The sequence below is a fragment of the Mangifera indica genome, chromosome 10, assembly GCF_011075055.1.
Source record: "Mangifera indica cultivar Alphonso chromosome 10, CATAS_Mindica_2.1, whole genome shotgun sequence".
In the NCBI taxonomy this organism is placed as follows: domain Eukaryota; kingdom Viridiplantae; phylum Streptophyta; class Magnoliopsida; order Sapindales; family Anacardiaceae; genus Mangifera; species Mangifera indica.
The window spans coordinates 4,369,912-4,473,676 of record NC_058146.1 but is presented as its reverse complement, the minus strand read 5'-3'; the positions used below and the strand labels follow the sequence as shown (position 1 = coordinate 4,473,676).

The window sequence follows — 103,765 nt, the reverse complement described above, 5'->3', positions numbered from 1 at the left end:
ACGATATTATTTTAATATATATTAATTAAAACAATGTCATTTTAAAAATATTACAAATAATTTTAACTAGAAATCTCTATACAACATTAACAGAGGATGTGTGCGGTATCAAAATTGATTTCTTCTTGTGCATAAACACTTCTTTTCTACTAGTCATGGATATGTGATGAATGAGATGCTTAATCTTGCACGTGAACCATCATTAGTGGAGATGATGGTTTATCCAGTCTTTGTGTTTTCTATATTTTGGTAAAACAGACATAACATTGAATATTCTTATCTCAAGACCCTGTATTGTGTGGATTGTCCATATACAATTCTGGGGCTTGAGTATTTAATCTTGTGACTGACCTAATTTACCTCCAATGCAAAGAAAAGAGGTGCTTGGCCAAAATAATTCTAGTTGGCCAGATTTTTTCATTTGGACATAATCTTTAATAACTTATCTTTGCTAAATTTATACAATATTTATTATTAAATATTTTTAAAACCGGATCAATGATCAAATTAGTTATCTTACTAGTTTACGATTTGACCGATTTAATCTATTGTCAAATTATTATATATATATTTTTAATAATATCAAATATTTACTGTAGATATTACATCTTATAAAAAAATAATTATAAAATTTATAATTAATTTAATTAAAATCTTATAAATTATAATTATTTTAAATTTTAATAAGATAAAAATTATATAATATTATATAAATTATTTGATTTTAAAAATTATATTCGGTTTTAAATTTTAATTGAGCCAATCAGTATTAAATTTAGCTTCATCGTATTACTTATTAAGTGCATCAATACCGAACTCAGGGTCCACTTGCGACGCTACTCCAACCAAAGCTTGTGAAAAGGCGAATAGAATTCGAATCTCGCACTCCACGGTTTCGCCACGTGGTGATATTGTCTGTCAATATTCTTTTTTTTTTTTTAAATCAAGCAAAAATCTGTAGTGTATATGACTTCAACTCACAGATCAGGAAGACATGACCACGTGCCTATCAAAAACAGGGTTATTTCTTTCGACTGTGTCCGTATTTCATTGGACCACATCATAAAATACCAATTCACGTGGCGTTTTATCAAAGAGGGAGAAAGATCAGCCAAATTGGACGGCGTATATGGTATGTTGTATTCGGTAAATCGACGTCACACCAACTGTGCGTGTCTGATAGATGCCCGCAACAGTTACGGGTAGGCTGACCTAATTACATGTGGCCCCCAGGTGAAACTGTGTCGTCCGCTATTTAGAAAAGCTTTATTTTGAGTATTTTAATGGGTCCTCTCTCATTTCTGTAAGAAGTCTCTCCCTTCTCTTTTGTCTCTTTTTGTGGATAGAACTCGTTATTTATTTCTGAACTTGAGTTAGTCTTTCATTAATTTCTTGGAATTCAATGGCCGGAATTTGTTGTGGAGTTGTCGGTGAGAGTGAACCAGCTGCACCAGTTGAGCCAAGCTCACGAACATCCAGGCGGAGGAGGTTAGAGCTACAGCCGTTCAAGTTGGTGGCAGACGCTGCTGCACAACTTCCAAAGCCGTTAGAAAATGGGCGGAAACGGCAAAGGCTTGAACTTTTTACTGCGTTATCAACTCGAGAGAATTCTGAAGCAAACGAACTTGAGCGAAGCCGTTCTGATAATAATGAACAAGTTCATAAAAATGAAGCCTTAAATGTAAGCTCTCATGTTAACCTTGAAGATAACGCGGAAAATGAGAGTCCTAAATATGGGATGACGTCAGTTTGTGGCAGAAGACGAGACATGGAAGACGCAGTCTCGATCCATACGTCGTTTTACCAGCAAAAAAGCAGCGTTTCAGCTAAAACGCACTTCTTCGGGGTGTTTGACGGCCATGGCTGCTCACATGTAATTTTTATAAATCTGAGAGCTTTTATTAAATGTTTTCATTCATTTTATTAATGGAGTCTAATCTTTTTTTTTTTTTTTCTTGTTTTTCAGGTGGCGTTGAAGTGTAAAGATCGGTTACATGAGATTGTTAAAGAAGAACTTGAAGCCTATAAAGAAGAAGAAACTGTGGAGTGGAAGAAGACGATGGAGCGAAGCTACGAGAGAATGGATCAAGAAGTACAAATGTTAACCGAGAAGTCAAAGACCTCAAGCTGTAGATGTGAGCTCCAAACTCCTCAATGCGAAGCTGTTGGATCCACGGCTGTCGTTGCCATCGTCACTCCGAATAAGATTATTGTCTCTAACTGTGGCGATTCTCGTGCTGTCCTTTGTCGAAACGGCGTCGCACTCCCTCTCTCATCGGATCATAAAGTATGGTTATCTGTATAAGCTATAACTTGGCGTTTCAACGGGACACGTGCTTTTAAAAATTGTCCCCTAACTTGTTAATTTTGTGCTATTGCAGCCGGATCGACCAGACGAGTTGCTCCGAATCCAAGAGGCGGGTGGCCGGGTCATTTATTGGGAGGGATCACGTGTCCTTGGAGTGCTGGCGATGTCAAGAGCAATCGGTGACAACTATTTGAAGCCGTACGTGATTCCGGAACCGGAGGTGACGGTGACGGAGTGTACAGCTGAGGACGAGTGTTTGATTTTGGCCAGTGACGGGTTATGGGATGCGGTATCAAACGACACAGCCGTCAAAGTTGTGCGCACATGCTTCCGTGCTCACAGAACGTCTTCACCGGGAAGTGAAGCGGCGGGTGGACAGAGTTTCGATAAAGCTTGCTCCGATGCGTCAGTTCTGTTGACCAAATTGGCCCTGGCTAGACACAGCATGGATAACGTGAGCGTTGTTGTAGTTGATTTGAGAAACAATTCACAGCAAGAGACCAGAAGCCATTCTCTACAGAAACTCAATTATTAATTTTCCGACTTTAAATGGAAAATTGAAATTTTCGTTCTCCACAGAGTTGTGTTTATCTTAATTAAAAATTCAATTGGATTTTGTCTGTAATCGAACACCAATTTTGACCATAAGTTCGTGTGTTTTACCCATTGGTGATAGAGATAAATTAAAAACAATAAAATTATGTGTATCTATTTTAGATACATAAATATATACATATTTATATATGTTATCATGTGATTGGATAATTTTGAATTAAAAATAAAACAATAATTAATCATATGATAACATATATAAGTGTGTATATATTTATATACCTAAAATAGATACACATAATATTACTCAATTAAAAAATAACAGTATCAACCCAATCGTCTCCAATGGCGTCCATAAAAGAGAGGTCAACTGGATGATGAAAATACAATATAATAATGCCTGGGGGATTCCACCGAGCGTTGATCGAACGTCATGAATGCCACATGGCAAAGGCATCGCTATCAGGATGCGGTGGAGTGGATTCTGAAAGATATGTTGTCGATGCCATTGCGTACAAGTGGTGAGTGATTAGATTGGATTAGATTAATTTACTGTTTAGCACCAAATTCGCTGTTATTAGATTGCGTAATGGTATAAATGTGGATAACAATTACGGGGATTTTATAGTCCCTAATTATCCTAAAATTAAAAAAATATAAATTATATGTATATAATATTATAAATAATTAAAAATTTTAAAAAAAATTATAAAATTTAGATAAAAAATAAAATATGTAAATATAAGTTTAATATAATATATTATTAATAATAAATTTATAAAAATATGATAATATTAATAATAATTTTAGTATTTTTTATAAATTTTTTGATTGATAATTTAAATATAAACTATCTAATTAATTATTAAATATAATATAATATATAATTAATGTTTAATCATTATAAAAAATTATCAAGAGAGATTATAAATTTAAATGATAAAAAATTGAATTTTTTATTTTAGTTATAACATTATGGTAATTAATTAAAAATGTAAAAAATATTTTTATATTTTAAAAATTCGTAAAAACTAGTAAAAATATGTGTTTAATATGGAAAATCAATAAAATACTCATTTAATAGTTTTTGGGTTCAAAAATTTCAAACAATATATTTAAAATACAAATTAAATGAGAACACAAATAATTTGTGTTTTTACAAAGTAGACGTATAGTAGTTATTTTAAAAATATTAACTGACATTTGATTTGAATAATATTTTATCATTAAAATTAAAAAGTTATTTTGAAAATCAATTACTTAAATATTTCAAGCTATAATTTTTTTAAAATTTGTTTATATTATTAATTATGTTAATTAAATATACAATTATTTTTATTTTAAAAAACTAATATTTAAAATATAATTTTAATAAAATTAAAATTAAAATAATAATAAGGGTACCGTATTTTTTAAACCCGGACAACCAAACCCGTCTCATTGTTTCAATATTATCTTAAAAACAATCATAATTTTAATATTATCTGGACAAATAATATGATAAGATTATCGTCGACTTCGTGCTTCTCATCAAGAGTCCCTGCTTTATCGACAGCATCTTTGCCTAATCTAAATCCCTTAGCAAGCATCGTACTGACCACATCCTGTGTCTTCCGCAAAGCAGATTCAGCACCACCTTTTTGTTTTATGTTCCCTGCGGAGAGAATGAATAGTAATAAATTTAGTGGTGTTATAATGAACCAACTATTTTAAAAGTTCTGATCAAGAATCTTACAAAAGGTGCTCAACCACCACCATTGATATGTGAAGGGTGGATTAAGTGGCAAACCTACACTCGGAATATTTGGTCGGCTCAGATAAGGTTTGGATTTAAATCTGGTCTTGGGTTTGACATCATCAGGTCCTTGGTCGAAGGTGTCACTTAAGTATGGACCATGGGATGTTTCTTTTGGACTTCTAGGTGTATTGATCCATCTTCAGTACATAGAAGAAAGTTACTTCATTGATTGCTAATCCACAATAGGGCTCATAACTCTTTAATCCACCTATCCAAAGAAATTCTTTAAAATATAATTGGTTCATCATGTATGTAGAATAAATAAATTGTTCTTTTCGTTCTTACTTTTCCTTCTTTACCATATAAGTTTTTCTAGTGAATCGATCCGATCGTAACTTCGAATATAAAATTCAAAGAGATCAAATAGAAAATGAGACTCTGAATCATAAAATTATAATGAAATATATGATCAACCAGCATGAGAGATTATTCTAGATGACTAGAGTTAAGTGAAAATGATATACAAATCCCGAGAAAATGAAAAAACAAAATATAATGAGAGAAATTAAAAAAATATCTAGATGGTCATCTTCTTACTAAGTGTTTATTATACATTCTTTCATTTTCTATATTTTTCATGTAAGAGTTGAACGGTGGCTATAAAATAACTTTGTCAATAGAAGAGAAGAATAAGGAGGATTTACTATGATAAATATTGTTCTATGTCACGTTTCGTGCACATTATCCATGTATGATTCTTTCATAGAAGTACAATTTTATTATGGTTTATGTGCATAACACCTTTTGCACATTTTATATGAATGATATTTTAATTTAAATATTGAGTGTCTGAAGTTTTATAAATAATATTTAAGATTTCAATATAAATTTTTATATATAAGTTTAACTTTATAAAATCACGTTTTTTTTGGTCGCGAATTCTTATCAAATAGTAACTATCGAGAGAAAGATCTAAAAAGTGGGAATTATAATTTCCTCAAACCTTGGGTGGGAAAAGTTTACTCTAAAGAATAAAAAAAAGACCTAATTTATAGGATTCTTAAGATATTGAATGACTATTTTCCACCTGAACTTTGATAGAACGACAATTTTTTACTTTTTTTCTTTTGTAAAATCAATTTTCCTATTTGTCTGTCAAATTTGTTAATATGATGTATTAATTTTTTTATAAAATTGATGAAAAGATAAAAATATCTTTTATCTTTATTAAATCTAGATAACCCTTTTGTTACATAAAAAATTATAAAATTTTTATCCACTCTAAAATTTCTCGATGTAGCCACCCATGCTTACTGCCAACTTGATTTAAGCTAGTCATATCTTGCCCAAATCCACCGATACTTACTGCCAACTTGATTTAATCTAGCCATATCTTGCCCAAACCTATCACCAACCATTCTCACTACTCCACCACCACTTACCATTCCTACATTTCCTTTTCCAGCCACTTTTACGATGCAATCACATGCCACTTTGTTGCTACCCTAGTTGTGGTGTCATCACTTCCACCATTTTTCTTTTACCCTCGTGCCTCCATCCTTTAATTATACATGTCTTTCGCCTTTATCAAACCATTCAAGTAGCAACTCACTCCTCTCACTAAGAACTTCAAGGACTATCACCGCTAATCACTCAAATTTCACCACCCCGTCTTTCCTCTAACCTATAACTCACATCTCAAATTTGAATATTATGACTTTTAAATCTCCCTCTGGGTGTTTTCTGACAGTCCAGATGTTAGTATAATAACATCAATCAACATAATTTCGGTAATCAATTAACATGATTGATTACTGAAATTATACTAATTGATTATTAAAATTATACGTATTACTGTTATTATGCTAACACAAGAAATGAGAAACAAAAAGAAAAAAAATGAAATAGAAGGAAAAATATAAAATTGTTAGGGTGAAATGTAATACATATATACTATTAGAGATGTAAATAATATTAGCTTATTATATAATGTATAAAATAACAAAACCATTTACTAGTAAAATCAAAATATAAATTTCACATGCGAGTAAAAAATAAATTAACTTTTTACATTTAAAGTTGAGAACTCATTGTCTCATCAAAGTTAGGGCCCTCCTAAGATGACCAATATTTTGTTTTGTTCACAAAGTAAGAAACATGTTTCATGATTCATAAATTTCACCACAAAATTAGGTTTTCTCAAAAGTTGAAAGTAGAAAGAAGAAAAGAAAGAAAAGAGAAAGGACAATAATATAAATAAAGAGAAAGTGACTGACTTTATTTACCTAATAATATTTGGCCTATTCATTCTAGTTTTAAGTCATTTACATTAATTTTTATTTGGTACTATCTTACTATCAATCATAATAAATATTATAATGTTATTCATAATTTATCAATAATTTTTTTGTCTCATTTAAAATTTTTTTAAATACAAGGAACAATTATGGAAATTGTTTTAATTTAAGACCCATCCAATCTTTTATCCTTAAAGACAAGTTACTTGATATAAACTATGTTTTATTTTGTTAATCACAAAGCTTAATCAACTTCTTTTGTCCTCTAGGGTGTAAATTAATGAAAATAAAAAATAAAAACAAAACATATTAATAATTAATTTAGTAGCCTCAAAATAATGACTCTAAATATTTTGACCTTATTATTCCGACTTCTAATGAGGGGTGGATACAGATTAAACTAAATTTAAATATTTTTTAATTTAAATAAAAAATAGTTTGATTTAAGTTTAGTTTGAATTTATCAAATTAAAATTAAATAAAAATTTTTTGATTCAGATTTGACTCAAATGAATTCAAATCAATCTGAATTGAACCCAAATCAGCTTCCAGGCCTGCTCACCATAATTAATTACTAATATCCAAATAAATAAATTATACAATAAAATAATTAAATAGCTATAATTAAAAAATAAAGCAAGACCCTTCCCGCTAAGCAAAGCCCACCTCTGTTTTTTCCCACCCAACAGGGCCAATTCTTTATTTAAGTTTTCCTCTTTTTCTTTTCTGCACCAATCATGGATGGTGGGCAATGTGACTTCTGACTCTCTCAGTCTTCAGTTGACCCCTTGGTTGATTGTACACTTCGTTTGATGCTCCTGCATAAGAGGGCGAATAAGGATTTATGATTTTGTACGCATTCTTTTGATTATGTATTCGTTGTTTGATTAGAGGTCTTTTTTTTTTTTTGTGCCATGTTTTGTGGGCTTATTTCTGGTTGTTATTTGAGATCTGGGTCGCTCTAAATTTTGGGTTTTGATGGTTTTTTCTTGATTTGAGGGTGGGATTATGTGGTTTTCATGTGTCAGGATAAGTTTAACTTACTGGTTTTGTTTTTGAGTGGATGGTTTTGAGGTTTTTGTTTGGGAAATTTGATGAATGGGATTGTTCTTCACAGTGACTTGAAAATAAGTTTAATGTCTTTATCTTTTGATATTATGAGCTACAATTGTATTGTATGTTAGATTAACAATATGCACGACAGTGTTTCCCGTGGAATTGTATTATTATTTTGGTTTACAAAAAAAAAAAAAAAACCTAAATTTTATTTTTAACCGTAGTGTATGTTAGAGTGATTTTTTTTTACCACCGTGCCAAGATGATATGAATGAGAGTATATTCTCCTTATTATGTGAAGAATTCTCAAATTTCCGTGAGGAGTTGTTGGGTCTTTGAGCCTTTGGTTTCATGAAATTTTAGCGATGCTTTGGCTGTCACTTTATGAATTGAAATATTTGCACATGTAGGTTGGACTTGTGGCATTTATATTGTATTATCTTTTATCAGCACTTGAGGCTACTTTTTATGATTTATATTTGACATGCTGTTTTACTGCATCTTACGCAGCATACTATAAACGAAGATGAATTTGTATAGTGTATTGGAACCCACTCTCCAACAAGTAATTAATATGATCAGTCCGTTGCCGGAGGATTGGAATGCACGATTGACAATCATTTTTGAATTAAAACAGGTTGTTGAATCTGTGGAAAGTTTGAGAGGTAATTTCTTCTGCATTTGATTGGTCTGCTGTTTCCTCTTTTATATCAAGTGTTAATGTTTACCTGATTTTGAAGATTATGTAGTTACTGATGCTTATTTATTTATATAAAAATATTGAGCAACATCTAATGCTACTTCCTTTTTAAAACCTCAATATGCCAAGTTGTATATAGTTAAAACACTCTTATGAACGGACCCTTGTTTTGAATGTTTCGTATGGGAAACTCTGTAAATTCCTCAATGGCTTAGCTTGTTATACTCTCCGTTGATTTATTTTATAAATTATATGTTGAAAAATTCATGCTTAGTTGTTGCAAACAGGTGCAACTGTGGAGCCATTTGGATCATTTCTGTCAAATCTCTTCACACGTAGGGGAGACCTGGATATTTCTATTGACTTGCCTTATGGTTCACATATTTCATCTGCGGGAAAGAAGCGGAAACAAAATTTGCTTCGGGATTTACAGAGAGCTTTGATACAAAGAGGTTCTTTGGTTTAATTTCCTATCTTTATGTTTTGTCTTGTCTCACATGCACATTTATCTTAAGCATAAACTCTCAAGAAGAACCATGCAGCTTTTACCACTTATCATGGGTATTTTTTGTCCTTTCAATATTGCTATATTTAATTATTTGAAAAGCTCTCTTTCTCTCTTTAATTTTTCAAAATAAAGTAAACCTGGATTATTTTCTTCTAGTACTTTCTTGGCTTATGATTCTTATTGCCTAAATTACCTTCTGTTCACATAAAGACAGCTCATGGTAGGGTATTGTATGAGCTCTCAAAATAATGAAAGCATCTGTCTAATCATGTGCGGAAAGGAGCAGTTCAATATTGCTGTAATTAATTATTTAAGTTTTATGAACCCCAACTCAGGAATAAGTACTGTACTCTACTGATTCTGATCTGGGGAAGAAGATTTGTTAAATAAGAAGGGAAGATAGCATCTGCAGCAAGAAGTGTCATACTAACTTTGTGTTCCGTCCATAAGGGGAAAAGAGTAGTTTCATGGTGACATGTTATGATTTGATCAGATACTTACAATATTTATTTTGTATCAACATGATCTGCAGATGAATTTCGCAGGTTGCAATTAATCCCCAACGCAAGAGTTCCCATTTTGAAACTTGAGAGCCACCACCGGAACATCTCTTGTGATATTTCAATAGATAACATGGCTGGTCAAATGAAGTCTAAATTCTTTTGTTGGATCAATGAGATAGATGGACGCTTCCGTGACATGGTTTTATTGGTGCGTTCTTCTGGCAAAGCAGCAGCTGCTTTTTAGGTAGGTCCAACTATCTTATGCGTTGTTTGCTTGTGCAGGTCAAGGAATGGGCCAAAGTTTATAATATCAATAATCCTAAAAGCGGGACATTGAACTCATACTCTCTCTGCTTGCTTGTGGTCTTCCATTTCCAGGTGATGCTTGCTGACATTGTTTCTTCTGCCAATTGGAAGAATTGTTTCCATTATGAGATGTGTCTGCTTTATCTGCTCTATGCATTACATCTACATAGATGACATGGATTTTGTTTGCTAGGAGGCATCATGAAATGGTCAAAAGTTATGTTTAATTTTTATTTATGTACTCTCGCAGACATGTGTACCTGCAATTTTTCCTCCGCTAAGAGATATATATTCACACAATCTTGTTGATGAACTTCAAGGTATTTTCTATCTTTATGAGTTGTTCAAAATGTGAGCTAAAAGTGTCCAGAAATCTCTTTTCCTGTTCCGCTGTTGTGATAGTAAAGCCTAGGAAGTTTATTCAGGTTTAGGGAACTGGAGATAATCTACAAAATCAATGCTGCCTGCATCTTCCTATCTTGCCTTTTCTTGAGTTTGAACCACGGAAGGATGGAGAAATAAATGAAGGTTTATATCACATATATATTCTTGAGAAGGCAATGAAATTGGATGTTGTAATCAGAGATGATTCCTCCAACTAAACAAATCAAACAAAAAGAAAAAAAACCCTCAATAAATATAAGCTATTGTACAGATCAGGCTACTTTTTTTTTTTTTAAATTTTAATGCTGTTAAATGCATGCTTGATGTTGGTAAAGCTAGTTGAAGTTTTAAACTCGGTTTTGGACTATTAGCATTACCTTGTGAAATACCAAATGAGTCTTTGTGTTGAGGGATAAATAGGAGAAGAGAAGGAAGGTGAATATAAATTACAAGTGTAGCGAGATATTGGAGATACATTTCTGATTGACACTTTCTTCCAATGTGCCCAATGCAGGTGTGCGGGCCACTGTAGAGAGAAATATTTGGGAGACGTGTGCTACAAACATTGCCAGGTTTGGATCTGACAAATCAAGAAAAATTAATCGGAGTTCTTTGTCCGAGCTTTTCCACTCTTTCATTGCAAAGGTAATTCATTTCCAATTCATGCGCACAAAATGAAATTCCATAGTATAATTTCATACCATCTCTTCTAAGTTTATTTAGTTTGAGAATTAGTGTATTCACATCAAGCTTTTTGTACACTTTTTTCCAGTTTTGTGATATAAGTATAAAGGCCTCAAAGCTTGGAATTTGCCCTTTTACCGGAAAATGGGAACTAATAGAAAATAATACAAGATGGTTGCCCAACAATCACGCTTTATTTGTAACTCTCTCTCCCTCCTTTCTTCAAGTATACTGCTTATGTTCATTCCCCTATATTCAACTCCAACACGATTTAATTTTTTGCCACTGCTGATGACTGAATAGATTGAGGATCCTTTCGAGAGGCCTGCAAACTGTGCACGTGCTGTTAGTGCCAAGCAATTGCCGAGGATATCCCAAGCCTTTGAGACAACCCACTTGAAGCTTAACTCTGCTACTTATAATCAGAATTCGCTGCTCGCCATACTAACCAGGCCGCAAACATCACAAATCATTCCAAGAGGCAATTACCCGAGCAAGAATGCTGGATATCCAAGATCTCAAAAGCAAGTTCACAGGTCTGTGCACTCACCATCAACAGTGCAACATCAAACCCAGAACAAGAGGCTGGAAAAACATCCCAGCAGACCGGTGGTGCAACAATTTCCTACTCAACCAGTGCAACGAAATGTTACAGAGTTACATGGTCAACCTGTGCAAAGATATCCACATGTTCAACATTATCGAGGCCAAACTGTGCAACAATTTCCTACTCAACCAGTGCAACGAAATGTCACAGAGTTACATGGTCAACCTGTGCAAAGATATCCACATGTTCAACATTATCGAGGCCAAACTGTGCAACAATATCAAGCCCAACCCGTGCGGCAGTATCAGAGTCAAGCACAGCAGAAGTGGAGGCCAAAACCTCCTGGTAAATAGAAAGGCATGCCGGAGATTGTGCCTAGTTAATTTTGATTTAAAGGGGAATGTACGTGCAAAAACTTTTAAATGACAATTGCAGTATATGTGTTCTCGAGCCCTTTGGGGTGGCTTAGTGAGAGTCGTCTAGAATCTTGATTGATCTTGAATGCAGTAAATTAAGGGGAAGTTAAGTTTAGTATCACAAACATTGTTACTAATATCTTATGATATATAATATGTATTTTATGTTAAAATGTGATACAAATAAAAAATATTATATATCTTAAAATATATTGAATTAATAAAATATAATATACGTATCACCGCCGTCTAAAAGAGCGTCATCCTGAGCGATATTTTCATTTAGATTCTCTAACATATTGACAATTCTATCATAACCTGGTATGAATTGATATATTATTTTTATAAAAAATTATATAATAAAAATGTGTAAAAGAAATTTTAAAAATATTTGTAATATTTTTTATTAAATGATGTTTATGTCTATTTTTTGAAAAAACATAAATTTACAAAAAAAAAAATAAAATTGATTTGGTGCGATTCCAATTAATTTGAGTTTGAGTTTAATATATTTTTAAATCATAATTAACTAGAGTTAAATTCTGGAGTCATAGTAACTCATGTGGACTTTGATCGAACCAACTTGAGTCAAGTTGGCTCAATTGATATGCAATGGTTACTTACCGTTGGATTAGACCTTTTTGTAAGACTTTGGTACACCCAATATACTTATGATGCCTACAACTTTACGGACTTTAGAACTGTCACATCTACCTATGGATCGTATGTATCATATTATAATATACGATCATTCGTGGTATTAACACGTTGTATTATGTATCTTTTCTCTTGCCTTTCCTAACCATTGTGTACCGTAGGATATCCATGAATGATCATAACGGCAATTTCCAAATTCCATCCTTTATGATGGCACTGTGAAAACGCCTACTTCAACATCAAGATCTACGCAAACGAGCAATGAAGCCACCATGTAATCCAAATCTACTGAAGCTCTTCGCCTTCATTTTCATCTCCTTCGTTTCTTTCTACCTCGGCAAACACTGGTCCGATGGCTACCAGCAACTTGTCTTCTTCTCCACCTCTCGCTCCTCTCAAAAAGCCTCTGTTTCAATCTCCCCTAACTCCTATATATCCTACGATATCTCCTCCCTCATTACGGACAATGAAACACAATCTCAATTCGATGCCGTTCTGTCTCCGCCAACATCTTCAATTCCGCCACCATCTTCATCTCCACTGTCCGATTCGATCAAGAAGTTCGGTATCATAACCGAGGACGGAACTATGTCAGACGAGTTTGAAGTCGGGGAGTACGATCCGGATTTGGTGGAAACCGACTGGGGCAACAATAACGGGACGGAGGAAACGGATAGCGGTGGCGGTAGAGTTCAGATTAAGAGGTTTTCCATGTGTTCCCGGAATGTGACGGAGATTATACCGTGTCTGGATAACTGGGAGATAATTAAACGGTTGAAGTCCACGGATAAAGGGGAGAAATTCGAGCGACATTGTCCTGAAAAGGGTACCGGATTGAATTGCTTGGTTCCGGCTCCAAAAGGCTACAAGCAGCCAATTCCGTGGCCCAGAAGTCGAGATGAGGTATTGCGGATTTCTTTTTAGGTTATATGATTTAGTAGAGTTTAACTTATACTAATTAGGTGATGAGTTGGATCATTAATTGATTAAATGAGTATTGATAAGTGGAAAATCTTGAGTATTTATTAGTTTGTTGCACTATTATTATATAGGATAAACTGAAATTCTGGTTTCGATTGATCTTTGTTTCTTTAGTTGGAACTTTAATCCGATTATAATGAGACTGGGTGGGACAAACAGACGGGATTTGGGTGAAGGAATGGCCAACTTAGTCCTACTGATTAGCAGTTTAACTAATCTATTGAATCAATTGGCGACTCTCTATTAAATATAGCAATAAATAAAGTCAATGTATTGATTTTTTTTTAAATTAACTAATGTGTAAATCACTGGATCACTGCATTACTTGCTGTTGGAATTATATTTGTCACACATAATTGACTTAATTGATCGCTACTTCCTTTGGTCCAATTCATCCATTCTTTGTGGAATGGTGAGATGGTAAGGGTAAACATGTTTTAAGCCTTAAAGCTTTGTGCTTCATCGGCAATCTCACACTTCATTGCAGGTATGGTACAACAATGTTCCTCATACAAAACTGGTTGAAGATAAAGGAGGACAAAACTGGATTTCAAGAAAAAAGGATAAGTTCACGTTTCCAGGAGGTGGTACACAGTTTATACATGGGGCAGATCAATACTTGAATCAGTTCTCTCAGGTTATTAAATTCTGTGCCGAACATTTGTATGGAGAGAAACAAGTATTTAGTGTATCTTTCATTCTGATGCACAAATTCTCATCTGAATGTGTAGATGGTGCCTAATATTACATGGGGTAATCAAACCAGAGTTGTGATGGATGTTGGATGTGGTGTGGCAAGTTTCGGTGCCTATTTGTTGTCACGAAATGTCTTAACCATGTCTGTAGCTCCAAAAGATGTTCATGAGAATCAGATTCAATTTGCTCTTGAGCGTGGCGTTCCGGCAATGGTAGCAGCATTTGCAACTCGCCGGTTATTGTATCCAAGTCAAGCTTTTGACTTGATACATTGTTCAAGATGCAGAATAAATTGGACTCGTGATGGTATGCTTCACTGTCCCATGCCTTTTTTATTGTTTTAATGTACATCTGCCCTTAGATTATATACTGGTGGCATTGTGGGTTGCCTACTTTTCATTTTGTAATCATAACCCTATGATTGTGTCAACTACTATGAGATTCTGAATTTTAAAATTTTCTGGCACAAGGTCAGTACTTTTGGCTAGGCGCATAGCTACAATCATGGCTGAAATTCGGGTTCCAAATGTAGTTTTTCTTATTTATTTATCAGGATGTTGCATCCCTAGATGTAATGTATTTCCTACTAACTAGTAGAAAAGGCCCAGTTCAGAAATGCAGTGGCAATGCCCAAAATTTGGGCTTCTCTGAGTAGATTCATGATAACATTTTAACACTGTAACTCTTCATGAGTTGCAACCAAATAAAAAAAAAATATTGAAACCAATTTTGACATTGTACATGTTGTTCTAGCCAAAAGATAATTGTACAGACACACATTTGTTCTTTGCTGAGTTATCTGATACTCAGGGATGTTGTCTGATTCTGCTTTTTCTTTTCACCTAAATTGTGATGAAGATGGGATTTTGCTGCTTGAGGCTGATAGGATGCTTAGGTCAGGAGGATACTTTGCTTGGGCTGCACAACCAGTGTATAAACATGAAGAATCTCAAGAGGAACACTGGAAAGGTATGAACACTTAAAATTCTAGTTGTTTACTATTTAAACAGATGTTGCTGGAGTTAAATTTTCTAATTGTATTGGATTGCTTACTAAGTTTTTCAGACTTGCATGAACAGTACTACTTATCCTTGACCATCTCCGAAAGAACAATATTGGGAAGGATGCTAAGGATATGCTATTATCAATTATCTATTCCTGCCATCAATTTTACTGGACTCAACAACTGTGCTAACTTCTATGCTAGTGGACTTGGTCATATAATCTGTTCACTCTATGAATATTTATTATGAGCTGTCTGAAACTGTAGTAAACAAATATGACACTATAGTTTACTTTGACTGTTTCTGTTTGATTAATTCAGAGATGCTTAATTTTACAACCCGTCTTTGCTGGGAGCTTGTGAAGAAGGAGGGATATGTTGCAATATGGCAGAAGCCCTCCAACAACAGCTGTTATCTAAGCCGTGAGGCAGGAACCACACCCCCACTGTGTGACCCAGATGACAATCCAGACAATGTCTGGTATATATTCAGTTCTACCATTTTTCTTTTTTCCTTATCATCATTGTTTAGTGATGATTTTGCTATGTTCACTTCTGGACTCTAGTATATTTTGCTATGTGGGTATAAAATATACTAGAGGCCAAAGTGAACATCATTTCTGTTACCTTTCATTTTCAAACTGAAAAATTGATGTGTTTGGTGTGTAATTTGCAAATACTTGAACTGGGGTATACTAAATTTTAGAGCAGCAAGCTTGAAACAACAAAAGGAAATAAATGGATGAAGAGAGAGAAAAAGAAATTATATCTTAAAGAATCAATTGTAACTTAGTTGTATACGTGATAAGTATAAACGATACTTGCAAATTAACTGTTTGGAAGAACTGCAGCATTGTTTTATGGAATTTTCAAGTTGTCTTCTATTTAGGAAATTTTACTGAATGGTAGTCTGGCCTTTCTGTGCTTTTATCTTCAAGCATTGTCTTGCAGAACTTTTTGTGCATTCACAGTCTCTCAGCTCATGTTGTTGAGAAGCTCTTAAGTTTGTTATCAGTGAAGAGTTTGTTGCATGATTATTAGGTATGTTGATCTGAAGGCATGCATCACACGACTTCCAGAAAATGGATATGGAGCAAATCTTCCTTCATGGCCTGATCGATTGCAAACTCCACCAGATAGGCTCCAAAGCATACAGCTTGATGCGTACATTGCTAGAAAAGAGCTCTTCAGGGCAGAATCAAAGTATTGGAATGAAATAATAGCAAGCTATGTCTCTGGTTTACACTGGAAGAAGATGAAATTTAGAAATGTAATGGATATGAGAGCTGGCTTTGGAGGGTATAATATTTATCTCATCATGTACTGCTGTAGATTAATATTTCTTCCAAGTTCTCATTTTAATTTGTCTGGTTTGGCAGATTTGCAGCAGCTTTAATTGAGCAAAAATTTGATTGCTGGGTTATGAATGTGGTTCCAGTTAGCGGTTTCAACACCTTACCTGTTATATATGACCGAGGACTACTAGGAGTTATGCATGATTGGTACTGTTCCTGCTAAACAAATAAACTAATTGATTGGACTATATATTGAAGATCATTAAACAATATATTGCCATTTCTTGTATAGCCTAAACCAATTTAATTGCTGTCACTTTTTACATTATTTTTCTTTAATGAAACTTTACCTGTGCTTTGATAATTTTGTGTGCTGTTATCTGTTTTTTTAATTGTTAATCACATACACTAATATTGTTGCATTGAAATCTTCGGAAATAGTTTTGATTTCATATACAAATTTTACAATCCTTTTCAGGTGTGAACCATTTGATACATATCCAAGAACCTACGACTTACTGCATGCATCTGGACTCTTCTCTGTTGAAAGAAAAAGGTGGGTACTTCTTTTTCTTGCTCTCCCAATGTTTATATGGTAGAAATATCCTTTAGTCTCTGCTATATGCGCTCCTAATGTTCCCTTTATATTGTTGTTTGTTCTATGGAGGAGATTGACCTGTAAGCATTTGAACCCATTGGGGGGTTTGGGCATTATTGGATGAAAGGAATTAGCTGAAATATTCAAAGTTATGCAAGCAATACAAGATAATGAGTTTATCTTAACAAATTAAACTCTTTGGTAATTTTGAAATATCTAGAATTATACTGCTAAAAATACCAAATCTTCGGCAAATCTTTCAGTGTAGTAAGGAAATTTTAGACTGGGTTTCATGAGAAGGTTATTTTTCTTATCTGTGTTATCTCCATGAAACAGATGTAATATGTCTACCATCATGCTTGAGATGGACCGAATGCTTAGACCTGGTGGACATGTATATATTCGTGACTCTATTGATGTCATGGATGAACTTGAAGAGATTGCAAAAGCTATGGGATGGCATGTGACTATGCGAGAGACGTCCGAGGGCCCTCATGCAAGTTATAGGGTGTTGACAGGTGATAAACGCCTTCTGCGTGGTTAAACAAGAGGAGTTCAAATCCATGCTGTGTTTGTCATTTGAGAAGCGGTTGACAACATGGGCCAATGTCCCTTCTTGAAATTCACATAGATGAATGGAGTGCAAATTCTCATTGAAATTTTATTGCCTCATAGAGATTTGTTTCATTTGTGTGATTATCTACCACTGTACATACGATAAGCCCCAAGTAGGATTCAAATCATTATTGATGGAATGAAAGCCTTCCATATAATTTACCTGTAAAACACAACATTGCATTTCATTTTTAAATTGATGAATATGTAATTCAATTCTTATTTACCTGAATTCAGGAAGAATACATGCAAAGCTTTAGCTAATATAATGCTCCATTGACAATCCTGTAATTTCATTAATGAGTTGTCTCTTGGTTTGCTCCAGCCTTAACATTAGCCTAATATATATTCATGAATGGACATAACTCTATTGATGGTTCAGTTATAAGTCAGTGATGGTTCTTACTGTGGAGAACAGAACTTCGAAAAGGGGGTATTATAATGGGAAAGTTGAGAGTAGTTGTTGTTGCGTGGGTAAAAGGGCATTTTTGTCATTTAAATATTAACAGATGAGTATATAAGTAATTTAATTTATCACATTAATATTAAAACTTCAAATATCAATTACCAAGTCTAATTTTTTTTTAAGTGTTTTTATCCTAAAGGGCCGAAACTTTAAAAGAGAAACCTGTCGTAGCGCGTGAAAGACAAAATCGGTGTACAAAATTTTAATAACACCGTGAAGTCACCCATGAAAATTATGTTTAGTGTGTAATCTTATAAATCCTAAAATAATAAAATCCCTAAACTTGAAAGCCGCTAACACTCGCCATTGACACATAAATCTTCTGTGATTTCGAATCTTCGATTAAAAACTATGACATTGAACTATTGAAATCCCTAAATCCATTTGTGGGATTTGCCATTGGTGAACTGTGTGTGACTGTGAAGTGCGAACTGCAAAGCTGAGTTGATTCGACAGTCCCAACACCTTCAATGATTTCGATTGAAGTTGAGACCGAGACATCAAGATCGGCAGTACAACTCTGTGTAAACAATATGAAGAGAAGCGAGCAAACCCATTCGTGCAGACACGCCAGAAACTGCCGACAACCCAGTTTCTCTTTACACTTCCCTCGTCGTCGATCAAGTAAGATACATCGCCTTCTACAAACTGATGTTCATACTTGCATTGGCTTTTTCTACACTTCACTTAACATAGTCATGCATTGATCATAAATTTTGTCAATTTGTTGCGGTGAAGATTAAATGCATCCATGTATCATAGACCTAAGCAACTGTAATACGGAGAAGAGAGGAGAAAAAAGGTTGAGACTGAGACTTCCGATTGAGGTTGATATAAAATCAATGTAACAATTACTTCCCCATTAAAGATTTCACTTTTCTGGTATAAAAATGTATAGCGATAGAATTTTATGTATATATTTTTAGTATAAAATTTAAATATATAAATAATATATTATTATATTATTAAATAATTTTAAATTAAAAATAATATAATATCTAATTATATAATAATATATTATTTATTTATTTAAAAAATATATATATATAATAGTATCTGTTTAAAATTTTATTTTTGATGTTAACATAGTACGGTTTAAGGTTCAATTAGTTAGTATCGATTGAACCGACATTTACTTAGACTAAGCCCCGCAACAGGTTAGGACTAGATATGAATATTTAAATTAGAAAAATTAATTAAAAATCAAATTATAAGTGGTATAAACGAAATTGCCGACGTTCTAATGATTATACGGATATAATCAAAAGCCCAACCTGATACCCATTTTACCCTCATCAATAACCTTACAAGTCGCAACCAAAAGACTTTGTTCTCCACAGCTTTATCTTAAATTCAGTAAAAATAAAAAATTTCAACAAAAAGTCCATCTTACCCCAAGTAAACATTTCATTATATTTTTAATGTGTTTTAATAATTTACCTAAAACTTTAAGATTTTTTAATGTAGGAGTGATGGTAGATAAGATTAATCGATTCTATCATTTATTTTTTGTCCTAAACTTATATTTTTCAGTTGTATTTCAATTATTGTTATTATTAATATAAATTATAAATATACTTTTTAATATATGATTTAAAATTGAAGTAGAAGTTGTATGAGTTATCAAGTGTGTTCTTTAAGGTCTTATATCAAGTCGTACGAGTTTCTAATGTGTCTTATATCAAGTATTCTAGCAGGATAGGTGGAGTAAGTACAAAAAACATGGAAAGTGAGGTTCGTGAGCTGAATGGGTTAAAATATAATTTTGAAACTTTTGAGGAATTTTAGTGAATATCTAAAAATCTAAGGTCTTTTGTTGTTTTACAAATTTATATCATCACAATGAAAATTCCACGTGATGATATATATTTATAAAATATTAAAACGTCCCTTATGCTTTTATATATTTCTGTAAACCTCAAAACTTTTAAAAATTTATTTATGTTAATTGAAGCCGAATTTATTTTTTTTAATTGTGGGTAAAAAAGTGTTTAAATAATTAGGATTCTTAAAATGAATATTGTTGATTAATATCTTTAAACAACTTACAATTAGGGGATATTAACTAATTTAACCATTTATTAATCATATTATACAATTTTAATATATATATATTTTTATGTATTATATGAATATAACTAAGATCCCAATTTGATATTCGTTTTACCCTGATCCGAAACTTTAAAATCTTAGCTTCTCAAACTTGTTTTCATTCAAAAATCAATTCAAAATCTATGAAAACCTTTATCAAAATTATTTTAGTCTAAATAAATAACATTTCATTATATTTTTTGATATTTTGTTTGAAGACTTAAAATTGAAATTACAAGATTTCTTTGTGAAGTAATGAATTATACTTTGTTAATATGTAAATTGTGGTTTTTTTTATTGTTTTGTAATTAATTTAGGTATAAGAATTATTTATTTACATTAAAATGAAAGAATGTCCAGTTTTTATATATTAAAAATGTAATACTTCGATTTGATATTGAAATATAATATTTTGATTTTCTATTAAAAGAAAAAATACTAAGTGTGTAGGAGTGGGATAGGCAAGTAGGCACGATACTATTACCAAATACTATACTTCTAATGGATGATATTTATAAGTATTTTTAAGTGTAGACATAGATATGATACTATTCATAAATACTGTTTACAAAATTGTTCATAAATACTGTTATAAGAGATGTTATTCATGGATACTGTTTACAAAATTATTCATAAATACTGTTTATAGGAGATGTTATTCATAGATACTATTTAGGATAGAAGGATGGTCGTAATACTATTCATAGACATTGTTTAGGGGTATTGCTCATGGATATTATTTATAGACCGTGTTCATAGATACTATTCATGGATACTGTTTATACAATAAACATTTATGTTATTATTTTTAAGATTCAAGATGAGGGTAAAATAGGTATAAAGTTAGATCTTGATTACATTTGTATAAACATAAAAAGTAGGTTAAAGTTGTATAATATAATTAAAAAATTGTTTAAATTAATTAATTTTCCAAAAATTAAATTATTTTAATTAATTTTCCTTCCAAAAAAGCCCAAAATTAATTTTTTTACTTTAAATTTATTATTATATTATAACAAAGGCAGAACAGCTCACTTCCCACAAAATCTAATGCTCTTCATGACCTCTCTCCATTGGAGATTCTGTCAACACTGTTAAAATCGCAGCTCCATCACCACTGTATCTTCGATTCTCATTTTACGAGCGAAATTACCCTAACGCTAAGGTGCGGTTCCTAAATTCTATCAGAATTAGGTTTTTTTGTTCTTTTTTACAAGTTGTTGCAGAATCAAGAATTTATGGTGCTGATTTCTTGAATTTCAAATTTACCAATTACGGAGACGGTGAAATTTGATGAAATCATGGATAATTTGGAGAAAGAATCGACGTCAAAGTCAATCAACGAGACGGTGAACGGCTCCCACCAGTTTACGATTAAAGGTTACTCGTTGGCGAAGGGAATGGGCGCCGGAAAGTGTATATCGAGCGACGTGTTTACGGTGGGCGGTTACGATTGGGCGATTTATTTTTACCCTGATGGTAAAAATCCTGAAGATAATGCGGCGTATGTGTCGGTTTTCATTGCGTTGGCGAGTGAAGGTACAGACGTGAGGGCGTTGTTTGAGTTGACTTTGATTGACCAAAGTGGGAAAGGGAAGCATAAAGTTCATAGTCACTTTGATCGGGCGTTGGAAGGCGGACCTTATACATTGAAGTATCGGGGCAGCATGTGGTAATTTTTATTTTCTAATTGATTTTTGTGAATTTGTTGTTTAGATAATTTGGTGAAGTGGGTTTAGTTGTTTATTTAAATTTTATGTTTTACTTTTCTTATGTTTCCAATGATTGTTCGTAATTAGAAATGGGATTAAGTTTGGATAATTTGGTGAACTGGGTTTATTTGTTTATATGATTATTGTGACCGCTCTTTTAATATGTATTTATTTATTTATTTTCTTTTTCTATGTTACTATGTTGGTTTGTGACTAGAAATGGGGCTTCGTTATGACGAGTGTATTTGCTTGGAGAGTTTTAGTGATTCATATTGTGGTTCTAGTGTTTATGTGATTACTTATTACAACTTTTTTTGCATTTGTATTTGGCTTTTTTTTCTTAAAACTACATGGTGGGTGGAAGTATAATTGCTGTAAAAGTATTAGGTTATAAACGGCTTACAGATAATGTAGTCTTGGTTAGGGAACAAAGTGGAGGAAAAGAAGAGTCCTGTGGCTTAACCATAGTTTGGGACTGAGACTTGGTTTATATGAATTAATTTGTGTACATTGACATTCTCGACCATGGTTAGAAAAGGTGATTTGGAGACTTGGGTTTGACTGTTTGTGAGATTAGAATTTATAAGCTTTCAGTAGCAAATGTGATGAAATATTCAATCAAATAATTGTTATTATACCAGAGGCAATTTGATTTGCGTGGTGCATTTTTTTGGTCCTGTGTGGTGTAACCTTTAATAGGGTATAGTTTATTAAATTTTGGTTGCTTCAATGGCCCCATTTTGTTAATTGCAATTTTGTGTTGGTTGAGAAAGCTTATTGACTATATGTTGTTTGATTCTTTCTTATTAAGTTCAAAATTTCTGCTTCCTTATAGAATGTCTGTGTAGATGTTATATTTAGTTACAAAGTTGTACTTTGATTATTATCATTATTTAACTTTCTTGAATTTGTTTCAGGGGTTACAAGCGTTTCTTTAGAAGAACAGTTTTAGAGACTTCTGATTATATAAAGGATGATTGCCTTATCATGAACTGCGCGGTTGGAGTTGTTAGAAATCGCCTTGAGGGACCAAAACAGTATTCCATACCTGTACCACCATCAGACATGGGTCAGGGGCTTAAGGATTTGCTAGAATCTGAAATTGGTTGCAACATAACTTTTCAGGTTGGGGATGAAACATTTAAAGCTCATAAGTTGATACTTGCTGCTCGCTCTCCTGTTTTTAGAGCTCAATTTTATGGTCTTGTGGGGGATCGCAACTTGGATAAAATCACTGTGAAGGATTTTGACCCCTCAATTTTCAAGGTAATGTTCTATATAGTTCTTTCATAGTTCCGTCTCTACATCAGAAAAATACAAAATGAGAAAAACAAGCATGTTTTTGCAGCCAATGAAATCTTTGTTTCCTAGGGTGTCTTGAGTATAGAAGAGTTTCTTCTTATAGTATGGTCTAATTACTCATTGTACAATACCTTCATCTCTTTTACTAACTAGAATCCTTGTCTTCAATTAATGATCCAATGTCTTGTTGAATATGAACAAAAAAATTGAAGACTACTGAGAACCTCAGGCTGAGTGACTGTTCCTCCTTTACCTTATATCTGATCTTAGTACTGTAGGGTTCTTAATGAAGGCTAAAGAAAGCAAAACTCGAAGGAAAAATATGTTGCCTGTGAATGGAAATTGCGAATGGAATGAACAGAATTTTGAAGAATGATTAAGATTGAGTTATATCAATTCTGAAGTTTGAAATATTTAGTATCTTTTTAAACATGAAAAAAATATATTTAAAAATCATCATACTTAAAGTGAAAGGAACAATTTCAATGTTTTTGACTTTGTTTCTTAGAACATGTTTTATTATTTTATTTTCTAACTCTTTGTTTTTGTGGTAAGTCATAAATATTATCCCTTAAGGGGGCATTTATGATAATCAATCTTTTATTTTTGACATTACCTTGTTTGGTTTGTCAAATAATAAAAGATTACCATAGGTAATGTGACAATATAAGAGAAAATTTGATTATTTCATTCATCTTAGACATTAAAAAATTATCAATATAATTTTAATTTTGTTACAATTTTATCTTTATTTATTAAATTTTTAAAACAAAAAATAATTTTATTTTCAATTAAAATAACAAGTAATATGAAAAAATATTTTAGATGAAATTACATTGGCAATAAGATAACAACTTGGAAAAAAAAATAATTTAATTAATTAATTTCATAATTTGACAACTAAAACAGCCTAATATATTATTAAGATGTAAAATACTTTAGAAAACACACAAAACAAATATTCGAGCAAACACAATAATTTATATTTAGTAATCTTTCAAACATATTTAAGTAAAAAAAATATTTTAGTATTATTTTATTATTGTTAATTAAACGCAATAATTATTTATTTATATCAATTTTACAAAATATTGTAATAATTTATATTCAGTAATCTTTTAAACAATCTTAAAAATATTTTAGTTTTGTAAAATTAGAGTGGCTTCCGAAATATTTTATTACCCAATAGTTAGATCCTTTTTATCAATTTTAAAAGATTTATTTTACTTACAACCCCCACCCCCCCCCCCCCCCCCCCAAAAAAAAACAATCTTCTAAATAATATATTTTTACAGTAATATTTCATTTTTTGTTATAAAAGATTATTCGAACCAAATGCACCCTAACTTCTTGAGAATTTTGCTTTTATGAACGAGGAATGTTATGTTGGTTGCATAAGTTTTGCCTGTTTCTAGTCTTTTCTTGTTGCTCTGTTGCTTCAGAAACATGCATAGTCTATATAAGTTGGCTTTCCAGCTGTATCGTTACAAGGTTTCATTAATAGTGATGTTTTACTAATTTGAACTATTAAGTAATTATCTGCACAATTTATCATTATGTCAAGAGCAAGCATATTAAATGGGTCTCTTATCTGTTATTCTAGGCAATGCTTCTGTTCATTTACACCGACAAACTTCCTGGCGTATATGAAATTACTGGCTCAACATCTATGTGCACATCGACCAACATGGTACAGCATCTGTTAGCTGCAGCAGACCTTTATAATCTAGATCGATTGAAATTGTTATGTGAATCAAAATTGTGCGAGGAACTCAATGCTGACACAGTGGCAACAACGCTTGCTCTAGCTGAGCAACACCATTGTCCGCAACTTAAGGCTATCTGCCTGAAATACGCTGCAACTCCAGCAAACTTGGGAGGTGCGTGTTGTTCATAGATAGTGACCGGTGCAAATTTCAGGTTATGTCAATTTTAGTTTTTTATTTTTAAATCCGTGAAAGTATGCTTGATGCTTTCTCATGCATAACTAATTCATCAGAGTTTCTCTGAGTTCTGTACATACTTAATTCTTGGGAATTTCTCAGAAAATTCATGCATACTTAATTCATAAGAGTTCATGAAAATTTCTAAGTATTCATTAATTTGTGTCTAAAATTTTAATGGAAATGAGTTTCCAAATATGTGTCATCAATTCCAATTAGAGAAGCAAATTGACTCATTCTCTTGCACTCACTGTATTAAGATGTCCTTTCCGTCTTTGCTCTCTTATGGGAATAGTCTGTTACTCTTTTAAAATGCTGAAGGGAGAATGCCAGGCGTTAAAGCTGTCTAGATCTTATCATTTTATGGAAAACTGTCGTAACAATTGGCTAGTTTAACTTACGCTAATAACTCATATATGGGTTTGATTTTTGAAATTAAAGATAGTGGCACAATCTTAAAGATATCTAGAATCCTATAATTTTCTGTAAAATGTCATAATAATTGCCGAACTTGTGTAATAGTAATACTGAACTCATATATAACTGCTGATAGAAAAAATAAAGATTTTAAAGTGGTCTATAAACTTACCAATTTTTTAAAATGTCATAACAATCACTGACTGTCCCATTTATCAAGTCAATATGTTCACCAATAGAGTGGCAGTCTGTTCTGAACCAACAAGTTATCTTGTGTGTATTTTGATTGTGGGGACTTTGGATATGCCGCTTGATCTTCAGTTGGATTCAACTTGTGTCAAATTTGTTGGCATTCAATAGTTTCAGCTATTACATACTGATACTAAATTATTTATACATTGTTGCCAAATGTGGTCCATTTTTTTTGTAAGTGCATATACCTGTGTGCACTGGATGACTGCTTCACAGACATCCTTATGGATAACAATCTGAAATTTGTAACTATACATATATTCTAGTGTTTTACCCCTTCTATTATATGCATAGTTGCTATTTGTTATTATCTTGAGGAGCTAAGTGCCTTTTCCGGGTGTGCTGTAGCTTTAATGCAGTCAGAAGGTTTTAAGCATTTGGAGGAGAGCTGCCCATCATTGTTGTCTGAGCTCTTAAAGACATTGGCTTCGGGCGATGAGAACTCAAGCATGGCTTCAGGTAGAAAACGCAGCAGCAGCAGCAGTATGTACGGGCTAGATCCACCAGCAGATGGTGCAGCTGCAGAAGCAGCAAATCCTAATGGCAGGAGAATTCGAAGGCGGTTTTAGGACTCAAAGTGGCTTTTAAATCCTAGAAACCTAGGGGTAAGTGGATGGAGATGATAATAAAAATGAAGTTATTTTCTTGCATGTTAATTTTAGAAACTAGTCTGCCTTTACATAAAGCAGTAATGTTTTCCTGAGAGGGATATTTCAACTCAGTGCCTTTCATCGAATTATCAATGAACAATTTCTCCTCTCTGACTTTCTCCATTGTCAAATTTTTTTTGAGGACATCTTTGTGCATGTGAAACTAGAAAAACTCTTAGCACCTGACAATGGAATGCTGGGTGATACATTTTGTTAGTTTATCTTGTGTTTCGTCTATGCGGAAAAAAAAAAATTTGCTGTGTCAAATATAATGATACAATTATTGCCCTTTTTTCCTTTGGAAGAATATTTTTCTCGTGTCCCTGACCCTCGTTACTTTTTACAATATTGAATCAGGCAGATGGCTTTTATAAAAGCACTTCCATAATGTAGGATTAGGTTGCCTGCAAAGCCAACTAAAAATCATTCAATAATACCTAATATATAATCATTCATTAAACTGCCAGCTGCTCGAGTTGTTCCATTGAAACTTTCACTTGAATTGAGACACAAATCAAAGGAAAGAGCCCTCTTAATAAGCTGAGGAAAAAAGTCTTAATAAGCAGCCTGTTCATATATTCATGGTTAATTTTTATGCGGGCAAAAATAAAGATGATTCTTTCAGTACCCACATTCTGTTTGTATTTCAGAATCAATAAAATTATATGTATAAATAATAAGTATAAATTTGAATATAAATGATAATATGTCATTACGCAGTTTGTATTTCAGAATTGGTAAAGCATTCCAGTGGGTCAGAACAGGACTTGAAACCAATTTAACTATATAAAACAAAAGACTTCTGAAATTCAGATGACAAAAAAATGTAAGAAAAGCAAGCCTGCATTAAACTTAATCCAGATACACAAAGCTTTATCAAGGCTTATGATTACATTGGATGGCCCAAAGTGTATAACATGGAAAAACATACACAATGGACCCAAATTATGTTGTACATCTAAAATATTCCATTCCAACATTTCCTAGCATTTGGTGTTAATAGGCCAAATCATGGTTAAAATCCCTCTCCCACCGTGAAAGAATGAGAGAAAGCACATTATGTATATGTATACAACTGTGTTGCATATACATATAACCAATGTACCAATAAAAACAACTGCTAACCTAACAAAACTGTTGCCAAGGCCTTGAGGAAGTTCATAGCTCAGCTCAAGTTGGTGACTCAGCCAGAAGAAGGGTATGCCACCAGCCACATGCAACATTTTTAGGATCACAACCATCGACTAGAACTTGAGAAGGAATGTTGCGGTCAATCACATCACCCAAGCCAAGCTGTTTCATGAACTCAGAGATTCAGAGTATCATAATTTTAGTTATATGAGTCAATACCACGCATCTGGACAACACATCAGCAAACAGAATGATGCAAATTCAAAATTATGATTTTATCAATTAATGCGGCAGAATAGGAGCGAGTACTCTAAAATAAATTTTCAGTGTAATGTGGTGTCCATCCACCTCAAATTCAAAAACCGATCAGTTTCAGTATGATACCTGCCCATACTTGTTCCAACCCCAGCAGAACACTTTTCCATCCCCTTTAAGTAACAGAAGAAAAAAAGTCAATAGGTGTAATCTATTTGTAAACAAAATTCATAAGAAACCAAAAGTCTAATATTATCTAGGCACCAAATTCGTATAAAAGTATATTTTAGCACCTAAACTACTTAGGTCAAGAAAATTTCAGTGACTAATCAAGTACTGAAACCAAAAACAGGCATATCTACCAACCATTTGAAGTTATAACATTATCATCCCACCAGCTAAAGTAACACTGTAAACTCCATTAATGCAATGAAGACGTTTTAGCCTCCCTTCACACCTACTTGGATTATTTAACTGGTTAGAGTTGTAAACAAAGTTTCCTTGCCTGTCTTCACGGGGAAAACAATCTAGTTTGTTTTACACATGGAAGTTCTTGGTTGACATTTAACATTTTGCATGACTAAATTATGGACCAAATTTACTTTTAATGGTTGTCCCATTTTAATTTAGTCACTATTTCAAGATGACAAGCAATTCTTCATTGAATTAGGTTATTAACTTTGACACTCATGTGTGCCTCTTAGAAGTTAGATAATTACATTGAGAAAAAGTTGATATCCTTGTGGCTTTACAGTTTATTAGGAAAGCAAATATGGAGATTTTCGCAAATGTTTTGTCAACATACCAGTAATCATGGCACTGTGACGAGCCCCACAAGAGACAATTTTTGCGTGGAAATTTTTTAGACTTGGAGCATCCAACAGCCTGGGGAGAGTCTGATTTAGAAATTTAACCAGAGCTGAAGTTAATTTCTGTAAATTTTCCTGCAATAGATACTTTTATTGACACAATAATCTATCAGGGAGCCTAGGGAGATTGGTCATTATGGTATGAAGAAACAAAAGATGCTTGGCCTTCAGTAATTTTAGCCATCAAATCTCAAAATCAAATCCATGTATCTTGATAGTATCTAGAAAGAGTCATTGACTTGTGATAGGTCAATAAGAATTCTCATTGACCTTATCATATTTAGGGAAAAGTAAAAGGGATGGATATCAATGGGATGCATAAGAGAATAAAAAGTGCATACTTCTGCTTGATCACCACCAGTTCCCAACTGACCAAACTGATTTCCTCCAAATGTGTACACATCACCACCGTCAGAAATGCAAACAGTGTGCCATAGTCCAGCTGCAACTCCCTCAATCTGGCTGCCCAGAAGCGAAGATACACAAACTGGGCTTAACTCATCATCCATGCTTCCTTGCCCACACTTGAAAAATATATATATATGAAAGTGAGAATTGTTTTACTAATAATAGCAAAATAAATCAACAAAGTTTATTACAAGAGAATAAAAGAGTGACAGCAGTGGAAACGAATAGAGTAAATTATCCCTCGTCAGAGTGAACTTCATCTTGAACATCTACTTTGCTTTTTTCTCCACCATATTCTACTTTACCTACTTGTGTATCCTGAAGAACAGTTAATAGTTGGGAAACTACAGGCAGTCTCATGGTTGAAAATAATGCTTAAAATATTTTATATTCCATGAAGAGTAGTACATGGGTCAAATGTAGTATATTTTTACTTAGAACTTATCTAGCCATTCCGATAATGAAGAATCTGCAAGTGCACAAACATGAAATGATATACTCTAGGATCAGACCAATATGAAGAGAGATTTTGAATCAAAATGCTAAAGTAACCAATCTCAGTTGCTAAGGATTTGACCAAAGTCAAGTAATTGGTAAGCTATCTTCAGCCATAGGATACAATGTAAGAACAAGAATTTCCTAAGCTTTCCTTGCTACAGATGGAGTTTGGGGAAAATTTTTAAGAAGACATCTAGAAGGAATAATTACTTCTATTCAAATTCTCAAATCTAAAGATATATTTATGATATGATTAGACCCTGAAGGATGAAGAATGAAATAATAAATATCTACAAACAGGTTATCGAGATAAAAAAGGAGGCCAAATAATGCCAATCATCCATAGTGTCAAGCACAAAATATTAATGAAAAGGAATTAAAGAAAAAAAAAACCTTCAATGCTTTAATGTCTGTTAGTGAAAAAATTAAAGAGAGCTTCCTCCAACTCTTGCAGTTTATGGATCATACTTAAAGCTAAAAATCACACCCCTCTAAGTTTTTTTCTTAATTTTATTATTGCAACCTCGCCCAAAAGGCTCAAATGAAATTGACATTGAAATTTGACTTCAGTTTGCCCGTTGTTCAATTAATTTTAATAGGACATTATAACATAAATGCACTACATTTTTTATTATTTCAACTACCATAACATCATTAGATGCACTACATTGTTCATTATTTCAACTACCACGAAATCAGTAAAGAGAGAAATAACAGAAAATTGGGATCAACAATAAGATCAAACTTTGTCTCAATCATGACCAGGCAAAAATTCTGAACTTGAAAAGAAAAATAGCAAAATTATTTACAGAGAAGAGAAAGAAAGAAGAATAACCACAGAAAGTTACCAGGCCATCACAACTTACCTGTCCATAGAGTCCCCAACCAAAAGTAAGTAGTGCTCCAGCATCTGGTGGGGCCAAAAATTATACATGGAAACAACCATATCAATACATGTAAAAGGAAGCATATAAAGTTGATACATTAAAATAAAATCACACACGAGTCTATATCATTTAAAATAATCCCAAATTTATGTACTTAACTTTAAAGTTAAAATAAATATCTTCTGCAGCGCAAATGTCCAGGTTTTAACATCTAAAGGTGCAAATATGACTATAATCAATATAATCCTGGCTGAATTAACTTAGCTTATGCTTTAATTTAAATGGTTGAATGCATAAATTGCAATGTAGCTAAGTATATCAAACACATACCTGTGATTACGGCACTATGTCGTCCTCCACAAGCAATTGCCTTCACATAATTTCCAGGAACTCTAAATCCTGGTCCCTCAGAACTCATGCTTCCCCTAGAAAAGGCAGTGGATCTATCTTTCATGTTAGAGGAGGACTCTATACAAGGTATAGGATGAGGAGAGGAGACCATACGCATCCGGGAACCCAAACCAAGCTGCCCCTCACCTCCATAGCCCCAACCCCACACCTGTCCTATATCTGAAACTTCGGAAAATTAAAGTACATCCAGGTATTTTGCTCTAATAAAAAAAGAAAAAGACCTCCAAGTAGCTTCAGATGTTACTGCCTATCAAATTCTATTTCATGACCAGAGTGCAGAAGCACTTACTCACCAATCAGGCATGCATTTCCAGGATATAGAGGACTTACCTGACAGTGCTAGAGTATGTCGTCCACCAGCAGCTACAGTGACAATCCTGACTCCTGGGTTCAGCATTACCAGACAAGGAAAAGCTGAAAAGTTTTCATCACCAGATGATGAGCTTTCAGCAGTGTTTTTTGCTGATGTCATTTTCCTTCGTTTGGAACTTTCCTCTCCACTTTCCCTACTATCAATACCAGACAAGGTTCCACCACTGGATATTGAACCTTGAGAGCGTGGACTCACTTCAACAAAATAACACTCCATCTCATTAGTCTGCACTAAGTACAAAGTAACCTATCTAGACAGTTCTCAAAGCAAAATTGCGAAATTCAATTAACCTTGCTCTGTCAAAAATGAGCTTTGTCTTTCAAATGCATCTTTTTCCAAGCTTGTCCCTGCACATGGATCTCTGAAGACCTTTCCTGATGGAACACACTCTTTCCATCCCCATGTAAATACCTCTCCATTTTCTGTAAATATAAAAATAAAGGTCACTTAATCTGTGTCTGGATAGGGTATTTTAACCCAAACAGGAGAGATGGACAAATCAAGTTAGCTGCAAAGTTAAAATCACATTTCATCTATATTCTCCATTTAATAAACAACAATTTTTTGTAATACCTGTGACTGAAGCGCAATGTGCCCAACCTGCAGCAGCTTTAACTATAGAAGCTTCAGTTGGAAGAGGGAAAGGCTCCGGGGTTTCCTTAATAAGCAATAATAAGATCTAAGTTAGGCCAACAAGAAATGTTTGAAATCTTAATGAACTTATAGTATTATACGGTGCTGCACTACCCCATGCTTCCCGGATGTCACATAGCTTTGACCTAGATCATCTGTTGAACCCCAAGTAATGAGCTTTCCAGAGTCTGATTGAAAGAGAAACATAAGTATGAAGCACGACTATTTTACCAAACCAAACGCTGAGATAAGACAAAATAACCCCTTTCGAAGTGCAAAAAAAGAAAACTACCCTTCTGAGTGAATTCAAAATTTTTTTAAAATCTGAACACGTCTATTCAGAGAAATGCATTAAATGAACAAAAGAACACCACAGCAAAAAGATGTAGCATCATCCAACAATTGGAAAAATGTAAATTGTAAGCCTGAAAACTGAAAGTGAAATATTAATTTAACCAATATCAACTCTTAAAAATATTAATTTAACCAAAACTGTTTGGTTACCCAGAAAATGAACTAAAGTTAACATAAGTATCCTAAACTATTATTCATTTTCCCAAGCCAATGAAACAAAAATACAAATGGTCACAAATGCGCTTAAGAGAAAAAACCTACCAGCATTAAAAGTAACACCATTTCAAAATAACAGAAGAAAACACATCTTTTCAAAAGAAGTAAATAAATGAATCCAAATCTTAATAATCAAGCTACTTTCAAAGAAACCAAAAAAAGCACCAGAAATTGCCATGGCGAATCCGCAACCACCACCACACACGTCCTTCCACGTGGAGCCCACCGTCGCCGATAACCTCACAATCACAGGGGACAAAATCGGCGACCTTTGCGGCAAGGCTCCCGGCAAGTATCCCCACATAAACACCAGTTTCTCCTTCTCCACCTCCATTCTCTCGACTCTTTCTTGCTCTCCGTCCCCATTCATCTCAAGAAAACAAAAGGAAAAACGAAAACAAAGTAATTTATTAATTATTAGTGTTTTGAGTGTGTTTCTTGGTTTTGTTTTTGCTTTCTGTGTTTTGAGTTTGGTCACTTCGGTGGAATTGGACTCTAATGCATAGAGGCTAATAATTTTCGGGGGCGTATCATTTTCAGGAGAATGGGGATGCCACATAGGATGCTGATGTGGGTTATTAGGACACGTGTCGTAAAATGGCCAGTGGATGTCTCATGAATGCTAGCCAGGAGTTCAAGGAACTTTCTGGAAAGGTCAGTGGTGGGTATAATTAATGACACGTGTTGACCTACTGGGTCTAGTCCAATCATTAGTTGCCACGTTTCGGAAAATTTTGTCAGAAGTTTCTGAAAGTGTCGTGCCACGTCAGATGTGGGGCCGTGATAATTCAATCATTGAGTTCCTCACATGGCAGGTATTTAGTGTTAGGTTACGTAAAAATAATCGTCACACTTTTAAAGCTACCTTCGGTACGGATAATCTTTACTTGGCCAAGGGACTTATTCCCACACTAGGATTTAATCCGTTTCTAAAGTTTTATTTATAAGATTTTTTTTTATAAATTATTAACCTTAATCAAAATAGGAGATAAAATTATTATTTTATTATTAAACCCTAAAATTTAAGAGTTTATATCATTTCTTTTTTTAGAATTTAAAAATTGATTTTTTTTTCACTTAAAAGTTTAAAAAATTCACTTTTTTTCTTTAAAATTTTTTCTTCATTTTCTAACAATAGAAATCATCTGTCCCCGTTGACCAGTCACCTCATCATCTTCTTATTAGACTGTTGACCTTCTCATCAAAGTAGATTTGTCAGACAAAGATGAATCGTTTTTGTTTGATAGACGAATCCGCATCAAAAGAATTGTTTGGTGTTGATTCGTCAGTCGGATGAAGATAATTTATCTTTATTAGACGAACCTGCCCCGATGGGAAGGGCGACAACTAGAGAAGAAGATATTGAGGTGGTCAGATGATGACAATAGCAAATTCTTGTTGCCAAGAGAATGGAGAAAAAACTTTTATGGGGAAAATGAATTTGCTAAACTTTTGGGTGGGGGAGAATTATTAGATTTAAACTATGAAGGGGAAAATAATATAAATTTTAAAATTTAATGATAAAAAAACGATTTTACCTTTTATAAGTATTGGATCCGGGTCCACCCATGACGGGTCGATCCGACCCGATTAGATTAACTGTCAAAGGGCAATTATTGGCAGTTGAACTTTTATTTAAAAGTCCTAACTGTCTCTCCAAAAGTTGAGAACACCATTTTATTTTTACAGAGAAAATTCTCCACTCAACATGCAAAAGCACAATCCAGTCTCTCAATTGGAAAAGCAATACGCTAGCAAATTGTGTCGTGTATATAAACTAACGTCAACATCTCGCGTAGAATTCGAAGACGCTTCATGGAAAATTAAAATGGATACGCAAATTCGTATTTACAGTTTTCACAGATTTTGATTATGATATGTTTAATTATTTCCAACAATAAGTAAGAGTTTTGGTTAAGGTTAATAACCTAGAGATAGGTGTTAGAGATTTTAAAACCCCGTAAATAAGAGTTTAAAAACGCATTAAAACTTGGGTGGGAGTAACTACTTTGGCCACTTTATTTTATCAATTACCTACAAAAATTAGTAAATATAAATTATTATATTTAATAAAAATTAATAAATGTAAATTATTATAGTGTTAAATTAAATATAATAAAAAATATTAAAATATCATTTTATTTAAATATTATAGTAAAATTATTTTAAAATATTATTATAATTAATATTATTTTGATAATTTTTAAATATTTAAAAAAATGATATTAACTTTTATATTATTTGATAAATTAAACGAAATAATGTTAATAATAAAATATATATTTAAATACCTGATCCAAGCCCCTAAAAGTTTATTTTTTCAGCTAATTATCTAAATTAAACATTATTTTAACTTTTTAAGAAAGTCTTAATTTAGAAAAATATATATTAATGTTAATAATTCTCACTTACATTCAAATAGATTAATTCTAAATTCTATTTATAAAATAACTATGTATCATTTATTGGTGTGTGGATTTCATTTTACTAAATACAAATTGAATTCCAAAAATATTATGCATATTGGGCTTCAACTAAATTTCATAATGTGTAATGTACGAGGGTTTTTTAATAAAATAATACTATATAAATATATTTTTAAATATATAAATAATATTTTATCATATAATTTATTTCTATTTATTAGGCCTCTGCCCCGAAGAGACTTTGCATTTGGGGCTCATTAGCCTTAAAACATATGCAATTCGATGAACCAAAACAGGCCCCGGTGATAATATGAGGTCGTTTCAGTTAATCATATGATAACGTCACATGATCGTGGCAAGCAAATCGAATGGTAACGAGGACCCTGTTGATGATTGATGTATGAAAACGGGGCCCTTGGTTCAGTGGTTAATCGTGAGGGTGGGTACTGTTTTGGATAAGAGACATGTGGGTCTTAAAACCGTGTCGTGTTTGGAAATTTGTGGCAAGAGATCATGTGGTGGTGAAGAAAGAAAGTAGGGCCAATGATTTTGTTCATGGGACCCATTTGATCAAACGGTGGATCGCCTGTACTTGATGGCCAACAGTTGAAATTGTTGGAGCTTCAGTAATTTGACGCTGAACTTCCACAAACATACGCTGGATAAATGTAGCGGGCTGACTTTACGTAGACATGTTTAAGAGGTTGGATCAATTTACGGCATGACCGAGACGCTCTTATTTCGGCACATATTATGAGAAGGTAATCTGTTATTATAACAAGTTATGTCAAAGCTATGAGTAAAGAATCTTAAGACAAGACCTAAGGGTCAGTTCAAAATAGTCATGAAAAATTTTAAAATAATAAAATAGTTATTAAAAATTAAAAATAATAAAAAATTAATTTAGTAGACCGTCACAAAAGCAGGTTTATATGAAGTTTATAAGTGTTTCCTAAATTGAAAATTTGGTTTGCTTAATTTGTATTTTTGATTCGACACAAAATTAATTAATTTTTAAATCAATAAAATTTCAATTTATGATTTTCTTTAACAAAAAATTTGGTTCAGTTTGAAAAATTATCAAATCTATCCGATTAACTCATTTTAAACACCCCCAATGATCACGTTATGTTGCTTCTATATTGGTCTGCTCAGTTCGTCCATTTGGCTGAAATGTTCATCACTTACGACTTGCTGTTCTCCTCCTGCTTGCTTTGAGGTTTCTGGCATCCCCTTTGCCTAGGCATCGCTTTCTTCTTGGTTGTTCTTGTTTGTTGGTTTTTTTTCGTTCGTTCTCTTCGCATTTTGGCCTGCCTTTTCTCTTGTAAAGATTATCTTAGCTGGTCGCTATTTCGTTCTGTCCTGGTCTAGTCAGGTTTGGTTTATTTTACTTTCTTATCCGTTTTAGTGGGATGAGATTTGATTGTTTTCGATTCTCTTTTATAGACTTGTTCGGTTGATTGAACTTAGTTTGTTCTCAGTGCCTCTTTGAAGACCCGTTGCATTTTTTTGTTTAATTTACATTTATTTTAAAAAAATATTAACGAAGTTATTACTTTTCAAAATTCATTTTTAACTTTTATATTGACCATCAACCTCCCATACAAAATATAAAAATAGTTGACAAGTTAACACCTCATCTTTTGGAGGACTCATTTATATATAGAAATTTATATTAATTTTAGTCTACTTGCAGAGGTGACATATCCTTATTCAAATACGAATTGGGTAGGTAAAGAAGGAAAATTAGGCATCAAATACTTGTTCTTCAGCTATTCAACAGACACCACAAAACAACATTTCACCTATGCCTCTTGACCATTCCAGTACTCAGTCCAGGTCCATTTTTTGCTTCATTTTATCACCCCCACCTTTATATATACACATGTTGAAAATTAAATACAGGATCAAATTTACATACCCAGTTGAAGTTCTGCGATTCTGGATTGTTGTTTTGTAAATTAGACTTAATGAAAAGTATTAATTCATATCGATAACACAATTTATCCCTTTTGCACTGTTATTTTTTATGTATTTTTTCTTTCTATAGGAATGCCAAAGAGGTTTTGTGTGAACTAAAGAGTTAAACGATAGTTTTGAGATTTTTAAATAAAATTTCAACTACTCTTATTTGTTAATAGTAGTAATATAAATTAATATAATAATTTTGTTAATGGATCAGATCAATTTATCATAGGTGAATCAAATCAAATAATATAATATAAAATTCAAGAATTGGTTTTTTTTTTTGTCTTTTCCAAATTAATGTCACTATATTTACCAACTATTTTATTGACTTATTTTTGCAAACTGATGTCTATTAATATATTATCAATATATAATTATTTATTTTATAATTAATTTAAAATCATTCTATTAAATTAATACAATAAAATTATGTGTACCTACTTTGGGTATACAAATGTGGATACATTTATATGTATCATCATGTGATTGAATGATTTTGAATTAAGAATAAAACAATAACCAATCACATGATAACACATATGAATGTGTATATATTTGTGTACCTAAAGTGGGTACACATAGTATTGCTCAAATTAATATACATTAGTTTGTGTTAATAAATTAATAGAGGTAGAAGCCTATTTTTTAAATAAAATGAATAACACATAATGCGTAGAGGATGGAAATGGTTGGTTTAAATTCTTCAAGCTTCCTAATTCAAAGTCAGACCCAAAAACTGTGTAATAATGAAAACCCCAGAAGATTCTAATTAACATGCTAATTCATGTATAATAAACACTAAACAATTCAAGTTTCTGCAAGTTCAGGCCAACCAATTACTTAGAATTTGAGCATACGTTTGTTAGGCTATTTGCAATAAGCCATTGACTTTGGTCACCGAAGAAATATTTTTTTGGGCTTCTCTTGTGGATCGGGTGCTCTGGCAGACATCAAGGTGTTTTTTTTTTTTTTTATTGGTCAAAAGACTTAATCCCATTTCAAGTTTGATGTAAAGATAATTTATATCCGTAGAGTTTTAAAAACTTAATTACCCACATGTTATTAAACTTTTGTTATAATTTCTAGTTAAATGTAAAGGTAAAATCGTCATTTTAATAATATTATTAAAAATATATAATTTTATCTCATTTTTTTTCAGGTTTTAAAAACTAACTTTATTTTTACCTAAAGTTTTTAATTTTTGAAAAATTACACTTTCTCTTTAAACTTAGGTTTTTTTTCACCTCTCTGACCACATCTTGGTTTCCGGTGACCGCCCATCTCTCTTTTCTTCTATCATCACTATTGAATCAGATGAATTCTAAATGATGTTTTATCTAGATGATGAGACAACGTTTCATCCAATTTGATGGCTGCAATAGAAGAAGAGACAGACGGGCAGTCATTGGAGATAGATATGTGATCGAAGAGGTGAAAAAAAAAACTTAGATTTGAAAAAAAAATTTTTAAAAATTGAAAACTTTAAACAATAATGAAATTACTAATTTTTTAAGTATAAAAAAAAAAGATAAAATTATATTTTTTAATAATATTATTAAAATAATAATTTTATTTTTATATTTAACTAAAAATTTAAGAAAAGGGATAAATGTTTTGGGTTTTCAAAATATCATATGTGTAAATTTGTCTTTACATCACACCTTCTGTGGGAATAAGTCTTCTAGCCTTTTTGTTTTAATTGGAAGTTGCATTAACGAACACGAATGAATGAGTCTTTGTCAGTTACTTTATCGCTTTCATTGACATCGGTTTATTTCTTTAGTTCCCTTTAATATTGTATTCATTTTGTCAAAACGGAAGCATTTGAATTTAGAGGTTTTTATCAAATTTTAAATATTAATTATAATTTTTTTATCCCATGTAAACATATCATATTTAAATAATCATAAGAAGGTTAACCCCAAATCATATTATGATTGGTTAAGAGGACTACTAAAATTAGTATAATCATAAATCGGTGTGATAATTCATATAATTTTAATCGGATTTTAAGTAATTTTTTAATTAAAAAATCATTATAGAGAGGGAGGGGATTTACCAATGATAGAGTTGATAATACGTTGTAGAGAATTATCGAAAAAAACAATCACATGAAAGAGATAATGAATTTTCAAGATGTAAGTATAATATTTTAAATTTTGATACGGTGGCTGTTAATACTAAAATATGAAAATTCAAATAACCTTAGATAATAGGAGGTGATAAAGCAATTTTTTAAAATTAATTTAGAAAAAATAATTGTTTTTAAAATTAAAATGTAAAATGAGAATGAGTTATTTTTTCTTTAAATAAAATTTTAAAATAATAATTTTATTTCTAATAATAATAATAACAAATAAATAAATTTTTAAAAATTAATAAATAAGAATTTAAAAATATTTGAGTGGTTAAAAGATAATAAATAAAAACTAAAGTTCGAGTAAATTAACCCCAAAAATATAAAGCCTAATTCTAACCGGGCGTGACGTGACTCACTAAAATTCAATTTAATATTTAATTTCAAATCCGCGAAATTGTAAACTCACACTTTATTCATGAATGGTGTATATCCCCTGACGGAATAAATAGGCAATCTCAACCAACGAAACGACCACTGCACATTTCAGACAAATAACGAACAATCAGCTGGTGTAACTCGACCGTGTCCACTCAGGACTCCTCTTACCTATTGGTCCTGAGTTTCTCACACGAATTGAATTGAACTGAGATATCAATTCGGTTCGAATTCATTCTCTTCTGGATCTTTTAATTGAGTCTTAAGGTAACGTGTTTCGAGTTGTGTCCGTTTGAAGTTGTTTTTATTTTGGATCTTTCATGAATCTCACAATGTGTACCGTAATTCGAGTTTTTTATTAGTTCAATTAGGATTAAATTGCTGTTATGATGATGGAAAAGAGGTTTTTGATCACTAATTTTGTATATTTTGTTAGATCCGGTTATTGAATCTGTCATTTTTGTTTCATTGCTTGTAATTTACTGTTACTGCTCCCTTTTTTTGATTGACAAGGAATGTGTGGTAGCATTTAATATGAAAATTGTTAATCTAAATCTATATTTTCAGATTCGTTAATTCTGATCCGTCGTGATGATTCAGTTGTTAGAATGAAATTTTGTCTGGAATATTGTGTTGTAAAGTCTTGGATTTGGTAGAATGTGGCAATCTAAATGTTTATGAAGGATGGGTTTAGAAAGTAAATATATTTGGCGACACTTGATCCGGTAATGTCTAGGAAAAGGGAAAAGTAGTTTTATGGTTGTCGTTTACTTGAAGCAGTAGTTATCTTGGATCTAGATGTCGATTTACTTTCCATGTCTGTTACTGAGTAACTTTTGTGAAACAAGAACTGATTTTGTCGGACTCATTCAAGAATTCAACCTGTGGTGTGGCTGGAATTCGTGTCCTAATACAAGCTACTCATTTTGGACAGATTTTCACTTAGTCTATAAGTGATATGTATCATCGTTTGACGCGTGTTGCAATCATTTTTTTGTTGTGTTTCATTGAGATCAGCTTTAAACTTTTTCTTCTTCCCTGCATGTGTTGAATTTGTTTCAAGCTCAATTTTATACCTTTCAATTCAGGTTTGCCAACATTGCCTCCAAAGTTGAGCTCAGGCTCTTTATTGTTTCAGATTTATAAATATCAATCCAGAATTCCTGACAGATTTTATTTTTCACTTGTGTTAATAAATATAAAATGATGTGGTTTCTTATTTTAGCAATATACTGTAATCTGCTAAATTGTATTATTAGTTACCAAAGATTCTGACTCGGACTTCTGCAGGAAAAGGGGTTTGCATACCACAATGAAGGCACTTATTCTTGTAGGAGGTTTTGGAACACGGTTGAGGCCATTGACACTCAGTGTCCCAAAACCCCTTGTTGAATTTGCTAACAAACCCATGATCCTGCACCAGGTATAATTTTGTAAGCATGTCCATTGATAATTACATCTCAACTAGGAGACTCGTTTATTTTAGCAGTCATTTCTGCAAGGTTTTCTTAACATAATATCATTTGTTGTCTTTATTTCCATATTTTTTCCAAAATAATAATAAAGAATGTTTTCCTTCATTTCCATAGTTGAATCCACAATAGAGAAGCAATTCACTTCTGAGAACCCTTCAAAGAACAGGTGTCAAGATATATCAAACCATTCAACCTAGTGTAATGTGTTGAATCAATTTTCACACTAAAATTTGAAATTGAACCATTTGAATTGGTTTGATAATATCTTTCTTCACCGGGGTAGAGCGGGGTTTGAGCCTGTGTGTATGTTCCTTCTCACTTCTGATTTTATGACTGATTAAAACTTTTTCTCAAGGAAAATGAAGTGAGGCCATTAGGGTATTTTAATATAGTTTGTTTTCTCTCCATCTGTCTTCTCTCGCATTTTTCATATTAGTGTGTGCACTAACTTTGGGTAAACATATATAACCAAAAATATTCACAGATGGAGGCTCTTAAGGCAGTTGGAGTCAGTGAAGTGGTTTTGGCAATTAACTACCAACCAGAGGTAAAGGAATAATGTTTCTTTTTTTTATTAATTTAATGTTATGAAATTTGTCTAATGATTCTAGAGATTGATTTAATACTGCAAGAAATTTGGTTCCAACGTTTAGGGTGTTGTTTCTTGTTTATACAGGTGATGTTGAACTTTTTGAAAGACTTTGAGACAAAGCTGGGTATCAAGATTACCTGCTCACAAGAGACTGAGCCGTTGGGCACTGCTGGTCCCCTGGCTCTGGCTAGGGACAAACTGATTGATGACTCTGGTGAGCCATTTTTTGTCCTCAACAGTGATGTTATTAGTGAATACCCTTTCAAAGAAATGATTGAATTCCATAAAACCCATGGTGGAGAGGCATCCATTATGGTAACCAAGGTACAACGTCAGCCCTTGTTAGATTATTTTCATTTCCTCTTCTTTGAAGACATTGTTATTAGGTTAAATGATTGATAATCGTTTTGTCTTTAATCATTATATAGGTGGATGAGCCATCAAAATATGGTGTGGTGGTTATGGAAGAATCAACTGGAAAAGTTGAGAAATTTGTGGAAAAGCCAAAGTTATTTGTTGGTAACAAAATCAATGCTGGAATTTATCTTTTGAACCCATCAATTCTTGATCGCATTGAACTGAGGCCCACCTCTATCGAAAAAGAGGTCTTCCCAAAAATTGCAGCTGAGCAAAAGCTATATGCTATGGTCCTTCCAGGTTTTTGGATGGACATTGGACAGCCAAGGGACTATATAACAGGTCTGAGACTCTATCTGGAGTCCCTCAGGAAGAAATCTTCATCTAAGTTGGCCATTGGCTCTCACATTGTAGGAAATGTTTTGATTCATGAGAGTGCCAAGATTGGAGAGGGATGTTTAATCGGACCTGATGTTGCCATTGGTCCTGGTTGTGTGGTTGAGTCAGGAGTTAGACTGTCTCGTTGCACAGTGATGCGTGGAGTGCGCATCAAGAAGCATGCCTGCATATCTGGTAGTATCATTGGATGGCACTCAACTGTAGGGCAATGGGCTCGAGTAGAAAACATGACCATCCTTGGAGAAGATGTTCATGTGTGTGATGAAATTTACAGCAATGGGGGTGTGGTTTTGCCCCACAAAGAGATAAAATCAAGCATTTTGAAACCAGAGATAGTCATGTGAGACACCGATGTTGAGAAAAGTAGATCGTTGGTAGGACTGTTGTAAGCTATTTTTCCCAGTCATTGTAATGTGTTAGTCGTTTTGTTCTTTTTTCTCGTCTCATATCGTACACTTGAAGGCTTACTTAGTGTATATAGAGTAATAAAATATTGCTTTCTTTAATATAAATTTCATTTCAGTTTGTTCACATGGATTGCCAGTGAGATAAAATATTTTTATCACTGAACATAATCTGTAATGTTATCTTAAAGTAACATTATTTAGATTACTTGTGAAGCATGCCCTACTCACAACTTCATTAGGTGACAATTTAGTTAGAAATTTGAAACCCGAGTCCACTAATCAGCCACTGCACCATTTGAATTCTTGCTCTCATGTTTAAAACTCCCAACTTTTTTTGGCACTGAAATTATATCTTAAGTGGATAGGTATGTTAACATTGGTGAACGGGGTCCGATTATTTTATTGAAAAAGTAGAATTTGGAGCCTGAATCGGAAGTGGAACTGGAACTGGAACCAGTATAAACAGGTTCTACCCAGAACCTATCTGGTCAGTTACTGGTCCAGGTAATCCAATACTGTTTCACAGTTAGATTTTCTCCTTGTTTCCAGTTCCACCACAAGCTTTTAACATTCCAAGACACAGTCCAATCAATGGATTGTGTTTAATGGAATCCTAAAATTTATTCAATTGATGTTTCGGAGGACTACCAAAAATTTCTCTACTCACAAATATATATTATTTGGTTAGTTAATCTCTTGTTTTTTTTGTTGGAATAGACAGTTGGAAGATTCTTTTGAGCCCAAGAACAATTTGTTGTCAATGTATGCAAAGATATCCAGTGACCATAGGGTGTGGCGGCATCGATGGGGTGCCTTTCGAAACTGATATTCTTGGCAAAATATTAGCAAGTGTTGCTTATAAAGGAAATAAATCTTGCTATACTGATAGGGATGCCTGATCCTTTCAATCTAAGTCACCATTGGAAAGAAAAAGGCTGACCCAGAGCCCAGTGGGTTCCTGGTCCTGAGGGTCTAAAACCTGGAGTGAAACTGGTACTCGTAGGTTCCAAACAATCGGAACCAAAACCTATGGAAGGTAAGCCGGATATAGATAGGAACCGTTTGACAGGAAGGACATTAAAAAGTGCAATTTAAGATTTCTAATTACAAAATGCTGCAAGGCACAGCCACAACATACCAAGCAATAGGGGTTACACATAATATTAAAAAAATCATTCACTAAACTGCAAAATTTATTACATGTCCCGATAAGGGAATGACAATGTCAACTACTTAAATATTCCTAAACTGATACAAAATGCTTATTGAATGGGGCAGTAAAACTATCTATGGAGACAGAATCAGACTAATACTTTCAGCACCTTATAAAACTGTGCTGCTACACGAATCAAATTAAAGTAGCAATACCAAGAGCCCACAAAAACTGCTTCTTGTATGCTGGATGTAAATCTCTAAGTATAAATTTAGGACTCAATACCTATGTCTTTGTGAATATAATCCACTCCCTTATCACCACCCACCACTTGTCCACTTCCTCTAAGAATCCTGCAGATGGACAACCAAATGACAACTAAGAGTGTTTACAGACTGATGATTTTCTCATACTGCACAATCTTCTGGAAATATATAAATAATAGAGATGATATGCCTTTCCAATAAGGCATGCATAGGTATATTTCACTAGTTAAACTTTGCAATTGGACACCACCAACTTCTAAATACTTGTTAAATCATGTGATAAACCAGTTTGAAACCATGCCCTCAACAACCAACATATTTTGTGTAGCAATTTAAAAATGCATTTGTCAGTTGCATGAGTGCAGTTTTTATGAATAAATGCAGTAAATTTCAATCAATGTTGGTCTAAGGATAATTTATAAAATGACAACCCTAGAGGAAATACTCTATAATCAAGAAACCTTCTGTTATCACACCAACATCATAAGCAAATATTCATACCATCTAGTAGTTAACAATCCTTCAACTCCTACTGGACCCCGAGCATGAATTCGGCTTGTGCTTATGCCAACCTAGTTAGGTACAAAAGAGAATCAACTATGGGATAACACAACTCTAAACAAATTGATCAGAAATATTCGATAACCAGCTAGATGATATACTACCTCAGCACCAAGTCCGAATCGAGCCCCATCACAAAATCTTGTGCTTGCATTATGGAAAACAGCAGCACTGTCAAAGCAACAACCCACATTAACATCATCTTCTGCTATAAATTATGAAGACTGCTAAACCAGTGTATTAAATTTAAGAAAATAAGTTGGCTCACCTGTCAACCCTGAGCAGAAAAACTTTTGCGGCTTCCTGATCTTCTGCTATGATGCATTCAGTATGACCACTGCCAATGAAGAGAAAATGCAGTTATTCATCTCCACGTTAATTTTAAACAACCATGTGCAAGTTTGTGCCTGGAGAAATAGAGAGAAATATAATGATTCATTAGATCTGAAAGCAAAAGGAACATACCTTCCGTATTGATGTATATGATCAATGGCTGTATATACGTCATCCACAACTTCAATAGTGCATGCCATTGAGTTGTACTCATGGTGTAATGAATCTGCCTCTGGAACACTAAGCAAGGTGCTGGCTTTTGGGCCACCGAATAAAGTGACACCTGCAGAAGCATCAGTACCTCTCAGTAATTCTCAGTTTAACAGTATCAACACAAGACTTTATAACTTTTTTGCGTGGAGCCCTACCTTCGGTGCGAAGTTTAACAATAAGGTCATTGAACCCATCAGTTGACACCAAATCCTTGTGAACAAGAAGCGTTTCCTGGAAACATCAAAAAAGAATGGAGCGCTAAGAGGCTGACATTTTGAGACATACAAATTAACATCTTAAAATCTAAGCTTGCACTAATACTATAAAGAGCATATAAAAAATATCAGAAGCCCATAAACATAACATATTACCATTGCATTACAGGCTGCAGGGTAATCTAATTTTGCATCCAAAACTATTTGCTTCACCATCTCCATATTGGCAGATTTATCAACATATACATGGCAAATTCCATCTGAGTGACAAAATTGCAAATTAGTTGATTCCTATGAGAAAGCATATATTCAACAAATTAGATTCCATGGATTATATATCTCACCAGCATGGCCTAGAACAGGAATTTTAGTTGATCCCTTGATTTGAGTAACAAGTCTGTTGCTTCCTCTTGGGATTACAAGATCAATCACATCATCAAGCTAGCACACAAAGAAAGACACAGAATTCACTTATAGGTATTCAAATATCATTTTAAAAATTGACACGCTCTAATCAATACAAATCCATCCACCTTAAGCAGATCAGAAATCTCATCTCTCGAAGTCACGAGTCCAATCAGTCTTTCACCAACTTTTTCTGGGATGGCTTTAGTAATAATCTATAACATGAATGACAGAACTTAAAAACTTCACTTGGTATATTGCATAACAATTATTTAACTCTAAGATATCAAACCTTATGCAATATTTCATTTGAACACTTGGCCTCTTTACCCCCTTTCAACAAAAGCCCATTCCCACTTCGGATTGCCAATGAAGCTATCTATTAAAATCATGAAAAAGAAAAGTAAATGAATAAATAAAGAGGTAAATACAATGCAAATACAACAACAAATGTCATAAATGATATTTGTTACAACGAATCACATTTACTTGTACTAGTGCATCAGGTCGAGACTCAAAAACAATCAGGAGAACACCCAAGGGACACGAAGTTTTCTCCAAGATGAGCCCATCTGCAAGCTGATGCAAAATCCATCAGAAACATCTCAGATCAACATTCTACACAAGGGATATATTGGTAGTCTAGAATATCTCTATACAAATAGTCCAAGACATAATAATTATATACTTTTATAGCCAAAAGATAGTTTCAGGTGCAGTTTGTATGCCTCAAAATTTTTTGAGTAAACTTAATAAGTTGTTTACTAAGTGTGGAAATCAAGATTTGAAGAAAACAATTCACAGCCTCAAAGGGCTATTTTTAATGTATTTGAAAGTCTTTTCATTACCTGGGTTCTCTTCAAAATATGACCAATTGGGTCTGCCATGCTTGCAAGCACATGAATATTTTTTGCAAGGCTTGAAATCTGTCAAGTACAGAATAATCTAAACATAATCTGTGCAATTTGATAAATATAGACAAGTTTCAATTAAAACATCATGCACAAGGGAATTAGCAAAAAAAATAAATAATGACAGAATAGAAGACAAAAAGCACCAACACTAATTAGAAATAGCTAAATGTATAGACAATGTCTTGCCTTCTCTGACTTCAGAGCCAGGCGAGATATCAACGATTTATCATATCCAGCCTCTTGTGCAGCTGCAACATCAGCAGCATTTTCAGCCATGATCTTGCTTTCATTAGCTTCCAAGGCATCAGCTATATCCAGCAAAATCTTTTTCCTCTCTTCTGAAGACAAGGCCTGTAGGTATTACACAGCAATTAATGTTGCAAACCAAAGCATAAGTCTTGCACCATGTTATTTGGGTGGAAGATACTGCCCCTTTCTACTTGCAAAAGAATTGTGTAAAATTTTCCAATTAACATAAACTTATCAAACTTCTTAAGCACTATGCGATTCGATGTTACCTGAAGCCGTCTAGAACAATCCCTCGCTGCAACTGCCATCTGATGAGGACCTACTTCATTGTTTCCAGCCAACAAATGTGCATCTTGGTGGAAAAGGGTACCGATAGCCTCTCCTTGTAGAACTTTGATAATATTTTCAGCAGAGAACCCACTTCAAAAGAAATACAAGGAAATTATTGCACTATCATACACTAGCTACCTAGTAGAAACCTGAAGTAAACATTACATAATATACGGAGCCTGTAAAGTGCATCCACATGATAAATATGGGCTATATCCACCCAAGACGTGTCACTCAGGTTCCTTAATTTGCAAATGTTGAAATTTTGAACTATGTTTTAGGATATAAGATGGGAGTATACCTGGTGATAACCACAGGGATGCCAGCATAAGCTGCATTGACAGCAGCTTTTACCTTGGCAGTCATGCCACCTCTTCCCACTCTAGACTTGTCTCCAAAAGTTATTTCACTCTGATGCTTCTCCCTAATGTATGTCTGGATTAGCTCCGACTGTGGATCAGATGGAGGGCCACTGTATAGACCCTCGACGTCACTCAATAAAACAAGAAGATCAGCTTTTAACTCCAAAGCCAGTAAAGCTGCTAAGCTATCATTATCCCAGAATATACCGGAAGAGTCCTGCAAAGCATGCAAATCATCATAACTATAACAGTAGCAAATGCATCAATTATTGACTAAAACATTACAGAGGCTATGTTTCTTATAAGAGTGAGAAAGAAAATATCAATTTGTATATTAGATAAGTTCAAAAAATATAAAATTAAGCACTAAGGCAAGGTGAAAACTAGTAATTAATTAAATGAAATATTCCCAGAATAAACAGCATCGAAAAAGTGTGGCATGCCTCATATGGTGCTTTTCTTGTACTGACAGCATCATTTTCATTAAATACAGGAATAACCCTCAGAGATAACAAAGATTTCACAGTTTCATTAAGTTGCCTTCTGAAATCTTTATCCCTAAAATCATTATCTGTCACAAGAAGTTGTGCAGATGTCATATCCAGCTGCAATAAAACAAAAATGTCAGCATACTTAAAGTGGAAATCCAAGAAACAATTTAATTATGCTTTAATATAGTAGCAAAACAGAGAAAAAGGTATATATATCTCCTAAGGACCTCGCCAAACAATGTGTCATAAAGAGCCATGATACTATTTTGGCCAACAGCTGCACAGGCCTTCCCATCAAGCTCAACTTGTGGTTTTTGAAGATCAGCAAAACTGTAAGAGATGAAAAGCTATTGCATCATAATCATGTCTGTGAAAACAAAATACTTATTTTGTGAAGAGAGGCCTCACTCAGCAATGTTCAAATTCAAAATCCTCTAACTCATACAAAAGTAGAATAAAATAAAGACCTGCTGTTGATCAGTCTTCTGTATTTAAGCCTTTGGCGACCCAGGCCAACAGCACCTGACGACACCAAAATAATCTCATATCCTTGTGAGTTCAACTCTTTAATCTGCAATTTCATTTGGATAAAATTAAAATGCCCAGATCTCAAAATTGGCAAACAAAGCTAACAAAAATCTACAAGCTTACTTGCTCACAAAGCGCTCCTAGTCTTCCAAGCGCTAATCTTCCATCACTTCGAGTAACAACAGCAGTTCCAACCTTTAATAAATTGAATAAAAAATTAAGCTAGTTAACATTATAATTAATAAAAGCAAAGTTATACATGCACATACATAATATCAATACAGATTACTTAAATGTAGTATACAATTTATCCTTGTGAAGATAACGATGTCATTAACATACAGGAATTATGAAACTAACCCTCGACTTATGATTCACGATCTGGCAACTCTGGTTAAAAATAAGCCAACCAAATGCATTTTCTCAATATAGTTTATATCACTCATGCCGATAAATTACCAAACACTAAGAAATAGAAAGACAATCTTTTGTCGTTTCATAGTATATACGAATCTTCAATTAAGGATAAAAAATAAACACAGTCCTGATCTCATAACCAAGAATATATACATCGACGCTATTCAAACGATGCATGAAAAAAATGAAACGTCAATCCGGAATCTTCCCTTTAATGAACCAAAAGGAACCACTAACATAACTAAAAGTTTTATCACAAACAAAAGTTACTTGAGGAGAATATTTTAAGCACCTTCACAACAATACGCTTCACATCCTTAACAAAAACTCGAGAGGAATCCATGTTATCGGTGTTTTCCGTGTCTAACTCAGCACGGGTATAACCGTTCCAACTCATTGCGGATACAAGAGGAGTCGGCATTCAGGTAGAGTTTCTTAGGGAAGCCTTTTAAGATGACTGCTCAGCCACCTGAAAAACCAAACCCAACAAAGTACACACACACAGAGAACGTGACGGATTCAAACTGGTTTTTGTTTCGAATGAAAGAGTGCCACGTAAGGACTGAAGAATGTGGAAGGCAATGATTGGTTAAGCGGAGGCAGGAAGGAGTTCGTGTTACACTCAAAATAATACGCGGCGGCTGTGCAGATGGACGTAGTTTTGGGAAACACTACAAAAAGATTTAGAAATATTTAAAGAAGAAGTTGAGATCCATGTTATGCGGCTGGTCAGAGGACTGTAGATTTTTGAAAGGGACACGTATGCATTTTCGGAGACAAGTGTCAGGGACTTCATCAGATAATTGGCCATTGCTAAACCATAAAAATGCCATCAATCAATCATACTTAATTGAGATTCATTAAGATTGAATGGGTGATCTTCTTATCATTAAGAGTTCAATATTACAAGACGAGTTAGTGGATTAGAATTTTGCTAGGCAAGTTCGTTTCGTTGGCTAAATCTGGTTTTGTGGACACAACTTAATTATTGTAGCCTTATGGCCCTTTATAATTATAAGCAAGATTATGATCAGAATTAAGATAATCCAAAATGTCAAACGTGAAAATTCGAAGATCTAATATTACTCCTAAGTAATATGTGTCATGTTGGGCTTCTAAAGGCTGTAGTCCAACACCATCCATGCAAAATTAGTACAAGAATTCACTCGTTCAGACTCTTTTAATGTAGCATGTTTCAAACTCTTTTAACTGAACTACAATGTGACCATTTCAAATCACCTATCTCAAAACATACAGAAATAAATGCTTCCGAACCAAGTTTCAAAGGATATCATACGGTTCCCAGGAAGAAGCACACAGCAGGTTCAAAATTGGACCTCGGAGACTAAGGGCTATGGAAAGAACCAGGCCTTGATGAAGACTGCCAGAGCCATTTGCAGAAAAAATGAAGCAACCACCAGTATTGTGAGGTCATTCCCCTCTATATAAGATTTCAGATTTAATGCGACAAAGCAAGATGAGACGGTCCCGGCAAGAAGTATGATGATCCACCGGAGAAACTCGACAGGAATAAGAAGTAAAAACTGAAATTTTGCATAAAGTATATGTTAGACAATTGTAAGGATACTCAAAAAACATATCTTTTTTAGGTACTAGCAGAATTTAAAATGGTTTCAAGATTTAAAAAGAAGAGACTACGGTTGTCAGCTATACTTATAAAGGTAATTCTTAGTGCTCACTGATTAGCAAGAAATACAACGGCCAGAAATTAGATATGCTGAAGAAAGAATGAATACTTCAGAATTAACATTACACTTTTCTAAGGTTATTGTAATTTTTAAAAGAGAGGAAGAGAATTTTTTAAATAAAAGAAAGAGAGGAGTCTAAGCAAAATGCAAATACTCACAGAGCTCAAAATAAAGACGAAGAGAGAGTATCCCCACAGGCACCAAAATCGAACAAGGCTAGCATTTGAACCCATATACTTTATCAAAAAGTAATATGCCAGGGGCACCAAAATGGCATAACCGTAGGTAACACTTGCTGCCATATTTACATAGCTGACATCAAAGCTCCAAGAAGTACTGCTGCTAGTATGTTTTTCCATGAGGTATGTGGCACAGTTTCCAAGTGAAGCTAGCACAAATACCAATGTAGTGGAGATCCAGATAAGCCCATATCTAACATATTCAAACAAAAAAGAAATTGATACACGTTGAACCATCATATTAGATCACAATGCAATATCAGTCATCAGACATTAGATTATCAACAAAAAGAAAAAAGATACAATGTTTCCTCCATTCTAATTTATATCCTTCTTTAAGTGCTAAATTGTTTGCTCCATCATAAAAGCTGACAACAATTGATTTTTCTATAAATACACCAACTGATGATTTGCAACATCTTATTTTGCACATGCAGAAAAAAAGTACTGCCAAAATATCGATTAAGTAATATGTGATTTGCATCATTATGTTTCATATTTGGTGAAACACCACAGTTCTACCATGTTTAATAACCAGATTTTAATGTTGATTCACTGCCAGGGTTGGTATGAGAATGACTTGATCCCTAAACCTCTAGCACCACTGCACAAGATCTAACAAAAGATTGACCATCTTTTTCAATATGAGATACAAAAAAGGAAAGGGAAAATTGCATAACTCACAGATCAGGGTTGGCTTCAATCTTGCTGAAAAAATCTCCAGTAAAGGGGTACAAGGAACTCATCAATCTGTTCATGACAATATCTGTATCCACATTAAAATATTGCTGGTATGATGCGACACTAAATACTCCCCTCCAATTGTTTGCTGGTTGTTGCTCAAAGCTTTCTGCATGAGTGCAAGGTCAGATAGATTGTTAAATGTGAAGGTGAGAGAGTACCATTGTATAAAGGAATCAACAAACCCATAGCAAAATCTACCATCACAGATCTGCTTGTACATGCAACAAAAATTTAACATTTCTGAGAATAATTTTAGAAAATATCAAAACCCACCTGAAAAGATAATCCTGGAACATACTAAGTACTACCAAGGAAAAGAACATATTGATTGACCACTTTCATCATCTTCCAATGCCCTCCTAACCACACTACAGAAACACTTAAGAATAGCTATTCCCATTTCATGCAACCAGACAGTCAGACAAGGGGATTTTATTCAGCCTCTAGTCTGACAGGATATATTCAGTCTGCCCATTGATCCAGGAAAACTGATATATATGCAGGTAGTTTGCCAGTAACCCTCAGAAGAAATCCCATGTTCACAAGGCATATGCAGCTAAATAACTACTTCAATAAAGTTTACCGGAAATCTAAGAGGTCCAGAAAAACCTTAAAAAAAAAAAAAAAAAAAAGAGGTGGTCTTGCAATTAAGAACGCAGAAACAAAGATTTTGTCCTTGAGCTAGTTTTCCCTTCACCAATTTATATCGTAAAAGACTTTCACACAAGTCACTCCCTTATATCAACCATGCAAACTTTGTTGGTCCACTACACACAATCAAACTAGTCCTACTCTAAAATATACAGTGCCAAACCAAATAGAAGTTAAAATTTCATGCATCACTACAATTAGTCACAGAAGCCCAATTCCAAACTATCAATAAACTAGGTAGCATGGACACAGAAACGCAAATAAGCATAAATGGACACAGTGACATGACTTTTCTAAAAAATTTAGAAAACAGCAACATGGAAAAACTCATAAATATTAGAATATACAGAGGTTTATCTGTAAATGATAATTTTTTATACAAATATTTTTGTAACTTTATTTATATACAAGTAGAAATTAATTGTTTTTGCCAAAAACAACCACCATAATAATCAAATTTTTTACAATAAAACATCTTATTCTCTCTAGGGATTACTTTAAACATAGGAATATGAGCTGATGTTCATATATCCCTTAACTATGATGGATGTGTTTTGCTGAAAATTTTCGGGTTTCAACAGGGTTAGTCTAAAGATGTTAAATGTTCATATATTTGTTTGCTGTGATTCTGACATTGAAAGAAACAAGAATCATTAGCAATTATTGAGTAGAGTACTAGAAAATCAAACAAGAAAATAAAAAACACACACAAAATCAAAAGTCGGACTAGCTATGAGGGTTGGTTCTGAGTCCAAACGCAAGAGTTCTGTTATCTTCAAAGGCGATGCACTTGTTGTCAAGCCACCACAAAACGGATGACTACAGTATTATCACAAACGAGATGACAATTTTATGTGATTGGATTCTATGTTGAAAGAAGAAGACAAGTGATAGAAATGAAGTTTTTGAGAAAGAAAGTGCCAAAGTGATTAGATTTGAGAAAGCAAGTGATGAACTGACTAGGTTTGAGAAAGGAAGTAACGAAGTGATTAGACAAAGATAGTTTTATTCAAAGAAAAGTGTTTCATAATTTTTGTTATTTTCTGAAACTTAACCAACAAGTTTCACACGTGTTGGGGCGCTTCTGTTTTCGAAATGTTTCAGAAATGTGGAACTCTCCACTATCTTAGTCAATAACTATGTTATTTAAAACAGAGCGTTCAATGGTCAGACCATGGTAAAACACAGAAGCTTTATCCACCATCGCACCCACAAAACATTCATCTTTACATAATTGGAAGACAACAAAATGAAACTGATCCACAGATCTTCCATTAGCTTCAAATTTTAATGAGATATTTGAGGCATAGGCAAGCAAAAAATAAGCCTTTTAATAAGTTTTTTTGTATGCTCCAAAAGGACCAAAACCATTGTAATGAATATCCAATTTTGGTGATACTATGGCAAGCAAGAGCTGCATTTTAGCTTCAAACACCAAATTGTCTTAATGAGTACTACAAAGAAGACATTTTTTTGAAAAGTTCGCTAGGAAGCTTCTAATCATCCATGTCGGTAGACTTAGCCACATCTTATCATTAAAACTTTCATAAAATGAAAACTACAATGAAAACATACCAGGTGGACTTCCAAGAGTTTGATAACCTTGCCTACTTGCTCCTCCATTATTTGGGGGAAATGTCTGCATATTAGCTTCAGGGACTGTAAATATATAATAAGATCGTTTGCTCAATTCACATCAATTGAACTACATCAATAAACAAAAAAGCAATTCAAATACAGCCAAAACATCCCATAAGATGAACCGTACCCTCATAGTTTGTGTTTTTATTTTCTTCAGCAACAACCGCCTACAAACAGGAAAAACAAAAACAATTAAAATTAGGCACTCACAAAATCAAATTTGGATACTTTAACAAGCAAAGCACTGAATACAAGATCCTGATCCACACCAAGATAATAGCATTTAAAAAGAGAAATTGCATTAACGTCCAATGAAGTCGTAAAAGTCCCAAAATTCATTAGAGACCTTCCCGTTTAGGAGGTCCTCAATAACTAGAATAAACTTCAGAGAAGGAAAAATGAAACTTAAACCTTGTTACCATATTTATATATTAAAACAGTCACAGCTACTACAGATACAGTACATAACTTACTAACAGTACGCCATTAATACATTCCAGAAATATCTCCGAACCGTCATACATACAATTGAATTAGATAACTACTACAACATCTAATTAATACTTCAAATAAAATAGACCAATAAATAGATTTCCCTAGATCACTTCAAAATTATCGAAATAGAGAAACTGAAAAAAAAAATCGTAAAAAAAAGGTAACAACAGTTACAACAAGGAAATTTAAGAGTTCTTACGGGAACTGAACCAAGCAAGTGGCTTGAAGAGATATTATTGTAGGAGTCGTCCATGGAGGTAGAGATCGAAACTTAAGAATAAAAACTTGTTGGTGTTGTCGATAGAAGTTTAGCTCAGAAAAGCATCGTGGATTTGAGAAATTGAAGTGGATCGAGAATCGAGTGATTTTGATGTTGAGGTTTTTCGTAGTGTGGAAGTTAACAGACTAGACGAAAAAGAGAGAAGCTGACTTCCTCACTGACCGGTTTTGGCTCCGATAAGGTAAAGAAAATGAGAAGCGTTTACTCCACGTCCACGATTGAGTTTGGGCAGAGGCGTTTGTTACTTTACAGTTAACATGGACCTCTTGGACTCAATCAATGGGCTTTTCATGGGCCATGACATCTTCGGTATGCAATTTCGCAAACAAATAATAATGAGCGAAACATTTTTAAAATGGTCTTAAATATTATTCAGAAACATTTAAGTGAAAGTTGTTGTTCCAATTATCTTGCTAAAATAAGAAATAACTGTGCAATGGATAAAGGTAGATGATATGGATGAAACATAATATCACAATGATAAAAGGATGAAAATAACATATTAATGAGATCGTGGGAATAATTGAAACGGTTAGAGATTACTATTCTCATTATTTTTAAATAGAAGAAATCCTACCTATATTTTAAGTCGATCTGTATATAGGTAAAATGTCTAGTCAATATATGTTGAATGTGTAATTAATTGTTTCTTTGGTGTATCTCTTGTTCATTTGAATCAGAAAACACACAATAACTACCCCAATTTATGGGAGTGAATAGGCTTTTAGAAATATTTTTACTTTTTTACATACATGATTAGAATATTTATTTTATTGCATGTCTTGAAAACAATGTTTTTACTTACATTTAATGTATTGTTTGCACATTTAGGTCGTATATTTGTTATGATAGTTTAAATCATCATGATTTTTTTATTAGAGATGATTTGTGTACTTTATTAAATCATTGATATATGTCATAAACTTAATCACAAAGATTAAACTTTTAAATTCTCAATATTCTCGAAACTTTATAAAACTCCAAAATGTTATATCAAACTAAGTTCTACAAAACTCTCAAAGGGTTTTAAGGTAAAATAATATTTTTATATAACGAATTTTTTCAATCGAAATGAATGATATGTGGGTAAATAAAATTTTTAAACTCAAATAGTGAAAAATCATTGTTACATCAAAGTTTGGGTGGGAAACAGTTGTTTCGACATATATCTTAACTTCTATGGTTGATAACTTATTAATGGAGATTATATAGTCTTATATTTTTATAATAATACATATTTGAGATACAATGAATTATTTTTCCAAAAAAAAAAATTGTTTTATAGGACTTTGCAAAATTTTAATGCCAAACAGCATAAATTCAGCTTTGTCTTATCTAAAGCCCCTCGCACAAAGCCTTCGACGTTCGACTTCAGCCAAACCAGCCAACGCTCTCTCTCTTTCATCACGGCAAGCTCAGCACAATCTTTTTCTTTCTTCCGTCGTTTCATTCATACATACTTGCGTTGCATATATATACTTTTCAGATATTTCGTATTTGTTTGGTTTGCTAACTGAAAGCTAGTTCTATTCAGATTCAAATCGACACGAAAGAAGGTAAAATTATCACTGACTTCATAATTTGACTCCATCAGTTTGTTATTGAAGCTTGATATTGATTTTTTCCTTTTAGTAAATGAAGATGATAAAGCTACGCCGTATGAGGAAGCACTAGATGCTTTATCTTCTCTCATCACGAAACGCAATCGTGCTAATCCAGGCGATAGATTTTATTCGCTCGAACTCGTTCGCGAGTATGTCAAGGTAATAAGGTGCAACAGGTGTTTGTAAATTTGAATGTTTGCATTCAGTTTTTCATCTTACAGTGATGCCTTTATATGTGTAGATGTTGGACTTAGAGGAAGCAATTTAAAAAATGAGTATCATTCATGTTGCTGGCACTAAGGGAAAGGTATAACTTAATTTTTCTTCGCTTGTTTTCTTATTTGAAATCTGATTTCTTTAGCTGAAATTGTGTTGTATTGTTTGATCAACAAATATGTTGACTGGTTTTTAGCTTACAGGTCGAGAATTGAGAGCAATCTTAAAATTTTGGCTTTCCTGAAGTAATAAATCTTTTTTGGAATCTTGCTTTATGTTTATTTAGTTTAGTAAAGCATTAAGAATCAGAGAATGCTCGTCGAAAGTTTGTACAAATATTAATTGGAAAGCCTGTATTAAAATATTTTTTGATTAGTTATAATCATAAATTATCAGTTCTGTAAATGGTTAAGTGAAGAATACAACTATATTAGTGACTCATTGATGGAGAATCTTTCTTTTTAATTTGCTTATGATTTGCCTCTGTTTTTGTTGTTTTCTGAAATTCTTGGAGAAGTTGACCAGAGAATAAATTTATAATTGTGAATTTTTTTTGTTTAACTTCTGTTAATGATGTTTGAGACTTGGTCTACTTGCCTTTGAGTCTTCTTAGGGATCCACCTGCTCATTTACAGAATCTATTTTGCGACACTGTGGCTTCCAGACTGGGCGTTTCACATCACCGCACGCCATCAAAGTTTTATCATGTTTTTGCAAGAGGGAACGTCAGCAATTGGAGAAGTTACATTACACTTAATCCAGGTATGCTAACGAATATATACTGCTGATTTTAATTGCAACTTGAAAGACTTATATATAACCTTAATTTCAAGCCTAACAAAGAGCAAATTTATTTGCACACATTTTTTAATATACGATTCGGTATACATGATATGTCATCATATATCCTTAATTTAAAATTGTTTAATTATGTAATAACACATTATTTATGTATCTAATTGTATATCAAAAGTGTATACATGATCAAACAAAACCCTCAATTTCCAATAATTTTGGGACAATTTTCCTTCCCTCCTGAAGTATTTTCTAAAGTGGAAAAAAAAAACAACATTGATTATAAAAGGTAAATTGTAATTTTACGTACCCGAGGGGGAATTATTATTCTTGATATCTCATGGGGAAAAAATTGTAATAAACCCAAAACTCAGAATCGACCAAGTGATATTAGGAGTTTACACATTATGATCAACCAAACCCTTACGAACTCCTTGCACATACGCATCCAATTAGAAGTTTCATTTCATTAGGCCAACACATCTGTACAGGGTCATAGATCCTACCTCTAATATGATTTTTTTTTTTTTTTTTTTGCAATTTTGTCAATTTTTTCAATTGATCTTGCCTTTTATAACCTCGTTCTACTCCCATTGGCCCAAAAAAATAAAAAAAACCAAGCGTAGTTAACTATATAATACCTAAGAAGCATAAAATCATGGAAATTTTCAACAAATAACCACAATACCAAGTCATCTTCACTAGTACTCATAGAAGTTGACGCAGATGTTGGTTTTCTTTCTTGAGAGACTTGATTTCTTTCATCAGCTCAGCTTGGTTTTCTAGAATTGAGCTCATCACACTTGACATTTCCATCTGTTTAAATATTCCATAAATATAGCTAAGAAAAAGTCTTTGTTGGAAACTGAAGCGAAAAAGTATTAACACAACTGTACCTCCTGCATATGGAATTGTCTTAAGATTTCAATATGAAGGTTCCTCATATCTTCATGTATGGATTTCTGGAATGAATCAAGAGATTCTTCAAGAGTGCGCTGAAAGAGCTGAAGAGTAAAATTACTTCCCTGCTGTGGATCTGGCTGTGAAGCCTTTAGGGTTCCCTGTTAATGAGTCAGTGAACCATTATGACATAATAAAAGCAGAGAGCTGGCATCATGCCAGCAGCTTTCTCAAAAAGGAAATAAGCTATACTAATTAGGGCTGGATTTGAATTGAGCACAAAGGTGTTCAAGTTTGGCTCGATATTAAAACAACATTGTTTTGATACGCATTACTCAAAATAATGTCGTTTTAATTGATTCCTATTAAATTTTACAAGCTTGCAAGCTTAATGAGCCAAACACTCTTAAAGTGAGCTCGAAAATATTTAACCCTCAGGATCAAGTCAAATTTGAGCTCGAGCTCGCTTGAGCTAGAGATCGAACAAGTTCAGGTCAAAGACAACCCTAGTTCTAATGTGAACCCAAAAAAAAAAAAAACCCAACTTGCATTCTTACATTTATAGCTGGAAGAGCTCCTGGTTCCATTGCAGCCGATGTATCACATCTTGACAACAAGCTACTCAAAATTTCTTCCCTGGTTTCAGCTCCTGTTTTCTTTGTTTTGGGTGAAGCACTTGAAGGAGAAGTGCCATCACTGAAGGTGGAAGTAGTGCTGATTCTCTCAGCATAGGTTGAAAATCTTCGAGGTAGAGTCGAAGAGTTTCTGGGTAAGTCAAGACCAGCTGCTCCTGCAAAGCCTTTTCCGCCAAGAGACAATGATGTTGAACTTGAGGAAAGGCTTTCTGGAAATCCCAATGAAGAGGGCTCCTGCTTTGAAGAGATATCCTTGGTGCTCAAGTTTTCATAGCTCAAGCTAGAACTTGTCAAGAAGCTTGTATTCATCTGATTAAGTGATGAGGACAGATCGGAATACACAGACCCTGCTGTCAGACCAATAGAAGTCAACGTCCCAAAACGAGACGGCAGACGCAGGTTGGTAAATTTATCAGGTAATTTTTCACCACCCCAAGCTTCTGGAGGTGTGATGGAGGAGTCGTCTTCAACCTTGGAAGATGGAGCAGGTGTAGACACTGATTCGGTAAAGGAAGATTTGATATCATCCTGCACAAAATTGTAGATAAAGAAACATGAATGCATGGCCGAGAAGATATTGGAAAATGCAAAAACACATGGAGAGGTAGAAAAAGATGTCATATTCTTACAGTATGTGTCAATTACTAATCAATCTAACCACAACGAATTAGCTCTATAAACATCAGGGTTGATATTAACTATTTACACCCAGAAGAAGAATATTTCACACAATGCATGTATCAGGTACAAAATGCAAAAGAGTACTAAACCTGTTTGGAGGTTGAACTGGATTTCCAATCAAAAATTGGATGATCATTAGCTCCATCCTCTGCAAAAGGGAATCTCCTACTGGATGAAGGAAACAAAAGGGATGAGGTCTTCTTATCAACAGGTGGATGATCTTTCTTTGCTCCCTCATGATTATCCCACATCTTATCAAGTGAGGGTGTAATTGGCTGAACATCCACAAGTGGGGAAAATACCTCCATATCATCCTTAAAGTTATAACTACCACGAGGAGCATGCAATCTTGCCAATGGTCCCCCTGGCCTGAGATGGCTACGTTGTGGTGTTTCCTCAGTTGAAGAGAAGTTGAATGTGCTTGATACAGAACCACCACTATTCACTGAAAGCAAAGATGCTTCTGCACTAGTGCCTGAACGCCCAACAAGACGTGAACCTGATACTGCTGTGGACAATGAAACGCTTGATGATGTCACTGAAGGAAGTGGGTCAGGCATAAGAATCGAATCTTCTGCAGAACCCCCCAAAAGAGCAGTCTCGGCAGTACAAGTGCTCTCATTAACAATAACTGGCTTTGATCTTTGCCAGCATAAACTTGAAACAGCCTGATAAATACTGCAAATACTTAGCATTAACAGATATTACAAACTCTACCGGCAACAACAGTCATTACATCAGTAACCTGGATTTTCAGTTCACCATGAGATGGAGGACAGCCTACAGATATATGGAACCTACTGCAGTCTCCAGGATTTTTTTTCCCTAGTTTAAATAAACGAACTCCCTTGTTTGGATTGATCTTCTTTTCTATTAGGGGGAGTTTTTAATTCCTTCAGTAGATTTATTTTATCTACTAGTTATTTGTTTCTATATTTCATTTATGATTTGGCTGCATAAATAAAGGCCAAAACCATCATTGTTGGATGACTTAATAAATATGAATAGATAATAAAGATTTCTCACACAATTTCTATCTTGCTCCCTTGATTCTTCTAATTTTCTTCCATTTCTATTCTTTTATGACTTCTCTTCTTTCTTGCTTTCTCTCCCAGGTCTATCCTTCCCTGATCCCCATCATCAGAAGGAATAAACCCCCCACCACTTACTGAAAATCATTTATGAGATAACATATTAATAACATGTTGAAAACATATATGCTTTAATTATATTTCTTCATCTTTTTCTTTTGATAAACTTTTCTTTCTCATTTTTAATGCATATTAAGGAATGCATAAAAATGAAGAATGAAAAGCATGGATCTCTAAGAGAGAAGTGTTGCACTGTAATGAGTTTAGCACATAAAATTCAGTTCTACTCATCTTGCAACTTCTGACTCATACCAGAGGATTCAAGTCTCTGCATATCCAAAATGACTAAGAAGGCATTATTGCTCCTCAATAATAAGGACAGATTCAATGCCAACAATCAAAATGTTGATGCACAGCTACACGGAAGAAAAAAGTCTACAAGTCATGCATTCAGCAAGTTAACAGCAAACCTTAGTATACAAAAAAAAAATTTGACCAGCGTCACCCATATATATAATTAATGAACTTAAACCATACAAACAAGTTTAAAGTGATTATAAAGGGCATCTTGCAAGCCAATGCAAACAACTGAATAGAGATCCATTTCCCATTTCACAACTTTTGTCAGAACATATATAGGAAAAGAAGCCTACCTCTGTAGCACTATAAGCACGAAGAACAGTAAAAGGCTGTGGTTTGCCACGGACATCATAGAAAACCACTCGACCATTACTTGTTCCAGCTGCCAGCACCAAACCATCATCTCTAAAGGCCAACGAAGAGAAAGGTGCCTCATAAGTAATGCAAGATGATGGTCTTCTAGACCCTGAATCATAAGTGTATAGCTTTTTATCCAGCCCAACACTAGCAATTATCTGTTGCAAGAGACATTAGTGTATTTTTTAATTTAACTGAGTTCTGACCCCAAAACTTATTCAGTTCCAAAGTTTGCATAACTTATATATCCTCTTTACTAGTTTACTAATAAAACACTGCCAAACCAATAAGATTAGACAAGACCTTATCAGTGGATGGCGAGAAGCTAATCCCAGCGGTTGGAGCAGAATGCTGTTTCAGCCAAGAAGCCTGCAAACAGAAATGTGATCATTATCACATATTTTGTCTTTTAGAACCTGAAATAAAAATAAAATGCTATTGAAAAAAGACTGTAATGAATAGTCAGAATCAGTAAACCAATAAGTCAAGCCACCATTTTTTACAACACCAAAAGGCAGAAGTGAGCTCAAAGCTATCCTTTGAACCTCCAATTTTTGGCCAACCCATTTTTTGACCATGATTTGACCAAAGCCAAATGAGATGAATGTAAGAAAAGGAAAGCATATAGATATATTGATGACTTGACTATAGTTTACATTGGATGGATCTGTGAGCATTAAATGAGAATTCTTCCAAATCAACAGGCCGCCTAATTCAGCATCAAAATATAAATATATTTTATTTAATTTCAAATTCTAAAAATAAAAATAAAAATAAAATGTATTTAGTCCTCCAGATGTTCTTTATGATGTATTAATATTTCCATCCACCACAATCTCCAATCAACTCAAATTGCCATTCTTTAATTAGTACAAGCACAGAATCAAGAAGAATTTTCCAGCACAGTAGTTGGGATCTATTTTTCAATGACAATCATAGCTCTGACATTGTTTCAAATTTAGACATGATATTCTTCTGAAGCATGAAACTTAATAAACATAACAGCTTTCCAAAGCACGCACTTGTTACCCAATCCAATAAAAAAGTAATGTAGCAAACCTTTGGGCTACGACCGGTTGTATCCCACAAATTCACAGTCCCATCATCACCTGCAGTCACTAAAAGGTGTCGACTAATCCGTGAATAATCAAGCACTCTCAGCACCTGGCCTTAAAATCATCAGACAAAAAATTAGCTTGGAAACCAGTGACTTAAGTCAGAAACACCAGAAAATAAAAGAAAAGAAAAGAAAAAAATAAACCCAGCTGCAAGAAGCTAAACAACCTGTTCATTAGGGTCCTTTAATTCAGCAGCCCTTGCTCCAGAAGCAAGGTTATGAAGAATAAGATCCCCACTTAGACTGATAGAAGCCAAGTGCTCATCCTTGCAATTGTACATCACTCCTGTTATAGAATTATTATGGCCCTTTAACCACTTGATGCAACGTTTCCGCTGCAAATCCCATATTCTTACTACTTGACTGCTTCCACCAGAACATATATATCTGGATCCCTTGTTGCTAAAGCTAATAGCCAATATAGATTCCTGAAAATTGGAGAAAAAATACAGCAATAAGTTGATTCATTAATGTATCATAAAAAGCTTAAACCAACGGTTAATGGCAGATAAATTTAAGGAAATCAAACAAAAAAAACTCAAGGTTCTTTCCAGACACAGGAGCATTCCATAATATTAGGCCATATTTTGTTCTGTTTGAATATCCAAGAACTATAAGTATAACCCCTGAGTCAACTTTAGTTCTTCTAGAGTGAGAAACGAAAATATTCAATTTTTGAATGATAAGTCTAGTAGATCCTAACTAAGTGTCAAGGCGCATCTGACCAAGAAGTCAATTACCTCAAAATTGTCTCCACCATCAGTACCAGAGACTGGAATTGTTCCCATGCTCTGCCCATTTTTCCTCCACAACGATATCTTCTTATCCTCTCCAGCACTTGCAACAACTAAATCTGCAAGAATCATGCCCTAATTTAAAACATACAATAAAAATAAACTTAAAACAACTAGTCCTGCATTTATAAACTCGAATATAGAAACTAATCCTAATATCGTACTTAGACTGAAATCCTAAATCATTACACCTCTAAAATAAGACTAGAACACTTCTACATGCTCAGTTGAGTTCAATTATACACATATAGAAAAAAGGAACACAAATTCGACTCAAATCGACATAGTAATAAAATAAACTCCCGAAATTTAGCTAAAGCAAAACACGTAAACCCCTAAATCCGACTATAAATTATTTTCAAGAAAAGAAATCCGACTATAGATTATTTTGAAGAAAAGTAATCCGAAAGCGAATTCAAAGGCGAGTGAATGACTCACTTGTGTGGTTCCACTTGACTGAGTTGACAAGGCAACCGGGAGAAGGCGTGTAACTTAAAATGAACGGATCGCCGGGCTCAAGCGAAACATCGAAGAGCTTGATAGTGTCGCCACCGCTCGCCCCTAGCAGTGCCATCGATGGATCCGCTAAGTTGTTGGCTTTCTAGAGAAAAATTTTCTCGTAAAGTAGTAGGATTGGAAAATCTGAACGGAAAATTGGTATTTGAAAAATAAATTTATTTAGTTTCGTAATTTTTGGTTATCTAAAAATGGGAAAACCCTACCTGAAAGAGAGAGAAAGAGAGCCAAAAAAATTTAAATTGAGTTGAGTAAAGAGGTAATCAAAGTAGGCGCCGTTTAATTATGAGCCCTTGCCTCCTTTATCAAATTGATTATTTGGTTCATTATTTAGAATTTTCCTAATTTTTATTAAATTTATATTCTAACAACTGATTAACTTCATAACTAATTTGGAGAATTTCATTTATTTTTTCATTAATAACGTTTTCTATAAAATTAAGTCTACGTATACAAATAAATTATATAAATATACCTTTACAAAATAAAATAGTAATATTTAATTAAATAATTTTAAAATAAAAAAATATATTCAATTATACTATTCTATTATAAACTATCATCTCAATTAATATAGATAAATTTGTCCAACTTAATTATACAAATAGTTTTTTTTTTAATCATGATAATTAAATCATGTATCATATCGTATATCAAAAACCTAATTTTTTCTATCATATATTAAGTATTGTATGATCATACTTTTAAAAAATAAAATAATTAAATAATTAAAAATTTTAATTAAAACATTATTATTTTCAAAAATATCATTATAAATTTAAGATTTTTTATATACACTTATATTATATCATCATTTTTTTAAAAAAATATATTAATCTATATCGATAATATATATCGTATCATATTAATTTAATATATCCTATACTATATATTATTTTTCACATAAATTATATCACATCATAAAATATATACTATATATCGTTAAATACTGATAACTATATTTTAAACAGTATCCAGTGTCCTAAGGCATTGTGTTGGTTAGTTTGTTCAACATTAAATATTTCGTGGTGAAAGGCAGTAATTTGTCATGTCTCTTTGGCGTTACTAGGCCAAAGATGTGATACTTTCATAACAAAAGAATGTAATTGAGTAAATTGGAAAAAGCACAACAAATGCAACAGAAGAAGCTAGAAAGCATCACTGGCCGACTTGGAATCAGTAGCAGCAAACAGACAAAATGGTAATCTACACCATCTGGATTTCAATTTGGGCTACCAGGCTTATGCTTGTATAATCCCAACTTCTGGGGTCACCCGAGCTTGCCATTCGTTTCGCAGGCTCAGAGAATTACCATCTTACAGCATCTGAAAATGTAGTAGACTAATATATACAGACAGCTTAGTCTACTATCGAAAATTTTCTTGAAAAGCTAAAGACACACGCTAGCATTGCAAATAAGTTGACAACCCCAATGAAGGGAGAAAACATAAACGATGAAGTTTCTTGGCTTTTCCTTTTCAAACCCCACCCCCCAAACAAAAAGCTTTAGTAGCTGGGGTTGTAGATTCCCCGCCTATAAAGCCAAGCACCACATGCAAGTACCTTCCCTTCCCTCAAGTGTTCAGTTCTGAAGCTGGTAATAGTCAATTTCAGCTCTTTCCCTGTGCAAAAGAGAAGAACCAGCAGTTAGAAGCATTGAAGGATTAATTAGCATTATCCTCTTCAAAATCTTGAGATACATCAGGCACATAAACGAAATCAAGAACGAAATGTTGCACTTTGAGCAAAAATAAGTCATTCAAACTATCTTTTTAATTTAACTAAATTTTGCTTTTTATAGAAGAAAATATTGTTTTAGTGGATTATTATAAATTTGAACTTGAGTGCAAACTGTGATACAATGATGTTGATTAGTCAATAGACCGTAATTAAAGATATGATGGTACATGATCTCTCCAAGTTCCTATCTGCATTTCTACTTCAGTATGTGCTTTCATGAAGGCATTACATATGGAAACTGATATCACTACGTTAGACAGAAATCAATTAAACAACATAAAAGAAACTCTCCTTTTCACCCCACTAATAAGAGAGTAAATGTCAATGAGAAATGCTATAAGTATAAACAATAAGATGTCACCATATGATTGAGTAGTTTTAAATTAAAGATAAAACAACACTTAATCACATGGTGATATGTTATTGGTTGTACACAAAATTGTGCACCTTGTTTTATTGAATGCCAATACTGATACAAACAAGCATGAGCAACCACTGAAACTAACTCAATAAGAATTGTAATAAGTCATAACCAACTACATCAAAAATAAGATAAAGAAACAAATGCAGTAATTAGCAACGTTCTTCAGCTGACCTTGGTTAAGCCTGAGAAACTAGCATCACATTTTCGTCAACATCAAGAACTTAGCTTTCTTCTCTGCTGGCTTAAGAATCTGGAAAGAACACACCAGTTCTTCATCAATACTCATCATTGCACCAGCATTATCAAACTCACCACAATAGTTGGGAGCAGAAAATATGGTTACAAGTTGCCTATCGGCAAAGAATTCATATCCATCTTCCACAACCTAGAATAACAAAAAATAACTAGCATGAGTCAATGCAACATTTTTGCCCAAAAAGAAACGGGAAAAGAAGAGTGGGAAAGCCAGAAACCTGATGAGCACGGCAGACCAGGTCCAAATCATGTTTCTTCAAGAATTCTGACACCTTGTCAGCACCAAAGGTGTATGAAACTCCTCTGTCATTCATTCCCCATCCTTGAACATCTTTTCCAGGATCTGACCAGAGCAGATCACAAAGTAAACCATTGTCAGGAACAGCGGTTGGACGACTTAGGTTTCTGATTTGATCCAAGTTTGACAGGTCAGGAGAAAGACCACCATGCATGCACAATATTTTTTCATCTATAAGAGCCGCCACAGGAAGGCAGTTGAAACAGTCAGTAAAGGCTTTCCAAAGTCTCACATTAAACCGCCGTTTGCACTCATCATAGAATCCATATATCCGATTAATGGAAGCACATTCATGGTTTCCCCGTAGAAGAAAAAAGTTCTCCGGATACTTAATCTTATATGCAAGCAAAAGACATATTGTTTCCAAACTCTGCTTGCCACGATCCACATAATCCCCTAAAAACAAATAATTGGCTTTAGGAGGAAAGCCTCCATATTCAAAAAGCCTCAACAAATCACTATATTGCCCATGTATATCACCTGCAGATTTTGAAAGAATTGTCAGAGACTATCAATTAAGGCATGTAACCTGTACATCACTAAGATTCATCGATAAAATCTGTGGCTAACTGACATGTCTACTAAAGTTCAATTTGTTGGATGGTATTCTGATAACCTAACTTATTTGAAACTTGAAACAAAAATTGCATTGCACCTAACACTTCCCAGAGTCCAAGCAAAACAAATGAAAATGATTGCTGGTACAATCTGTCACTACTAGAGCATATCAGTATCCCTTACACTTCATAAGAACTTACTAAGACCATCAAAAACCCGATTCCACCACACCCAAATTTAAAACTTCTATCTACACAACCTTAGTAATCACACCAAATGCACAAATGTTTGTTCTACAAACTTATGACTCCAAGATTTTCAACTCCAAGTCAATTAGTCTCTCACCAATCAAGCATGCACATACAGAGAAACAAGAATATTAATTCATCAGTTAGTAATAAAAAAAAAAAAAGCATCCAAAGAACACATAGCTCATTCAGCTCATGGTGGAAACCCTAACTATATTCATAGTACATTCTATAATAATGTAGGCTATACTACTTGTCCACAAATCCCTACCCTTCACAACCCATTATGCAATCAATTTATGGTTCTACTGTAACACAATAAATCAATATCAAACACAAATGTAATAATGTTAACACAAAATCAATAAACCCACTTAAGAATAAAGCAGCAAAAACAAATAAGAATTCAAACGTTCTAATTTGTCGAAGCAGCTTACCGCAGATCTTTATTGGGGCTTCGAGTTCAAGCAAGTTAGGTTGTCGAATAAAGATATCTCTAGAGGCGACACAAAGCTGTTTGATCTCGGTCTCTGAGAGCTGGACCTGCTTTCCGGGTCGGGCTAATCGGACCTCTGTGAGCCGATTGATTATGTCATCCAGTACGCTAGGGTCCATGGTTGCTTGTCCTTGTGCAGCCATCAGATCCTCCCTCAACGGCCGTGATTAAATGATTAGGATGACAGTGTCAGTTGTTGGTTCCAAGTTTTGTATTAGCCTTGTGGCCTTGCCGTCTTGGGTGCACACGTTTTGTGTTGATGGCGTATCAAAATTGAAGTTCAACAAGAATAATATAATATTTTCTTGGGAAAAAAAGGGAAAAGTAAATATAATTTTAATTTTCCGAGAAGGGATGGACCATGGAGATGGATGCAACTACTATGCGTCGGAGTGCCGAGTAGCAGCTGCTTAAGAATTTTTTTTTTTTTTTCCTTTTTGTTCCCATTGTGGGACTGGGGCTTCTTATGCGACGTCGTTCAAGCCCATCTTAAAGTGACCGATCCATTGCTCATGGGCTCGATTCCTTTTTTGGACAACTAATGTAGAAAATAGGTAAATTTTTATATTAATATTAGGTTATTTTTAATCTTTTAAGTAATCAACAAAATAGATCACAAAATAAATTTATCTATTTGTATGTTTAAAATGAGTATATTTAGTATTATTTTTAATTTAATAAAACTATATGTATCTATTTTAAATATATAAATGAGTACACATTTAACATATATCATTATATGAGTAAAAGATTTTGAATTATTGATAAAGTAATATCCAATCATGTGATAACATATATAAATATATATCTATTTATTTACTCAAAGTAAGTACGTATAAAATTGCTTATTTCTAATTCAAAAAAATTATGTGTACTTATTTTAAGTATATATTTAATATGTATCATCATATGATTAAGTATTTTTAAATTTATAATAAAATAATATATAATTATGTGATAATATATATAAATATGTATTTATTTATATACTTTCGGATAGTATTGCTTTTATTAATTTTAAATTCTAGCTCTGAGTTTTTCAATAGGTTTGGAAAACATTTTTTAACCATTTATTCTTGCTTCATTTGTACTTTAGGTTTAGTTTAGGATAATGTAGTTCATTGTATAATCACTTTTTTAATAATTCCCAACGCAAAAAAAATATTTGATAAATTAATTTGGTTCATGACTATGAGATTGTTGATAATTTTTTTCTCAAACAATTATAAGTATTCAATATAAAGTCTTACGTAAAAATATAATAATAAATATTAAAATTGTATAATAATTTTATTTTTCGTTATATTATTTAATTTGTTTATGCAAGTGAATGAGAATAATATAAATGAATACGATATAAAAAATATTTTCATCATGATTTGACTCGATTTGAAAATTTATGTCCTTAGTTATTGTAATTGTATTATTACAAATAATTAATAATGTATATAAAAGAAAATATCAAGAGAGTCAGAGTTTACAATATGAATTGACAAGAGGCCCCATGAAAAAAGATGATATTATAATATTATATATTATATTCAAAATATTAAATTAATTTCCACTCTTTTTCATATGATGATAGAATAATTATCTGATTTAACAAGAAATTGTAACTTTTCTATATAGACATAAAATAATAATGAAATATAATCTAAAAGGTTGTTACCTTAGGGCAAAAGACTTTTACCACATGTCAAGTTATATCAAGAATGTGTTGGATTGTTGTTCTTGTAGCTTATAGCTTCATTGGCATGGGTGTCATTGCGTGAGTTCGGGTAATGAGGCGTTTTATGGTATAATTATTACCCCTAGTTTCTAGAGTTTGAATAGTATTTAGAAAATTTTTTGCCTTTCTACTTATATAGACAATGTGTACTCTGATTGGTGCAATTAATGTTTTGTACGCTTTACATTGTGTGTCTATCACATCACTTCATGTTATTGTGAATTCTTATTATACATATTTCATTTGCATCATGAGATCAATGGCATGTGTTTTAAAGTTAATTTAGACGATTTGAGTTATTTTTTGCTTTGCCACAATTGTTTATATTTTTATTTTTTTTATCTTAGGGCTTTTTAAGTCTTCAATTTTTTTTAATTTATGATAATAAATGTTTATATCTTTTTTATTCGATTGCGATTACCTATATTGAATACTAAAACGATGAGTTTTCCAACTTTAGTATATTGTTTTATCTATCATATAGTCTTCTAAATTGTATTGTTGATGATGCTTTGACATTGAAAAACCCTTTAATCTACAGTATATTTTAATTTTTGATTGTCTTTCGTCTACGCAAGTAAAAGGAGAATGACATATATATTATTCAATTATCTATGGTGGAAGAGAGAAGTTAAAGAGTCTTACTCATTCTCTAGAACGAGGGGGAAAACACTCCTTTGATACCATTGTGACTAAGGGAAAACAACTTATGAAGACCCACAAGATAAAATTAAGCCTTGATGGTGTTCACAATGTGGCTAGGGAGGGTCATGCAAAAAGAGAGAGAGAGAAGAATGTGATTCTGGATCGTTTAAAAGATAAGTTAAAAGAGTCCTAATGATCTTGCGTGCCCGACTAAAAAAATCAAATGGCAAGAAAGGAACTGTCTCACTCAACCGACCCAAAACAAAACAAAATAATAAGAATGATAAAGCTAGCAACTGATGTAACCCTTCTTGCCGAAAGCACCGGCAGACACACAAACGAATATTTCCACTGCCATCCCATCTTGTTCATTCCATATGCTTTCTATATTCTAAGCCAACCAAATATATATATTTTTTCAACCATATATAAATGTAGAATTGATGTATATAATTGACCGTATTTAGTCATATATATTATCAACAACAAAGTGGTTTGAGAATTGAGATTGAAGATGGTTTAAGGCTGCCAATGAGTTAATAAAAAAATGTGTTGGAGCTTCCTGTTTTAGGGTATACGTTCTCCTTTATATGGCACAGTAGGAATGTTAACGGGGAGGAGAATTCCCTGTCCCCTCCCCACGAAGAAAAATTTTCTCCTCATCTTCGTTTTTGTCACCGCGGAAAAAAAATCTCTTTTCCGTATCATTTAAACATAACATAAATATATTAAATAACAAAATTAATTAAAATTAAAACCATCAATTATTTTAAATGTCATAAATATTATATATTAATCACCTTAATATGTAAAATAAAAACATAAATAAATTTGAAAATATAAATAATTTAAAACTATAAGAATATATTAGTATTTTAAATAAAAATATTAATATAAAAAAGTATAGACAAAGGTGAGGTAGGGCAGGGATGAGATGGGGCTAGAAGAAGACATATGTATTCTCATCTCTGATTACAGAGATATTTTTCATCTTTGTCTCCATTTTTGTTGGAGAATTTCCCTCCCATTAGGATCGATGATTCTTAATTCAAGTCAAAATTATTATCTTTATGGTATAATGAGTTTCGAATCTAAACTCTCTCACTTGAAATTTTAAATTATTTACCACTCAAGTTACCTTTAGGACAAATTAAGTGAATGTCGATGTAGCTTGAACACAAACAAAGCTTTTGGAAAGTATCAGTCACCATCCTGGAGGAACAATGTATGATCACACTTTGATCACTTATACCCATTTTCCAATATGCAATTCTTGTCTGTCTCTGTTGGGATTAAAAGATACAAGATCAAAAATTGTATGTACCTGTTTGATGATCAAATGCATTGCTTTTTGAAGACGATCTAAACTCTTGCAATTATTTCCACAACACACTTTGCCATTATACACTTTGTTTCTATGAATTTTTGTTCTATAGTAATACGATACAGAGAGAGAAGGAGAGGGGAGTAGTTTTCGAGTAACTTAAATAAAGATAACTGCCTCCAACTTCCAATAATTGTCATAAACAGTTTAGTAATTTCTTGCATCTATCATGGGTAGTATTGTACATTCACAAAACCATTAGATATGTGTCGGATTAACCTATCATAAGTGGACCAATTCCAGTGGTCTCCAATATTATTCTCCATGTACCCAGCAAAAAGAATAACAATGGAACAGAAATTCAACGATATACTTTCCATGAAAAGTCATCTATGAATCCGGAACTTAATAAATTTGTAATGGAACCAAAAAGGAAAATTCATTGTCCACAGCTCAAGTATATATTGACACTGCTGCTAAAAACTCAAGGTTAGCTTGTAATTTAAGAGAACGTATGGATCATTTGAAATAATCATTCCCTCTATCTTTCCTTTCCTCGATCGCCAATTAAAGAGGAAGTGAATAAGATAAAAGAAAAGAAAGAAAATTCTGCCCAGCTAGATTCATTAAGCCGATTGGTGATGTGGTGTTGTGAAGGATTTCTTTAGATTATGAGCCAGGCTAGCCGTCCACTTAGCAGATTCTTATGCCCACATTAATTTTGTTTATGTTTGTGAATTGTGATTGTTTCATTTCTTCCTTCCTTTCTCAAGCCACGAATCTCTTTCTCTCCTCTAGATTCCTCTCTATCTTTATCATCTCCCTGTTTTAACAATGCCTATTGCATTATTCTCTTTTCTCTCTTTCTCTCCACTCATCTCCATCTTTTCCCTCTCTCTTTCTATCGTTTTCGTTTCTTTATTCCGGCAAAACCTATACATAGCTCTCTTTCCACCTTCATGGCTCCTCCTTCTTCATCTGTCAACTATATCTCTAATCCTCCTGTTTACGGTAATCTCTTCTTTCTTCCACCTCATACATATGCATATACATTAAAATTCCCTAAAATCAAATTTACGTTATTAATACTGTCAAATTTTTCATATTTTTATCTGCGTGTCGTTGTCGCTCTTGTGGCTGCCCAATTACTGAGCATGAGGTAGTTTGATTTGCTTGGGTTAATTTTCAAACCAGAATTTCAACTTTTTCTTTCCTCTGATTGTTAACTGGTTTTCCCTTTTGATCCAAGTTCTCTTTGTCAGGGAGGGATCCTTATCACAAGTCTTGTTTCAAGGAAATGACACATCCCAAATGTGAAGTTTGCCACCAATTTGTAAGCAAAAGTGCATTGTACTCTAATGTGTTTGCTTTCTGTAGTGCATTATATTCCATTTCATTTTCTTTCAGATTCCCACAAATGGGATCGGTTTAATCGAGTATAGATGCCATCCATTTTGGTCCCAAAAGTACTGCCCATCTCATGAACACGATCACACGTCTAGCTGTTGCAGTTGCGAACGTTTGGAGGTACTAATCCGAGTCAAATATAGTTTCATCTTCAAAATATTCGGTGTTAATCAGGTTTTTGTTACCCCTGTAGTCCCGGAATGCGAAGTATTATTCGCTGGAAGATGGCCGCAGTTTGTGCTTAGAGTGCATGGAATCAGCTATTATGGACACTCGTGATTGCCAGCCCCTTTACCATGCCATCAGAGACTTCTATTAAGGACTGAATATGAAACTGGATCAGCAGATTCCCATGCTTCTTGTTGAAAGACAAGCGCTTAATGAAGCTAACGTCGGCGAGAAGAAAGTAATACACGAATTCTCTGCTCTGCATGATGATTTTGGCTTGTGAAGATGTTTCTGACTGAGATTTGGTTTTCCAGGGCTACCATCACATGCCAGAGGCAATTGGCTTTTGCCTTCCTGAAGTGCGGACTGTCGCAAGTGTATGTTATCAGCAAACTGTAAACACAAATTTTTGCTTCCCTAATAAAATAAACTTTTGTTAATTAAGGGCATCTCCTGTATTCTCAATTTGATTATACCCAGATACTCAAGAGGCCGAGAATTGAAGGCAATCAGCTGGTACGAACTAGGACTCTGCCGCAGAAGCTGACACGGAAATGTGTAAGTTACTGCAATCCTTGTTCTTTACGGTCTTCCGAGGTAATGTTATTAACAAATAATATATTCCTCCTTAGCATGCTGAACAATGAGTCTATGATTCTGATTTATGAGTATTTTGACTCTTCTGCTTGGTTCCCATTAATTTATTGTCCTTGCTGGATGCAGATTGCTAACAGGTGCTATTCTTGCCCATGAGTTGATGCATGGTTGGCTGTGCCTAAAAGGTATATACCCATTTGGTTATTTTTTCTTGGAATAATCTTTCACTATCAAATGTTGTTATATTCCTCCATTATCTTTCGATATTGCAGGGTACGGGATTCTTAATCCTGAAGTAGAGGAAGGTATCTGTCATGTGCTTTCATATATGTGGCTTGAGTCAGAAGTTTTGCCAGGATCTAAACACATGCCATCGACGTCAACGGCTTCCTCATCTTCTTCATCTTCGAAGAAAGGTGGAAGATCTGGGGTTGAAAAAAAGCTTGGTGAGTTTTTCATGCACCAAATTGCCCATGATGCTTCTCTAGCATATGGGGGAGGATTCAGAGCTGCATATGGAGCTGTGAATAAATATGGTTTGCAAAGAACTCTTGAGCTCATTCGCCTAACTGGGAATTTTCCACTGTAACACCAACAGAAGTTTCTGGGGTTGAAGACAGTGTTTTCCCTAAAAAAAGTGACTGAGCCAATCACTTGAGCAGTTTCTCGTCTTAGATTTATTGAGGTTCGCTACAGTCGAAATGGAACTTACCAAGTAAACTTAAACTGAAAGAATAGTAATGCATCCAATCAAAGTTACTGAATGAATCCTTTTGTTCTGAAATGCTTTATTCAACTCAAATGTGTTGATAATACAAACTGGTAACTTAAGTTAGAACATTGTAAGGTAAAAAAATTGTTCTGCTAAAACAGTATGACTGAAAAACAATCTCCTATCAAATTGATGTATTTGAGAATTGTGAGGAAAACAATGCAAGATACATTTTACATGTAGTTTACTCTTTGCCGTCTATACTTGGAAATATTTAATTCTCACTGCAGTCTTTATGTAATTAACCTCAATGAGAAGCACAAGAACTTGATTGGCTAAGCTATTACATACCGGCTCAAGCACCTCATTCTTATGGTCAGAGACTGGAAATTCCAGGAGTTGAGAGCAAGAACCATAAGACGGCACCAACACCTGCTAAGAGCATCTTCAGTGTCTCGTAGGTCATGAAACATATACCAACACCAGGAACCACTTTGTAATACTCTGGTAAAATCCCTCGACACAAACCACGAAAGCCTTCAGTCTGGATTATGTGCCTAAACATGCCGAAAAGGCTGGTTGTGTACACCCTGGCTCGACCCCCTGCGCCTTCCTATTGTTTCCTACGCATCACCAATTCCAGAGGAAATTTAACTGCAAATTATAAAAACAACAACAGGGTCATAAATAGTCTAACAGGATGAGGAAGTATAAATCTGAGTTGAACTGCCTACTTACAGCCATTAATGATTTTCTCTCAAACATAAACTGTTTAAAAGATTTGTTCAAAAAAGAGTCCAATATCAAAAGAGTAGTCATACATAAAGCTATGACAGAATATCACCACCACTAGATGACATCGTGAATACCAGATCTTAACACAGAAAGATGAAGTTGGGCAACGGATAGAAAAGGTAAATGTTTACTTGCTAAAATTCTCAAATGCCAGACAGAAATACTACAGTACTCCCTGTCTCTGGCTCTGGTATGGGTCAGTCTTGGTTAGATGCTTAATGCAGAGCCTTCACCATAATCTCCGTCTCTGCAAAGCTTGATAAACAGCTAGATATATTAACTTCTTGCCCAATTTCCAGTGTACAATTCTTGCTGGTCTCCAATATTAAGCTCCATGCACCCAGCAAAAAGAAAATCAATGGAACATAAATTCAACGACCACTTTCCATGAAAAAAACATACATGAATCCGTAACTTTAATATATTTATAATGGAATCAAAAAGGAAAATTCATTTTCAACAGCTCAAGCATGTATTGACATTGCAAGAATAATCCAGACAGATCTCCCTTGTTGCAAAAAGACTCAAGGCTGGCTAACAAATTTAAGAGAATATTTGGATCACTTGAAATAATCTCTCCCTCTCTCTTTCTTTTACTCCATCACCAATCAAAGGGGAGTTGAATATTTTAAAAGAAAAGAAAGAAAATTCTATCCAGCTCGATTCATGAACCCGAATGGGGATGTGGCATTGTGAAGAAGTTCTTTTGATTATGAGCCAGGCTAGCTGTCCATAAGGTTACTTTAATAAACCTCTCCGTAGACTCAGCAGATTCCCTGCCGACATTAATTTTGTCTGTGCGTGTGATTATGGTGATCAGAATGTACGACACGTATCCTATGGACTATATATAAAAAAAATAATGTGTATTAAAATATATTAAATTAATAAAACATAATTAATATATTATACGATATTCATACGTATTTTTTACTCTCTGTTCCTTTCTCAAGCCAAGAATCTCTTTTCTCTCCCCTAGATTCCTCTCTGGCTTTCTCTTTCTTTTTCACCTCCCTCTTTTAACGATGCCTGTAGCATTGTTCTCTTTTCTCTCTTTCTCTCCACTCATCTCCATCTTTTCCCTCTCTCTTTCTATTGTTTTCGTTTCTGTATTCCGGCAAGACCTATACATACCTCTCTTTCCATCGTCATGGCTCCTTCTTCTTCATCCGTCAACCATATCTCTAACCCTTATAGTTACGGTAATCTCTTCTTTCTTCCACGTTATACATAACATTCCACAAAATCAAATTTATATTAATAATATTGTCAAATTTCTCATATTTTTTCCTGTGTTTTTAGTCTATCGTTATTGAAAAATCATGTACCTCTCCACATATAAGTTTCATTGAATTCAGAATATATATATATATATATGTTAAAGATTGTGGTTGTTTATTACTTTGATTTTGGAGCAATTATATTTAGATTAATAGTAAGCAGGGGACTTTGTTTCATCGTACGCAGAGAGAAAGTCTCGCTTTATAAAATGGCTGAGTAAGCTCTTTAGGAGCAGTGGTTCAGCTCGCGGAAGCGGCGGCGGCGGTGGAAGTAATAGTAGCGGTGGCCGTCAACCACAGTTTCTAGGAGAAGAAAGCATGGTTCAGCATACTCCACGTCGTTCCCTGGTAACAATATTATGCCTTTATAAATTTTGATAGTAATTAATCACTTGGTAATTTATTGTAACAATTTAAATCTTTACACACTGTAAAAGTGCTCGAATTATAAATGGGAAAACTGATTTAAGCATAATTTAAGGCCAAATGACTGTTTCCCACCTAAGGTTCGGTAAAAGTAAATTGTTACCCATTTCACCTATATGTCAAGTATTAGTTTTACAATAAAACTTTATATACCCATTTTTGATACACAATTTATGTACACAGATGAGGTGTTATTATGTGATTGGATGTTTCTTTACTATGTGATGACAAATGTTTTAAAATCACCTAATTATATGATGATACATCATTGTGTACATGAATTGTATATCAAAAATAGGTACACATAACATTGCTTTTAGTTTTAATAGTCCAAAACATTTATATCATTTGTATCCAAATATTATAATAAAAGTATAATTAAGTGTGATTTTGTAATCAAAGTTTAAAATATTATAATATTACTTTTACTGATCAAATTATAAACTATATTTTTAGAGTATAAAAGATATTTTTTAAAATTGATTAGGGGTAAACGAATATTTCACATCTATCTTGTTTTAAAAATTTCATATTAATTCTCATATTTTTTTAAAATATATTAAGTCTTAATAGTTATAATACAATATTTGGCTTCTATTCAACTCTTTATTGATATACTTGTTTTTTTTTTCATTAATAAAAGACAGGTTAAAATTTCTAAAATTTAAAAACTCTAAATTTTTTTAAAACTTTCAAAACCCCAAAACATATATGCTAATACCTACAACATTTTAAAAAATGATATTTTATCGTTATACCTGTGTTGAGTTTTTTAAAAGGCCAAAGGACTATTTCCCATCTAAAGTATGTTAATATCTCAAAGTTTCCTTAATTAATTTTGAAAATCTCATTTACCCACCTATAAACGATTAAAATTAATAAAACTCTAACCCCTAAAAATTTTATCTCTCTTTTCCTCCCTAACCCTTAAAAGCTAACTATTTCTCTCTAGATTAAGTTTTGAAAATAGTATCTCTCTTTTCCTCCCTAACCCTTAAAATAGTATTCTCTCTAGATTAAGGAAATTGTTAGTTTTTAGGGGGCAAAAAAAAGATAAAATTTAATTTATTTTTAATATTATAAATAAAATGATATTTTGTCCTTTAAACTGTTAATTTTAACTGTCTATGGGTGGATAAATAACATTTTAAAAATTAACAGGAGGAACTTTAGATATTAGGATACTTTGGGTGGGAAATAGTCGTTTGGCCTTTTTAAAATTATTTTTTATTAAAACAGATATGAAATAGATGTGTAAAAATTGATTTTTGAAAATAAAATGTTATTTAATTTGAAGGTTTTTTTTTTTTAATCTTTTCAATAAATTTGTAAAAAGTTTAATAGATTTTTTTTTAAGAGCAATATTATGTGTACCTACTTTGGGTACACAAATATATACACACTCATATGTGTCATCATATGATTGGTTATTGTTTTATTCTTAATTCAAAATTACCCAATCACATGATAACACATATAAATGTATACACATTTATGTACCTAAAATGAGTACACATAGTTTTATTGTTTTTTTAAATAGTATGTAAATATGTCGTTTCACGAAATCTTGGATGGGAAATTCAGGCTCTTTTCTTCCTTGACTTCAGGAGGCTTTTAAAGCCAGCATTTTACTGTTCTTGCATGAAAGTTGTCTTTTCTTCTTAAAAAATCATAATAATAATATGTACAGTTCAACAGAGATTCTTTTTATCACGCAGAATTAAGGGGATGGCTAGATTATTTCCAGGGTTCAGTCTTAGTAAAAAATGACAACAAAAAATTAGGAAGTTTGTTTCTTTCAAATATCTTATGAACTTTATAATATATGTTTAGCCTGATTATGAACTGGTTTTTATATTGTCATCAGGATGACCGTTCTAGGGCTGAAAGAGAGAAAGATGAATTAGACCATGCAATTGCACTGTCCCTTGCTGAAGAATTTAAGAGACCAAACGGTGAGTTTTTAATTTACGGTTTTCAGAATTATATATTCTTTTGATATAATTCGAAAAACTAGTATAAAATTATTTTCTCCTCTATAAGTTGATCAGTGGGTGTGTTTCAGGACAAAGATGGAGAGCAGACGATGACGAAGATCTCGCTTGGGCAATTCAGGATAGCCTAATTCCTTCATTTCCTCCTCACGCTTCTCAACCTTATAATCCAAGAGGATATAGGCAAGCTTTTTTATACTGAATTTCTGAGGCTTATATGTATATATATTTATAGATTTTTGAAATTGGGTGTTCCACTGATTCTCTAACTTTCAGAATATGTGGTGGATGTAACCGTGATATTGGATATGGCAAGTATTTGGGACGTATGGGGACATTCTTTCACCCAGACTGCTTTCGTTGTCGCTCTTGTGGCTTCCCAATTACTGAGCATGAGGTAGTTTGATTTTCTTGGTTTAATTTTCAAACCAGAATTTCAACTTTTTCTTTCAGCTGATTGTTAACTGGTTTTTCCCTTTTGATCCAAGTTCTCTTTGTCAGGGAGGGATCCTTACCACAAGTCTTGTTTCAAGGAAATGACACATCCCAAATGTGAAGTTTGCCACCAATTTGTAAGCAAAAGTACATTGTACTCTAATGTGTTTGCTTTCTGTAGTGTGTTATATTCCATTTCATTTTCTTTCAGATTCCCACAAACGGGATTGGTTTAATTGAGTATAGATGCCATCCATTTTGGTCCCAAAAGTACTGCCCATCTCATGAACATGATCACACGTCTCGCTGTTGCAGTTGCGAACGTTTGGAGGTAATAATCTTAGTTAAAAATAGTTTCATCTCCGAAATATTCAGTGTTAATCAGGTTTTTGTTACCCCTGTAGTCCCGGAATGCAACGTATTATTCGCTGGAAGATGGTCGGAGTTTGTGCTTAGAATGCATGGAATCGGCTATCATGGACACTGGTGATTGCCAACCCCTTTACCATGCCATCAGAGACTTCTATGAAGGAATGAATATGAAACTGGATCAGCAGATTCCCATGCTTCTTGTTGAAAGGCAAGCACTTAATGAGGCTATCATCGGCGAGAAAAATGTAATACACATATTCTCTGCTCCAGATTTATGATTTTGGCTCGTGAAAATGTTACTCAGATTTGGTTTTCCAGGGCTACCATCACATGCCAGAGACAAGGGGCTTATGTCTTTCTGAAGAGCAGACTGTCACAAGTGTATGTTATCAGAAAACTGTAGACATAAATTTTTGCTTCCCTGGGAAAACAAACTTCTATTAATCAAGTACAATCTTCTGTGTTCTCAATTTGATTATGTCCAGATACTCAAAAGGCCAAGAATCGGAGGCAACCGGCTAGTAGGAATAAGGACTCAGCCACAGAAGCTGACAAGGAAATGTGAAGTTACTGCTATCCTTGTTCTTTATGGTCTTCCAAGGTAATGTTATTAACAAACAATATATTCCTCAGCTTGCTTAACAATGAGTATATGATTCTGATTTATGAGTATTGTGACTCTTCTGCTTGGTTCCCATTAATTTATTCTCTTTGCTGGATGCAGATTACTAACTGGTGCTATTCTTGCCCGTGAGTTGATGCATGGTTGGCTGCGCCTAAAAGGTATATACCCATTTGGTTATTTTTTCTTTTAATATCAAACGTTGTTATATTCTTTGATTATCCTTTGATATTGCAGGCTACCGCAATCTTAAGCCTGAAGTAGAGGAAGGTATCTGTCAGGTGCTTTCATACATGTGGCTTGAGTCAGAAGTTTTGCCAGGATCTAAACACATGCCATCCACATCAACAGCTTCCTCGTCTTCTTCATCTTCGAAGAAAGGTGGAAGATCTGGGGTTGAAAAAAAGCTTGGTGAGTTTTTCAAGCACCAAATTGCCCATGATGCTTCTCCAGCATATGGGGGAGGATTCAGAGCTGCAAATGCAGCTGTCAATAAGTATAGTTTACGCTGCACTCTTGAGCATATTCGCCTAACTGGGAATTTTCCACTGTAACACCAACAGAAGTTTCTGGGGTTGAAGATAGTGTTTCCCTAAAAAGTGACTAAGCCAATCACTTACAGAAGCTTAAGCAGCTTCTCCTCTTAGATATAATGAGGTTCGATACAGTCAAAATGGAACTTACCAAGAAAACTTAAACCGAAAGAATAGTAATGCGTCCAATCAAAGTTACAGTTGACTACAGATTATGCTGGATTTAAACAGTCACTGAATGAATCTTTTTGTGCTGAAATGTTTTATTCAACTCAAATGTGTCCATCATACAAACAGGTAATTTAAGTTACAACATTGTAAAGTTAAAAAAATGTTGTTACTAAAACAGTATGACTAAAAAACAATCCCCTATCAAATTGATGTATATGAGAATTGTGAAGACAACAATGCAAAACACATTTGATATGTAGTTTGGTCTTCACCATCTATACATGGAAAAATTAAATTCATACTGCAGTTTTTATGTAATTAACCTCAATGGGAAAGCACAACTTGATTGGCTATGCTATTACATACCGGGGCAAGCACCTCATTGTTATATTCCAGGAGTTGAGAGAAAGAACTATAAGACGGCACCAACATCTGCTAAGAGCATCTTCAGTGTCTCATAGGTCATGAAACATATTCCAACACCAGGAACCACTTTGTAATACTCTGGTAAAATCCCTCGATACAAACCACAAAACCCTTCAGTCTGGATTATGTGCCTAAATATGCCGAAAATGCCTGTTGTGTACACCCTGGCTCGACCCCCTGCACCTTCCAATTGTTTCCTACGCCTCACCAAATCCAGAGGAAATGTTGCTGCAAATTAGAAAAACAACAAAAGGGCCATATATTAGTCTAACAGGATGAGAAAGTACATATATCTGAGTTGAACTGTGTAATTACGACCATTAATGATTTTCTATCAAACATAAACTGTTTAAAAGATTTGTTCAACAGAGAGTACAATATCAAAAGAGTAGTCATACATAAAAATATGACTGAACATCACCACCACAAGATTACACTGATCATGCCTGAAATCTTCATGTTTAAGATTTAATTAATAGTTTTCAATTTGTTAAACATAACAAAACACTGCTTACAGAAAGCCAGTTCAAGATGTTGTAATGCAATGGCACTTTATGGCAATCTTGCAGCTCAGCAATTAAGTATTAACAAACAATTCCTAAATGTACTAACATACAACCCATTGCAGACCTTTTAGAATTCAAATATTAAATCTGAAGATAATATGATAAGTTAAGAAACAATACTATATTTTAGGTAACAACCATGTCATTGGAAATGCATCACATCAGATTAAACAGGAATTCTTCCACCCGATAAGTGGTCTAGGCCTTATGTGAATGCAAATCATATATGCATTTCTGTCAACCAGGGCCAGCCTGTAATAGAACCATGGATGGCAACTACTGTTGCAATCTCTCTATCGTTCGATGCATTTGACAACGTAGTGGAACTTATCAATAAGGAGTGGTTAGTGCATTATCTGAATGACATTGTCAGTTTAACCTATGTGCATGAACTCATCACCAGCCACCATTCTATTTTAAATTTAGTTCAATCTTTCATTGTCAGTAAATGCTACATCAGTATAGGTTAATCAGAGAATAGTACCACCACCCTATCTATGATTGAACCAAATGCAGTGCTTGGGAATACCAGCTCTTAACACAGAAAGATGAAGTTGGGCAACTGATAGAAAAGGTAAATGTTTTGTTTTTTTCCTTACTAAAATTCTCAAATGCCAGACAAAAATACTACTGTACTCTTGGTCGCTGGCTCTAGTGGGGGTCAGTCTTGGTTAGATGCTTAATGCAGAGCCTTCACCATAATCTCCGTCTCCGCAAAGCATGATAAACAGCTAGATATATTAACTTCTATACAGATAAATTAAAATATTCTAATCAAGCTTATACAAGTAATTAAAAAGAAGGTTATTAACCAAAATAACACTGCTAATTAACATATGATAAGTGAGTTAAAATTCGGGTCTCAAATATACCATTGATCCCATGGTTTACACATTATATGATGACAAGCTTATGCAACCGCCAAAATAACACTTTCTGATTTAAAAACAAATAACTGAAGGAACTACTAAAACAAAAAGATTAAATTACTAGCACAAACAGAAGGAGAAAAAGCATGATATGACAATGTACCAGATAAGAATACTACGTTCCAGTAGTAGGACAAACTACACCACATAGCAAATCATACAGAAAAAGAAAACAATTACAGAGAGCTTAATAAAATAGCAAGAAACACCAAAAATAGCAGGTCCAAGATTAGTCACCTGTTGAAGAAGCAATGCCTGAAAGACTTCCACATGCTAGACTAACCAGCATAGTAGAATCATGTGGTCTGGTGTAACAATTGCAACAAAGAATTGTTAATAAATAAGATATGGATGCATACAACAAGGATCATTAGAAGGCAATATTGAAACCCTAAAACTGCTGAATCAAATTACAGAGTTATTACCTCTGTGACTGCCAAAAAGATTTCAATGTTTGATATACTGAAAAGTTAATTGCTAAGTTGGGCCCAACACCCTGCATCAATGTCACACTGAAGTCAATTACAAATAAAAAATAGCAGTCATGTTAGCATAAATTATAATATAAGAAACAACAGAAGCTCACAAAAAGTGTTGCACCAAGTCCTTTATAGAGGCCCAAAACTCCTTCCTCTCTGCAAATAGTTTGTAAAGCATGCCAAATACCTCTGTAGTAAATCACATTAGTCTGCCAAAAAATTCGCTAAGTTAGTGAAAGCATAAACGCACAGGTAAAAAGGAGGGAGAGAGAATAGCTAGCATCACTGAAGTCCATAAGTTAGGCAAACATCTCATTATTCTGGTTTTCAGTAGACCTGAATTCCTAAGCTAAAAGATGAATTCAAAGTGAAAGCAAACTTAAGCAACAGTTCATCCAGTGACGGCAAAACTTCGAATTAGTAAAATGAAAATTTATACTCCCATGCACAAAAATTCATAACAGCACAACAAATAGGAGTATTAAACTGCCAAACCAGCTACTTAACATTTGACAAGCTTACCCATGGCGTTAGAACAAAACATAAGAAGAAAGTAAAATATTTTCCTCCCTTGCAGAACATCAATGAGAATATGCTAATCTTACCTGAGATGCAAGGCGTGTCCTTACAAGATCCAATGGATATGCAGCAGACGCCGCTGTTATTCCTGCCAAACCACCGCCTAAAAAATTCACACAGGCATCAGCACCCATATTTTCCCTGTGACTTTGCAATCCTGGAATTACTTGTAGGAACTGCTACATAGAAAGAATTAAGCTATAAGGACAGAAAAGCAAAAAACATGTACTTAAGTAGTTGCACTGTATGCAAAACATATATGCATATAGCATATTATACCAACATTTTTGTAGTGCTCATATGCATAAAAGTTGACTGCAGAATATGGTAGGCGATGAGCAATAGTAACCAGATTCCCTTTCCAGAAAGCCCTGAATCCTTCTTCATTAATTATTCGTGAAGCCTCATGCCATATGCTAGCCTTCCTCAATGTTGCAATATCAGAGTGCATGCCTTGAACCTATTTGCACAAAAAAAAAAAATATATGACTTCAATTAAGTAAGACAGCAAAAACATTCACACATCAGAACAACTAACCAATAAGCGAATGTTCAGTTGCAAAGAGTGCGAAGTTAAATTAAAGCTAATATCTACCAGTCCCACCGTATTCCTTCACTATCAAAGCCAAGATCAAGGAGAAATTTCTCATCCGTATGCAAGTGCTAAGATTAATTACAAAGTATCTCAAAATCCATAGACTGCAACATGGAAGTTCTATTTCTCTAAACATCACTTCAGAATATATCTTCCATACCATAAACATCAATTATTTACTATAACATCCTCACTCTCTAAGATCTTACTATTATACTGATATATACTTTAGATTTTCAAAATCCAAATAATTCAACCTGGACTCAATTCTTACAACTCAACTATTTAAATTGTAACATTCAATTACAAACATAAAAGAAAGTTTAAAAATAAATAAAAAATATCATCACGTTAACTCTTAATACAAACCAAATAATACGTAAGACACAAAAACTATCATCAACAACAAACCAAAATCATTCCAAACAAAAATTTCTCCAGCCAAAGCAAACATCAAACCGTATTAAATATCAACTAAAAATGACCTAACCCTATACGAAACAAGAATTATCCGCAAAATGCACATGGGAAAGCCAAATAATCAAACCTGGAAGAGAATGGTGAGTCTGGCAAGAGGAGCAGTACAGGTCTTACTAAGAGCACCAGCCACACCTCCTGCAAGAAGCTGTGATACAGTGCCGATCTGAGATTGATACTTATCAACACTAACGCTTTCACGGCCTGAACTCAATCCTCTCTGCCCTCCCTCTATCACCACCCCCATTCTGGCTTCTGTTTGCATCGTTTAACAAAAATACAATGATAATGATAAAATAAATATAACTCTCTTTCTCTGAGTTTTCTTAGAATATGAACAGAAGCTGAGTGCTTTGCTATGAAGAAAGATCACGAATATTTACCGTAACCAAAAAAAAAAAAAAAAACAGAACAATAAAATGATTCTAAACCCATTTATGAGGAGGACCAAATGACAGTAAAGATATATATTTTCCAAAGTTTTAGCACAAAATTCCATAAATTTTTTCTCCTCTACTTTTGTGAAATTCGGGCTATTCCTTCTCTCCCCGGCGTATTTTCAAAGCAGAGAAAAGTATTTCAGATGCAAAAGATGAGCTAAAACGCTGTCGTATCAACCATTTGCGTTTTGAGTTGGATAGTCACGGGTTAGGGTTTGCGTCTTTGACTCATCGTCAAACTTAACCAACCGACTTTAGAAATTCTCAGTTGTTGTAGCACCCAGGTTTGCGTGGGACCATGATGCTACGTGGCACAAACTACAATGGACCTTTTTGGAAAGTGATGACGTGTTTGATTTTAATGGCATGTCTTTTTTGGTTCCGGTACTTACGGGTGTAAATGATTTTCCTCTGGTTGGTTGTCCCGGGATTTACCGAGAATATTCTTACAAGCTGCGTTTCAGGTGCACACGAAGTGTAGTTTTACAATTTACAAGTCGTTTAATGAGACTGTCCACTCCAATAATGCCACGTAGCAAATGTTTGGTTGATTATTCATATCCAAGTTTGGGATCTTCTAGAAAGTGAAATATGTATAGTTTTGTTATCCGCAAGTTTCCATCTATCTACCCTTCAAATTAATTTTTTTTTTTTTTTTTTACATAAAGACATTGATATTTGTTTATTAAGAAAATTTTGTATCCGCCTGGCACACGCCTCAATGATTATCCCGGATTAGACATCCATTTGCTTCTGTTTGTTCTTGTTAGGTGAGGATAATTTATTTTTATCTAATAAAATTATATTGATGAGAGGTTGGTAATAGAAGAAAAAGAATATTAGATTGTCAATTAACAGTAAAAACGAATTTTGCCCATCAAAAAAAATATATAAAAAATATTTTTTTAAAATTTAATCTTTTAAGAAAAATATTATTTTTTTAAACTAAAATAAAAAAAATGATAGAAATTTTTAAGATTTTAAAGTTTAGTAATAAAATAATAATTTTATTTTTTACCATTAATGATTTTAATTAGGTTTAATTATTTATGTGTGACTGTTTAAATTTTTAAAAACCTATAAATATATATTTAAAAATAGGTTAAATCTCATGTGGGAATAAGCTTTTCGCCAAGGTGCATTAAAGTTTATGAAAAAGTATGAGCAAATGAAGACCAAATAAAAGCAAAAGAAAGAGAAAATAAGAGGAAGAAAGCATGAAAAGTCATGGTGAGCACAAGAAGTTGGAACTGTAGTTTCACCGCATTCCACAATCTTTGCATCAATTATGAGCCATGATCAAACACAAGAAGTTGCAGTTCCATTTAACATTAAAGCCCCATCTAGGGTAGTGACAGGGGTTCTTAGAAAGTCTAGCAAAGTCTTGTTCGATGAGGGAAACAAAGAGAATTCACAATCCTAATTGTTTATTAATTGGGTCTATTCACAGCTAGAACACAACTAAGTAAAAAGAAAATAATTTCAGGTAATGTAATTAGTCAAATGCATTGATTTAGCCTCCCTTTTAAACCCTTCCAAGATTGCTGGTTTTGAGCTTCAAATCCTGCGGTCAAATCCATCACAACATCCGTTGCAAGGTTGAAATGGCACCAAATGGTTGCAGGAGGGCTGAGAAAACTCATGTCCTTCGTTTTGTTGGAGCCCCAATGCTAGAGAAACACCACTGCTTCCACTGCCACCCCCATTGTGCGTCATTTGAGTAGACTTTTCTCTGCGGCGTTTAGTTGTAGCTTGTTGAGCCTTCTCGCTTTGTGAGGTTAAAGGAAATCTCTCAGGAGAAATTGTGTTTAGGTGATGAGATGACATGGGAACATCATCAACATTTACAGCTTCTGATGGTCCTTGAGCTTGCTGTCCCTGATGAAGCAGATCCATCTCTTCCACCATCGGCTTCCACACTCTTACTCTTGCATTTATGAACCAATTGGAAACCTGCCCACAAAATTTGCAGTGTCATAAGTTGGGAGTTTGATCACAAAATTGGCATACCAGATTGTTCACCTGAGTCCTTGATAGACCAGTCTGCCGGGCCAACATTTGCTTCTCCAAATCCGAAGGATAACTAACATGAAAAACAAAAGATCAGTTTTAGAGTTAATACTTTTCTACAAGAAGATAAAAGTTAACACTCACGGGTTCAAAAAGTTGTCAAAGAGCCAAGCTCTGAGCACAGATAAAGCAAAATCCGGAAGTCCTCTCTGAGATCGTCCGATGGGTGGCTGAAGAAATCCCAAAATTTGGCCATCAAAACTTGATTCAGCAGCCCCCCCAGATCCTGCAACAGTGTCATTGCAAAAGACTCCATCACCAAGAGTCTTGCTAGAGACCACAACGTGGTCCATTATGGCATTCTTGAGGCAACTAAAATGCTTAGATATGGCAGTTAAAGCAAAAGATATGTATGGAGCTGCATTTCCAAGTCCAGCTACAGATTCAAACGATGCAAAAACTGATTGCATCTGTTGGCAGTATAGCTTGTATCTCCTGTAAACCTGAGGACAGAAAAGCATTTTTAAGGCATAGATTTTGCGGTCTTAATGCATGTCTGACATGCATCAGAGATATTGTATAACATTAGATATTATAATCATGTACAACATAACATTAAATAATATCAAGTCCAAAATAATCAACATACACTCATTGATGGTCGGTCAAACCATACGGCCAACACCAATCAATGGTGTTGACTAATTTTTCATTGTTTTTTACTGGTGTTACAACTTTTATTGATCAATGTCGACCAATAACTCATTTAAAATTCGATTTTTTCTAATATATAAATTATTTAATAAATAAAATTTTACCATATAACATAGTATAAAAAAAAAGAGACAATACAATATTTTGTTTACAATATATAGAGTAACGTTATATAATATAATGCAATTTAGAATGAAGTTAACAAAATTAATAGAGTATTAGAATTTCTAAGTAAAGATTTCGGTTCGAATCTCTACCACATTTATAAAACTTTGATTTATCTAATATAGTAATTGTAAGTCTGCTTACAGTACTTCGAGTTTATCTGACTAACAAATATAAATAGGTCCTCAATTATAAAAAAGAGAAAAAAGAATGCAATTTGTTTAATTCTATCAAATGTGTGTGTTAAAACTTAGGATAAATTTTTATCTTAAGATTTAAAACACAATTCTCTATATCTCTCCTGAAATTAGTGACCACTTTACCTATAAGACACTATATTGTTTTATTTCTTTGTCAATAATGGATAAGAGAATCTCTTCTAATGAGCAGACGGGGAACAACAAGGGACAACGCCCTCAAGCTTGTAGATGAAATTTAATTTCTGGTTTCTTATCATATAATGGATAGAGTGCTACTCACGATGGTTCAATTTATCTAGTAAAGAATTGTTTTAACATTTCTCAAAATCCATTATTTTGCAGTTCCTCATAAACAACACTGCTAAATTAAATGACGAGGGAGCTGCTTCTTCCTGTGATTATGGTGTAAATATTCTCGTAACACGGTTAAAAGAGGAAAAATCCTGTGCCTAGCTATGACAGTACAAGCCGTCCGGGGCAAGCAGTCGAATGATGTAACTTTGTATTGACAGAAATTAGTGGGGTATCGGAAACACAATCCACAAGGCCAGCTACCAGAAAAGTAACAGAAAATCAACACTTGAAACAAAACACAACAAAAAAGGAACAGTAGAATGATTTATTTGACAAGACAAGACACCTTTTCCTCATGCCTACTGACTCTTGTCGGTAAAATAAATCAGATGTCTTAATTCACAGAACAATCAAATCATCATCACTTTCGTTCATTCAATTCAGCCGAAACAAACACCCATCACCAGTGGGGGTCACTTTTGCTTCTTTATTAACATTTACCTAATGGAAATTGATGAAAGAAAATTACTTTTTTTGGTACCCTTTTTCATTTCTGTTGTTTTCTCACTAACCAAACAGTTTTTATAGGAAAAAATTGGAGATCATACCTCTTCTAGCATCATAATCAGCTTGGAGTTCCTCCATGAACGATCAACTCTGTTACTGAAGGCAATGAAATCTCTAAGAACTGCACTGTCAGTGAAACCATCCATTTGAAAGTCCGATGCTTGAAAATGTACAATACCACAAAAGTCATCTAAAAGCTGCTGTGCTGGCCTTAAGAACTTTGAACGCATTAAAATGGAAGCGTAGCCTGTAAATGGACCCAGAGGAACTAAACTTCTAGCATCACCTCTGATCTTCAAGAAATCTCCCAAGTCTGAAACTGGATCATACCCTTGTGCATTCAAGGGAAAAGGTTGAAGAGATGGAAAGGGCTGGTGGTTAAAATCAGTTAAGAAGCTTTGGACACAACCGGGGAAAAGGATTTGTGGTGAAGAAGAAGAAGGTGGTGATAGTGTTGGTGGGCTGAGTTGATAAAGTGAGGCGGAGGCTGAGGGTTTTGAGGGTTGTTCTTGGTTGGCATGAGTGGGGGTTCTAAGCTTGTTTCTTCTGTTTTGTTGGGGTACATGGTACTGGTGATCAGGGTTTTCTGCCATGGACGGAGCTTTTGAGCTGGAGAAAGAGAGAGAAGTCGATGGCTGATGAAGAAATGGAAGTTACAATGAACTGGAAACAAGTTTTGGCATATATCTCTATGATTCCAAGGACTCTGGAACCAACCGTACAGTTTTACCTGTCCCAAGAGAGTCTTTAATTAAAACCTTGAAAATGGTACGCTCCAAAGCAATAGTTTGGAGGGCCCATACATAAAAGATGTGGATTCAAATCCTCAACATATTTTACATGTGGCTAGTGGAATCTTGAAACGGTTGCTGATCTCTGTGTTCATTGGAGCCGCTCGTTTAACAAACAGTGTTGAAGCTTGGGCTACACATATTCCAAATAGTAACGAAGTTAGCCATATCTAAACCATATTTAAAACAAGCTTCAATTCCTCAACTTTTGTCACTGTGGCTAGTCTCCAGGGATCATGACTTTTCTCATTTAAGTTGCCTTCCCCATCTTCTATTATTGCAACTTTTGTCTAGGAACCTGTGGATCAAAACAAGGACTAGATCAACCACATTTGTCAACATAAAATATTAAAAGATTAATGTGAGCCAGAAGCCTCAGGGGCTTCTTTGACCTGGGGACTTCATATAAAAGAGAAGGTGTTAAATGTGTCTTAAACTTTGGCCGAAGGCAATATTATAATTCTGTAATTATGAGAGGATTAAAGTGTCTTTTTGCATTGAGGGTTAGTTTAGTCGTTTCAAACACATTTTGACCTAAGTATTTTAAACCTTAGGTAAGTAGAATTCTTTAGAATTTATTCTCTTTCTCATTTTATCCTCTTATCCTCTCTCAAATGTTCTATTAGGGTTTTGATTCTAGAAATAAATCTTTAGGATTTTTTCTATCAAGTGATTGAGTTTGTGAGTCAATGTATTATACTTGATATAGAATTCGGTTTCACAATAGATTTGTGTCGCATACTTAGATCTAAAGTTTGGTACTATTAGTTATAATTTCTTGCATTTTATAATAGATTCGGTTAAAGTCTTATCTCTGCCTTAGATGTACGGTTTTAGTATTTAAAACTTGAACCAAGTAACTCTCTGTTGCAATTTTGTTCTGTTCTTGTGTGTTTGCATAATCTTGGAAAACCTTCTTGTTTTTCTTGCACAAATCTTGAATAGATATTTAATATAAATCAATTCTGAAAGTTACCAGAAGGATTGGTGGAATAAAGCAACATCCTCTTCCTTTAGGCTGCAACCAAAGCCTGCAACCGAGAGGTTAAAGGGCTTCCTTCTAATAGCCCACCAATATGGTCTTGCAGATAAACTCTTTAACTGTTACACCGAAGAAGAGTCCACAACAAAGGGCAAAGTTCCACAAATTGAAGACATCTTCCTCTTTCTTTCCTCTGAATGATCATCATCAAACTGGTCAGCTCCAAAGCTCTCTAAGCGGGGCTTACGGCCCCCAGTTCCAACTCATATAAAATACATTGCAAGGAAAAGTATCACCTCTTCCTCATGAATAGTCCTTGCTCGGTGACACACACTTAAATTGCAGGGCTTTTAACTTGAATGGACTGGTACATGGTCAAGAGTAATGGATTTAACATGGTCAATAATCATCATCAAATTGCAGGGCTTTAGCAACTTGATTATATTTGTTTCCGATGTTATAATGGGTTGATCCAGTCTAATTCTTCTGATTCTAAGAAGTAGCTATGGCAAACAACTCTTCTTTGAATTCTTATCAAGTATATGGGTACCACATAAGAGGTCATAAAGGGCGTATTTATTATTTTGTAAAGTAAATCACATAGAATTCCACTGATAAAGAGACAAAAACGAAAAAAAAAGATTTATTGCACAGTTGTAAGAATCTGAATAAACAGGGTCGAAAGAAGATAATTTTAGTACTAACAACGAAGAAAAACTCTTGCTCACAATTTCTCCTTCATCCTTGCATCCCCACAAATGCTAATAAAGAATAATTTCACACATACATTTTCCTTCATGCTGACACTTAAGAGGAATATTTGTAACAAAATTGTCTTTATCATCTCCTCCTTGTGGAGAAGAATACATTGTACATATCTTACTAATTAGAGCAACAACTTCCCTTGTTGACATCACCAGAGAGATTTGCAACATTAATGGAGGTACCTTGAGGGACTGAGGAAGCTGCCTCCTGTGCCATCAGTGCCTTCTTGCTAACAATGTGATAAATATCCAACAAAATCGTCTGGAATGCCTTCTCAACATTGAGGGCTTCCAATGCTGAGGTCTCCAGGAAGGAGAGAGCTTCTTTTTCGGCCAATAATTTTGCATCTCCTGTGGGAACTGCTCTTAGATGATTAAGATCACACTTGTTTCCGGCCAGCATGATGACAATGTTGGAGTCGGCGTGGTCCCTCAGCTCACGGAGCCACCGTTGGACGTTGTCAAAGGTTTGCCTCTTGGTTATATCATAAACCAAAAGCGCACCCACGGCTCCTCTATAGTAAGCACTAGTGATGGCTCTATATCTCTCTTGACCAGCTGTGTCCCATATCTGTGCCTTTACTGTCTTTCCTTCTATCTGCAGCCAAATAGACTAGCCTGATGAGCAAAAACATAATCTAATGCCTGTAAATTATGCTGACCAAACGTAGAGGTTTCCATTCTTCAGTATCAGAAAAGAAAAGAAGAAAAAGGAAAATTACAACTTTTGTTGCAAAATCCAAGATGGAATCTGCACAAGTGTTTCATTGCTTTGGAGGAGAAGAAAATGTAATCATTTTCACTGTTTCTTCCCCATTCCTGAGGCAAAATTTTATTTTCCATAACCGAAAATCCCACCCGGCCGGAATGATGAGACCCCGATCTAATAATTCTTCCCCATTCCTGTGGCAAAATTTTATTTTTCATAACCGAAAATCCCACCCAGCCAGAATGATGAGACCCCGATCTAATAATTGGTCCCATAACATTTGGACCGAACAAATAAGAATCTTATCTTGCTCTGGACCAATAGGGATTCTACAATTTTTGTCAATCACGCTTTCCTGAAATTACTCTTGTATATTTTTAATGACGCCTAGCATGTGCAACTGTAAGGGAAAAGGAACCATATAACTGACAGAAATGATACTAGAAAAGCTGGCCTAGAAGATTTAACTTCAACACATCGCAGATCAATGGTACAATTGCCTCCAAAATGGGAAATGAAATTCAGAAGTTTCACATCGAATGAAATTAAATAAGAAAATTACAAGAAAAAGGTCATTAAAAAAAACCTGAAGAGTCCTGGTTGCAAATTCAACACCAATAGTGGACTTAGACTGCAGGCAGAATTCATTTCTTGTAAACCTGGAAAGAATGTTGGATTTTCCCACACCAGAATCTCCAATCAATACTATCTTGAAGAGAGAATCGTATTCGTGATCAACCCTGTAAGCCATTTTTAATTTCTCTTTCTATCTTTTATCTTAAACCTATTAGATCCAACCACAATTATCAATAAATCAAAAAGCCAACAAACACAGTGCCAGAAAGAGGGGGAAAAAAAAAAAAACACTAACCATGAAATGGAAGTAATTACAGAAATCAGATGTTTTGTTTCTTGAAAATATTGCTGTGAGTGAGGTGCAGGTGAAGGGAGAAGAGAGAGAGCATAGTTTGGTTTACACAGGCCGAGAGAGGATTCAGAATAACTAAAGGAAAGGCATCTAAAACGGCTTTCATTGTGGGACGTAACCAGCAAAACTCGGTATGTTCAAAAAAATACCTGATAATCTAAATAATCGTAATATTTCAATAAAATAAAATTTCCAACTCAAATATTTTATATTTTCATTATTTTCTGACGGCTATGTATATAATATTATATCTTTTAATGGATAAATTTCAACTTTGAATTGAAGAGAGCGAAAAGTGTCAGAGTTATTTGAACGAGCTTCGGGAATGCAGCAGTAACTGAAGCCGAGGTCCAAGTGAGAGAGCAAGTAGACATCGAAATCAGGCACAACATTGCTGGTGATGACAGTAGCACCGACAACAAGTATAGTAAATTGTCATGAAATGTGGTGTAAGAGGACGAAGAGACACCAGGAAAGATCGATACCACAGTGCTAGTGTTGATTAGATGCAAGATGTGTCTTTCTTTAGCCTCCCCACTCTTTCAAATTTATATTTGTGTAGGCTACGCTTGCATGAGTAACTGTATATGTAAAGTGTAAAGTTATATAATTTGATAGGTGTCGAAAAGATTTCATATGGTGAGAAAATAAAAAGTTACGTGGCTTGCAATTGATGAAATTATGAGAAGTTATTCCAAAATAATAAAAAACTATTATTTAATTATAGAGAGATTGTGAGAATCATGATAAATAATAACTTTTATTTTCTCATTATAATTTATGAACGGGACTAAGAGATGTTTGTGTCTTGTGTTGACATACTAGTTAGCATGGTATTTGTCCACTAATCATTGACCACTTCGAATATTATATTTATGTGTTTGGTGAATAATAAGTTTAGATCGTATAACAAATATAAAATAAAACATAGTTATTCTCAACTGGAATGAACTAGTTTAAATAGGTTCATCTAAACTTCAGAAAAAACAATTATCTTTATTAAAATTTATTTGTTTTGTTGTTAATTGGATATCATATTTTTATATTTGGTCAAAATATCATAAGTATTTATGAGTTTTCTTATACATAAAACTTTTCTTTAATAAAATTCACAAATTGATACCTGACAAAGTGACAAACTATAGGAATAGCAATTAGTAACTCGACATATAGGTACAATTGTTTTACCTAAAGGAAGCGACATGTTAGCCTACATTCCATCTTTACCGCATGTCTACTAAACAAATTCAAGATAAGATTGTTATCCTATCTCCAATATAATAGAGAAAAAAGTTAATTGTAAAATTTAGATTTGAATTATAGTCGATAAAAATATAACTATTTATATTCATCTTATAAATATAAATAATCATACAAAGTAAAGGGGATCGAAATGTTAGAGAGAATAAGATAAGGACTCAAGATAAAAGAGCCCAAGATAAGTCGTTGACATCCAAGAGAAATAGCTCATGAGAATCTAGAATTATCCTTAAGGTAAATGTGGATTCCCTCACAAAGATACATCAATCCTCACTAGAGATCTCCGAAATCAAGTCCTTCTCAAGGCTTGTTATTTGTAAGGCCAAAAGACTTAATATTACTTAAGGTTTAGTCAATTTTTAAATTCTCATTCATTAAGTTTTAAAAACTTAAATATCTATATATTAACTATTAAATTTAACAAAATCCGTTAAATCTAAAGGTATAATTATCATTTAACTAGTAATATTAGAAAAAAAAATTATCTCATTTACCCACCTTAGCTTTAAAAACTCACAATTTTCTCTCGATCCTAAATTTTGAAAAGTTAAATTTTCCCTGCTAGGTTTTGCATATTTTCTCTTCCTTCTCTAGCAACCAGAGCTAGCCGACTTCCCATCTCTGTTGGTGGTATGCCTCCCAAACAACCCACCAATGATTTGGCTGATCTCTGATAAACCAACAAATAGATCTGTGCAATTTGTGTCGATTATGCATCGGTTGACTCATTTATTGGTCATCCGGGAGGCATAGCGCCAATAGAGATGGAAGGTCAACTAGCTTTAGTTGCTAGAGAAGAAAGAGAAAAATTGCAAATCCTAGTAGGGGAAAAATGTAATTTTTTAAAACTTTGGCTACAAGAAAATTGTGATTTTTTAAAACTAAGGTGGGAAATGAGATTTTTTTTTTCATATTATTAGTTAAATGACAATTATACCCTTCTATTTAGTAGATTTTGTTAATTTTAATAGTTAACAAGTGAGTATTTCAGTTTTTAAAACTTATCAGATGAGAGTTTAAGAATGGATTAAACCTTGGGTGGAAATTAGTCTTTTGGCCTATTTGTAAATAAAGCAATATTATATGTACACATTTTTTATACACAATTTGGGTACAAAATAATGTATTATCAAGTAATTAGGTGTTACTTTATCTTTAATTCAAAATAAATTGATCACATCATAATAAATCATCTGTGTACCTAAATTATATACTGAAGGTGTATATACATAGTTTTATTGTTGTAAATATTATCACCATTCAATCAGGAGATGTTCTTATAGTCTGAAATAGCATAATCATGAATATAGACTCCTAAGTGTCAAGACAAACCACGTTAAAAATCTCTTGTCTTTATTGTTTTCTCACATATTCTTGATTACATCTAGTCATCAACAACAGTCATTCAAGGAAAAACTGAAAAACTTTAAGATCTAAACATATCTCTAATGTAATTACCCAATTAACACATCCTCTAATCCTCTAAACAAAGGATTGTATAGAGGTGTAAGAGTGATTATCTTGTATAACTTATAGTAAATATGTTGAATTTTAACTTAAATATTGAATAACATAATAAAAGAGGTATACTCTTAAACAATAAATCAAATCACTTTAAAAATATTTTTGTTCTACCGACCTTAATTGACAAAGAGAGAATTTGGACTTTTGAACATATGGATTAGAGTGAGCAATGAGCTAAAAACATTTGATTTTATATTTTGTGACAATCAGGACAAATCTTTATAATTTACATGATAAAAACTTTAAGAGTTTGAATAAGTAATTAAGATACAAATTTATACTAATTAACATCACTTTCAAAATTAAGCGCAAAATTTCCATTAATCTTTTCTAATGTTCAATTAAAATGCAGATAATATCTAATCAATTAATTTTCGAAATTACAAGATTCTTATGTGTAATGATATAAATCATAATGAATTTTCTTTTAATTGAAATTGTCAAGAAACCTCCTTGTTGTTCCCCCAAAGAAAAGCAAAGGCCTATAACTTCCACATCTCAACCATCATAATTTTTGTGGCGACAAAAATTATTTTTAGATTATATAATATATCATTATGTAACTTTTAACAATAAATTATTAAATCTGAAAGGTAGTTTAGGTAGTAAAAGAGTAGAGTTCAAATTTTCTTTGATGACATATCAAAATTATATTCTTAATTTATCTGATTCTATAATTATGGGGTCGATTTATAAATTACAAAATGGTTGTGAAGAATTTGGAATGAAATTTGTGAAGAAAAAGAAAATTTTGGATGTTTGGTCACGGAATTATTATGGGAAGGAGACCAGCTAAAATTTCTGTGCCAATATACTTGGAATAAATCTTTTTCCTGATGCCAATTGTACATGGCAAAGCAATCTTTAACATAAAAAAATTTACAAATTGTCAAAGTTGAAGGCCTGCTAATTCATTGGACCAATTTGTTTCTTGGCTTTGATAAAGTCTTCATTTGACTTCTCTTATCAACATCGTTGTCTTCATCATCCAAAATTTTGTATTATTCCCCGAATTAATTAATTTTTGCCTGATTCCAGAATGAAATTATGTCATGTATTTACGTCTAGAATGTGAATAATTAAATGAAACAATTTTTGTATTTTATTATGTATTGATTCATATAAATAATACCTATATAAGATAAATCATACAATAGAAATTCTAAATAATTTTTTCAAGTAACTTTCAGTAATTGAAATAAGGACTAGAATCTTAATTATCAAAAAATTTTTATTAAGCCGTCCAGGCTCTATCTCTAAATATCCTGAAGAACTTAATTATTAATAATCTCCTCTATAAAGGTCTTTCGTGATACCTCTACTAAGCAGAGAAGGCTTTCGCCTGAATGATTCCAATGAGAAACAAAATCTCTCTTCTCTCATGGCTGCCGATCCTGTACAGTCTTACCTTTACTTTGCTTATCAACACCACTTTTTCCCAAGACAATCGACAGGTAAATGGTTATCTCTTTAAGAAAATCATCGGCTTCAGCTAAGTGATGAGTTATGTTTTTCCTATTTACGTCTACTTTATAATATGCAATATATGGTGCAGGCTTATATTGTTTACATGGGAAACCGGCCAGAGGGCGAAATCATCTCCGCCTCTGCTCTTCACTTAAGCATGCTACGGGAAGTTCTTGGCAGGTTAACCATAATTAGATTATCAAAATGCATGCATGCTGCTATTGCTAGTTATTAAGATAGGAGAATCCAAGGCTCATGCCTTGTACGTGGCTTAGTAGCCCCCAACGCCCATGCAGGGTATGTGTTAGCTTCGGAATACTGCACTGCAGACATCACCATCTGCATCACATAATTGTGGTTGAGAGACGTGTTGATAATTTTGATACCAAATAATATAAATCGTGGAAGAAATAATATTTTATAAACTTGTTATTGAGATTGAAAAACTCAAAATTATATAAATCCTACCCTAAAAACTCTTACTTTCTAACATGAAATAAGTTTTATACCTTACACTTGAATTCTAACAGTGAACCATAATTTTAGTTTGTCTTCATTTTGTTTTATATTCAAAGCGGTTGCTGGCAGGTTTATAAATGTATACTTTTTTAATTAATGACTGCATCAGGGTTCAAAATTAAACAACAATACAAGCCTATCTCCTGCATATTCAACTTGGAGTTAATTAAAACTAAAGATAGTCACATCTGTATTAATGATTTCAGCAACATTGGTCCGGAATCTCTACTGCGTATCTTCAAGAGAAGTTTCCAGGGATTTGTGGTGAAGCTGACTGAGGATGAAGCTCGAAAAATGGCCAGTGGGTGGACATTAATTAAATTATAATATCATTTTCTTTCAAATTAATTTATAAGTTCAACTTTGGTGGATTAATATTGTAGCTTCGATGTTTATGATTAGTGTTGCGGGGCGTAGCATCAGTATTTCCAAACCGAAAGAGAAATCTCCATACAACAAGGTCATGGGATTTTATAGGTTTTCCTCGACAAGTTCGAAGAGCAACAATTGAACGTGACATCATCGTCGGAGTACTTGACAGTGGAATTTGGCCGGAGTCTGCTAGCTTTGATGATAAAGGATTCGGCCCACCGCCCACCAAATGGAAGGGCACTTGCCAAGCCTCCTCCAATTTCACTTGCAACAAGTAAATCACTTTTGTTAATTATTGTTTCGTAAAGAACCGGTTAATTACGCCAATTCTTCTCATTGGTTCCTCAATGATATTTATAGATTTTCGAAAAATGCTAAGAAGCCCGTATATGGTGAGTGAGTTTTTTTTTTTTTTTAAGTTTTAGGGTGAATAACTTTTTTCCACACAAAGTTTAGACTTAAGACACTTTTATACCCCTAATTGGCATAAATCACACTTTTCCAGTCAAAATAAAGCATAAATAATACTTTTACTTTCAAAATTAAACTTTGTCAACAATATTAGGATGTGAAGTTACCATTTTATTCCTTTTTTTTTTTTTTAAATTATCATATAATCTTTCATTAACAATAAACAATCTTTTAAATATCTAAATTATCAAAAAAACCTCTTAGTTTTATTTCTTTTCACTTTCACTTCTTCCTCTTTAGCTATAAATATGAGTGGTTTTGTCGCATAATCATTTATTAGGGGATACATTGTAATTTTTAAAAATATTGAGGTCTTTTTGAAACTTTTAAGGGGTTACTAGAAATTTAAAAAAATGGGGGTCTTTGAAAATTTTTTGAAATATTAATCTACACCCAATAATTTAAAAAATAACAATTACACTTAAAAAACGAATAAATATAACAAATTATGAATATTTTACTCTTAATAATACAACTACTACTGTCATATTATAGCTTCGAAAAATATAGAGCTTTAAAAAGGTTTCAAAAATTGATTTGTGAGTTTTTAAATATTTTTAAGAGTTAAGTTGTCATGTTTAAAACATTTAAATATGATAGAAAGTTATTTTTTTATTTTTTTAAATTAATGAATAATAAAACTACTTTTTTTGGACGAATCGGAGCGATATAAAACTGAATCTTAGTGGATCATCTAAAACTATTATTTTACTATTAACCTATTAGATCTTTTTTAAATTAAGTTTTATTTTTGGTGAAAAATATTATTTCTATCAAATGGATGTGCAAAGGGGCTTTTAGGCCAAACATTGGGTGGAAAAGTGTCGGTTGTTTTCTTTCCTTTTTTATAATTAGTTGGGGATTTGATATTTTTTATTTTTTTGATATTTTAAAAAGATTTCTTGCCTGCACAAGTTACTAGTTTCCACAGGGCCCATACCCCAATAAGGTCCAACCATAATATTTTCAGACTAATTTCCAGCCGCTATCCATATTTCTTACAATACGACGTCGGTTATGCAGCAAAATCATAGGGGCAAAATACTACCGAAGTGATGGACAATTTCCTCCAGGTGATATAATTTCTCCAAGGGATGGGAATGGCCATGGCTCGCACACTGCATCAACAGCAGCCGGTAACTTGGTTAGCAAGGCAAGCCTATACGGGCTTGCCAGGGGAACCGCCAGGGGCGGCGTCCCATCAGCTCGTATTGCGGTGTACAAAGTATGCTGGTCAGACGGTTGCTACGATGCTGACATTCTTGCTGCATTTGATGATGCCATTGCTGATGGCGTAGACATTATATCTATTTCAATTGGAGGGCCAACTTCTAAAGAGTATTTCGTTGATGTAACGGCCATTGGAGCTTTTCACGCCATGAGGAAGGGGATATTAACGTCTGTTTCTGCTGGCAATGATGGCCCTTCTCCTGGTAGTATCACCAATGTTGCTCCATGGTTTCTTTCTGTGGCCGCTAGCACCATTGATAGGAAGTTTTTTACCACGCTGCAATTGGGAAACAACCGAACTTACCAGGTAATTAACTGCCATGCCAAGTTAAGTTCCAACAGCAAAATAGTTTTTTCAGGTTTTAAAAATTTTTCTGTTGCTTGTAGGGAGTATCAATAAACACAGCTACTCTTAATGGTATGCCTCCTCTTATTTATGGCGGAGATGCCCCAAATACTTCTGCAGGTTACACAAATTATTCGTCAAGGTCAATTTTCTTCTCTTTTTCAATTAATAAATTAGAATCTCAAAAGACAAAAATAAATTTCAATAATGAGAATTGTTGCCAAAATACAGTTTTTGCTCTGAGGACTCGTTGGATCGAAATTTGGTGAAGGGAAAAATCGTTGTTTGTGATATTCTGGATACAGGGAAAGGACCATTTTACGCTGGAGCAGCTGGTGCTCTGATGATTGGCGAAAACGAGAGAGACGTTGCATTCAATTTTCCCTTGCCTACATCTTACATTGACACAGCCGATGGTGACAAAGTTATGCGCTACCTACGCTCAACCAGGTCTCATTTTAACCCTTTTCCACTTGGAAATTTTTAAAAATTCTTCTTATACAACATTGGATCACGATTTTATCAACAACTATTCTGTCACAGCAAAGCGACTGCAACTTTGTTTAAGAGTCATGAAGCTAAGGACCCATTGGCTCCTTATGTAGTCTCATTTTCCTCCAGGGGTCCAAATCCTGTAACCTTGGATATTCTGAAGGTAACTGCTTGATTATGGAGCTACATATACATTAGTGATTTGACTCCATTTGTTATGAGGTTATTAATCTATCGATTTGCAACATTTAACTGTCACCGCAGCCAGATTTAGCTGCCCCAGGAGTTGACATTCTAGCTGCGTGGTCTCTTGTTAACCCGATTTCTGAAACTAAAGGGGATAATAGATTTGCTCCTTACAATATAATCTCGGGGACATCAATGGCTTGCCCACATGCTACTGCGGCAGCTGCCTACGTCAAATCCTTTCACCCAACATGGTCTCCTGATGCTATCAGATCCGCTTTAATGACTACTGGTATTACTAATATAATTGGCTAAAAGTTGTACTGTTGATCTTCACAAATCAACTTTCATTTTAGTTTAACACACTTTCTTATTTGTTCTTTGCAGCTACTCCTATGAGTTCAGAATCAAACCCCGAAGCTGAATTTGCTTATGGCGCAGGCCAAATAAATCCCATTAGAGCTCTAAATCCTGGTTTGGTGTATGACACCGAGGCCATTGATTACATAAAATTCTTATGTGGCCAAGGATACAACAACTCAATTCTTCGGCTTGTTACAGGTGACAACAGTAGTTGCTCAAAAACAATTAATGGAACAGTTTGGGATCTTAACTATCCTTCGTTTGCAATTGCCGCCGAAACATCAAGATCACAGAGTATTAGTCAGGTCTTTAATCGCGTTGTAACGAATGTCGGATCGCCATCGTCTATTTATAAAGCTTCTGTGACAACCCCGGAAGGACTCAAAATCCAGGCAAAACCTGACACTCTAAATTTCAGATCTCTGGGAGAAAAGCAATCCTTTAAACTCACCGTTGAAGGAGCAATAGGCCAATCCGTAGCGTCTGCTTCTTTAGTCTGGGATGATGGTGTTCATCAAGTGAGGAGCCCCATCATTGTGTATCTTGTGTCAAGCTAAAAATCATACTAATTGTATTTGGTTTGCGTCAATAGCCATTAGGCTAATCAAAATAATACTGTTTATTCACCTGGGAATTTTTCTGATTCTGGATTAATTGTTGTTGTGATTGTAATTGTGTTTAATATACTATTAAAATTATCATTTATAATTACTATATTTATTCAAATTTAACCCTTTTACTATAAATATGAACAGTGATAGATCTGAAAAATTTTTAAAAGACAGACAAGTCAACTATTATCATCATATATATTAGTGAATTTTCTTGTAAAATAATTATATCAACTCAATTACAACACTGTGAACATAAGCCATTAGAGTTTTTTTTTTTCAAATCAAACCACGTAAAAATTATTTATTTTTTCTTTTTACATTTTAATTTTTTATATTTTTGTACTTAAATTTTACTGGTTTAGTAAATTACTTCTTGGTGTAAATTTATATATCAACAATTTGACGTTATAACGAGAGCCCCTAACATAAGCTCTCTTACGAACATCGTGGTAAAATATTAGTTTATCCTTACGGTTAAAAAATCAGAGACCCCCCATGTTTTTCTATCACTCTTTATTTTGACACACTATTAAAAATTATATTCAACGCACCACAAAATAATATACAATCAATAAATAAATAAAGTTTTAAATTAATATTTGTATAAATATTTTGATATAATGAACTTTCTTTTTTAAATTTGAAATTACGAAATTAAAATTTGAGTGGGAGTATGTTAAATCTTGTAGGGTTTGATTGTGATACTTTTTTATTGGTAAACGCTTGTGTTTATGTAAAAGGGGAAGGGGGTAATTTCAATTTTAAATTATGAGTTTTAATTATATCCATTTAACACCCAAAAAAATTGCTTAGTTTTTTTAGTTTCCCTAATTGTGGTAATTCCAATAAATTTCCCTTTCAATTTATTAGTTGAAAAAGTGGCTTCGAAAGGATAGTCTCGGAAGAATCCAGTCTGAATCCAGGAAACTGCTCCAATGAGTTCTTTCTTGACTTGTTTTGACAT

At 33.6% G+C, this 103,765-nt stretch overlaps 15 protein-coding genes, 1 long non-coding RNA gene and 1 pseudogene across 31 annotated transcripts; 9 read left to right on the top strand and 8 right to left on the bottom strand.

Annotated features, from left to right (window-relative positions):
• The first annotated feature begins 1,283 nt into the window (after positions 1-1,283).
• Positions 1,284-2,884, top strand: LOC123227556 (protein phosphatase 2C 37-like). Its single transcript, XM_044652592.1, has 3 exons — positions 1,284-1,873; positions 1,967-2,287; positions 2,382-2,884. Exons 1-3 carry the CDS (start codon positions 1,403-1,405, stop codon positions 2,841-2,843), a joined length of 1,254 nt encoding a protein of 417 aa, XP_044508527.1. The 5' UTR covers positions 1,284-1,402; the 3' UTR covers positions 2,844-2,884.
• A 4,672-nt stretch (positions 2,885-7,556) lies between these two features.
• LOC123227553 (protein HESO1) lies at positions 7,557-12,120 on the top strand. 6 transcript variants are annotated; one of them, XM_044652584.1, is made up of 10 exons: positions 7,557-7,747; positions 8,462-8,616; positions 8,939-9,103; positions 9,692-9,870; positions 9,945-10,040; positions 10,219-10,288; positions 10,867-10,997; positions 11,125-11,235; positions 11,340-11,697; positions 11,800-12,120. In XM_044652584.1, exons 2-10 carry the CDS (start codon positions 8,478-8,480, stop codon positions 11,934-11,936), a joined length of 1,386 nt encoding a protein of 461 aa, XP_044508519.1. In that variant the 5' UTR covers positions 7,557-7,747; positions 8,462-8,477; the 3' UTR covers positions 11,937-12,120. The 6 variants fall into 6 exon arrangements, with proteins under 6 accessions (XP_044508519.1, XP_044508520.1, XP_044508516.1 ...); XM_044652585.1 differs by having other exon boundaries at positions 11,340-11,700; positions 11,803-12,120; XM_044652581.1 differs by having other exon boundaries at positions 7,558-7,747; positions 8,459-8,616; positions 11,340-12,120.
• A 664-nt stretch (positions 12,121-12,784) lies between these two features.
• Positions 12,785-18,127, top strand: LOC123227552 (probable methyltransferase PMT11). The gene is made up of 9 exons (XM_044652579.1): positions 12,785-13,559; positions 14,125-14,274; positions 14,369-14,639; positions 15,192-15,302; positions 15,658-15,817; positions 16,378-16,635; positions 16,716-16,838; positions 17,110-17,187; positions 17,566-18,127. Exons 1-9 carry the CDS (start codon positions 12,918-12,920, stop codon positions 17,771-17,773), a joined length of 2,001 nt encoding a protein of 666 aa, XP_044508514.1. The 5' UTR covers positions 12,785-12,917; the 3' UTR covers positions 17,774-18,127.
• A 3,295-nt stretch (positions 18,128-21,422) lies between these two features.
• Positions 21,423-26,791, top strand: LOC123227557 (BTB/POZ and MATH domain-containing protein 3). Of its 2 annotated transcripts, XM_044652594.1 has the most exons (5): positions 21,423-21,566; positions 21,682-22,073; positions 23,031-23,379; positions 25,019-25,295; positions 26,376-26,791. In XM_044652594.1, exons 2-5 carry the CDS (start codon positions 21,703-21,705, stop codon positions 26,594-26,596), a joined length of 1,218 nt encoding a protein of 405 aa, XP_044508529.1. In that variant the 5' UTR covers positions 21,423-21,566; positions 21,682-21,702; the 3' UTR covers positions 26,597-26,791. The 2 variants fall into 2 exon arrangements, with proteins under 2 accessions (XP_044508529.1, XP_044508528.1); XM_044652593.1 differs by having other exon boundaries at positions 21,426-22,073.
• A 711-nt stretch (positions 26,792-27,502) lies between these two features.
• LOC123227555 (ultraviolet-B receptor UVR8-like) lies at positions 27,503-33,186 on the bottom strand. 5 transcript variants are annotated; one of them, XM_044652586.1, is made up of 11 exons: positions 32,878-33,182; positions 32,257-32,330; positions 32,083-32,167; positions 31,800-31,931; positions 31,467-31,703; positions 31,056-31,295; positions 30,705-30,748; positions 29,274-29,456; positions 28,869-28,959; positions 28,193-28,236; positions 27,503-27,982 (listed from the first exon to the last, which is right to left on the bottom strand). In XM_044652586.1, the coding sequence occupies exons 1-11, from the start codon at positions 33,080-33,082 to the stop codon at positions 27,848-27,850; spliced, it is 1,470 nt and encodes a 489-aa protein (XP_044508521.1). In that variant the 5' UTR covers positions 33,083-33,182; the 3' UTR covers positions 27,503-27,847. The 5 variants fall into 5 exon arrangements, with proteins under 5 accessions (XP_044508521.1, XP_044508522.1, XP_044508523.1 ...); XM_044652587.1 differs by having other exon boundaries at positions 27,503-27,970; positions 32,878-33,181; XM_044652588.1 differs by having other exon boundaries at positions 27,815-27,982; positions 28,869-28,948; positions 32,878-33,185.
• Positions 33,187-39,670: 6,484 nt separating this feature from the next.
• On the top strand, positions 39,671-42,975 carry LOC123227558 (mannose-1-phosphate guanylyltransferase 1). The gene is made up of 5 exons (XM_044652595.1): positions 39,671-39,888; positions 40,912-41,044; positions 41,581-41,643; positions 41,773-42,012; positions 42,117-42,975. The coding sequence occupies exons 2-5, from the start codon at positions 40,934-40,936 to the stop codon at positions 42,786-42,788; spliced, it is 1,086 nt and encodes a 361-aa protein (XP_044508530.1). The 5' UTR covers positions 39,671-39,888; positions 40,912-40,933; the 3' UTR covers positions 42,789-42,975.
• A 1,042-nt stretch (positions 42,976-44,017) lies between these two features.
• On the bottom strand, positions 44,018-50,251 carry LOC123227551 (delta-1-pyrroline-5-carboxylate synthase-like). Of its 2 annotated transcripts, XM_044652577.1 has the most exons (20): positions 49,581-50,251; positions 48,995-49,066; positions 48,811-48,914; positions 48,571-48,673; positions 48,296-48,457; positions 47,792-48,069; positions 47,430-47,580; positions 47,098-47,262; positions 46,846-46,923; positions 46,487-46,576; positions 46,290-46,376; positions 46,126-46,212; positions 45,937-46,033; positions 45,749-45,852; positions 45,533-45,608; positions 45,297-45,447; positions 45,100-45,168; positions 44,936-45,002; positions 44,772-44,842; positions 44,018-44,357 (listed from the first exon to the last, which is right to left on the bottom strand). In XM_044652577.1, exons 1-20 carry the CDS (start codon positions 49,707-49,709, stop codon positions 44,276-44,278), a joined length of 2,223 nt encoding a protein of 740 aa, XP_044508512.1. In that variant the 5' UTR covers positions 49,710-50,251; the 3' UTR covers positions 44,018-44,275. The 2 variants fall into 2 exon arrangements, with proteins under 2 accessions (XP_044508512.1, XP_044508513.1); XM_044652578.1 differs by lacking the exon at positions 46,126-46,212.
• A 101-nt stretch (positions 50,252-50,352) lies between these two features.
• Positions 50,353-55,287, bottom strand: LOC123227560 (protein YIPF1 homolog). The gene is made up of 6 exons (XM_044652598.1): positions 54,967-55,287; positions 54,400-54,439; positions 54,207-54,290; positions 51,921-52,086; positions 51,156-51,429; positions 50,353-50,832 (listed from the first exon to the last, which is right to left on the bottom strand). The coding sequence occupies exons 1-6, from the start codon at positions 55,018-55,020 to the stop codon at positions 50,641-50,643; spliced, it is 810 nt and encodes a 269-aa protein (XP_044508533.1). The 5' UTR covers positions 55,021-55,287; the 3' UTR covers positions 50,353-50,640.
• A 1,077-nt stretch (positions 55,288-56,364) lies between these two features.
• Positions 56,365-57,769, top strand: LOC123227808. Of its 3 annotated transcripts, none has more exons than XR_006504567.1 (4): positions 56,365-56,603; positions 56,680-56,810; positions 56,893-56,958; positions 57,503-57,769. It is a non-coding gene; the product is annotated as an uncharacterized LOC123227808 (long non-coding RNA). The 3 variants fall into 3 exon arrangements; XR_006504565.1 differs by having other exon boundaries at positions 57,481-57,769; XR_006504566.1 differs by lacking the exon at positions 57,503-57,769 and adding an exon at positions 57,064-57,376.
• A 334-nt stretch (positions 57,770-58,103) lies between these two features.
• Positions 58,104-64,435, bottom strand: LOC123227807 (protein NEDD1-like). 2 transcript variants are annotated; one of them, XM_044652935.1, is made up of 11 exons: positions 64,320-64,435; positions 64,036-64,198; positions 63,544-63,656; positions 62,971-63,231; positions 62,746-62,850; positions 61,990-62,055; positions 61,623-61,844; positions 59,968-60,546; positions 59,120-59,725; positions 58,559-58,723; positions 58,104-58,478 (listed from the first exon to the last, which is right to left on the bottom strand). In XM_044652935.1, exons 2-11 carry the CDS (start codon positions 64,169-64,171, stop codon positions 58,371-58,373), a joined length of 2,361 nt encoding a protein of 786 aa, XP_044508870.1. In that variant the 5' UTR covers positions 64,172-64,198; positions 64,320-64,435; the 3' UTR covers positions 58,104-58,370. The 2 variants fall into 2 exon arrangements, with proteins under 2 accessions (XP_044508870.1, XP_044508869.1); XM_044652934.1 differs by having other exon boundaries at positions 64,036-64,391.
• An 812-nt stretch (positions 64,436-65,247) lies between these two features.
• Positions 65,248-68,531, bottom strand: LOC123226714 (serine/threonine-protein phosphatase PP1 isozyme 4). Its single transcript, XM_044651249.1, has 4 exons — positions 68,074-68,531; positions 66,751-67,310; positions 66,449-66,662; positions 65,248-65,735 (listed from the first exon to the last, which is right to left on the bottom strand). The coding sequence occupies exons 1-3, from the start codon at positions 68,273-68,275 to the stop codon at positions 66,474-66,476; spliced, it is 951 nt and encodes a 316-aa protein (XP_044507184.1). The 5' UTR covers positions 68,276-68,531; the 3' UTR covers positions 65,248-65,735; positions 66,449-66,473.
• Positions 68,532-72,789: 4,258 nt separating this feature from the next.
• LOC123227826 lies at positions 72,790-74,956 on the top strand (annotated as a pseudogene).
• Positions 74,957-76,460: 1,504 nt separating this feature from the next.
• Positions 76,461-81,381, top strand: LOC123227501 (protein DA1-related 2-like). The gene is made up of 12 exons (XM_044652414.1): positions 76,461-76,711; positions 76,977-77,137; positions 79,083-79,170; positions 79,281-79,392; positions 79,486-79,606; positions 79,698-79,781; positions 79,856-79,975; positions 80,049-80,261; positions 80,335-80,397; positions 80,502-80,617; positions 80,741-80,799; positions 80,876-81,381. The coding sequence occupies exons 1-12, from the start codon at positions 76,660-76,662 to the stop codon at positions 81,190-81,192; spliced, it is 1,506 nt and encodes a 501-aa protein (XP_044508349.1). The 5' UTR covers positions 76,461-76,659; the 3' UTR covers positions 81,193-81,381.
• Positions 81,382-81,406: 25 nt separating this feature from the next.
• LOC123227502 (mitochondrial substrate carrier family protein B-like) lies at positions 81,407-86,001 on the bottom strand. 2 transcript variants are annotated; one of them, XM_044652415.1, is made up of 7 exons: positions 85,464-86,001; positions 84,605-84,781; positions 84,348-84,500; positions 83,850-83,951; positions 83,689-83,759; positions 83,501-83,568; positions 81,407-81,996 (listed from the first exon to the last, which is right to left on the bottom strand). In XM_044652415.1, exons 1-7 carry the CDS (start codon positions 85,656-85,658, stop codon positions 81,755-81,757), a joined length of 1,008 nt encoding a protein of 335 aa, XP_044508350.1. In that variant the 5' UTR covers positions 85,659-86,001; the 3' UTR covers positions 81,407-81,754. The 2 variants fall into 2 exon arrangements, with proteins under 2 accessions (XP_044508350.1, XP_044508351.1); XM_044652416.1 differs by having other exon boundaries at positions 84,348-84,497; positions 85,464-85,997.
• Positions 86,002-87,134: 1,133 nt separating this feature from the next.
• On the bottom strand, positions 87,135-90,519 carry LOC123227262 (BEL1-like homeodomain protein 9). Its single transcript, XM_044651988.1, has 4 exons — positions 89,825-90,519; positions 87,988-88,346; positions 87,856-87,916; positions 87,135-87,786 (listed from the first exon to the last, which is right to left on the bottom strand). The coding sequence occupies exons 1-4, from the start codon at positions 90,374-90,376 to the stop codon at positions 87,391-87,393; spliced, it is 1,368 nt and encodes a 455-aa protein (XP_044507923.1). The 5' UTR covers positions 90,377-90,519; the 3' UTR covers positions 87,135-87,390.
• A 1,762-nt stretch (positions 90,520-92,281) lies between these two features.
• LOC123227380 (ras-related protein Rab11C-like) lies at positions 92,282-94,129 on the bottom strand. The gene is made up of 3 exons (XM_044652158.1): positions 93,901-94,129; positions 93,616-93,813; positions 92,282-92,918 (listed from the first exon to the last, which is right to left on the bottom strand). Exons 2-3 carry the CDS (start codon positions 93,778-93,780, stop codon positions 92,439-92,441), a joined length of 645 nt encoding a protein of 214 aa, XP_044508093.1. The 5' UTR covers positions 93,781-93,813; positions 93,901-94,129; the 3' UTR covers positions 92,282-92,438.
• A 4,122-nt stretch (positions 94,130-98,251) lies between these two features.
• On the top strand, positions 98,252-102,744 carry LOC123228427 (cucumisin-like). The gene is made up of 9 exons (XM_044653853.1): positions 98,252-98,388; positions 98,934-99,028; positions 99,130-99,373; positions 100,594-101,107; positions 101,188-101,288; positions 101,378-101,596; positions 101,690-101,801; positions 101,903-102,116; positions 102,212-102,744. Exons 1-9 carry the CDS (start codon positions 98,279-98,281, stop codon positions 102,742-102,744), a joined length of 2,142 nt encoding a protein of 713 aa, XP_044509788.1. The 5' UTR covers positions 98,252-98,278.
• Positions 102,745-103,765: the final 1,021 nt, after the last annotated feature.

What these genes read in the sequence shown, in the direction of transcription:
- LOC123228427 (XM_044653853.1), top strand. Translation starts at nt 98,279, where the DNA reads ATGCAATATATGGTGCAGGCTTATATTGTTTACATGGGAAACCGGCCA. An exon ending in TACACAAATTATTCGTCAAG is followed by an intron (nt 101,289 to 101,377) that starts GTCAATTTTCTT and finishes GCCAAAATACAG; the next exon opens with TTTTTGCTCTGAGGACTCGT. An exon ending in CGCTACCTACGCTCAACCAG is followed by an intron (nt 101,597 to 101,689) that starts GTCTCATTTTAA and finishes ATTCTGTCACAG; the next exon opens with CAAAGCGACTGCAACTTTGT.
- LOC123227556 (XM_044652592.1), top strand. Translation starts at nt 1,403, where the DNA reads ATGGCCGGAATTTGTTGTGGAGTTGTCGGTGAGAGTGAACCAGCTGCA. An exon ending in ACGGCCATGGCTGCTCACAT is followed by an intron (nt 1,874 to 1,966) that starts GTAATTTTTATA and finishes CTTGTTTTTCAG; the next exon opens with GTGGCGTTGAAGTGTAAAGA. An exon ending in CTCTCTCATCGGATCATAAA is followed by an intron (nt 2,288 to 2,381) that starts GTATGGTTATCT and finishes GTGCTATTGCAG; the next exon opens with CCGGATCGACCAGACGAGTT.
- LOC123227551 (XM_044652577.1), bottom strand. Translation starts at nt 49,709, where the DNA reads ATGCCGACTCCTCTTGTATCCGCAATGAGTTGGAACGGTTATACCCGT. An exon ending in CAAGAAAAGCACCATATGAG is followed by an intron (nt 48,070 to 48,295) that starts GCATGCCACACT and finishes CATGCTTTGCAG; the next exon opens with GACTCTTCCGGTATATTCTG. An exon ending in AGATTTCTGATCTGCTTAAG is followed by an intron (nt 46,034 to 46,125) that starts GTGGATGGATTT and finishes TTTGTGTGCTAG; the next exon opens with CTTGATGATGTGATTGATCT.
- LOC123227553 (XM_044652581.1), top strand. Translation starts at nt 8,478, where the DNA reads ATGAATTTGTATAGTGTATTGGAACCCACTCTCCAACAAGTAATTAAT. An exon ending in TTGTGGTCTTCCATTTCCAG is followed by an intron (nt 10,041 to 10,218) that starts GTGATGCTTGCT and finishes GTACTCTCGCAG; the next exon opens with ACATGTGTACCTGCAATTTT. An exon ending in CCAACAATCACGCTTTATTT is followed by an intron (nt 11,236 to 11,339) that starts GTAACTCTCTCT and finishes ATGACTGAATAG; the next exon opens with ATTGAGGATCCTTTCGAGAG.
- LOC123227502 (XM_044652415.1), bottom strand. Translation starts at nt 85,658, where the DNA reads ATGCAAACAGAAGCCAGAATGGGGGTGGTGATAGAGGGAGGGCAGAGA. An exon ending in GACTCACCATTCTCTTCCAG is followed by an intron (nt 84,782 to 85,463) that starts GTTTGATTATTT and finishes TTGTGCAAATAG; the next exon opens with GTTCAAGGCATGCACTCTGA. An exon ending in AGGCATTGCTTCTTCAACAG is followed by an intron (nt 81,997 to 83,500) that starts GTGACTAATCTT and finishes TCTAATTTGCAG; the next exon opens with CAACATTTCCTCTGGATTTG.
- LOC123227552 (XM_044652579.1), top strand. Translation starts at nt 12,918, where the DNA reads ATGAAGCCACCATGTAATCCAAATCTACTGAAGCTCTTCGCCTTCATT. An exon ending in ACTTGAATCAGTTCTCTCAG is followed by an intron (nt 14,275 to 14,368) that starts GTTATTAAATTC and finishes CTGAATGTGTAG; the next exon opens with ATGGTGCCTAATATTACATG. An exon ending in TTCTCTGTTGAAAGAAAAAG is followed by an intron (nt 17,188 to 17,565) that starts GTGGGTACTTCT and finishes TCCATGAAACAG; the next exon opens with ATGTAATATGTCTACCATCA.
- LOC123227262 (XM_044651988.1), bottom strand. Translation starts at nt 90,376, where the DNA reads ATGGCAGAAAACCCTGATCACCAGTACCATGTACCCCAACAAAACAGA. An exon ending in TGATTATGATGCTAGAAGAG is followed by an intron (nt 88,347 to 89,824) that starts GTATGATCTCCA and finishes TTCTGTCCTCAG; the next exon opens with GTTTACAGGAGATACAAGCT. An exon ending in CTGGTCTATCAAGGACTCAG is followed by an intron (nt 87,787 to 87,855) that starts GTGAACAATCTG and finishes TTTTGTGGGCAG; the next exon opens with GTTTCCAATTGGTTCATAAA.
- LOC123227557 (XM_044652594.1), top strand. Translation starts at nt 21,703, where the DNA reads ATGGATAATTTGGAGAAAGAATCGACGTCAAAGTCAATCAACGAGACG. An exon ending in AAGTATCGGGGCAGCATGTG is followed by an intron (nt 22,074 to 23,030) that starts GTAATTTTTATT and finishes AATTTGTTTCAG; the next exon opens with GGGTTACAAGCGTTTCTTTA. An exon ending in AACTCCAGCAAACTTGGGAG is followed by an intron (nt 25,296 to 26,375) that starts GTGCGTGTTGTT and finishes GGTGTGCTGTAG; the next exon opens with CTTTAATGCAGTCAGAAGGT.
- LOC123227560 (XM_044652598.1), bottom strand. Translation starts at nt 55,020, where the DNA reads ATGGACGACTCCTACAATAATATCTCTTCAAGCCACTTGCTTGGTTCA. An exon ending in ACTTGCTTGGTTCAGTTCCC is followed by an intron (nt 54,440 to 54,966) that starts GTAAGAACTCTT and finishes TCCTGTTTGTAG; the next exon opens with GCGGTTGTTGCTGAAGAAAA. An exon ending in AACTCTTGGAAGTCCACCTG is followed by an intron (nt 52,087 to 54,206) that starts GTATGTTTTCAT and finishes GCACTCATGCAG; the next exon opens with AAAGCTTTGAGCAACAACCA.
- LOC123227380 (XM_044652158.1), bottom strand. Translation starts at nt 93,780, where the DNA reads ATGGCTTACAGGGTTGATCACGAATACGATTCTCTCTTCAAGATAGTA. An exon ending in TTGCAACCAGGACTCTTCAG is followed by an intron (nt 92,919 to 93,615) that starts GTTTTTTTTAAT and finishes ATTTGGCTGCAG; the next exon opens with ATAGAAGGAAAGACAGTAAA.
- LOC123227807 (XM_044652935.1), bottom strand. Translation starts at nt 64,171, where the DNA reads ATGGCACTGCTAGGGGCGAGCGGTGGCGACACTATCAAGCTCTTCGAT. An exon ending in TAAAGGACCCTAATGAACAG is followed by an intron (nt 62,851 to 62,970) that starts GTTGTTTAGCTT and finishes TTTTAAGGCCAG; the next exon opens with GTGCTGAGAGTGCTTGATTA. An exon ending in TCTCGCCATCCACTGATAAG is followed by an intron (nt 61,845 to 61,989) that starts GTCTTGTCTAAT and finishes CTCTTGCAACAG; the next exon opens with ATAATTGCTAGTGTTGGGCT.
- LOC123226714 (XM_044651249.1), bottom strand. Translation starts at nt 68,275, where the DNA reads ATGGCTGCACAAGGACAAGCAACCATGGACCCTAGCGTACTGGATGAC. An exon ending in AGCCCCAATAAAGATCTGCG is followed by an intron (nt 67,311 to 68,073) that starts GTAAGCTGCTTC and finishes CAAAATCTGCAG; the next exon opens with GTGATATACATGGGCAATAT. An exon ending in TGGTCTGCCGTGCTCATCAG is followed by an intron (nt 66,663 to 66,750) that starts GTTTCTGGCTTT and finishes TTGTTATTCTAG; the next exon opens with GTTGTGGAAGATGGATATGA.
- LOC123227558 (XM_044652595.1), top strand. Translation starts at nt 40,934, where the DNA reads ATGAAGGCACTTATTCTTGTAGGAGGTTTTGGAACACGGTTGAGGCCA. An exon ending in AACCCATGATCCTGCACCAG is followed by an intron (nt 41,045 to 41,580) that starts GTATAATTTTGT and finishes AAATATTCACAG; the next exon opens with ATGGAGGCTCTTAAGGCAGT. An exon ending in CAATTAACTACCAACCAGAG is followed by an intron (nt 41,644 to 41,772) that starts GTAAAGGAATAA and finishes TTGTTTATACAG; the next exon opens with GTGATGTTGAACTTTTTGAA.
- LOC123227501 (XM_044652414.1), top strand. Translation starts at nt 76,660, where the DNA reads ATGGCTCCTTCTTCTTCATCCGTCAACCATATCTCTAACCCTTATAGT. An exon ending in GCAGTTGCGAACGTTTGGAG is followed by an intron (nt 79,976 to 80,048) that starts GTAATAATCTTA and finishes TTACCCCTGTAG; the next exon opens with TCCCGGAATGCAACGTATTA. An exon ending in AAGAGCAGACTGTCACAAGT is followed by an intron (nt 80,398 to 80,501) that starts GTATGTTATCAG and finishes GATTATGTCCAG; the next exon opens with ATACTCAAAAGGCCAAGAAT.
- LOC123227555 (XM_044652586.1), bottom strand. Translation starts at nt 33,082, where the DNA reads ATGAATGGGGACGGAGAGCAAGAAAGAGTCGAGAGAATGGAGGTGGAG. An exon ending in ATTCGCCATGGCAATTTCTG is followed by an intron (nt 32,331 to 32,877) that starts GTGCTTTTTTTG and finishes TCTTTCAATCAG; the next exon opens with ACTCTGGAAAGCTCATTACT. An exon ending in GTTGGAACAAGTATGGGCAG is followed by an intron (nt 27,983 to 28,192) that starts GTATCATACTGA and finishes TGAATCTCTGAG; the next exon opens with TTCATGAAACAGCTTGGCTT.